Source organism: Patagioenas fasciata, chromosome 35 (assembly GCF_037038585.1).
Source record: "Patagioenas fasciata isolate bPatFas1 chromosome 35, bPatFas1.hap1, whole genome shotgun sequence".
In the NCBI taxonomy this organism is placed as follows: domain Eukaryota; kingdom Metazoa; phylum Chordata; class Aves; order Columbiformes; family Columbidae; genus Patagioenas; species Patagioenas fasciata.
The window spans coordinates 917,796-1,061,974 of NC_092554.1; positions in this window are offsets into that span (position 1 = coordinate 917,796).

A 144,179-nucleotide genomic window follows, 5' to 3' on the forward strand; every position below is an offset into this window, starting at 1 on the left:
GGCCCATCGTGGCACCGTGGGGACCCCCTTGTCACTGGGGACCCATTGTGACACTATGGGGACCCCCCTTTGTGCCCAGGGCCCATTGTAACATCCTGGGTACCCCCTTGCCTCCAGGGCCCCTTGTGACATCAAAGGATCACCCTTTGTCCCCAGGACCCATTGTGACATCCCAGGACCCCACTTACTCCCCAGGGCCCATTGTGGCACCATGAGGACCCCCTTTGTCACTGGTGCCCATTGTGACATCCCAGGACCCCCCATTGTCTGCAGAGCCCATTGTGACACTATAGGGACCCCCCTTGTCACTGAGGACCCATTGTGACACCATGGGCACCTCCCCTTGTCGTCAGAGCCCATCGTGACATCCCAAAACCCCCAATTGTCTCCAGGGCCCATTGTGACATCCTGGGGACCTCCCTTTCTCCCCAGGGCCCATTGTGACGTTCCAGGAACCCCCATTGTCCTCAGGGCCCATTGTGACATTCAGGGGACCCCCTTTGTCTTCAGGGCCCATTGTGACACCATGGAGTCCCCATTTGTCACTCGGGCCCATTGTGACATCCTAGGACCCCCCATTGTCCCCAAGGCCCATTGCGACATCCTGGGGACCCCCCTTTGTCCTCAGGGCCCATTGTGACATTCAGGGCACCCCTCTTTGTCCCCAGGGCCCATTCTGATACCATGGGGACCACTTTGTCCCCAGGGCCCACTGTGACATCCTGGGGACGCCCTTTGTCCCCAGGGCCCATTTTGACACCATGTGCACCCCCCTTTGTGCCCAGGGCCGATTGTGACATCCTGGGGACCCTCTTTGTCCCCAGGGCCCATTGTGACATCCTGGGGACACCCCATTGTCCCCAGGGCCCATTGTGAACATCCTGCGGACCCCCTTGTCCCCAGGGCCCATCGTGGCACCGTGGGGACCCCCCGTTGTCCCCAGGGCCTATAGTGACACCGTGGGTACCCCCTTTGTCCCCAGTGCCCATTGTGACATCCTGGGGACCCCCCTTGTCCCCAGGGCTTATTGTGACATCCTGGGGACCGCCTTTGTCCCCAGGGCCCATTGTGACATCCCAGGACCCCAAGTTGTCCCCAGGGACCATTGTGACACCGTGGGGACCCCCTTTGTCCTCAGGGCCCGTTGTGAACATCCTGCGGACCCCCTTGTCCACACGGCCCATCGTGGCACCGTGGGGACCCCCCGTTGTCCCCAGGGCCTATAGTGACACCGTGGGTACCCCCTTTATCCCATGAGCCCATTGTGACATCCTGGGGACCCCCTTGTCCCCAGGGCCCATTGTGACACCATGGGGATCGCCTTTGTCCCCGTGGCCCATTGTGACATCCCAGGACCCCGCGTTGTCCCCAGGGCCCATTCTGACATCCTGGGGACCCCCCTTGTCCCCAGGGCTTATTGTGACATCCTGGGGACCCCTTTGTCCCAGGGGCACATTGTGGCACCATGGGGACCCCCTTTATCCCCAGGGCCACTTGTGACATCCTGGGGACCCCCCTTGTCCCCAGTGCCCATTATGACATTCTGGGGACCCCCTTTGTCCCAGGGGCACATTGTGGCACCACGGGGACCCCCTTTGTCACCGGGGCCCATTGTGACATCCCAGGACCCCAAGCTGTCCCCAGGGCCCATTGTGACACCATGGGTACCCCCTTTGTCCCATGGGCCCATTGTGACATCCTGGGGACCCCCTTGTCGCCAGGGCCCATCATGGCACCGTGGGGACCCCCCTTTGTCCCCAGTGCCCATTGTGACATCCTGGGGAACCCCCTTGTCCCCATGGCTTATTGTGACACCCTGGGACCGCCTTTGTCCCCAGGGCCCATTGTGACGTCCCAGGACCCCCCATTGTCGCCAGGGACCATTGTGACATCCTGGGGACCCCCTTTTTCCCAAGACCCCATTGTGACATCCTGGGGACCCCGCCTTGTCCCCAAAGCCCATTGTGACATCCTGGGGACCCTCTTTGTCCCCAGGGCCCATTGTGGCACCATGGGGACACCCTTTGTCCCTGGGGCCAGTTGTGACATCCCAGGACCCCACTTTGTCCCCAGGGCTTATTGTGACATTCAGGGGGACTCCTCTTTGTCCCCAGGGCCTATTGTGTCATCCTGGGGATCTCCCCTTGTCTCTAGGGCCCATTGTGAGACTGTGGAAGACCCCCTTTGTCCCCAAGTCCCATTGTGACGTCCCAGGACGCCTCGTTGTCCCCAGGAGCCATTGTGACTCCATGGGAACCCCCCCTTGTCCCCAGGGCCCATTGTGACATCCTGGGACCCCCCTTTGTCCCCAGTGCTCATTGTGAAATCCTGGGGACCCACTTTGTCCCCAGGGCCCATTGTGGCACCATGGGGAGCGCCTTTGTCACTGGGGACCATTGTGACATTCCAGGATTTTACTTTGTCCCCGGGGCCCATTGTGACATCCTGGGGATCCCCCTTTGTCGCCAGGGCCCACTGTGACACCGTGGGCACCCTCTTTGTCCCATGGGCCCATTGTGACCTTCAAGGGACCCCCCATTGTCCCCAGGGCCCATTGTGACATCCTGGGTACCCCCTTTGTCCCCAAGACCCATTGTGACATCCTAGTACCCCCCGCAGTCCCCAGGGCCCATTGTGACATCCTGGGGATCCCTTTGGCCCCAGGGCCCATTGTGACAGGGCGGGGATCCCCCTTGTCCCCAGGGCCCATTGTGAAACCGTGGGGACCCTCTTGTCCCCAGGGCCCATTGTGGCACCGTGGAGACCCCCCCTTTGTCTCCAGTGCCCATTGTGACATCCTGGGGACCCCCTTTGTCCCCAGTGCTCATTGTGACAGGGTGGGACCCCCCTTGTACCCAGGGCCCGTTGTGACATCCTGGGGACCCCCTTTGTCCCCAGGGCCTATTGTGACATCCTGGGGAGTCCCCTTTATCCCCAGGGCCCATTGTGACATCCTGGGGACCCCCTTTGTCCCTAGGGTTCATTGTGACATCCCAGGACCCCCATTGTCCCCAGGGCCCATTGTGAACAACCTGGGGACCCCCCTTTTTCCCCGGGCCCATTGTGGCGTCCCAGGATGCTTCGTTGTCCCCTGGGCCCATTGTGACATCCCGGGGACCCCTTTTGTCCCCAGGGTCCATTGTGACATCCTGGGGCCTCCCTTTGTCCCCAGGGCCCATTGTGACATCGCAGGAGCCCCCATTGTCCCAAGGGCACATTGTTACATCCTGGGGACCCCCTTGTCCCCAGGGCCCATCGTGGCACCGTGGGGACCCCTCCTTTGTCTCCAGTGCCCATTGTGACATCCTTGGGACCCCCCTTGTCCCCAGGACCCGTTGTGACATCTTGGGGACCCCTATGTCACCAGAGCCCATTGTGATATCCTGGGGAGCCCCCTTTGTCCCCAGGGCCCATTGTGCACATCCTGTGGACCCCTCTTTGTCCCCAGGGCCCATTGTGATATCCTGGGGAGCCCTCTTTTTCCCCAGGGCCTATTGTGACATCCTGGGGACCCCCTTTGTCCCCCGGGCCCATTGTGACATCCTGAAGACCCCCTTTGTCCCCAGGGCCTATTGTGACATCCCAGGACCCCCCCTTTTCTCCAGGGCCCATTGTGACGTCCCAGGACCCCCTATTGTCCCCAGAGCCCATTGTGACATCCCAGGACCCCCCATTGTCCCCAGGCCCCATTATACACATCCTGGGGTCCCCCTTTATCCCCAGGGCCATTGTGACACCATGGGGACCCCCTTTGTCCCCAGGGCCCATTGTGACGTCCCAGGATGCCCCATTGTCCCCTGGGCCCATTGTGAAATCATGGGGACCCCCTTTGTCCCCAGGGCCTATTGTGACATCCCAGGACCCCCCATTGTCCCCAGGGCCCATTGTGACACCGTGGAGACCCTCCTTGTCCTCAGGGCCCATTATGACATTCAGGGGACTCCTCTTTGTCCCCAGGGCCTATTGTGACATCCTGGGGACCCCCCTTTACTCCAGGGCCCATTGTGACGTCCCAGGACCCCCTATTGTTCCCAGGGCCCATTGTGACATTCTGGGGACCCCAAATGTCCCCAGGGCCCATTGTGACATTCTGGGGACCCCTCTTTGTCCCCAGGGCCCATTGTGGCACCATGGACACCCCCTTTGTCCCCAGGGCCCATTGTGACATCCCAGAACCCCAATTTGTCCTCAGGGCCCATTGTGACATCCTGGGGACCCCCTTGTCCCCAGGGCCCATCGTGGCACCGAGGGGACCCCCCCCCCCAGTCCCCAGGGCCCATTGTGAAATCCGGGGAACCCCCTGGTCTCCAGGGCCCATAGTGGTACCGTGGGGACTCGTCCTGTCACTTGGGTCCATTGTGACACCATGGGGACCCTGCCTTTGTCCCCAGTACCCATTGTGACATCCTGGGGACCCCTTTGTCCCCGGGGCCCATTGTGACATCCTGGGGAGCCCCCTTTGTCCCCAAGGCCCATTGTGACACCGTGGGGACCCCACTTCTTTCCAGGACCCATTGTGGCATTCTGGGGACTTCCTTTGTCCCCAGTGTCCATTGTGACATCCAGGAGACCCCCTTTATCCCCAGAGCTCGTTGTCGCACCATGGGGACCCCCTTTGTCACTGGGGCCCATTGTGACATCCCAGGACCCCCCATTGTCCCCAGGGCCCATTGTGACACCGTGGGGACCCCGCCTTTTCCCCAGGGCCCATTGTGACGTCTCAGGACCCCCTTTGTCCCCAGGGCCCACTGTGGCACCATGGGGACCCCCTTTGTCCTCTGGGCCCATTGTGACATTCCAGGACCCCACTTTGTCCCCAGGGCCCATTGTGACACCGTGGGGACCCCCCTTGTCCCCAGGGCCCATTGTGACAATTAAGGGACCCCCTTTGTCCCCAGGGCCCATTTTGACATCCCAGGACCCCACTTTGTCCCCAGTGCTCATTGTGAAATTCTGGGAACCCCCCTTGTCCTCAGGGCTCATTGTGGCAGCCGAGGACCTTACTTTGTCCCCAGGGCCCATTGTGACATCCCAGGACCCCCCACTGTCTCCAGTGCCCATTGTGACATCATGGGGACCACCCTTTTTCCCCAGGGCTCATTGTGACGTCCCAGGACCCCTCGTTGTCCCCAGGCCCCATCGTGACATCCTGGGGACCCCCCTTGTCCCCAGGGCCCATTGTGACATCCGTGGGACCCCCTTGTCTCCAGGGCCCATAGTGGCACTGTGGGGACTCATCACTTGGGCCCATTGTGACATCCTGGAGAACCCCCTTTATCCCCAGGGCCCATTGTGACACCGTGGAGACCCCATTTGTCACTGGGGCCCATTGTGACATCCCAGGACACCCCATTGTCCCCAGGGCCCACTGAGACATCCTGGCGACCACCCTTTGTCCCCAGGGCCCATTATGCACATTCAGGGGACACCCCTTTGTCCCCAAGGCCCATTGTGACATCCTGGGGAGACCCCATTGTCCTCAAGGCCCATTGTGACACCATGGGGACCCCCTTTGTCCCCAGTGCCCATTGTGACATCTTAGGACCCCACTTTGTCCCCAGGGCCCATTGTGACATCCTGGGGACCACCTGTGTCCCCAGGGCCCATTGTGACATCCCAGGAGCCACCTTTGTCCCTAGGGCCCATTGTGACATCCTGGGGACCCCCTTGTCCCCAGTGTCCATTGTGGCATCCTGGGACCCCTGTTGTCCCCAGGGCCCATTGTGGCACCATGTGGACCCCCTTTTTCCTGAGGGCCCATTATAACGTCCCAGGACCCCCCATTCTCCCCTGGGCCCATTGTGACATCCTGGGGTCCGCCTTTTGTCCCCTGGGCCCATTGTGACACTGTGCGGACCTCCTTTGTCCCCAGGGCCCATTGTGACACTGTGGGGACCCCCTTTGTCCCCAGGGCCCATTGTGACGTCCTGGGGAACCGCTTTGTCCCCAGGACCCATTGTGAGGTCCCAGGACCCCCCCTTGTCCCCATGGCTCATGTCCCAGGATCCCCATTGTCCCCAGAGCCCATTGTGATGTCCTGGGAACCCCCTTTGACCCCAGGGTCCATTGTGACACCATGGGGACCCCCTCTTGTCCCCAGGGCCCATCGTGGCACCGTGGGGACCCCCTTGTCACTGGGGACCCATTGTGACACTATGGGGACCCCCCTTTGTGCCCAGGGCCCATTGTAACATCCTGGGGACCCCCTTGCCTCCAGGGCCCCTTGTGACATCAAAGGATCACCCTTTGTCCCCAGGACCCATTGTGACATCCCAGGACCCCACTTACTCCCCAGGGCCCCTTGTGGCACCATGAGGACCCCCTTTGTCCCCAGGGCCCGTTGTGAACATCCTGGGGACCCCCTTGTCCACACGACCCATCGTGGCACCGTGGGGACCCCCCGTTGTCCCCAGGGCCTATAGTGACACCGTGGGTACCCCCTTTATCCCATGAGCCCATTGTGACATCCTGGGGACCCCCTTGTCCCCAGGGCCCATTGTGACACCATGGGGATCGCCTTTGTCCCTGTGGCCCATTGTGACATCCCAGGACCCCGCGTTGTCCCCAGGGCCCATTCTGACATCCCAGGACCCCCCGTTGTCCCCAGGGCCCATTGTGACACCATGGGTACCCCCTTTGTCCCATGGGCCCATTGTGACATCCTGGGGACCCCCTTGTCGCCAGGGCCCATCATGGCACCGTGGGGACCCCCCTTTGTCCCCAGTGCCCATTGTGACATCCTGGGGACCCCCCTTGTCCCCATGGCTTATTGTGACACCCTGGGACCCCCTTTGTCCCCAGGGCCCATTGTGACGTCCCAGGACCCCCCATTGTCCCCAGGGACCATTGTGACATCCTGGGGACCCCCTTTGTCCCAAGACCCCATTGTGACATCCTGGGGACCCCGCCTTGTCCCCAAAGCCCATTGTGACATCCTGGGGACCCTCTTTGTCCCCAGGGCCCATTGTGGCACCATGGGGACACCCTTTGTCACTGGGGCCAATTGTGACATCCCAGGACCCCACTTTGTCCCCAGGGCTTATTGTGATACCATGGGGACCCCCCTTGTCCCCAGGGCCCATTGTGACATTCAGGGGGACTCCTCTTTGTCCCCAGGGCCTATTGTGTCATCCTGGGGATCTCCCCTTGTCTCTAGGGCCCATTGTGAGACTGTGGAAGACCCCCTTTGTCCCCAAGTCCCATTGTGACGTCCCAGGACGCCTCGTTGTCCCCAGGACCCATTGTGACTCCATGGGAACCCCCCCTTGTCCCCAGGGCCCATTGTGACATCATGGGACCCCCCTTTGTCCCCAGTGCTCATTGTGAAATCCTGGGGACCCACTTTGTCCCCAGGGCCCATTGTGGCACCATGGGGAGCGCCTTTGTAACTGGGGACCATTGTGACATTCCAGAATTTTACTTTGTCCCCAGGGCCCATTGTGACATCTTGGGGATCCCCCTTTGTCGCCAGGGCCCACTCTGACACCGTGGGCACCGTCTTTGTCCCATGGGCCCATTGTGACCTTCAAGGGACCCCCCATTGTCCCCAGGGCCCATTGTGACATCCTGGGTACCCCCTTTGTCCCCAAGACCCATTGTGACATCCTAGTACCCCCCGCAGTCCCCAGGGTCCATTGTGACATCCTGGATATCCCCTTTGTCCCCAGGGCCCATTGTGAAACCGTGGGGACCCTCTTGTCCCCAGGGCCCATCGTGGCACCGTGGAGACCCCCCCTTTGTCTCCAGTGCCCATTGTGACATCCTGGGGACCCCCTTTGTCCCCAGTGCTCATTGTGACAGGGTGGGACCCCCCTTGTACCCAGGGCCCATTGTGACATCCTGGGGACCCCCTTTGTCCCCAGGGCCCATTGTGACATCCTGGGGACCCCCTTTGTCCCCAGGGCCTATTGTGACATCCTGGGGACCCCCCTTTACTCCAGGGCCCATTGTGACGTCCCAGGACCCCCTATTGTTCCCAGGGCCCATTGTGACATTCTGGGGACCCCAAATGTCCCCAGGGCCCATTGTGACATTCTGGGGACCCCTCTTTGTCCCCAGGGCCCATTGTGGCACCATGGACACCCCCTTTGTCCCCAGGGCCCATTGTGACATCCCAGAACCCCAATTTGTCCTCAGGGCCCATTGTGACATCCTGGGGACCCCTTTGTCCCCAGGGCCCATCGTGGCACCGTGGGGACCCCCCCTTTGTCTCCAGTGCCCATTGTGACATCCTTGGGACCCCCCTTGTCCCCAGGACCCGTTGTGACATCTTGGGGACCCCTATGTCACCAGAGCCCATTGTGATATCCTGGGGAGCCCCCTTTGTCCCCAGGGCCCATCGTGGCACCGAGGGGACCCCCCCCCCCGTAGTCCCCAGGGCCCATTGTGAAATCCGGGGAACCCCCTGGTCTCCAGGGCCCATAGTGGTACCGTGGGGACTCGTCCTGTCACTTGGGTCCATTGTGACACCATGGGGACCCCGCCTTTGTCCCCAGTACCCATTGTGACATCCTGGGGACCCCTTTGTCACCGGGGCCCATTGTGACATCCTGGGGACCCCCCTTTGTCCCCAAGGCCCATTGTGACACGGTGGGGACCCCACTTCTTTCCAGGACCCATTGTGGCATTCTGGGGACTTCCTTTGTCCCCAGGGCCCATTGTGACATCGCAGGAGCCCCCATTGTCCCAAGGGCACATTGTTACATCCTGGGGACCCCCTTGTCCCCAGGGCCCATCGTGGCACCGTGGGGACCCCTCCTTTGTCTCCAGTGCCCATTGTGACATCCTTGGGACCCCCCTTGTCCCCAGGACCCGTTGTGACATCTTGGGGACCCCTATGTCACCAGAGCCCATTGTGATATCCTGGGGAGCCCCCTTTGTCCCCAGGGCCCATTGTGCACATCCTGTGGACCCCTCTTTGTCCCCAGGGCCCATTGTGATATCCTGGGGAGCCCTCTTTTTCCCCAGGGCCTATTGTGACATCCTGGGGACCCCCTTTGTCCCCCGGGCCCATTGTGACATCCTGAAGACACCCTTTGTCCCCAGGGCCTATTGTGACATCCCAGGACCCCCCCTTTTCTCCAGGGCCCATTGTGACGTCCCAGGACCCCCTATTGTCCCCAGAGCCCATTGTGACATCCCAGGACCCCCCATTGTCCCCAGGCCCCATTATACACATCCTGGGGTCCCCCTTTATCCCCAGGGCCATTGTGACACCATGGGGACCCCCTTTGTCCCCAGGGCCCATTGTGACGTCCCAGGATGCCCCATTGTCCCCTGGGCCCATTGTGAAATCATGGGGACCCCCTTTGTCCCCAGGGCCTATTGTGACATCCCAGGACCCCCCATTGTCCCCAGGGCCCATTGTGACACCGTGGAGACCCTCCTTGTCCTCAGGGCCCATTATGACATTCAGGGGACTCCTCTTTGTCCCCAGGGACTATTGTGACATCCTGGGGACCCCCCTTTACTCCAGGGCCCATTGTGACACCGTGGAGACCCCATTTGTCACTGGGGCCCATTGTGACATCCCAGGACACCCCATTGTCCCCAGGGCCCACTGAGACATCCCGGCGACCACCCTTTGTCCCCAGGGCCCATTATGCACATTCAGGGGACACCCCTTTGTCCCCAAGGCCCATTGTGACATCCTGGGGAGACCCCATTGTCCCCAAGGCCCATTGTGGCACCATGGGGACCCCCTTTGTCCCCAGTGCCCATTGTGACATCTTAGGACCCCACTTTGTCCCCAGGGCCCATTGTGACATCCTGGGGACCACCTGTGTCCCCAGGGCCCATTGTGACATCCCAGGAGCCACCGTTGTCCCCAGGGCCCATTGTGACATCCTGGGGACCCCCTTGTCCCCAGTGTCCATTGTGGCATCCTGGGACCCCCGTTGTCCCCAGGGCCCATTGTGGCACCATGTGGACCCCCTTTTTCCCGAGGGCCCATTATAACGTCCCAGGACCCCCCATTGTCCCCTGGGCCCATTGTGACATCCTGGGGTCCCCCTTTTGTCCCCTGGGCCCATTGTGACACTGTGGGGATCTCCTTTGTCCCCAGGGACCATTGTGACACTGTGGGGACCCCCTTTGTCCCCAGGGCCCATTGTGACATCCTGGGGAATCCCTTTGTCTCCAGGGCCCATTGTGACGTCCCAGGACCCTGCTTTGTCCCCGGGGCCCATTGTGACATCCTGGGGAACCGCTTTGTCCCCAGGACCCATTGTGACGTCCCAGGACCCCCCCTTGTCCCCAGGGCTCATTGTGATGTCCCAGGATCCCCATTGTCCCCAGAGCCCATTGTGATGTCCTGGGAACCCCCTTTGACCCCAGGGTCCATTGTGACACCATGGGGACCCCCTCTTGTCCCCAGGGCCCATCGTGGCACCGTGGGGACCCCCTTGTCACTGGGGACCCATTGTGACACTATGGGGACCCCCCTTTGTGCCCAGGGCCCATTGTAACATCCTGGGTACCCCCTTGCCTCCAGGGCCCCTTGTGACATCAAAGGATCACCCTTTGTCCCCAGGACCCATTGTGACATCCCAGGACCCCACTTACTCCCCAGGGCCCATTGTGGCACCATGAGGACCCCCTTTGTCACTGGTGCCCATTGTGACATCCCAGGACCCCCCATTGTCTGCAGAGCCCATTGTGACACTATAGGGACCCCCCTTGTCACTGAGGACCCATTGTGACACCATGGGCACCTCCCCTTGTCGTCAGAGCCCATCGTGACATCCCAAAACCCCCAATTGTCTCCAGGGCCCATTGTGACATCCTGGGGACCTCCCTTTCTCCCCAGGGCCCATTGTGACGTTCCAGGAACCCCCATTGTCCTCAGGGCCCATTGTGACATTCAGGGGACCCCCTTTGTCTTCAGGGCCCATTGTGACACCATGGAGTCCCCATTTGTCACTCGGGCCCATTGTGACATCCTAGGACCCCCCATTGTCCCCAAGGCCCATTGCGACATCCTGGGGACCCCCCTTTGTCCTCAGGGCCCATTGTGACATTCAGGGCACCCCTCTTTGTCCCCAGGGCCCATTCTGATACCATGGGGACCACTTTGTCCCCAGGGCCCACTGTGACATCCTGGGGACGCCCTTTGTCCCCAGGGCCCATTTTGACACCATGTGCACCCCCCTTTGTGCCCAGGGCCGATTGTGACATCCTGGGGACCCTCTTTGTCCCCAGGGCCCATTGTGACATCCTGGGGACACCCCATTGTCCCCAGGGCCCATTGTGAACATCCTGCGGACCCCCTTGTCCCCAGGGCCCATCGTGGCACCGTGGGGACCCCCCGTTGTCCCCAGGGCCTATAGTGACACCGTGGGTACCCCCTTTGTCCCCAGTGCCCATTGTGACATCCTGGGGACCCCCCTTGTCCCCAGGGCTTATTGTGACATCCTGGGGACCGCCTTTGTCCCCAGGGCCCATTGTGACATCCCAGGACCCCAAGTTGTCCCCAGGGACCATTGTGACACCGTGGGGACCCCCTTTGTCCTCAGGGCCCGTTGTGAACATCCTGCGGACCCCCTTGTCCACACGGCCCATCGTGGCACCGTGGGGACCCCCCGTTGTCCCCAGGGCCTATAGTGACACCGTGGGTACCCCCTTTATCCCATGAGCCCATTGTGACATCCTGGGGACCCCCTTGTCCCCAGGGCCCATTGTGACACCATGGGGATCGCCTTTGTCCCCGTGGCCCATTGTGACATCCCAGGACCCCGCGTTGTCCCCAGGGCCCATTCTGACATCCTGGGGACCCCCCTTGTCCCCAGGGCTTATTGTGACATCCTGGGGACCCCTTTGTCCCAGGGGCACATTGTGGCACCATGGGGAACCCCTTTGTCACCGGGGCCCATTGTGACATCCCAGGACCCCAAGTTGTCCCCAGGGCCCATTGTGACACCATGGGTACCCCCTTTGTCCCATGGGCCCATTGTGACATCCTGGGGACCCCCTTGTCGCCAGGGCCCATCATGGCACCGTGGGGACCCCCCTTTGTCCCCAGTGCCCATTGTGACATCCTGGGGAACCCCCTTGTCCCCATGGCTTATTGTGACACCCTGGGACCGCCTTTGTCCCCAGGGCCCATTGTGACGTCCCAGGACCCCCCATTGTCCCCAGGGACCATTGTGACATCCTGGGGACCCCCTTTTTCCCAAGACCCCATTGTGACATCCTGGGGACCCCGCCTTGTCCCCAAAGCCCATTGTGACATCCTGGGGACCCTCTTTGTCCCCAGGGCCCATTGTGGCACCATGGGGACACCCTTTGTCCCTGGGGCCAGTTGTGACATCCCAGGACCCCACTTTGTCCCCAGGGCTTATTGTGACATTCAGGGGGACTCCTCTTTGTCCCCAGGGCCTATTGTGTCATCCTGGGGATCTCCCCTTGTCTCTAGGGCCCATTGTGAGACTGTGGAAGACCCCCTTTGTCCCCAAGTCCCATTGTGACGTCCCAGGACGCCTCGTTGTCCCCAGGAGCCATTGTGACTCCATGGGAACCCCCCCTTGTCCCCAGGGCCCATTGTGACATCCTGGGACCCCCCTTTGTCCCCAGTGCTCATTGTGAAATCCTGGGGACCCACTTTGTCCCCAGGGCCCATTGTGGCACCATGGGGAGCGCCTTTGTCACTGGGGACCATTGTGACATTCCAGGATTTTACTTTGTCCCCGGGGCCCATTGTGACATCCTGGGGATCCCCCTTTGTCGCCAGGGCCCACTGTGACACCGTGGGCACCCTCTTTGTCCCATGGGCCCATTGTGACCTTCAAGGGACCCCCCATTGTCCCCAGGGCCCATTGTGACATCCTGGGTACCCGCTTTGTCCCCAAGACCCATTGTGACATCCTAGTACCCCCCGCAGTCCCCAGGGCCCATTGTGACATCCTGGGGATCCCTTTGGCCCCAGGGCCCATTGTGACAGGGCGGGGATCCCCCTTGTCCCCAGGGCCCATTGTGAAACCGTGGGGACCCTCTTGTCCCCAGGGCCCATTGTGGCACCGTGGAGACCCCCCCTTTGTCTCCAGTGCCCATTGTGACATCCTGGGGACCCCCTTTGTCCCCAGTGCTCATTGTGACAGGGTGGGACCCCCCTTGTACCCAGGGCCCGTTGTGACATCCTGGGGACCCCCTTTGTCCCCAGGGCCTATTGTGACATCCTGGGGAGTCCCCTTTATCCCCAGGGCCCATTGTGACATCCTGGGGACCCCCTTTGTCCCTAGGGTTCATTGTGACATCCCAGGACCCCCATTGTCCCCAGGGCCCATTGTGAACAACCTGGGGACCCCCCTTTTTCCCCGGGCCCATTGTGGCGTCCCAGGATGCTTCGTTGTCCCCTGGGCCCATTGTGACATCCCGGGGACCCCTTTTGTCCCCAGGGTCCATTGTGACATCCTGGGGCCTCCCTTTGTCCCCAGGGCCCATTGTGACATCGCAGGAGCCCCCATTGTCCCAAGGGCACATTGTTACATCCTGGGGACCCCCTTGTCCCCAGGGCCCATCGTGGCACCGTGGGGACCCCCCCTTTGTCTCCAGTGCCCATTGTGACATCCTTGGGACCCCCCTTGTCCCCAGGACCCGTTGTGACATCTTGGGGACCCCTATGTCACCAGAGCCCATTGTGATATCCTGGGGAGCCCCCTTTGTCCCCAGGGCCCATTGTGCACATCCTGTGGACCCCTCTTTGTCCCCAGGGCCCATTGTGATATCCTGGGGAGCCCTCTTTTTCCCCAGGGCCTATTGTGACATCCTGGGGACCCCCTTTGTCCCCCGGGCCCATTGTGACATCCTGAAGACCCCCTTTGTCCCCAGGGCCTATTGTGACATCCCAGGACCCCCCCTTTTCTCCAGGGCCCATTGTGACGTCCCAGGACCCCCTATTGTCCCCAGAGCCCATTGTGACATCCCAGGACCCCCCATTGTCCCCAGGCCCCATTATACACATCCTGGGGTCCCCCTTTATCCCCAGGGCCATTGTGACACCATGGGGACCCCCTTTGTCCCCAGGGCCCATTGTGACGTCCCAGGATGCCCCATTGTCCCCTGGGCCCATTGTGAAATCATGGGGACCCCCTTTGTCCCCAGGGCCTATTGTGACATCCCAGGACCCCCCATTGTCCCCAGGGCCCATTGTGACACCGTGGAGACCCTCCTTGTCCTCAGGGCCCATTATGACATTCAGGGGACTCCTCTTTGTCCCCAGGGCCTATTGTGACATCCTGGGGACCCCCCTTTACTCCAGGGCCCATTGTGACGTCCCAGGACCCCCTATTGTTCCCAGGGCCCATTGTGACATTCTGGGGACCCCAAATGTCCCCAGGGCCCATTGTGACATTCTGGGGACCCCTCTTTGTCCCCAGGGCCCATTGTGGCACCATGGACACCCCCTTTGTCCCCAGGGCCCATTGTGACATCCCAGAACCCCAATTTGTCCTCAGGGCCCATTGTGACATCCTGGGGACCCCCTTGTCCCCAGGGCCCATCGTGGCACCGAGGGGACCCCCCCCCCCAGTCCCCAGGGCCCATTGTGAAATCCGGGGAACCCCCTGGTCTCCAGGGCCCATAGTGGTACCGTGGGGACTCGTCCTGTCACTTGGGTCCATTGTGACACCATGGGGACCCTGCCTTTGTCCCCAGTACCCATTGTGACATCCTGGGGACCCCTTTGTCCCCGGGGCCCATTGTGACATCCTGGGGACCCCCCTTTGTCCCCAAGGCCCATTGTGACACCGTGGGGACCCCACTTCTTTCCAGGACCCATTGTGGCATTCTGGGGACTTCCTTTGTCCCCAGTGTCCATTGTGACATCCAGGAGACCCCCTTTATCCCCAGAGCTCGTTGTCGCACCATGGGGACCCCCTTTGTCACTGGGGCCCATTGTGACATCCCAGGACCCCCCATTGTCCCCAGGGCCCATTGTGACACCGTGGGGACCCCGCCTTTTCCCCAGGGCCCATTGTGACGTCTCAGGACCCCCTTTGTCCCCAGGGCCCACTGTGGCACCATGGGGACCCCCTTTGTCCTCTGGGCCCATTGTGACATTCCAGGACCCCACTTTGTCCCCAGGGCCCATTGTGACACCGTGGGGACCCCCCTTGTCCCCAGGGCCCATTGTGACAATTAAGGGACCCCCTTTGTCCCCAGGGCCCATTTTGACATCCCAGGACCCCACTTTGTCCCCAGTGCTCATTGTGAAATTCTGGGAACCCCCCTTGTCCTCAGGGCTCATTGTGGCAGCCGAGGACCTTACTTTGTCCCCAGGGCCCATTGTGACATCCCAGGACCCCCCACTGTCTCCAGTGCCCATTGTGACATCATGGGGACCACCCTTTTTCCCCAGGGCTCATTGTGACGTCCCAGGACCCCTCGTTGTCCCCAGGCCCCATCGTGACATCCTGGGGACCCCCCTTGTCCCCAGGGCCCATTGTGACATCCGTGGGACCCCCTTGTCTCCAGGGCCCATAGTGGCACTGTGGGGACTCATCACTTGGGCCCATTGTGACATCCTGGAGAACCCCCTTTATCCCCAGGGCCCATTGTGACACCGTGGAGACCCCATTTGTCACTGGGGCCCATTGTGACATCCCAGGACACCCCATTGTCCCCAGGGCCCACTGAGACATCCTGGCGACCACCCTTTGTCCCCAGGGCCCATTATGCACATTCAGGGGACACCCCTTTGTCCCCAAGGCCCATTGTGACATCCTGGGGAGACCCCATTGTCCTCAAGGCCCATTGTGACACCATGGGGACCCCCTTTGTCCCCAGTGCCCATTGTGACATCTTAGGACCCCACTTTGTCCCCAGGGCCCATTGTGACATCCTGGGGACCACCTGTGTCCCCAGGGCCCATTGTGACATCCCAGGAGCCACCTTTGTCCCTAGGGCCCATTGTGACATCCTGGGGACCCCCTTGTCCCCAGTGTCCATTGTGGCATCCTGGGACCCCTGTTGTCCCCAGGGCCCATTGTGGCACCATGTGGACCCCCTTTTTCCTGAGGGCCCATTATAACGTCCCAGGACCCCCCATTCTCCCCTGGGCCCATTGTGACATCCTGGGGTCCGCCTTTTGTCCCCTGGGCCCATTGTGACACTGTGCGGACCTCCTTTGTCCCCAGGGCCCATTGTGACACTGTGGGGACCCCCTTTGTCCCCAGGGCCCATTGTGACGTCCTGGGGAACCGCTTTGTCCCCAGGACCCATTGTGAGGTCCCAGGACCCCCCCTTGTCCCCATGGCTCATGTCCCAGGATCCCCATTGTCCCCAGAGCCCATTGTGATGTCCTGGGAACCCCCTTTGACCCCAGGGTCCATTGTGACACCATGGGGACCCCCTCTTGTCCCCAGGGCCCATCGTGGCACCGTGGGGACCCCCTTGTCACTGGGGACCCATTGTGACACTATGGGGACCCCCCTTTGTGCCCAGGGCCCATTGTAACATCCTGGGGACCCCCTTGCCTCCAGGGCCCCTTGTGACATCAAAGGATCACCCTTTGTCCCCAGGACCCATTGTGACATCCCAGGACCCCACTTACTCCCCAGGGCCCCTTGTGGCACCATGAGGACCCCCTTTGTCCCCAGGGCCCGTTGTGAACATCCTGGGGACCCCCTTGTCCACACGACCCATCGTGGCACCGTGGGGACCCCCCGTTGTCCCCAGGGCCTATAGTGACACCGTGGGTACCCCCTTTATCCCATGAGCCCATTGTGACATCCTGGGGACCCCCTTGTCCCCAGGGCCCATTGTGACACCATGGGGATCGCCTTTGTCCCTGTGGCCCATTGTGACATCCCAGGACCCCGCGTTGTCCCCAGGGCCCATTCTGACATCCCAGGACCCCCCGTTGTCCCCAGGGCCCATTGTGACACCATGGGTACCCCCTTTGTCCCATGGGCCCATTGTGACATCCTGGGGACCCCCTTGTCGCCAGGGCCCATCATGGCACCGTGGGGACCCCCCTTTGTCCCCAGTGCCCATTGTGACATCCTGGGGACCCCCCTTGTCCCCATGGCTTATTGTGACACCCTGGGACCCCCTTTGTCCCCAGGGCCCATTGTGACGTCCCAGGACCCCCCATTGTCCCCAGGGACCATTGTGACATCCTGGGGACCCCCTTTGTCCCAAGACCCCATTGTGACATCCTGGGGACCCCGCCTTGTCCCCAAAGCCCATTGTGACATCCTGGGGACCCTCTTTGTCCCCAGGGCCCATTGTGGCACCATGGGGACACCCTTTGTCACTGGGGCCAATTGTGACATCCCAGGACCCCACTTTGTCCCCAGGGCTTATTGTGATACCATGGGGACCCCCCTTGTCCCCAGGGCCCATTGTGACATTCAGGGGGACTCCTCTTTGTCCCCAGGGCCTATTGTGTCATCCTGGGGATCTCCCCTTGTCTCTAGGGCCCATTGTGAGACTGTGGAAGACCCCCTTTGTCCCCAAGTCCCATTGTGACGTCCCAGGACGCCTCGTTGTCCCCAGGACCCATTGTGACTCCATGGGAACCCCCCCTTGTCCCCAGGGCCCATTGTGACATCATGGGACCCCCCTTTGTCCCCAGTGCTCATTGTGAAATCCTGGGGACCCACTTTGTCCCCAGGGCCCATTGTGGCACCATGGGGAGCGCCTTTGTAACTGGGGACCATTGTGACATTCCAGAATTTTACTTTGTCCCCAGGGCCCATTGTGACATCTTGGGGATCCCCCTTTGTCGCCAGGGCCCACTCTGACACCGTGGGCACCGTCTTTGTCCCATGGGCCCATTGTGACCTTCAAGGGACCCCCCATTGTCCCCAGGGCCCATTGTGACATCCTGGGTACCCCCTTTGTCCCCAAGACCCATTGTGACATCCTAGTACCCCCCGCAGTCCCCAGGGTCCATTGTGACATCCTGGATATCCCCTTTGTCCCCAGGGCCCATTGTGAAACCGTGGGGACCCTCTTGTCCCCAGGGCCCATCGTGGCACCGTGGAGACCCCCCCTTTGTCTCCAGTGCCCATTGTGACATCCTGGGGACCCCCTTTGTCCCCAGTGCTCATTGTGACAGGGTGGGACCCCCCTTGTACCCAGGGCCCATTGTGACATCCTGGGGACCCCCTTTGTCCCCAGGGCCCATTGTGACATCCTGGGGACCCCCTTTGTCCCCAGGGCCTATTGTGACATCTTGGGGAGTCCCCTTTATCCCCAGGGCCCATTGTGACATCCTGGGGACCCCCTTTGTCCCTAGGGTTCATTGTGACATCCCAGGACCCCCATTGTCCCCAGGGCCCATTGTGAACAACCTGGGGACCCCCCTTTTTCCCCGGGCCCATTGTGGCGTCCCAGGATGCTTCGTTGTCCCCTGGGCCCATTGTGACATCCTGGGGACCCCTTTTGTCCCCAGGGTCCATTGTGACTTCCTGGGGCCTCCCTTTGTCCCCAGGGCCCATTGTGACATCGCAGGAGCCCCCATTGTCCCAAGGGCACATTGTTACATCCTGGGGACCCCCTTGTCCCCAGGACCCGTTGTGACATCTTGGGGACCCCTATATCACCAGAGCCCATTGTGATATCCTGGGGAGCCCCCTTTGTCCCCAGGGCCCATTGTGCACATCCTGTGGACCCCTCTTTGTCCCCAGGGCCCATTGTGATATCCTGGGGAGCCCTCTTTTTCCCCAGGGCCTATTGTGACATCCTGGGGACCGCCTTTGTCCCCCGGGCTCATTGTGACATCCTGAAGATCCCCTTTGTCCCCAGGGCCTATTGTGACATCCCAGGACCCCCCCTTTTCTCCAGGGCCCATTGTGATGTCCCAGGACCCCCTATTGTCCCCAGAGCCCATTGTGACATCCCAGGACCCCCCATTGTCCCCAGGCCCCATTATACACATCCTGGGGTCCCCCTTTATCCCCAGGGCCATTGTGACACCATGGGGACGCCCTTTGTCCCCAGGGCCCATTGTGACGTCCCAGGATGCCCCATTGTCCCCAGGGCCCATTGTGAAATCATGGGGACCCCCTTTATCCCCAGGGCCTGTTGTGACATCCCAGGACCCCCCATTGTCCCCAGGGCCCATTGTGACATCCCAGGACCCCCCATTGTCCCCAGGGCCCATTCAACACCATGGGGACCCCCTTTGTCCCCAGGGCCCATTGTGATATCCTGGGGACTCCCTTTGTCCCCAGGGCCCATTGTGACACCGTGGAGACCCTCCTTGTCCTCAGGGCCCATTATGACATTCAGGGGACTCCTCTTTGTCCCCAGGGCCTATTGTGACATCCTGGGGACCCCCCTTTTCTCCAGGGCCCATTGTGACGTCCCAGGACCCCCTGTTGTTCCCCGGGCCCATTGTGAAATCCTGGGGACCCCCTCTTTTTCCCCAAGGCCCATTGTGACATCCCACGACCCCCCATTGTCCCCAGGCCCCATTATGCACATCCTGCGGTCCCCCTTTATCCCCCGGCCCCATTCTGACACTGTGGGGACCCCCGTTGTCCCCAGGACCCATTGTGACATCCTGGGGACCCCCTTTGTCCCCAGGGCCTATTGTGACATCCCAGAATCCCCCATTGTCCCCAGGGCTCATTGTGACACCGTGGGGACCCCCCCTTTTTCTCCAGTGCCCATTGTGACATCCTGGGGACCCCCTTTTGTCTCCAGGGCCCATTGTGACGTTCAGGGGAACCCCCTTTGTCCCCAGGGCCCATTGTGACATCCCAGCACCCCCCATTGTCCCCAGGGCCCATTGTGACATTCAGGGGACCCTCTCTTTGTCTCCAGGGCCGATTGTGACATCCTTGGGACCTCGTTTGTCCCCAGGGCCCATTGTTGTACCATGGGGAGCCCCTTTGTCCCCAGGGCCCATTGTGGCACCATGGTGAACCCCTTTGTCACTGGGGCTCATTGTGACATCCTTGGGACCCCTCTTGTCCTCAGAGCCCATTGTGACATCCTGGGGAGCCCCCTTTGTCCCCAGGGCCGATTGTGACATACCAGGACCCACCCTTGTCCCCAGGGCCCTTTGTGACATCCTGGGGACCCCCATTGTCCCCAGAGTCCATTGTGACATCCTGGGCAGCCCCCTTTGTCCCCAGGGCCCATTGTGACATCCCAGGACCCCCCTTGTCTCCAGAACCCATTGTGACATCCTGGGGACCCTGTTGTCACAAGGGCCCATTGTGACACCGTGGGGACCCCCTTTGTCACTGGGGCCCATTGTGGCATACCAGGACTCCACTTTGTCCCCAGGGCCCATTGTGACACTGTGGGGACCCCTTTGTCCCTAGGACCCATTGTGACATCCCATGACCCCCGCTTGTCCCCAGGGCCATTGTGACATCCTGGGGACCCCCCTTGTCCCCAGAGCCCAGTGTGGGACACTCCTTGTCTCCAAGGCCCATTGTGACATCATGGGGACCCCCCTTTGTCCCCAGGGCCCATTGTGACATCCTGGGGATCCCGTTTGTCCCCAGGGTTCATTGTTACATCCTGGGGACCCCCTTTGTCCCCAGGGGCCATTGTGACATCCTGGGGACCCCCCTTGTCCCCAGAGCCCATTGTGACATTCAGGGGACCCTCTCTTTGTCTCCAGGGCCGATTGTGACATCCTTGGGACCTCGTTTGTCCCCAGGGCCCATTGTTGTACCATGGGGAGCCCCTTTGTCCCCAGGGCCCATTGTGGCACCATGGTGAACCCCTTTGTCACTGGGGCTCATTGTGACATCCCAGGACCCCCCGTTGTCCCCAGGGCCCATTGTGACATCCTGGGTCCCCCTTTGTCCCTGTCGAGGGTTAGGATTGCGGGGTGACAATCAAACCCTGGCAGATGTGTTGTCAACCTCCTCTCCCCCCCACTCCCCCTTTTGCCCCTCCCTCTCCCCCCTTCCCACTCAGCACAGGCGATCGGGAGGGGAAGAAGCACAGAGGGGAGAGAGCTGGAAAAGTTCAAGATGTTTTACTGATGCTACTGATAAGAACAGAGAAAATAATACAAATATACAAAACCCATCTTGTAAGTCTGAGCAACTGCAGAGCCAGCACCCAAAGTCCTGGATCAGACTCTGCAGCCAACCGGAGCTGGATTCAGTCTCTCACTGGCCTCCGTTCGCAGGGACGACCAGCAAGGTCCTCTCCTGCTGTCGGCCATGAGCAGAAGGGAAGGAAAAAGGCAAAAGGGAAGGGAAAAAGGGACGAGATCCTCGTGATCTCCCACTTTTATATGAAGTATTCACGTGAACGGAATGTTATACACAGTTGGTCACCGGTTTCTCGTTGCCCCTCTCGCGAGATGTCCATCTGTGCTTGTCAATAAGTTTCCATTCCATTGCTGGGTTTGCCAAAACATGTGTCTGGTTCTCCAGGAAAATGCAGCTGACATGAAGGCTTTGGCTGACAGGCAAAATTCACTAAAAGAGAAACTTGTTTTTACCAAAACCAGGACAGCTGGGGGCGCAGAGGCTGCTGAGACATGGAGATGGACTGGGACACGGGGGTGGGCTGGGACATAGAGATAGGCTGGGACATGGATGGCCTGGGTCACAGAGACTGCTGGGATGTGCAGACGGGCTGGGTCATGGGCACGAGTCAGAGCCAGCACAGGAGCAGGGAGGCTGGGGCAGCTCCATCCTGCAGACGTGCTTGTCCTGGCCATGCCAGCCATGGGATACGTGCCCCAGCACAGACACACACCCGTGGGACACACAGCTGGCCACAGGGACCCCAGAGACACACGCACGCCCCGTGCCATCATTCCAGTTCACTGGTGGAGCCGTGGGGGTCACTGGGGTGGCGGTGGCGGTGGCCAAGGGTGGCGAGGGTGGCACCAAGGTGCTCACAGTCCAAACTGATCACTGTGTTTAAAAAGATAATCGAGGGGGAAGGGCAACCAAAGAGCCAGGAATCCATATTTCAAATAAATCAATAAGGTGAGAGGGTTGTTAATTAGATGAATGAGACAGGTAAACTGAGGCCAGCCCTGGGGAGTCTGTAACCCCTGCAGTGCCAAGCGCTGGGGAGCAGGGCAGGGAATGTGCAGCTGGGGTTGGTGGATGTGTAAGCGGGGGCTTTTTGTCCCATTCCCTGTGCTGTCTTTGGGTAGAACACCTGGTCTTGCCAAATCGTTTATAAAATACGCTTTGCTGAGAGATCCTGCCCGGGGCTGTTCTCTTGGCAAGGGGATTGTTTCCCACAGCAGGCTTTGGCAGCAGAAGTTTGGCAGGACAAGAGGGCCCATGAGGTCAGAAAGCACAGCAGAGCTGGAACGTGGGGTCACGGGCACCAAACCCAGCTCGGGTGGGAGCCAAGAGGGTCCCCTCGTGTGCAGGGCCCAAAGCGCCATCTGTGGCATCTGCCCGTCCTTCTGAGCGCCCAGAGCCTCCCTCTTGGGGCCAAATCCTCATGTTTAGGGTCCCAACGCGTCTTTCATCACCCACGGCCTTTGGTCAGGGCCCGCAGCTTCATTTTCAGGTGGAGCTCGCTGCCTGGCAACAACCGCCCGGAAGTCTGTGGACAGCCAGGGGATGAAATGCAGCCAATCACATTTGAGGAGGCGGGGCAAGTCATGTGATTGAAATGTAAGCAGCCAATCGAGCTTTGAGACCTGCAGGACAGTTGGCGACAGTTGGACAAACTGGGCAGCGCTCAGGGGCGGGCTGTGCTGGCTGCACCAATCACACCTGGTGGGAGTGCAGCACAGGGATGATTGACAAATAACCTGACCAATCATTTGGTGGGGGGAGCCAGTGGGAGATCCCAGACAGCCAATCAGAGAAAAGAGCGGCTCAGGGAAGGCGGACACTGTGGGGGGAGTAACCCCTCAGGCCGCCAATCAGAGAGAGTATCACCTCAGGGCAGGGCGAGCCCCAAAGCAGGACAGAATCACTGCCCAGGCAGCCAATCAGCTGCAGGATCAGCTCAGGGGAGGAGACTGACAGCCCTCCCGACCAATGGTGGCGCAGCCCAGGCTGAGCAGGCGGTTGCTCTGCAGGCGGCCAGCGTGAGCTTTGCCATGGCGCCCGTGGAGCTGCCCGAGGCCGAGCAGCGCCCGGCCCAGCCCTGGGGCCCTTTATCCTCCCTCTGGGGCCCTGGAGCTGTCTTGCTGCCTCTGGCCCAGGTGTGTGTGGGCTGCTCTGGCCTTGTTCTCCTGGGCGGGGGAGGGGGCAGGGGGCACTTGCTGGAGAGGAGCAGCTGGGGCTGGGGCTGGAGCTGGAGAGAGCAGGAGAAGGGGAAGCAGCTGGAGGGTGAAGTGCAGGGGATCCCCACAGCTGCTGCTGCAGCTGCACCAGAGACAGCTGCCCCTCTGGGTGAGGAAGAGTCCCTGTGAGCAGCCTCAGCAGAGCAGATCACAAACGTGCACCGCAGGGTCTGTGTAAGTGGGGAAAATCACTGTCCGGCCGTATAGTGTGTGTGTGTGTGGGGTGCGTCTGGGGAGCCTCGTGCTGTGAGAGCTGTCAGACACCCATGTGTTCTCTTAGGTGCGGGATGGACAAACGGCTGGAGCTACAGAATAGGAGGGGAGGGAAAGACAGGCAGACAGAAGGGCCTGAACTGCACAGCTTGCCTGGCAGTGCAGAGAGCAGGAACTGTGGTGAGTGCTGGGCCCTTGGGCTCATTTCGTCCTGTTTTGTGCTCCCCTCCCTCCCTCCCTGCTCCCTCCTCTTTCCTACCGTGTCCTTCTCCCTCTTCATCTCTTCTCTCTCTGCCCCTCTCTGCTTCTTCCTCACCGTTTCCTCCACCCGTCTCCACATCTGTGCAGGGTTTCTCGTATCTCCCTCTCTGTCTCCGCTGCTCTGTGCTTCTCATCATCCCTGGTTTCTCTTTGTCACCATTCTGCTCTGTTGCTGTGTCCTGCTCCCTGCCCCATCATTTCTCACTGTATCCCTCTGTCCTGCTCCCTGCACCTATTCCTGCCCCTCTTCTTTTTTACTCCCTCTCCATCTTGCTGCCCGCCCCAGGATTTTTTCCCCAATCTCTGTCCTGCCCCCAACCCTTGTTGTTCTTTCTCTCTCCTGCTCCCCTTCTGTCTTCTGCCTGTCTTCCCTTTCCCGGCTGCTTCTTTTTCCAGCTCTGTCCAGATTACTGCTCCTCTTCCTTTTGATGTCTTTCTGTCCTGGTTTTCTTTCTGTCTCCCATCCCTGTTCCCAGTGCCATCCCTTCTCACTATATCACCCCTGTCCAGCTGGCTCTGCGTTTTCGTTGTCTTCTCTTCCTCTTTCCTGCTGCTCAGCCCTCTTTTCCTCTTTCTCCAGCTCCTTGCTGCATGTTTCCCCTTTCCAGTCTCTTCATTTGGATCCCCACTTTGCTTTATTTCTCACTCCCTTTGTTCTGTTCCCTGTCTTTCTTTTTGTCTCTCCATCTGTGCATCCCCCTCCCTGTCTTTCTCCAGCCCCTTCCTGCTTCTCCTCCTCCCCCCTCCCCATCCCTCTGTCCTGCTCATCAGCCCTGCTGGTTCTTCCTCCCTGTCTCATCCCAGCTCATTGTGCCTTTTTGCCTTCATCGCTCCGTCCTTTTCCCTGTGTGTTTGTTTCTCTCTCAGCTCCTCTGTCTTCTCTCTTGTCTGATTTGTCTCTTGCTAGTCCTCTGTCCTTCTCCCCAGCAGCTTCAACTGAATGGCCAGGTGTCCCTGCACTCTGGTGGTTCCTCATCACTGCCCTGGGCTGTGTCTGTAGGGCTGGGGATCATTTAGGAGCTGCTCTCCTTCTGCAGACAGCAGAGCCTGGTGCAGCTACAGCAGAGGTTGTTCTCAGCTGCTGCTTATGCAGCTCGTTGGAAGAGCAGCTGTGGGCCTTCTTTGGAAGGGAGGTTTCTTGTTCTGTGCTTACTGCTCCTGGGGACCCTGCACAGGAGCGGTGTTGGGGTCTGCAGGGACGGGTGGGACCTGCTGTGATTCCTGGTGAACGTGAACTGAACTTGTCCTGATGTACTCGAATGAAAACAGACTGACTGGAGATGGTTTACTGCCCTGTTTCAGTTCCAAACTACATGTTTGGCACTGGAGAACATGAGACTTTGTGCTGCTTTCCAGATGTCAGCTGAGAACATCACTGCCTTTGGTACCAGGGCAGGTGGTCTGTGATCAGGGGTGCGGACTTGCATGGCAGTGCTTTAATGAACATTTTATGGTCTTGCCACTTCAAAGCCCTTCATTTTCCTAGAAATTTGAAGATGGCATTTCTCATTCGGAGGTTCAGACTTCGGTTGGACTTGATGTTGAATGGTCCATACAATGGGGTGCATAAAAGAAGAATCTCGCTTCCTTGTTGTTGTTGTTTTCTAACGCTGTCTGAATTTGGTAAGCAAGAGGAAGAGTGGCTTGCAGTGTCTGCTTTTGAGAGGAACGTATTCCTGACTGTCTCCATCTCTGTATGGTGAAGCTTTCTGCCTGCACTATGATTTTGCTGGGCTGTGAGGCTGTGTTGGAGCAGCAGAGGTCAGAAGTGGTGGCTTTAAAGGCATTGAAGCTGTGGTCAAACTAGCAGGAAAAGCTGGTTTCTTCCCAGAGAGCTGCCTGACAAAAACAGCTACAAGTAAAGACCCTTGAAGTTGGCTTTTTTTATTTAAATTTACTATTAATATGTAGCTTTTGGGATTGATTGATTGATTGATTTCTGGGAAGCAAGAAGTGAGAGCCTGTGCACTCCCACAGGCAGTGCTGCCTCCCAAAATAGGTGCCCCCTTCTCCACTTCTGTTCCTTCCATGCTGGTGTAGCACAAGGCCATGCAGCAGTGTGCAGATGTGGTGATTCCAATGTGACTGTGAGGTCAGAGCCCCTCGGTGACGTGCTGTGCTGTGTCTTGGCAGCAGCAGCATCATGGGGCGAGCGTGGGGGCCATGGTCCTCACCCTGTTCCTCCTCCTGGTGTCCCTGCCAGCCCGGGACGCCCAGGCTGCTCCAGCCGAGCGCAGGGAGCAGGTGGGCGGGCAGGGGCAGCACCCAGCCCCGAGCAGCTCAGCAGGGCAGCAGTGGGGCCAGGGCTGGGGCTGGGGCCGGGAGAGCAGCCGGGCTGGGCCGGGCAGGGCGAGCCAGGCAGCACCAGGGTGTGGGCAGGGGGCAGACACCCGCAGGGAGGGGAGAGGGGCTGCGGCTGCTTCAGGGGCAGGTTCTGGGCAAGCAGGGGCTGGGAGTGCTGGCACAGGGCAGAAACCAGCACTGAGTCCCTGTGGGGCCCTCCCTGCCCCCCAGCCTCGTGCCACACGGCCCCATCCCAGGGCGCGCTTTGAGCCTTTGGGCCCGTTTCAAATCAAAGCTGGGATTGCTTTGGCACTTTGGGCCACTTTAGAGCTAAACCTGGGCACATTTGTGCCCTTTGGGATCGTTTCTGCCTATATCTGGGAGTTCTTTGGTTTTCCCGTTTTGTTTATACCCAAATCTGGGGGTGTTTGGGCCATTTTTGGCCATTTTTTTACCCAAATCTGGGCATACTTCAACTCTTTGGTCCAGTTTCACCCTGAATCTGGGGATGTTATACCCCTTTTTGGCCAGTTTTGCTCAAATCTAGTGGTGCTTTGGTTTTTTCTGCCTCTCTTGACCCGATATACTCAGGTGCTTTTGCCCATTTTTTCCCCTGATATGGGCACTGTGATCCCAAATATGGGATGTTTTCATGTTTGCCGACAGCTTTGCACCCAAGTGTGGATGTTTTTGCCTCTTTGGGCCACTTTTTGCCCAAATACTCAGATTGTTTTGCCTGTATTGACCAATTTAGCCCCCAAATATTTGGAATATTTTGTCATTTTGCCAGTTTTTTCCCCAAATACGGCTATTTTTCTGCAAGATATGGGCACTGTTGTCCTAAATATGTTGTGTTGTGTTTTGTTTTTTCTCTCTTGTCTATGTCCTCTTTTACCTGGAATGCAGGAGTGTTGCTCGGTGAGCCTGGAAACCTCTCTGATCTGTGCTTGACTCCAGGACATGGCATTGGCAGAGTTGATCGAGCTTCTCAGCTGGGTCCTGGTTAGGAGCCTTGGGCTGTCCCAGAGGTGAGTTGTCACTGTCTGTCTGCTTGAGCGAATAAACACTCGTGTTTTAATAGGTTATTCGTGTGTGATTGTACCCAAGATCCTCTCAGAGGCTTTCCAAAAGCTTTTTGTGCCTTGGTGGTATTACACAGACCAGTCATGAATGTTCAATTTGCCTGAAAACCTGCTAGGTCTCAGCAAAAAGGTCACCCGTGCTCTGTTTCTAGCTGTGGGAACACACACCTCTGTATGTGTCTCGTGTCATTATCTCACCCTCTCCCATCACAGCAGGTGACTGAGGAAGCAGGAGATCACAACGTGCCATGGAAGCTCCCACCCGTGTTTGACTCCCTGTTTGGTTCCTGCAGTCCATGCTGATCAAGCCTCTTGGTGTAATCCTGTTCCTGAGCCTGAGGGGAATCGCAGGGGTAAGTGTTCAGTGTTCATTGGTTACTGGCCTTTTGCGTTTGTTAGTATTTGGTTTATTATTTGTGAACGTTTTCTTGCAATAGTTGAGCCTTGCAGTAGCCAGCAGGCTCTGATTTAGGAGAAACATGGATGATCATTTTTTGCCCTGGTGCTCCATGCTCCCACGTTAGTGTGGGTTTCCTTTTGTGTGTGTGAGAGGTCTCCTGCCTTGCTTTAGGATTACAGTAAGTGATTGGACTAATATTAGAAGTTTAGATGAAGGGATAGGTGTTAGGGGTCGGGTTAGGGTTATTATTAGGGTTTGATTAGGATTAGGTTTAGGGTTTATGGGTAGGGATGTGGTTAGTGATAAGGGTTAGTATTAGGGTTAATGTTAGGAGTAAGGATTAAGGTTAGGGGTTAGGGAATAGTGTTTGTGTAAGCAGTAAGACTTCAGGTTTAGGGGGAAAGGGTAGGAATATGGTTAAGGTTGGCATAGGGTTAGGAGTTTGGGTTAGGGTTAGGCTTAGGTTTTGGAGTTTGGGTTAGGGTTAGGCTTAGGAGTTTGGGTTAGGCTTAGTCTTAAGCTTAGGAGTTTGGTTTAGGCTTAGACTTAGGGTTAGGAGTTTGAGTTAGGATTTAGGGTTAGTCTTAAGGCTAGGAGTTTGGGTTAGGGTTGGGCTTAGGCGTCTGGGTTGGGCTTAGGCGTCTGGGTTGGGCTTAGGCTTAGAGTTAGGAGTTTGGGTTAGGGTTAAGGGATTGGGATAAGGGTTAAGAGATTGGGTTAGGGTTAAGGGATTGGGTTAGGATTGGGTTTAGGGTTAGGAATTAGGCTTAGGTTTAGGATTAGGATTAGCGTTATGGTCTGGGGTTAGGAATCTTAACCCTCGACAGGGACAAAGGGGGTCCCCACGGTGTCACAATGGGACCTGGGGACAATGGGAGTCCCCAGCATGTCACAATGGGCCCTGGGGACAGAGAGGGGTGCCCTGAATGTCAGAATGGGCCCCAGTGACAAAGGGATCCCCCATGGTGCCAAAATGGGCCCTGGGGACAAAGTAAGGTCCTGGAATGTCACAATGGGACCCAGTAACAAAGGGGGTCCCCATGGTGCGAAAATGGGCCCTGGGGACAAAGGGGGTCCCTAGGATGTCACAATGGGCTCTGGGGACAATGGGGGGTACTGGGATGTCACAATGGGCCCTGGGGACAAGGGGGAGTCATGGGACGTCCAATGGGCCCTGGGGACAAAGGGGGTCCCCAGGATGTCACAATGGGCTCTGGGGACAATGGGGGGTCTCCAGGATGTCACAATGGGCCCTGAGGACAAGGCGGGGTCCCCATGGTGTCACAAAACAACGTCCTCAGGGATATGGGTCAGTGCCAGGGGTAGGTTATGCTTGGCCTCCATGACCTCGAGGGTCTTTTCCAACCAAAATGAGTTCTTAGGGTTTATCCCAAATGATGGGAACCCCCGCTTCCATCTCTGCTCTTCACCAAACACCTTTTAGAGGATGAAGAGGAAGGAGACGCAACACCTCAGCATACGGAGGGTCTTCCCCAAAGGGGTGGTCTGGGGTATCCAAAACACAAGGGGTGGTCTGGGGTATCCAAAACACAAGGGGTGGTGTGGGCATCCGAAGCACAAGGGGTGGTCTGGGCCATCCAAAGCTCTCCTGGAGCGACTGCTGCTTCTTCTTGCTTTCCATCAGCTTCTTGATGTCTTCCCGCGTGGGGATGCGCTCGTCATCTTCATCATCTTCGTCATCTTCATCATCTTCGTCATCTCCATCATCTTCGTCATCTTCATCATCTTCATCATCTTCATCATCTTCATCATCTTCATCATCTTCCTGCCCAGCATCCCAGGCCCATCCGCAGCTGCTGGAGCTTCCATGAAAGGCCTGGAGCCACGCGCCGCTCCAGCTTCATCCAAAAGAGGTGGTGAGCTCCAAAAAGGAAGGAAGGAGGGAAGGAAGGAAGGAGGGAAGGAAGGAGGGAAGGAGGGAAGGAGGGAAGGAGGGAAGGAGGGAAGGAGGGAGGGAAGGAGGGAAGGAGGGAGGGAAGGAGGGAAGGAAGGAGGGAAGGAGGGAAGGAAGGAGGGAAGGAGGGAAGGAAGGAGGGAGGGAAGGAAGGAGGGAAGGAAGGAGGGAGGGAAGGAAGGAGGGAAGGAAGGAGGGAGGGAAGGAAGGAGGGAGGGAGGGAAGGAAGGAGGGAAGGAAGGAGGGAGGGAGGGAAGGAAGGAGGGAAGGAAGGAGGGAGGGAAGGAAGGAGGGAGGGAAGGAAGGAAGGAGGGAAGGAAGGAAGGAGGGAGGGAAGGAGGGAGGGAAGGAAGGAGGGAAGGAAGGAGGGAGGGAAGGAGGGAGGGAAGGAAGGAGGGAAGGAGGGAAGGAAGGAGGGAAGGAGGGAAGGAAGGAAGGAAGGAGGGAAGGAGGGAAGGAAGGAGGGAAGGAAGGAGGGAAGGAAGGAGGGAAGGAGGGAAGGAAGGAGGGAAGGAAGGAGGGAAGGAAGGAGGGAAGGAGGGAAGGAAGGAGGGAGGGAAGGAAGGAGGGAAGGAGGGAGGGAAGGAAGGAAGGAGGGAAGGAAGGAGGGAAGGAAGGAAGGAAGGAGGGAAGGAAGGAAGGAAGGAGGGAAGGAAGGAAGGAAGGAGGGAAGGAAGGAACCGGGGGTTCCCATCATTTGGGATAAACCCTAAAAACTCATTAATCACTTTGGTTGGAAAAAAGCACCCACCTCCATAGGACCCCATAGGGACCCATAGAGACCATAGAGGCCCATAGGGAGCCACAGAGCCCCATGGAACCCCATAGAGACCCATACGGACCGTAGAGCCTGTAGAGACCCATAGGGACCCATAGAGACCCATAGGGACCCATAGAGACCCAAAGGGACCCATAGAGAGGGAGGGTTTTAGGACCCTGGGGGTTCCATAGAGACCCATAGAGCATCAAGGAGCCCCATAAGGACCCATAGACACCCATAGGGACCCATAGAGCCCCATAGAGGCCCATAGGAAACCACAGAGCCCCATGGAACCCCATAGGGACCCATAGAGCTCCATAGGGACCCATAGAGACCCACAGGGACCCATAGAGAGGGAGGGTTTTAGGACCCCGGGGGTTCCATAGGGACCCACAGAGCCCCATTGGGACCCACAGAGACCCATAGGGACCCAAGGAACCCCATAGCGATCCTAGAGACCCATAGGGACCGTAGAGCCTGTAGAGACCCATAGGGACCCATAGAGACCCATAGAGCTCCATAGGACCCCATAGGGACCCATAGAGGCCCATAGGGAGCCACAGAGCCCCATGGAACCCCATAGAGACCCATAGGGACCCATAGAGACCCATAGGGAGCCACAGAGCCCCATGGAACCCCATAGAGCTCCATAGGGACCCATAGAGACCCATAGGGACCCATAGAGAGGGAGGGTTTTAGGACCCTGGGGGTTCCATAGAGACCCATAGAGCATCAAGGAGCCCCATAGGGACCCATAGAGCCCCAAAGAGCCCCATAGGGACCCACAGACACCCAAGGAGCCCCATAGAGACCCATTAAGACCCATAAGGACCCATAGGGACCCATAGGGACCCATAGAGGCCCATAGAGGCCCATAGGAAACCACAGAGCCCCATGGAACCCCATAGGGACCTATAGAGACCCATAGGACCCCATAGAGATCCAAGGAGCCCCATAGAGCTCCATAGGGACCCATAGAGAGGGAGGGTTTTAGGACCCCGGGGGTTCCTGCTGGGCTCAACTATGGCAAGAAAACCTTAATGAATAATTAACCGAATATTAATGAATGCAAAAGGCCAGGAACCAATGAGGAGTGAGCACTGAGCCCTGGGACAACCTGGGACAGCGGGGACAGGGACAGCGGGAATGTGACCCTGGGACCCATTGACCCCATTGACCCCCATTGACCCCCATTGATCCCCATTGACCCCATTGACCCCCATTGATCCCCATTGATCCCCATTGACCCCATTGACCCCATTGACCCCATTGACCCATTGATCCCCATTGACCCCCATTGACCCCATTGCCCCCCATTGATCCCCATTGACCCCATTGACCCATTGATCCCCATTGACCCCATTGACCCCCATTGACCCCCATTGACCCCATTGATCCCATTGACCCATTGACCCCATTGACTCCCATTGATCCCCATTGACCCCATTGACCCCCATTGACCCCATTGACTCCCATTGACCCATTGATCCCCATTGACCCATTGACCCCATTGACTCCCATTGCCCCATTGACCCCATTGACCCCCATTGCCCCATTGACCCCCATTGCCCCATTGACCCCCATTGACCCATTGATCCCCATTGACCCCATTGACCCCCATTGATCCCATTGATCCCATTGACCCATTGACCCCATTGACTCCCATTGACCCATTGGCCCCATTGACCCATTGATCCCCATTGATCCCCATTGACCCCATTGACCCCCATTGACCCCATTGACTCCCATTGACCCATTGATCCCCATTGCCCCATTGACCCCATTGCCCCATTGACCCCCATTGATCCCCATTGACCCCATTGACCCCGCTGACTCCCATTGACCCCCATTGACCCATTGATCCCCATTGACCCCATTGACCCCATTGACCCCCATTGATCCCATTGACCCATTGACTCCCATTGATCCCATTGATCCCATTGACCCCATTGACCCATTGACTCCCATTGACCCCCATTGACCCCGTTGACTCATTGCCCCCCATTGCCCCCCATTGCCCCCCATTGCCCCCCATTGCCCCCCATTGCCCCCCATTGCCCCCCATTGCCCCCCATTGATCCCCATTGACCCCATTGACTCCCATTGACCCATTGATCCCCATTGACCCATTGACCCCATTGACTCCCATTGCCCCATTGACCCCATTGCCCCATTGACCCCCATTGCCCCCATTGACCCCCATTGACCCCATTGACCCCCATTGATCCCATTGACCCCATTGACTCCCATTGACCCATTGACCCCATTGACCCCATTGACCCATTGATCCCCATTGACCCCATTGACCCCATTGACTCCCATTGACCCATTGATCCCCATTGATCCCATTGACCCCCATTGATCCCATTGACCCCATTGACCCCGCTGACTCCCATTGACCCCCATTGACCCATTGATCCCCATTGACCCCATTGACCCCCATTGATCCCATTGACCCATTGACCCCATTGACTCCCATTGACTCCCATTGACCCCATTGACCCCCATTGACCCCCATTGACCCCATTGACCCATTGACCCCATTGACCCCCATTGACCCCCATTGACCCCGTTGACTCATTGATCCCCATTGCCCCCCATTGATCCCCATTGATCCCCATTGCCCCCCATTGCCCCCATTGCCCCCCATTGATCCCCATTGTCCCCATTGACTCCCATTGCCCCCCATTGCCCCCATTGTCCCATTTCAGGTAAAAGAGGACATAAACAAGAGAGAAAAAACAAAACACAACACATTTGGGTACTCCTGGGTCCTTTGGGGCACTCCTGGGTCCTTTGGGGCACTCCTGGGTCCCTCCTGAACTCCTGGGTCCTTTGGGGTACTCCTGGGTCCCTTGAGGTACTCCTGGGTCCCTCCTGAACTCCCCATAGACCCCCATAATTTCCCCCTTAGGGACCCAGGAGTGCCCCATAGTGACCCATAAGTGACTCATGGAGCCCCCTAAGTGCGTTCGGGTCCCCTCGGGTCCCTTCGGGTGAGTTCGGGCCCCACTCGGGTCCCTTCGGGTCCCTTCGGGTGTGTTCGGGTCCCCTCGGGTCCCTTCGGGTGCGTTCGGGTCCCTTCGGGTGCGTTCGGGTCCCTTCGGGTGCCTTCGGGTCCCCTCGGGTGCGTTCGGGCCCCACTCGGTTCCCTTCGGGTGCGTTCGGGTCCCTTCGGGTGCGTTCGGGTCCCCTCGGGTCCCTTCGGCTCCCTTCGTGTATCTTCGGCTCCTCTCGGAGCCGCCTCCGCGCACGCCACGCACAGTGGGCGTGGCCACGCACCCCCCCCCTCCCATTGGCCGCCGCCTGAGGAAGGGGGCGTGGCCTCGCTCGCAGCCGCCGCCGCGGCGGGAAACGATCGTGAGGCGGGAAAAGGGGGAGAAAGTTGGGGGGGGAGGAAGAGGAGGGGCCGGGGGGGGGAGCGGAACACGGGTTTTGGGGTAAAAAGGGGGGGATTTGGGAGTTTGGCGCCTTTTGGGGCACTTTCGGGTGGGTTCGGGTCCCTTCGGGTGGGTTCGGGTCCACTCGGGTAGGTTCGGGTCCCTTCGGGTGCGTTCGGCTCCACTCGGACCCCTTCGGGAAGACTTCGGGTCCCGTCGGGTGCGTTCGGCCCCGGCCGGGACTCGGGCGCCGTTTGGCTCCGCTCGGGCGCCGCTCGGCTCCGCTCGGGCGCCGCTCGGCTCCGCTCGGGCCCATTCGGCTCCGCTCGGGCGCCATTCGGCTCCGCTCGGGCCCATTCGGCTCCGCTCGGGCCCATTCGGCTCCGCTCGGCTCTTTCCGTCTCCGCTCGTTTTCCCGCGCTTTCCCTCAGAGCGCGAAACGAAGCGCGGGGACCCCCGGGGCCGCTTTTTTCGCGCTTTTCCCGAGGTGACAACAGCGGGGGCTTTGGGGACACAGCTCGGGGAGCCTCAGCGGGAGGGTTTTGGGTTTAAAAAGCGCTATTTTGGGTCAATTTTGAGGTGGTTTGTGGCCCTCCCGGCGGGGCAAGATGGCGGCTCCGGACATCGAGGGGCTGCTGGGTGAGTAATGAGGGGGAATTAGGGGTGATTAGCGCGAATTAGGGGGTAATTAGGGGGCAGCGGGGATACGGGGGGGTGGGGGGGGTGTTAATTAGCGCTGCTGAGGGTGTTAATTGTTAATGAATGCAGAGGAGGAGCCGTTGCAGGAGCTGCACCCCGGGCTGGCCCCGCTGAGGGGGATTGGGGGGGTGGGAGCGGAGCTGGAGAGGGAGGTGAGACAGGTAAGGGGGCATTGGGGACAATGGGGACAGAGAGAGAGAGTGTGTGCGGATCAGCAGTGATCACCCCAAACCTGCCCCGCAGACACGGCACCCAAAATCCTGCACCCCAAAATACTCTTCCCAAACCTGCACCCCAGATCCTGACCCCAAGCCCTGCACCAAAACCCTGCCCCTCAATCCTGCATCCCCAAATCCTCCACCCCCGATCCTGTCTTCCCAAACCCTGCACCCCAGATCCTGCACCCCCAAATTCGGCCCTACCAAACTCTGCACCCCTAAACCCTACAACTGAAACCTTGCACCCCCTAATCCTGCCCTCCCTACCTTCCTGAACCCCGAAACCTGCACCCCAAACCCTGCATTCCCAAATCTTTCCGTCCTATACCCTCCACCCCTAAACCTGCCCCCAAACCCTGCACCCCAAAGAATTCCCTCCCAAACCCTGCACCTCCAAATCCTGCACCTCAAAGGCCTGGAAACCCAAACCCTTCAACCCCATCCCTGCAACACCAAATCCTGTACCCCAAACCCAGCACCCCAGAATCCTGCACCCCAAATCCTGCCTGCCAAACCTTTCACTGCAAACCCCTGCACCCCAAGATTGTGCTGCCCCAAACACTGAACCCCCAAATCCTGAAGACCCGGATCCTTGCCTCCCAAGACTCTGCACCCCCAAATCCTGCACCCAAATCTCTCATCCCCACCACCCTGCACTCCCAACCCCTGCACCCCAAAACTCCACACCTCCAAATCCTGAACCCTGAAACCCCGCACCCCCAAATCCTGTGCCCCAGTCCTGTGAACCCCACACTCTGCAACCTTAAATTTCCCCCCAAGCCCCTGCACCCCAAACGCTGCACTCTTAGACCTGACTTCTAAACCCCAAGGGCCCATTGTGACATCCCAGAACCTCCTATTGTCCCCAGGGCCCATTGTGACATCCTGGGGACCCCCATTGTCCCCAGGGCCCATTGTGACATTCAGGGGACTCCTCTTTGTCCCCAGGGCCCATTGTGACATCCTGGGGACCGCCCCTTGTCACTGGGGCCCATTGTGACGTCCCAGGACCCCCCGTTGTCCCCAGGGTTCATTGTGACGTCTTAGGACCCCCCATTGTCCCCAGGGCCCATTTTGACATCCTGGGGACCCCTCTTTGTCCCCAGGGCCCATTGTGACATCCTGGGGACCCCCCCTTGTCACTGGGGCCCATTGTGACGTCCCAGGATCCCTCCTTGTCCCCAGGGCCCATTGTGACGTCTTAGGACCCCCCATTGTCCCCAGGGCCCATTGTGACATTCAGGGCACCCCCTTGTCCCCAGGGCCCCTTGTGACATTCCGGGGACGCCTCTTTGTCCCCAGGGCACATTGTGACATCCTGGGGACCCCCCCTTGTCACTGGGGCCCATTGTGACGTCCCAGGATCCCCCATTGTCCCCAGGGCCCATTGTGACATTCAGGGGACTCCTCTTTGTCCCCAGGGCCCATTGTGACATTCTGGGGACGCCTCTTTGTCCCCAGGGCCCATTGTGACATCCTGGGGATCCCTCCTTGTCCCCAGGGCCCATTGTGACGTCCCAGGACCCCCCATTTTCCCCAGGACCCATTGTGACATTCAGGGGGCCCCTTTGTCACTGGGGCCCATTGTGACATCCCAGGACCCCACATTGTCCCCAGGACACATTGTGACATCGTGGGGACCCCACTTGTCCCCAGGACCCATTGTGACACTATGGGCACCCCGCCTTGTTCCCAGGGCCCATTGTGACACCGTGGGTACCACCCTTGTCCGCAGGGCTCATTGAGACATCCCAGGACCCCCCTTTGTCCCCAGGGCCCATTGTGACATCCAGGGGACCCCCTTTGTCCCCAGGGCCCATTGTGACATCGAAGGACCCCCCTGGTCCCCAGGGCCCATTATGACATCCTGGGGATGCCCCCTTATCACTGGGGCCCATTGTGACGTCCCAGGACCCCCCATTGTCCCCAGGGCCCATTGTGACATCCTGGGGATCCCTGTTTGGCCCCAGGGCCCATTGTGACATCCCAGGACCCCCCCTTGTCCCCAGGGCCCATTGCGACATTCAGGGGACGCCTCTTTGTACCCAGGGCACATTGTGACATCCTGGGGACCCCCCCTTGTCCCCAGGGCCCATTGTGACATCCTGGGGATCCCTCCTTGTCCCCAGGGCCCATTGTGACGTCCCAGGACCCCCCATTGTCTTCAGGACCCATTGTGACATTCAGGGCACCCCCTTTGTCACTGGGGCCCATTGTGACATCCCAGGACCCCACATTGTCCTCAGGGCCCATTGTGACATCCTGGGGACCCCACTTGTCCCCAGGACCCATTGTGACACTATGGGCACCCTGCCTTGTTCCCAGGGCCCATTGTGACACCGTGGGTACCACCCTTGTCCCCAGAGCCCATTGTGACATCCAGGGGACCCCCTTTGTCCCCAGGGCCCATTGTGACATCGCAGGACCCCCCCTGGTCCCCAGGGCCCATTGTGACATCCTGCGGACCCCTTTTGTCCCCACGGCCCATTGTGGCACCATGGGGACCCCCTTTGTCACTGGGGCCCATTGTGACATCCCAGGACCCCACTTTGTCCCCAGGGCTTATTGAGACACCATGGGGACCTCCCTTGTCCCCAGGGCCCATTGTGACATCCCGTGACCCCCCTTTGTCCCCAGTGCTATTGTGAAATCCTGGGGACCCCCTTTGTGCCCAGGGCCCATTGTGGCACCATGGGGAACCCCTTTGTCACTGGGGGCCATTGTGACATTCCAGGATTCCACTTTGTCCCCAGGGCTCGTTCTGACACCTTGGGGACTCCCATTGTCCCCAGGGCCTATTGTGACATCCTGGGGCTCCCCCTTTGTCCCCAGGGTCCATTGTGACATCCTGGGCAACCCCATTGTCCCCAGGGCCCATTGTGACATCCTGGGCAACCCCAATGTCCCCAGGGCCCATTGTGACATCTGGGGGACCCCCTTGTCCCCAGGACCCATCGTGGCACCGTGGGTGCCCTCCTTGTCACTTGGGCCCATTGTGACACCATGGGGACTCCCCCTTTGTCCCCAGTGCCCATTGTGACATCCTGCGGACCCCCCCTTTGTCCCCAGGCCCCATTTTGACATTCAGGACACCCACCATTGTCCCCAGGGCCCATTGTGACCTTCAAGGGACCCCCATTGTTCCTAGGGCCCATTGTGACGTCCTGGGGACCCCCTCTGTTCCCAGGGCTCATTGTGACTTTCAGGGGACCCCCCCCTTGTCCCCAGGGCTGATTGTGACGTCCTAGGGCCCCTCTGTGTCCCCAGGGCCCATTGTGACACTTTAGAGACCCCTCTTTGTCCCCAGGGCCCATTGTGACATCCTGGGGACCCCCCCTTGTCCCCAGGGCCCATTGTGACATCCTCGGCACCCCCTTGTCCCCAGGGCCCATTGTGACATTCAGGGGACCCCTCTTTGTCCCCAGGGCCCATTGTGACATCCTGGGGACCCCCTCTTGTCCCCAGGGCCCATTGTGACGTCCCAGGACCCCCCATTGTCCCCAGGGCCCATTGTGACATCCTGGGGATCCCTCCTTGTCCCCAGGGCCCATTGTGACGTCCCAGGACCCCGCATTGTCCCCAGGGCCCATTGTGACATCCTGGGGACCCCCTTTGTCACTGGGGCCCATTGTGACGTCCCAGGACCCCACATTGTCCCCAGGGCCCATTGTGACATCCTGGGGACCCCCTTTGTCTCCAGGGCCCATTGTGACGTCCCAGGACCCCCCATTGTCCCCAGGGTCCATTGTTACATCCTGGGGACCCCCTTGTCCCCAGGACCCATCGTGACACCATGGGGACCCTCCTTGTCACTGGGGACCCATTCCGACACCCTGGGGAGCCCCCCTTGTCCTCAGGGCCCATTGTGACATCCTGGGCATCCCCCTTTTTCCCCCTGGACCATTGTAACACCGTGGGGACCCCCTTTGTCCCCAGGGCCCATTGTGACACTGTGGGACCCCCCCTTTGTCCCCAGGGCCCATTGTGACACTTGGGGACCCCCCTTGTCACTGGGGACCCATTGTGACACCATGGGGACCACCCCTTGTCCTCAGGGCCTATTGTGAACATCCTGGGGAACCTCCATTGTCCCCAGAGCCCACTGTGAGTCCTGGGGACCCCCTTGTCCCCAGGTCCCATTGTGACATCCTGGGGAGCCTCTTTGTCCCCAGGGCCCATTGTGACGTCCCAGGACCCCCCATTGTCCCCAGGGCCCATTGTGGCATCCTGGGGACCTCCTTGTCCCCAGGACCCATCGTGGCACCGTGGGGACCTCCCTTGTCACTGGGGACCCTTTGTGACACCATGGGGACCTCCCATTGTCCTCAGGGCCCATTGAGACATCCTGGGGACCCCCTTTGTCACTGGGGACCCATTGTGACATCCCAGGAACCCCATTGTCCCAAGGGCCCATTGTGACATCCTGGGGACCCCTCTTTGTCTCCAGGACATATTGTGACACCGTGGGGACCACATTAGTCCCCAGGGCCCATTGTGACATCCTAGGAATCCCCTCTTGTCCCCAGGGCCCATTGTGACATCCCAGGACCCCCCTTTGTCCCCAGGGCTCATTGTGACATTCTAGGACCCCACTTTGTCCCCAGGGCCTATTGTGACACCATGGGGAACCCTCCTTGTCACTGGGGACCCATTGTGACACCATGGGGACCCCCCCTTTGTCCCCAGTGCCCATTGTGACATCCTGCCCACCCCCCTTTGTCCCCAGGGTCCATTGTGACATCCTGGGCAACCCCATTGTCCCCAGGGCCCATTGTGACATCTAGGGGGACGCCCTTGTCCCCAGGACCCATCGTGGCACCGTGGGGACCCCCATTGTTCCCAGGGCCCATTGTGACATCCCAGGAACCCCATTGTGCCAAGAGCAGATTGTAACATCCTGGGGACCCCCCTTTTTCTCCAGGACGCATTGTGACACCGTGGGGACCTCATTAGTCCCCAGGGCCCATTGTGACATTGTAGGGACCTCCCTTTGTCCCCAGGGCCCCTTGTGGCACCATGGCAACCACTTTTGTTCCCAGGGCCCATTGTGACATTCAGGGGACCCCATTGTCCCCAGGGCCTATTGTGACACCATGGGGACCCCCCCATGTCCTCAGGACTCATTTTCACATCCTGGGCACCCCCCATTGTCCCCAGGGCCCATTGTGACATCCCAGAACCTCCTATTGTCCCCAAGGCCCATTGTGACATCCTGGGGACCCCCATAGTCCCCAGTGCCCATTGTGACATTCCAGGACCCCCCATTGTCCCCAGGGCCCATTGTGACATCCTCGGCACGCCCTTGTCCCCAGGGCCCATTGTGACATTCAGGGGACCCCTCTTTGTCCTCAGGGCCCATTGTGACATCCTGGGGACCCCCCCTTGTCACTGGGGCCCATTGTGACGTCCCAGGACCCCCCATTGTCCCCAGGGCCCATTGTGACATCCTGGGGATCCCTCCTTGTCCCCAGGGCCCATTGTGACGTCCCAGGACCCCACATTGTACCCAGGACCCATTGTGACATCCTGGGGATCCCACTTGTCCCCAGGACACATTGTGACACTATGGGGACCCCACCTTGTGCCCAGGGCCCATTGTGACACTGTGGGTACCACCCTTGTCCCCAGGGCTCATTGTGACATCCCAGGACCCCCATTGTCCCCAGGGCCCATTGTGACATTCAGGGGACCCCCCTTTGTCCCCAGGGCCCATTCTGATACCGTGGGGACCCCCTTTGTCCCCAGGGCATATTGTGACATCCTGGGGACGCCCTTTGTCCCCAGGACCCATTTTGACACAGTCGACACCCCCGTTTGTCCCCAGGGCCCATTGTGACATCCTGGGGACACTCCTTGTCCCCAGAGCCCATTGTGACATCCAGGGGACCCCCTTTCTCCCCAGGGCCCATTGTGACATTGCAGTACCCCCCCTGGTCCCCAGGGCCCATTGTGGCACCATGGGGACCCCCTTTTGTCACTGGGGCCCATTGTGACATCCCAACACCCCAGTTTGTCCCCAGGGCTTATTGTGACACCATGGGGACCCCCCTTGTCCCCAGGGCCCACTGTGACATCCCACGACCCCCATTTGTCCCCAGTGCTATTGTCAAATCCTGGGGACCCCTTTGTCCCCAGGGACCATTGTGGCACCATGGGGAACCCCTTTGTCACTGGGGCCCATTGTGACATCCCAGGACCCCACATTGTCCCCAGGACCCATTGTGACATCCTGGGGACCCCACTTGTCCCCAAAACCCATTGTGACACTATGGGGACCCCACCTTGTTCCCAGGGCCCATTGTGAAAACATCGACACCCCCCTTGTCCGCAGGGGTCATTGTGACATCCTGGGGACCCTCCTTGTCCCCAGGGCCCATTGTGACATCGCAGGACCCCCCTGGTCACCAGGGCCCATTGTGACATCCTGGGGATCCCCCTTTGTCCCCAGGGTCCATTGTGACATCCTGGGCAACCCCATTGTCCCCAGGGCCCATTGTGACATCTGGGGGACCCCCTTGTCCCCAGGACCCATCGTGGCACCGTGGGGACCCTCCTTGTCACTTGGGCCCATTGTGACACCATGGGGACCTCCCCTTTGTCCCCAGTGCCCATTGTGACATCCTGCGGACCCCCCTTTGTCCCCAGGGCCCATTTTGACATTCAGGGGACCCACCATTGTCCTCAGGGCCCATTGTGACCTTCAAGGGACCCCCATTGTTCCCAGGGCCCATTGTGACCTTCAAGGGACCCCCATTGTTCCCAGGGCCCATTGTGACGTCCTGGGGAGCCCCCTCTGCTCCCAAGGCTCATTGTGACTTTCGGGGGATCCCCCCATGTACCCAGGGCTGATTGTGACGTTGTAGGGCCCCTCTTTGTCCCCAGGGCCCATTGTGACATCCTGGGGAACCCCCTTGTTCTCCGGGCCCATTGTGATGTCCCGGGACCCCCCATTGTCCCCATGGCCCATTGTGACATCCTGGGGATCCCTCCTTGTCCCCAGGGCCCATTGTGACGTCCCAGGACCCCCCATTGTCCCCAGGGCCTATTGTGACATCCTCTGCACCCCCTTGTCCCCAGGGCCCATTGTGACATTCAGGGGACACCTCTTTGTCCCCAGGGCCCATTGTGACATCCTGGGGACCCCCTCTTGTCCCCAGGGCCCATTGTGACGTCCCAGGACCCCCCATTGTCCCCAGGGCCCATTGTGACATCCTGGGGATCCCTCCTTCTCCCCAGGGCCCATTGTGACGTCCCAAGACCCCCCCATTGTCCCCAGGGCCCATTGTGACATTCAGGGCACCCCCTTTGTCACTGGGGCCCATTGTGACATCCCAGGACCCCACATTGTCCCCAGGGCCCATTGTGACATCCTGGGGACCCCTCTTTGTCCTAAGGACCCATTGTGACGTCCCAAGACCCTGCATTGTCCCCAGAGCCCATTGTGACATCCTGGGGACACCCTTTGTCCCCAGGACCCATTGTGACGTCCCAGGACCCCCCATTGTCCCCAGGGTTCATTCTTACATCCTGGGGAACCCCTTGTCCCCAGGACCCATCGTGACACCATGGGGACCCTCCTTGTCACTGGGGACCCATTGTGACACCATGGAGACCCCTCCTTGCCTCAGGGCCCATTGTGACATCCTGGGCATCCCCCTTTGTCACCCGGGACCATTGTAACACCGTGGGGACCCCCTTGTTCACTGGGGACCCATTGTGACACCATGGGGACCACCCCTTGTCCTCAGGGCCTATTGTGAACATCCTGGGGAACCTCCATTGTCCCCAGAGCCCATTGTGAGTTCCTGGGGACCCCCTTGTCCCCAGGTCCCATTGTGACATCCTGGGGAGTCTCTTTGTCCCCAGGGCCCATTGTGACATCCTGGGGACCCCCTTTGTCCCCAGGGCCCATGGTGACATCCTGGGGACCTCCTTGTCCGCAGGACCCATCCTGGCACCGTGGGGACCTCCCTTGTCACTGGGGACCCTTTGTGACACCATGGGGACCTCCCATTGTCCTCAGGGCCCATTGAGACATCCTGGGGACCCCCTTTGTCACTGGGGACCCGTTGTGACATCCCAGGAACCCCATTGTCCCAAGGGCCCATTGTGACATCTTAGGGACCTCCCTTTGTCCCCAGGGCTCATTGTGGCACCATGGGGACCCCCTTTGCACTGTGTCACATTGTGATATCCAAGAACCCCACTTTGTCCCCAAGGCCCATTTTGACATCCTGGGGACCCCCTTTCTCCCCAGGGCCCATTGTGACATTCAGGGGACACCCCCCTTGTCCCCAGGGCCCATTGTGACTTCCCAGGACCCCCCATTGTCCCTAGAGCCCATTGTGACATTCAGGGGACCCCCTTTGTCCCTGGGGCCCATTGTGACATCCCAGGACCCCACATTGTCCCCAGGGCCCATTGTGACATTCAGGGGACACCCCCCTTGTCCCCAGGGCCCATTGTGACGTCCCAGGATCCCCCATTGTCCCCAGGGCCCATTGTGACATTCAGGGGACCCCCTTTGGCACTGGGGCCCATTGTGACATCCCAGGACCCCACATTGTCCCCAGGGCCCATTGTGACATTCAGGGGTCCCCCCCTTGTCCCCAGGACCCATTGTGATGTCCCAGGACCCCTCATTGTTCCCACGGCCCATTGTGACATCCTGGGGACCCCCCTTTGTCACTGGGGCTCATTGAGACATCGTGGGGACCAACTTTGTCCCCAGGGCCCATTGTGACGTCCCAGGACCTCCCGTTGTCCCCAGTGTCCATTGTGACATCCGAGGAGCCCACTTTGTCCCCAGGACCCATTTTGATATTGAGGGGAACCACGTTTGTCCCCAGGGCCCATTGTGACACCATGGGGACCACCCCTTGTCACTGGGGACCCATTGTGACACCATGGAGACCCCTGCTTGTCCTCAGGGTACATTGTGACATCTTGGGCACCTCCCATTGTCCCCAGGACCCATTGTGACATCCTGGGGACCCCCTTGCTCCCAGGGCCCATTGTGGCACCATGTGGACATCCCCTTTGTCCCCAGGGCCCATTGTGACATTCCAGGACCCCCCATTGTCCCCAGGGCCCATTGTGACATCCACTGTACCCCCTTGTCCCCAGGGCCCATTGTGACATCCTGGGGATCCCTCCTTGTCCCCAGGACCCATTGTGACATTCAGGGGACCCCCTTTGTCACTGGGGCCCATTGTGACATCCCAGGACCCCACATTGTCCCCAGGGCCCATTGTGACATCCTCTGCACCCCCTTGTCCCCAGGGCCCATTGTGACATTCAGGGGACCCCTCTTTGTCCCCAGGGCCCATTGTGACATCCTGGGGATCCCTCGTTGTCCCCAGGGCCCATTGTGACGTCCCAGCACCCCCCATTGTCCCCAGGACCTACTGTGACATTCAGGGGAGCCCCTTTGTCACTGGGGCCCATTGTGACACCATGGAAACCCCCGCTTGTCCTCAGGGTCCATTGTGACATCCTGGGCACCCGCCATTTTCCCCAGGACCCATTGTGACATCCTGGCCACCCCCTTGCTCCCAGGGTCCGTTGTGGCACCATGGGGATACCCCCTTTGTCCCCAGGGCCCATTGTGACATCCCAGGACCCCCCTTTGTCCCCAGGGCCATTGTGAAATCCTGGGGACCCCTTTTGTCCCCAGGGCCCATTGTGGCACCATGGGGAACCCCTTTGTCACTGGGGACCATTGTGACATTCCAGGATTCCACTTTGTCCCCAGGGCTCGTTCTGACACCTTGGGGACTCCCATTGTCCCCAGGGCCCATTGTGACATCCCAGGACCCCACTTTGTCCCCAGGGCTTATTGTGACATCTGGGGGACGCCCTTGTCCCCAGGACCCATCCTGGCACCGTGGGGACCCTCCTTGTCACTTGGGCCCATTGTGACACCATGGGGACCCTCCCTTTATCCCCAGTGCCCATTGTGACATCCTGCGGACCCCCCTTTGTCCCCAGTGCCCATTGTGACATCCTGCGGACCCCCCGTTGTCCCCAGGGCCCATTGTGACATTCAGGGGACCCACCATTGTCCTCAGGGCCCATTGTGACGTCCCAGGACCCCCCATTGTCCCCAGGGCCCATTGTGACATCCTCAGCACCCCCTTGTCCCCAGGGCCCATTGTGACATTCAGGGGACCCCTCTTTTTCCCCAGGGCCCATTGTGACGTCCCAGAACCCGCCATTGTCCCCAGGGCCCATTGTGACATCCTGGGGATCCCTCCTTGTCCCCAGGGCCCATTGGGACGTCCCAGGACCCGCTATTGTCCCCAGGGCCCATTGTGACATCCTGGGGATCCCTCCTCGTCCCCAGGGCCCATTGGGACGTCCCAGGACCCCCATTGTCCCCAGGGCCCATTGTGACATCCTGGGGATCCCTCGTTGTCCCCAGGGCCCATTGTGACGTCCCAGGACCTCCCATTGTCCCCAGGACCTATTGTGACATTCAGGGGAGCCCCTTTGTCACTGGGGCCCATTGTGACACCATGGAGACCCCCGCTTGTCCTCAGGGTCCATTGTGACATCCTGGGCACCCCCCATTTTCCCCAGGACCCATTGTGACATCCTGGCCACCCCCTTGCTCCCAGGGCCCGTTGTGGCACCATGGGGACACCCCCTTTGTCCCCAGGGCCCATTGTGACATCCCAGGACCCCCCTTTGTCCCCAGGGCCATTGTAGCACCATGGGGACCCCCTTTGACCCCAGGGCCCATTGTGGCACCATGGCAACCCCTTTTGTCCCCAGGGCCCATTGTGACATTCTTGGACCCCACTTTGTCCCCAGGGCCTATTGTGACACCATGGGGACCCCTCCTTGTCACTGGGGACCCATTGTGACACCATGGGGACCCCCCCTTGTCCTCAGGACTCATTCTCACATCCTGGACACCCCCCATTGTCCCCAGGGCCCATTGTGACATCCACTGCACCCCCTTGTCCCCAGGGCCCATTGTGACATTCAGGGGACCCCTCTTTGTCCCCAGGGCCCATTGTGACATCCTGGGGACCCCCCCTTGTCCCCAGGGCTCATTGAGACGTCCCAGGACCCCCCACTGTCCCCAGGGCCCATTGTGACATTCAGGGGACCCCCTTTGTCCCCAGGGCCCATTCTGATACCGTGGGGACCCCCTTTGTCCCCAGGGCCCATTGTGACATGCTGGGGACGCTCTTTGTCCACAGGGGCCATTGTGACATCCTGGGGACCGTCCTTGTCCCCAGAGCCCATTGTGACATCCAGGGGACCCCCTTTGTCCCCAGGGCCCATTGTGGCACCATGAGGACCCTCTTTGTCACTGGGGCCCATTGTGACATCCCAGGACCCCCCTTTCTCCCCAGGGCCCATTGTGACATCCTGGGGACCCTCCTTGTCCCCAGAGCCCATTGTGACATCCCAGGACCCCACTTTGTCCCCAGGGCTTATTGTGACGCCATGGGGATCTCCCTTGTCCCCAGGGCCCATTGTGACATCCCATGACCCCCCTTTGTCCCCAGTGCTATTGTGAAATCCTGGGGACCCCTTTTGTCCCCAGGGCCCATTGTGACACCGTGGGGAACCCCTTTGTCACTGGGGCCATTGTGACATCCCAGGATTTCACTTTATCCCCAGGGCTCGTTCTGACACCTTGGGGACTCCCATTGTCCCCAGGGCCCATTGTGACATCCTGGGCAACCCCATTGTCCCCAGGGCCCATTGTGACATCCTGGGGACCCCCATTGTCCCCAAGGCCCATTGTGACATTCCAGGACCCCCCATTGTCCCCAGGGCCCATTGTGACATCCACTGCACCCCCTTGTCCCCAGGGCCCATTGTGACATTCAGGGGACCCCTTTTTGTCCCCAGAGCCCATTGTGACATCCTGGGGACCCCCCTTCTCACTGGGGCCCATTGTGACGTCCCAGGACCCCCCATTGTCCCCAGGGCCCATTGTGACATCCTGGGGATCCCTCCTAGTCCCCAGGGCCCATTGTGACATCCCAGGACCCCCCATTGTCCCCAGGACCCATTGTGACATTCAGGGGGCCCCTTTGTCACTGGGGCCCATTGTGACATCCCAGGACCCCACATTGTCCCCAGGACACATTGTGACATGCTGGGGACGCTCTTTGTCCCCAGGGGCCATTGTGACATCCTAGGGATCCCTCCTTGTCCCCAGGGCCCATTGTGACATTCAGGGGACCCCTCTTTGTCCCTAGGGCCCATTGTGACATCCTGGGGATCCCTTCTTGTCCCCAGGACCCATTGTGACGTCCCAGGATCCCCATTGTCCCCAGGACCTATTGTGACATTCAGGGGACCCCCTTTGTCACTGGGGCCCATTGTGACACCATGGAGACCCCCGCTTGTCCCCAGGGCCCATTGTGACATCCCAGGACCCCCCTTTGTCCCCAGGGCCCATTGTAGCACCATGGGGACCCCCTTTGACCCCAGGGCCCATTGTGGCACCATGGCAACCCCTTTTGTCCCCAGGGCCCATTGTGACATTCTTGGACCCCACTTTGTCCCTAGGACCTATTGTGACACCATGGGGACCCCTCCTTGTCACTGGGGACCCATTGTGACACCATGGGGACCCCCCCTTGTCCTCAGGACTCATTCTCACATCCTGGACACCCCCCATTGTCCCCAGGGCCCATTGTGACATCCACTGCACCCCATTGTCCCCAGGGTCCATTGTGACATTCAGGGGACCCCTCTTTGTCCCCAGGGCCCATTGTGACATGCTGGGGACGCTCTTTGTCCCCAGGGCCCATTGTGACATCCTGGGGACCCTCCTTGTCCCCAGAGCCCATTGTGACATCCAGGGGACCCCCTTTGTCCCCAGGGCCCATTGTGGCACCATGAGGACCCTCTTTGTCACTGGGCCCCATTGTGACATCCCAGGACCCCCCTTTGTCCCCAGGGCCCATTGTGACATCCCAGGACCCCACTTTGTCCCCAGGGCTTATTGTGACACCATGGGGATCTCCCTTGTCCCCAGGGCCCATTGTGACATCCCGTGACCCCCCTTTATCCCCAGTGCTATTGTGAAATCCTGGGGACCCCTTATGTCCCCAGGGCCCATTATGACACCATGGGGAACCCCTTTGTCACTGGGGGCCATTGTGACATTCCAGGATTCCACTTTGTCCCCAGGGCTCGTTCTGACACCTTGGGGACTCCCATTGTCCCCAGGGCCCATTGTGACATCCTGGGGACCCCCATTGTCCCCAGGGCCCATTGTGACATTCCAGGACCCCCCATTGTCCCCAAGGCCCATTGTGACATCCACTGCACCCCCTTGTCCCCAGGGCCCATTGTGACATTCAGGGCACCCCTCTTTGTCCCCAGGGCCCATTGTGACATCCTGGGGACCCCCACTTGTCACTGGGGCCCATTGTGACATCCCAGGACCCCCCATTGTCCCCAGGGCCCATTGTGACATTCAGGGCACCCCCTTGTCCCCAGGGCCCATTGTGACATTCCGGGGACGCCTGTTTGTCCCCAGGGCCCATTGTGACATCCTGGGGACCCCCACTTGTCACTGGGGCCCATTGTGACGTCCCAGGACCCCCCATTGTCCCCAGGGCCCATTGTGACATCCTGGGGATCCCTTCTTGTCCCCAGGGCGCATTGTGACGTCCCAGGACCCCCCATTGTCCCCAGGACCCATTGTGACATTCAGGTGGCCCCTTTGTCACTGGGGCCCATTGTGACATCCCAGGACCCCACATTGTCCCCAGGACACATTGTCACATCCTGGGGACCCCACTTGTCCCCAGGACCCATTGTGACACTATGGGGACCCCCCCTTGTTCCCAGGGCCCATTGTGACACCGTGGGTACCACCCTTTTCCGCAGGGCTCATTGTGACATCGCAGGACCCCCCTTTGTCCCCAGGGCCCATTCTGATACCGTGGGGATCCCCTTTGTCCCCAGAGTCCATTGTGACATCCAGGGGACCCCCTTTGTCCCCAGGGCCCATTGTGACATCGCAGGACCCCCCTGGGCCCCAGGGCGCATTTTGACATCCTGGGGATGCCCCCTTGTCAACGGGGCCCATTGTGACATCCCAGGACCCCCCATTGTGTCCAGGGCCCATTGTGACATCCTGGGGATCCCTGCTTGGCCCCAGGGCCCATTGTGACGTCTTAGGACCCCCCCTTGTCCCCAGGGCCCATTGTGACATCCTGGGGATCCCTCCTTGTCCCCAGGGCCCATTGTGACGTCCCAGGACTCCCCACTGTCCTCAGGACCTATTGTAACATTCAGGGGACCCCCTTTGTCACTGGGGCCCATTGTGACATCCCAGGACCCCACATTGTCCCCAGGGCCCATTGTGACATCCTGGGGACCCCTTTTTCCCCAGGACCCATTGTGACACTATGGGTACCCCCCCTTGTCTCCAGGGCCAATTGTGACGTCCCAGGACCCCCCATTGTTCCCAGGGCCCATTGTGCTGTCCTTGGGAGCCCCCTCTCTTCCCAGGGCTCATTGTGACTCTCAGGGGACCCCACCTTGTCCCCAGGACTGATTGTGACGTCCTAGGGCCCCTCTGTGTCTCCAGGGCCCATTGTGACGTCCCAGGACCCCCATTGTCCCCAGGGCCCATTGTGACATCCTCGGCACCCCCTTGTCCCCAGGGCCCATTGTGACATTCAGGGGACCCCTCTTTGTCCCCAGGGCCCATTGTGACATCCTGGGGACCCCCTCTTGTCCCCAGGGCCCATTGTGACGTCCCAGGACCCCCCATTGTCCCCAGGGCCCATTGTGACATTCTGGGGATCCCTCCTTGTCCCCAGGGCCCATTGTGACGTCCCAGGAACCCCCATTGTCCCCAGGACCCATTGTGACATTCAGGGGACCCCCTTTGTCACTGGGGCCCATTGTGACATCCCAGGACCCCACATTGTCCCCAGGGCCCACTGTGACATCCTGGGGACCCTCATGTCACTGGGGCCCATTGTGACGTCCCAGGACCCCGCATTGTCCCCAGGGCCCATTGTGACACCTTGTGGACCCCCTTGTCACTGGAGACCCGTTGTGACATCATGGGGACCACCCCTTGTCCTCAGGGCCTATTGTTACGTCCCAGGACCCCCCTTTGTCCCCAGGGCCCATTGTGACACCTTGGGGACCCCCTTGTCACTGGAGACCCGTTGTGACAGCATGGGGACCACCCCTTGTCCTCAGGGCCTATTGTGAACATCCTGGGGAACCTCCATTGTCCCCAGAGCCCATTGTGAGTTCCTGGAGACCCCCTTGTCCCCAGGTCCCATTGTGACATCCTGGGCAGCCTCTTTGTCCCCACGGCCCATTGTGACATCCTGGGGACCTCCTTGTCCCCAGGACCCATCCTGGCACCGTGGAGACCTCCCTTGTTACTGGGGACCCATTGTGACACCATGGGGACCTCCCATTGTCCTCAGGGCCCATTGAGACATCCTGGGGACCCCCTTTGTCACTGGGGACCCAATGTGACATCCCAGGAACCCCATTGTCCCAAGGGCCCATTGTGACATCCTGGGGACCCCCCTTTGTCTCCAGGACATATTGTGACACCGTGGGGACCACATTAGTCCCCAGGGCCCATTGTGACATCCTAGGGATCCCCTCTTGTCCCCAGGGCCCATTGTGACGTCCCAGGACCCCCCATTGTCCCCAGGGCCCATTGTGACCTCCTCGGCACCCCCTTGTCCCTAGGGCCCATTGTGACATTCACGGGACCCCCCTTTGTCCCCAGGACCCATTGTGACATCCTGGGGACCCTCCTTGTCCCCAGAGCCCATTGTGACATCCAGGTGACCCCCTTTGTCCCCAGGGCCCATTGTGACATCCTGGGGTCCCCCCTTTGTCCCCAGGGCCCATTGAAATGTCCCAGGACCACCGTTTGTCCCCAGGGTTCATTGTGACATCCTGGGGACCCCATTTGTCCCCACGGCCCATTGTGGCACCATGGGGACCCCCTTTGTCACTGGGGCCCATTGTGACATCCCAGGACCCCACTTTGTCCCCAGGGCTTGTTGTGACACCATGGGGATCTCCCTTGTCCCCAGGGCCCATTGTGACATCCCATGACCCCCCTTTGTCCCCAGTGCTATTGTGAAATCCTGGGGACCCCTTTTGTCCCCAGGGCCCATTGTGGCACCATGGGGAACCCCTTTGTCACTGGGGGCCATTGTGACATCCCAGGATTCCACTTTGTCCCCAGGGCTCGTTCTGACACCTTGGGGACTCCCATTGTCCCCAGGGCCCATTGTGACATCCTGGGCAACCCCATTGTCCCCAGGGCCCATTGTGACATCTGGGGGACGCCCTTGTCCCCAGGACCCATCGTGGCACCGTGGGGACCCTCCTTGTCACTTGGGCCCATTGTGACACCATGGGGACCCCCCCTTTATCCCCAGTGCCCATTGTGACATCCTGGGGATCCCTCCTTGTCCCCAGGGCCCATTGTGACGTCCCAGGACCCCCTATTGTCCCCAGGACCCATTGTGACATTTAGGGGACCCCCTTTGTCACTGGGGCCCATTGTGAAATCCCAGGACCCCACATTGTCCCCAGGGCCCTTGTGACATCCTGGGGACCCGACTTGGGGACCCCACTTGTCCCCAGGACCCATTGTGACACTATGGGGACCCCCCCTTGTTCCCAGGGCCCATTGTGACACCGTGGGTACCACCCTTGTCCTCCTGGCTCATTGTGACATCCCAGGACCCCCCTTTGTCCCCAGGGCCCATTCTGATACCGTGGGGATCCCCTTTGTCCCCAGAGCCCATTGTGACATCCAGGGGACCCCCTTTGTCCCCAGGGCCCATTGTGACATCGCAGGACCCCCCTGGGCCCCAGGGCGCATTTTGACATCCTGGGGATGCCCCCTTGTCACCGGGACCCATTGTGACGTCCCAGGACCCCCCATTGTGTCCAGGGCCCATTGTGACATCCTGGGGATCCCTGCTTGGCCCCAGAGCCCATTGTGACGTCTTATGACCCCCCCTTGTCCCCAGGGCCCATTGCGACATTCAGGGGACGCCTCTTTGTACCCAGGGCCCATTGTGACATCCTGGGGATCCCTCCTTGTTCCCAGGGCCCATTGTGACGTCCCAGAACCCGCCATTGTCCTTAGGACCCATTGTAACATTCAGGGAACCACTTTGTCACTGGGGCCCATTGTGACATCCCAGGACCCCACATTGTCCCCAGGGCCCATTGTGACATCCTGGGGACCCCATTTTCCCCAGGACCCATTGTGACATCCTCGGGCCACCCCCTTGCTCCCAGGGCCCGTTGTGGCACCGTGGGGACACCGCGTTTGTCCCCAGGGCCCATTGTGACATCCCAGGACCCCCCATTGTACCCAGGGCCATTGTAGCACCATGGGGTCCCCTTTGACCCCATGGCCCATTGTGGCACCATGGCAACCCCTTTTGTCCCCAGGGCCCATTGTGACATTCTTGGACCCCACTTTGTGCCCAGGGCCTATTGTGACACCATGGGGACCCCTCCTTGTCACTGGGGACCCATTGTGACACCATGGGGACCCCCCCTTGTCCTCAGGACTCATTCTCACATCCTGGACACCCCCCATTGTCCCCAGGGCCCATTGTGACATCCACTGCACCCCCTTGTCCCCAGGGCCCATTGTGACATTCAGGGGACCCCTCTTTGTCCCCAGGGCCCATTGTGACATCCTGGGGACCCCCCCTTGTCCCCAGGGCCCATTGTGACGTCCCAGGACCCCCCACTGTCCCCAGGGCCCATTGTGACATTCAGGGGACCCCCCTTTGTCCCCAGGGCCCATTGTGACATCCTGGGGACCCCCCCTTGTCCCCAGTGCCCATTGTGACGTCCCAGGACCCCCCACTGTCCCCAGGGCCCATTGTGACATTCAGGGGACCCCCCTTTGTCCCCAGAGCCCATTCTGATACCGTGGGGACCCCCTTTGTCCCCAGGGCCCATTGTGACATGCTGGGGACGCTCTTTGTCCACAGGGCCCATTGTGACATCCTGGGGACCCTCCTTGTCCCCAGAGCCCATTGTGACATCCTGGGGACCCCCTTTGTCCCCAGGGCCCATTGTGGCACCAGGAGGACCCTCTTTGTCACTGGGGCCCATTGTGACATCCCATGACCCCCCTTTGTCCCCAGTGCTATTGTGAAATCCTGGGGACCCCTTTTGTCCCCAGGGCCCATTGTGACACCATGGGGAACCCCTTTGTCACTGGGGGCCATTGTGACATCCTGGGGATCCTCCTTGTCCCCAGAGCCCATTGTGACATCCCAGGACCACACTTTGTCCCCAGGGCTTGTTGTGACACCATGGGGATCTCCCTTGTCCCCAGGGCCCATTGTGACATCCCATGACCCCCCTTTGTCCCCAGTGCTATTGTGAAATCCTGGGGACCCCTTTTGTCCCCAGGGCCCATTGTGACACCATGGGGAACCCCTTTGTCACTGGGGGCCATTGTGACATTCCAGGATTCCACTTTGTCCCCAGGGCTCGTTCTGACACCTTGGGGACTCCCATTGTCCCCAGGGCCCATTGTGACATCCTGGGCAACCCCATTGTCCCCAGGGCCCATTGTGACATCCTGGGGACCCCCATTGTCCCCAGGGCCCATTGTGACATTCCAGGACCCCCCATTGTCCCCAGGGCCCATTGTGACATCCACTGCACCCCCTTGTCCCCAGGGCCCATTGTGACATTCAGGGGACCCCTCTTTATCCCCAGGGCCCATTGTGACATTCAGGGGACCCCCCCTTGTCACTAGGGCCCATTGTGACGTCCCAGGACCCCCCATTGTCCCCAGGGCCCATTGTGACATCCTGGGGATCCCTCCTTGTCCCCAGGGCCCGTTGTGACATCCCAGGACCCCACATTGTCCCCAGGACACATTGTCACATCCTGGGGACCCCACTTGTCCCCAGGACCCATTGTGACACTATGGGGACCCCCCCTTGTGCCCAGGGCCCATTGTGACACCGTGGGTACCACCCTTGTCCGCAGGGCTCATTGTGACATCCCAGGACCCCCCTTTGTCCCCAGGGCCCATTCTGATACCGTGGGGATCCCCTTTGTCCCCAGAGTCCATTGTGACATCCAGGGGACTCCCTTTGTCCCCAGGGCCCATTGTGACATCGCAGGACCCCCCTGGGCCCCAGGGCGCATTTTGACATCCTGGGGATGCCCCCTTGTCACCGGGGCCCATTCTGACGTCCCAGGACCCCCCATTGTGTCCAGGGCCCATTGTGACATCCTGGGGATCCCTGCTTGGCCCCAGGGCCCATTGTGACGTCTTAGGACCCCCCGTTGTCCCCAGGGCCCATTGTGACATCCTGGGGATCCCTCCTTGTCCCCAGGGCCCATTGTGACGTCCCAGGACCCCCCACTGTCCTCAGGACCTATTGTAACATTCAGGGGACCCCCTTTGTCACTGGGGCCCATTGTGACATCCCAGGACCCCACATTGTCCCCAGGGCCCATTGTGACATCCTGGGGACCCCATTTTCCCCAGGACCCATTGTGACACTATGGGTACCCCCCCTTGTCCCCAGGGCCAATTGTGACGTCCCAGGACCCCCCATTGTCCCCAGGGCCCATTGTGACATCCTCGGCACCCCCTTGTCCCCAGGGCCCATTGTGATATCCTGGGGATCCCTCCTTGTCCCCAGGGCCCATTGTGACGTCCCAGGACCCCCCATTGTCCCCAGGGCCCATTGTGACATTCAGGGGACCCCCTTTGTCACTGGGGCCCATTGTGACATCCCAGGACCCCCCTTTGTCCCCAGGGCCCATTGTGACATCCTGGGGATCCCCATGTCACTGGGGCCCATTGTGACGTCCCAGGACCCCGCATTGTCCCCAGAGCCCATTGTGACATCCTGGAGACCCCCTTTGTCTCCAGGGCCCATTGTGACGTCCCAGGACCCCCCATTGTCCCCAGGGTCCATTGTTACATCCTGGGGACCCCCTTGTCACTGGGACCCATCATGACACGATGGGGACCCTCCTTGTCACTGGGGACCCATTGTGACACCATGGGGACCCCCCCTTGTCCTCAGGGCCCATTGTGACATCCTGGGCATCCCCCTTTGTCCCCCGGGACCATTGTAACACCACCGTGCGGACCCCCTTTGTCCCCAGGGCCCATTGTGACACTGTGGGGAACCCCCTTGTCCCCAGGACCTATTGTTACGTCCCAGGACCCCCCATTGTCCCCAGGGCCCATTGTGACACCTTGGAGACCCCCTTGTCACTGGAGACCCATTGTGACAGCATGGGGACCACCCCTTGTCCTCAGGGCCTATTGTGAACATCCTGGGGAACCTCCATTGTCCCCAGAGCCCATTGTGATTTCCTGGAGACCCCCTTGTCCCCAGGTCCCATTGTGACATCCTGGGGTCCCCCCTTTGTCCCCAGGGCCCATTGAAATGTCCCAGGATCACCGTTTGTCCCCAGGGTTCATTGTGACATCCCAGGACCCCACTTTGTCCCCAGGGCTTATTGTGACACCATGGGGATCTCCCTTGTCCCCAGGGCCCATTGTGACATCCCATGACCCCCCTTTATCCCCAGTGCTATTGTGAAATCCTGGGGACCCCTTTTGTCCCCAGGGCCCATTGTGGCACTATAGGGAACCCCTTTGTCAGTGGGGGCCATTGTGACATCCCAGGATTCCACTTTGTCCCCAGGGCTCGTTCTGACACCTTGGGGACTCCCATTGTCCCCAGGGCCCATTGTGACATCCTGGGCAACCCCATTGTCCCCAGGGCCCATTGTGACATCTGGGGAACGCCCTTGTCCCCAGGAGCCATCGTGGCACTGTGGGGACCCTCCTTGTCACTTGGGCCCATTGTGACACCATGGGGACCCCCCCTTTGTCCCCAGTGCCCATTGTGACATCCTGTGCGCCCCCCTTTGTCCCCAGGGTCCATTGTGACATCCTGGGCAACCCCATTGTCCCCAGGGCCCATTGTGAAATCTGGGGGACGCCCTTGTCCCCAGGACCCATCGTGGCACCGTGGGGACCCTCCTTGTCACTTGGGCCCATTGTGACACCATGGGGACCCCCCCTTTGTCTCCAGTACCCATTGTGACATCCTGGGGATCCCTCCTTGTCCCCAGGGCCCATTGTGACGTCCCAGGACCCCCCATTGTCCCCAGGACCCATTGTGACATTCAGGGGACCCCCTTTGTCACTGGGGCCCATTGTGACATCCTGTGGACCCCACATTGTCCCCAGGGCCCATTGTGACATCCTGGGGACCCCACTTGTCCGCAGGACCCATTGTGACACTATGGGAACCCCCCCTTGTGCCCAGAGCCCATTGTGACACTGTGGGTACCACCCTTGTCCGCAGGGCTCATTGTGACATCCCAGGACCCCCCTTTGTCCCCAGGGCTCATTGTGACATTCTAGGACCCCACTTTGTCCCCAGGGCCTATTGTGACACCATGGGGAACCCTCCTTGTCACTGGGAACCCATTGTGACACCATGGGGACCCCCCCTTTGTCCCCAGTGCCCATTGTGACATCCTGCGCACCCCCCTTTGTCCCCAGGGCCCATTGTGACATCCTGGGGACCCCCCCTTGTCCCCAGGGCCCATTGTGACATCTAGGGGGACGCCCTTGTCCCCAGGACCCATCGTGGCACCGTGGGGACCCCCATTGTCCCCAGGGCCCATTGTGACGTCCCAGGACCCCCATTGTCCCCAGGGCCCATTGTGACATCCCAGGACCCCACTTTGTCCCCAGGGCTTATTGTGACACCATAGGGATCTCCCTTGTCCCCAGGGCCCATTGTGACATTCAGGGGCCCCCGTTTGTCACTGGGGCCCATTGTGACATCCCAGGACCCCACATTGTCCCCAGGGCCCATTGTGACTTTCAGGGGACCCCACTTGTCCCCAGGACCCATTGTGACACTATAGGGACCCCCCCTTGTGCCCAGTGCCCATTGTGACACCGTGGGTACCACCCTTGTCCGCAGGGCCCATTGTGACATCCTGGGGACACCCCCTTGTCCCCAGGGCCCATTGTGACATCCTGGGGATCCCTCCTTGTCCCCAGGGCCCATTGTGACGTCCCAGGACCCCCCATTGTCCCTAGGACCCATTGTGACATTCAGGGGACCCCCTTTGTCACTGGGGCCCATTGTGAAATCCCAGGACCCCACATTGTCCCCAGGGCCCATTGTGACATCCTGGGGACCCTCCTTGTCCCCAGAGCCCATTGTGACATCCAGGGGACCCCCTTTGTCCCCAGGGCCCATTGTGGCACCGTGAGGACCCTCTTTATCACTGGGGCCCATTGTGACATCCCGGGACCCCCTTTGTCCCCAGGGCCCATTGTGACATCCTGGGGGACCCTCCTTGTCCCCAGAGCCCATTGTGACATTCCAGGACCCCACTTTGTCCCCAGGGCTTATTGTGACACCATGGGAATCTCCTTTGTCCCCAGGGCCCATTGTGACATCCCATGACCCCCCTTTGTCCCCAGTGCTATTGTGAAATCCTGGGGACCCCTTTTGTCCCCAGGGCCCATTGTGGCACCATGGGGAACCCCTTTGTCACTGGGGGCCATTGTGACATTCCAGGATTCCACTTTGTCCCCAGGGCTCGTTCTGACACCTTGGGGACTCCCATTGTCCCCAGGGCCCATTGTGACATCCTGGGCAACCCCATTGTCCCCAGGGCCCATTGTGACATCCTGGGGACCCCCATTGTCCCCAAGGCCCATTGTGACATTCCAGGACCCCCCATTGTCCCCAGGGCCCATTGTGACATCCACTGCACCCCCTTGTCCCCAGGGCCCATTGTGACATTCAGTGGACCCCTCTTTGTCCCCAGGGCCCATTGTCACATCCTGGGGACCCCCGTTGTCACTGGGGCCCATTGTGACGTCCCAGGACCCCCCATTGTCCCCAGGACCCATTGTGACATTCAGGGGGCCCCTTTGTCACTGGGACCCATTGTGACATCCCAGGACCCCACATTGTCCCCAGGACACATTGTGACATCCTGGGGACCCCACTTGTCCCCAGGACCCATTGTGACACTATGGGGACCCCCCCTTGTTCCCAGGGCCCATTGTGACACCGTGGGTACCACCCTTGTCCTCCTGGCTCATTGTGACATCCCAGGACCCCCCTTTGTCCCCAGGGCCCATTCTGATACCGTGGGGATCCCCTTTGTCCCCAGAGCCCATTGTGACATCCAGGGGACCCCCTTTGTCCCCAGGGCCCATTGTGACATCGCAGGACCCCCCTGGGCCCCAGGGCGCATTTTGACATCCTGGGGATGCCCCCTTGTCACCGGGACCCATTGTGACGTCCCAGGACCCCCCATTGTCTCCAGGGCCCATTGTGACATCCTGGGGATCCCTGCTTGGCCCCAGAGCCCATTGTGACGTCTTATGACCCCCCCTTGTCCCCAGGGCCCATTGCGACATCCTGGGGATCCCTCCTTGTCCCCAGGGCCCATTGTGACGTCCCAGAACCCGCCATTGTCCTTAGGACCCATTGTAACATTCAGGGAACCACTTTGTCACTGGGGCCCATTGTGACATCCCAGGACCCCACATTGTCCCCAGGGCCCATTGTGACATCCTGGGGACCCCATTTTCCCCAGGACCCATTGTGACATCCTCGGGCCACCCCCTTGCTCCCAGGGCCCGTTGTGGCACCGTGGGGACACCGCGTTTGTCCCCAGGGCCCATTGTGACATCCCAGGACCCCCCATTGTACCCAGGGCCATTGTAGCACCATGGGGTCCCCTTTGACCCCATGGCCCATTGTGGCACCATGGCAACCCCTTTTGTCCCCAGGGCCCATTGTGACATTCTTGGACCCCACTTTGTCCCCAGGGCCTATTGTGACACCATGGGGACCCCTCCTTGTCACTGGGGACCCATTGTGACACCATGGGGACCCCCCCTTGTCCTCAGGACTCATTCTCACATCCTGGACACCCCCCATTGTCCCCAGGGCCCATTGTGACATCCACTGCACCCCCTTGTCCCCAGGGCCCATTGTGACATTCAGGGGACCCCTCTTTGTCCCCAGGGCCCATTGTGACATCCTGGGGACCCCCCCTTGTCCCCAGGGCCCATTGTGACGTCCCAGGACCCCCCACTGTCCCCAGGGCCCATTGTGACATTCAGGGGACCCCCCTTTGTCCCCAGGGCCCATTGTGACATCCTGGGGACCCCCCCTTGTCCCCAGTGCCCATTGTGACGTCCCAGGACCCCCCACTGTCCCCAGGGCCCATTGTGACATTCAGGGGACCCCCCTTTGTCCCCAGAGCCCATTCTGATACCGTGGGGACCCCCTTTGTCCCCAGGGCCCATTGTGACATGCTGGGGACGCTCTTTGTCCACAGGGCCCATTGTGACATCCTGGGGACCCTCCTTGTCCCCAGAGCCCATTGTGACATCCTGGGGACCCCCTTTGTCCCCAGGGCCCATTGTGGCACCAGGAGGACCCTCTTTGTCACTGGGGCCCATTGTGACATCCCATGACCCCCCTTTGTCCCCAGTGCTATTGTGAAATCCTGGGGACCCCTTTTGTCCCCAGTGCCCATTGTGACACCATGGGGAACCCCTTTGTCACTGGGGGCCATTGTGACATCCTGGGGATCCTCCTTGTCCCCAGAGCCCATTGTGACATCCCAGGACCACACTTTGTCCCCAGGGCTTATTGTGACATCCTGGGGACCCCCCCTTGTCCCCAGGGCCCATTGTGACATCCTGGGGACCCCCCCTTGTCCCCAGGGCCCATTGTGACGTCCCAGGTCCCCCCATTGTCCCCAGGGCCCATTGTGACATCCTGGGGATCCCTCCTTGTCCCCAGGGCCCATTGTGACATTCAGGGGACCCCCCATTGTCCCCAGGACCTATTGTGACATTCAGGGGACCCCCTTTGTCACTGGGGCCCATTGTGACACCATGGAGACCCCCGCTTGTCCTCAGGCTCCATTGTGACATCCTGGGCACCCCCCATTTTCCCCAGGACCCATTGGAACATCCTGGCCACCCCCTTGCTTCCAGGGCCCGTTGTGGCACCATGGGGACACCCCCTTTGTCCCCAGGGCCCATTGTGACATCCCAGGACCCCACTTTGTCCCCAGGGCCCATTGTAGCACCATGGGGACCCTCTTTGACCCCAGGGCCCATTGTGGTACTATGGCAACACCTTTTGTCCCCAGGGCCCATTGTGACATTCTTGGACCCCACTTTGTCCCCAGGGCCTATTGTGACACCATGGGGACCCCCCCTTGTCCTCAGGAGTCATTCTGACATCCTGGACACCCCCCATTGTCCCCAGGGCCCATTGTGACATCCACTGCACCCCCCTGTCCCCAGGGCCCATTGTGACATTCAGGGGACTCCTCTTTGTCCCCAGGGCCCATTGTGACATCCTGGGGACCCCCCCTTGTCCCCAGGGCCCATTGTGACGTCCCAGGACCCCCCATTGTCCCCAGGGCCAATTGTGACATCCTGGGGATCCCTCCTTGTCTTCAGGGCCCATTGTGATGTCCGAGGACCCCCCATTGTCCCCAGGGCCCATTGTGACATCCTCTGCACCCCCTTGTCCCCAGGGCCCATTGTGACATTCAGGGGACCCTCTTTGTCCCCAGGGCCCATTGTGACATCCTGGGGATCCCTCCTTGTCGCCAGGGCCCATTGTGACGTCCCAGGACCCCCCATTGTCCCCAGGACCTATTCTGACATTCAGGGGACCCCCTTTGTCACTGGGGCCCATTGTGACACCATGGGGACCCCTCCTTGTCACTGGGGACCCATTATGACACCATGGGGACCCCCCTTGTCCTCAGGACTCATTCTCACATCCTGGACACCCCGCATTGTCCCCAGGGCCCATTGTGACATCCACTGCAACCCCTTGTCCCCAGGGCCCATTGTGACATTCAGGGGACCCCTCTTTGTCCCCAGGGCCCATTGTGACATCCTGGGGACCCCCCCTTGTCCGCAGAGCCCATTGTGACGTCGCAGGACCCCCCATTGTCCCCAGGACCCATTGTGACACTATGGGGACCCCCCCTTTTGCCCAGGGCCCATTGTGACCCCGTGGGTACCACCCTTGTCCCCAGGGCCCATTGTGACATCCTCTGCACCCCCTTGTCCCCAGGGCCCATTGTGACATTCAGGGGACCCCTCTTTGTCCCCAGGGCCCATTGTGACATCCTGGGGACCCTCTTTGTCACTGGGGCCTATTGTGACATCCCAGGACCCCCCTTTGTCCCCAGGGCCCATTGTAGCACCATGGGGACCCCCTTTGACCCCAGGGCCCATTGTGGCACCATGGCAACCGCTTTTGTCCCCAGGGCCCATTGTGACATTCTTGGATCCCACTTTGTCCCCAGGGCCTATTGTGACACCATGGGGACCCCTCCTTGTCACTGGGGACCCATTGTGATACCATGGGGACCCCGCCTTGTCCTCAGGACTCATTCTCACATCCTGGACGCCCCCCATTGTCCCCAGGGCCCATTGTGACATCCACTGCACCCCCTTGTCCCCAGGGCCCATTGTGACATTCAGGGGACCCCTCTTTGTCCCCAGGGCCCATTGTGACATCCTGGGGACCCCCCTTGTCCCCAGGGCCCATTGTGACGTCCCAGGACCCCCCATTGTCCCCAGGGCCCATTGTGACATCCTGTGGATCCCTCCTTGTCCCCAGGGCCCATTGTGACGTCCCAGGACCCCCCATTGTCCCCAGGGCCCATTGTGATATGTTGGGGAGCCCTCTTTGTCCCCAGGGCCCATTGTGAAATTCAGGGGACCCCAACTTGTCCTCAGGGCCCATTCTGATATCCTGGGGACCCCATTGTCACCAAAGCCCATTGTGATATCCTGGCGACCACCCTTTGTCCCCAGGACCCATTGTGATATCCTGAGGACCGCCCTTTGTCCCCAGGGCCCATTGTGACGTCCCAGGACCCCCCATTGTCCCCAGGGCCCATTGTGATATTCAGGGGCCCCCGTTTGTCATTGGGGCCCATTGTGAGATCCCAGGACCCCACATTGTCCCAAGGGCCCATTGTGATATTCAGGGGCCCCCGTTTGTCATTGGGGCCCATTGTGAGATCCCAGGACCCCACATTGTCCCAAGGGCCCATTGTGACTTTCAGGGGACTCCACTTGTCCCCAGGACCCATTGTGACACTATAGGGATCCCCCCTTGTGCCCAGTGCCCATTGTGACACCGTGGGTACCACCCTTGTCCGCAGGGCCCATTGTGACATCCTGGGGACACCCCCTTGTCCCCAGGGCCCATTGTGACATTTTGGGAATCCCTCCTTGTCCCCAGGGCCCATTGTGACGTCCCAGGAGCCCCCATTGTCCCCAGGACCCATTGTGACATTCAGGGGATCCCCTTTGTCACTGGGGCCCATTGTGAAATCCCAGGACCCCACACTGTCCCCAGGGCCCATTGTGACATCCTGGGGACCCCCCCTTTGTCCCCAGTGCCCATTGTGACATCCTGCGGACCCCCCTTTGTCCCCAGGGCCCATTTTGACATTCAGGGGACCCACCATTGTCCTCAGGGCCCATTGTGAGGTCCCAGGACCCCCCATTGTCCCCAGGGCCCATTGTGACATCCTCGGCACCCCCTTGTCCCCAGGGTCCATTGTGACACTATGGGGACCCCCCCTTGTGCCCAGGGCCCATTGTGACACTGTGGGTACCACCCTTGTCTGCAGGGCTCATTGTGACATCCCAGGACCCCCCATTGTCCCCAGGGCCCATTGTGACATTCAGGGGACCCCCCTTGTCCCCAGGGCCCATTCTGATACCGTGGGGACCCCCTTTGTCCCCAGGGCCCATTGTGACATGCTGGGGATCCTCTTTGTCCCCAGGGCCCATTGTGACATCCTGGGGACCCTCCTTGTCCCCAGAGCCCATTGTGACATCCAGGGGACCCCCTTTGTCCCCAGGGCCCATTGTGGCACCATAGGGACCCCCTTTGTCACTGGGGCCCATTGTGACATCCCAGGACCCCCCCTGGTCCCCAGGGCCCATTGTGAACATCCTGGGGACCCCCTTTGTCCCAAGACTTCATTGTGACATCCTGGGGACCCCACATTGTCCCCAGGGCCCATTGTGACAGCCCAGGAGCTTACATTGTCCCCAGGGCCCATTGTGATATCTGGGGGACCCCCTTGTTCCCAGGGCCCATTGTGACATCCCAGGACCTTACTTTGTCCCCAGGACCCATTGTGACATCCTGGGGATCCCTCCTTGTCCCCAGGGCCCATTGTGACATCCCAGGACCCCCCATTGTCCCCAGGGCCCATTGTGACATCCTCTGCACCCCCTTGTCCCCAGGGCCCATTGTGACATTCAGGGGACCCCTCTTTGTCCCCAGGGCCCATTGTGACATCCTGGGGACCCCCCCTTGTCCCCAGGGCCCATTGTGACATCCTGGGGATCCCTCCTAGTCCCCAGGGCCCATTGTGACGTCCCAGGACCCCCCATTGTCCCCAGGGCCCATTGTGACATTCAGGGGACCCCCTTTGTCACTGGGGCCCATTGTGACGTCCCAGGACCCCACATTGTCCCCAGGGCCCATTGTGATGTCCTTGGGAGCCCCCTCTCTTCCCAGGGCTCATTGTGACTCTCAGGGGACCCCATGTTGTCGCCAGGGCTGATTGTGACGTCCTAGGGCCCCTCTGTGTCCCCAGGGCCCATTGTGACGTCCCAGGACCCCCATTGTCCCCAGGGCCCTTTGTGACATCCTCGGCACCCCCTTGTCCCCAGGGCCCATTGTGACATTAAGGGGACCCCTCTTTGTCCCCAGGGCCCATTGTGACATCCTGGGGACCCCCTCTTGTCCCTAGGGCCCATTGTGACGTCCCAGGACCCCCCATTGTCCCCAGGGCCCATTGTGACATCCTGGGGATCCCTCCTTGTCCCCAGGGCCCATTGTGACGTCCCAGGACCCCCCATTGTCCCCAGGGCCCATTGTGACATTCAGGGGACCCCCTTTGTCACTGGGGCCCATTGTGACATCCCAGGACCCCACATTGTCCCCAGGGCCCATTGTGACATCCTGGGGACCCCCATGTCACTGGGACCCATTGTGATGTCCCAGGACCCCCCATTGTCCCCAGGGTCCATTGTTACATCCTGGGGACCCCCTTGTCCCCAGGACCCATCATGACACCATGGGGACCCTCCTTGTCACTGGGGACCCATTGTGACACCATGGGGACCCCCCCTTGTCCTCAGGGCCCATTGTGACATCCTGGGCATCCCCCTTTGTCCCCCGGGACCATTGTAACACCGTGCGGACCCCCTTTGTCCCCAGGGCCCATTGTGACACTGTGGGGAACCCCCTTGTCCCCAGGGCCTATTGTTACGTCCCAGGACCCCCCATTGTCCCCAGGGCCCATTGTGACACCTTGGGGACCCCCTTGTCACTGGAGACCCATTGTGACAGCATGGGGACCACCCCTTGTCCTCAGGGCCAATTGTGAACATCCTGGGGAACCTCCATTGTCCCCAGAACCCATTGTGAGTTCCTGGAGACCCCCTTGTCCCCAGGTCCCATTGTGACATCCTGGGGAGCCTCTTTGTCCCCACGGCCCATTGTGACATCCTGGGGACCTCCTTGTCCCCAGGACCCATCCTGGCACTGTGGAGACCTCCCTTGTCACTGGGGACCCATTGTGACACCATGGGGACCTCCCATTGTCCTCAGGGCCCATTGAGACATCCTGGGGACCCCCTTTGTCACTGGGGACCCATTGTGACATCCCAGGAACCCCATTGTCCCAAGGGCCCATTGTGACATCCTGGGGACCCCTCTTTGTCTCCAGGACATATTGTGACACCGTGGGGACCACATTAGTCCCCAGGGCCCATTGTGACATCCTAGGAATCCCCTCTTGTCCCCAGGGCCCATTGTGACATCCCAGGACCCCCCTTTGTCCCCAGGGCTCATTGTGACATTCTAGGACCCCACTTTGTCCCCAGGGCCTATTGTGACACCATGGGGAACCCTCCTTGTCACTGGGGACCCATTGTGACACCATGGGGACCCCCCCTTTGTCCCCAGTGCCCATTGTGACATCCTGCCCACCCCCCTTTGTCCCCAGGGTCCATTGTGACATCCTGGGCAACCCCATTGTCCCCAGGGCCCATTGTGACATCTAGGGGGACGCCCTTGTCCCCAGGACCCATCGTGGCACCGTGGGGACCCCCATTGTCCCCAGGGCCCATTGTGACGTCCCAGGACCCCCATTGTCCCCAGGGCCCATTGTGACATCCCAGGACCCCACTTTGTCCCCAGGGCTTATTGTGACACCATGGGGATCTCCCTTGTCCCCAGGGCCCATTGTGACATCCTCGGCACCCCCTTGTCCCCAGGGCCCATTGTGACATTCAGGGGACGCCTCTTTGTCCCCAGGGCCCATTGTGACATCCTGGGGATCCCTCCTTGTCCCCAGGGCCCATTGTGACGTCCCGGGACCCCCCATTGTCCCCAGGGCCCATTGTGACATTCAGGGGACCCCGTTTGTCACTGGCGCCCATTGTGACATCCCAGGACCCCACGTTGTCCCCAGGGCCCATTGTGACTTTCAGGGGACCCCACTTGTCCCCAGGACCCATTGTGACACTATAGGGACCCCACCTTGTGCCCAGTGCCCATTGTGACACCGTGGGTACCACCCTTGTCCGCAGGGCCCATTGTGACATCCAGGGGACCCCCCCTTGTCCCCAGGGCCCATTGTGACGTCCCAGGACCCGCCATTGTCCCCAGGGCCCATTGTGACATCCTGGGGATCCCTCCTTGTCCCCAGGGCCCATTGTAACGTCCCGGGACCCCCCATTGTCCCCAGGGCCCATTGTGACATTCAGGGGCCCCCGTTTGTCACTGGGGCCCATTTTGACATTCAGGGGACCCACCATTGTCCTCAGGGCCCATTGTGAGGTCCCAGGACCCCCCATTGTCCCCAGGGCCCATTGTGACATCCTCGGCACCCCCTTGTCCCCAGGGCCCATTGTGACATTCAGGGGACCCCACATTGTCCCCAGGGCCCATTGTGACATCCTCTGTACCCCCTTGTCCCCAGGGCCCATTGTGACATTCAGGGGACCCCTCTTTGTCCCCAGGGCCCATTGTGACATCCTGGGGACCCTCTTTGTCACTGGGGCCTATTGTGACATCCCAGGACCCCCCTTTGTCCCCAGGGCCCATTGTAGCACCATGGCAACCGCTTTTGTCCCCAGGGTCCATTGTGACATTCTTGGACCCCACTTTGTCCCCAGGGCCTATTGTGACACCATGGGGACCCCTCCTTGTCACTGGGGACCCATTGTGATACCATGGGGACCCCGCCTTGTCCTCAGGACTCATTCTCACATCCTGGACGCCCCCCATTGTCCCCAGGGCCCATTGTGACATCCACTGCACCCCCTTGTCCCCAGGGCCCATTGTGACATTCAGGGGACCCCTCTTTGTCCCCAGGGCCCATTGTGACATCCTGGGGACCCCCCCTTGTCCCCAGGGCCCATTGTGACGTCCCAGGACCCCCCATTGTCCCCAGGGCCCATTGTGACATCCTGTGGATCCCTCCTTGTCCCCAGGGCCCATTGTGACGTCCCAGGACCCCCCATTGTCCCCAGGGCCCATTGTGATATGTTGGGGAGCCCTCTTTGTCCCCAGGGCCCATTATGAAATTCAGGGGACCCCAACTTGTCCTCAGGGCCCATTCTGATATCCTGGGGACACTCTTTGTCCCCAGGGCCCATTGTGACATCCTGGGGACCCCATTGTCACCAAAGCCCATTGTGATATCCTGGCGACCACCTTTTGTCCCCAGGGCCCATTGTGATATCCTGAGGACCCCCCATTGTCCCCAGGGCCCATTGTGATATGTTGGGGAGCCCTCTTTGTCCCCAGGGCCCATTATGAAATTCAGGGGACCCCAACTTGTCCTCAGGGCCCATTCTGATATCCTGGGGACACTCTTTGTCCCCAGGGCCCATTGTGACATCCTGGGGACCCCATTGTCACCAAAGCCCATTGTGATATCCTGGCGACCACCTTTTGTCCCCAGGGCCCATTGTGATATCCTGAGGACCGCCCTTTGTCCCCAGGGCCCATTGTGACGTCCCAGGACCCCCCCTTGTCCCCAGGGCCCATTGTGACATCCCAGGACCTTACTTTGTCCCCAGGGCCCATTGTGACATCCTGGCGACCCCCCCTTGTCCCCAGGGCCCATTGTGACATCCTGGGGATCCCTCCTTGTCCCCAGGGCCCATTGTGACATCCCAGGACCCCCCATTGTCCCCAGGGCCCATTGTGACATCCTCTGCACCCCCTTGTCCCCAGGGCCCATTGTGACATTCAGGGGACCCCTCTTTGTCCCCAGGGCCCATTGTGACATCCTGGGGACCCCCCCTTGTCCCCAGGGCCCATTGTGACATCCTGGGGATCCCTCCTAGTCCCCAGGGCCCATTGTGACGTCCCAGGACCCCCCATTGTCCACAGGGCCCATTGTGACATTCAGGGGACCCCCTTTGTCACTGGGGCCATTGTGACGTCCCAGGACCCCCCATTGTCCCCAGGGCCCATTGTGACATCCTGTGGATCCCTCCTCTTCCCCAGGGCCCATTGTGACGTCCCAGGACCCCCCATTGTCCCCAGGGCCCATTGTGATATGTTGGGGAGCCCTCTTTGTCCCCAGGGCCCATTATGAAATTCAGGGGACCCCAACTTGTCCTCAGGGCCCATTCTGATATCCTGGGGACACTCTTTGTCCCCAGGGCCCATTGTGACATCCTGGGGACCCCATTGTCACCAAAGCCCATTGTGATATCCTGGCGACCACCTTTTGTCCCCAGGGCCCATTGTGATATCCTGAGGACCGCCCTTTGTCCCCAGGGCCCATTGTGACGTCCCAGGACCCCGCATTGTCCCCAGGGCCCATTGTGACATTCAGGGGCCCCCGTTTGTCATTGGGGCCCATTGTGAGATCCCAGGACCCCACATTGTCCCCAGGGCCCATTGTGACTTTCAGGGGACTCCACTTGTCCCCAGGACCCATTGTGACACTATAGGGACCCCCCCTTGTGCCCAGTGCCCATTGTGACACCGTGGGTACCACCCTTGTCCGCAGGGCCCATTGTGACATCCTGGGGACACCCCCTTGTCCCCAGGGCCCATTGTGACATTTTGGGAATCCCTCCTTGTCCCCAGGGCCCATTGTGACGTCCCAGGAGCCCCCATTGTCCCCAGGACCCATTGTGACATTCAGGGGACCCCCTTTGTCACTGGGGCCCATTGTGAAATCCCAGGACCCCACACTGTCCCCAGGGCCCATTGTGACATCCTGGGGACCCCCCCTTTGTCCCCAGTGCCCATTGTGACATCCTGCGGACCCCCCTTTGTCCCCAGGGCCCATTTTGACATTCAGGGGACCCACCATTGTCCTCAGGGCCCATTGTGACATCCTGGGGACCCCCCCTTGTCCCCAGGGCCCATTGTGACGTCCCAGGACCCCCCATTGTCCCCAGGGCCCATTGTGACATCCTGTGGATCCCTCCTTGTCCCCAGGGCCCATTGTGACGTCCCAGGACCCCCCATTGTCCCCAGGGCCCATTGTGATATGTTGGGGAGCCCTCTTTGTCCCCAGGGCCCATTATGAAATTCAGGGGACCCCAACTTGTCCTCAGGGCCCATTCTGATATCCTGGGGACACTCTTTGTCCCCAGGGCCCATTGTGACATCCTGGGGACCCCATTGTCACCAAAGCCCATTGTGATATCCTGGCGACCACCTTTTGTCCCCAGGGCCCATTGTGATATCCTGAGGACCGCCCTTTGTCCCCAGGGCCCATTGTGACGTCCCAGGACCCCCCATTGTCCCCAGGGCCCATTGTGACATCCCAGGACCTTACTTTGTCCCCAGGGCCCATTGTGACATCCTGGCGACCCCCCCTTGTCCCCAGGGCCCATTGTGACATCCTGGGGATCCCTCCTTGTCCCCAGGGCCCATTGTGACATCCCAGGACCCCCCATTGTCCCCAGGGCCCATTGTGACATCCTCTGCACCCCCTTGTCCCCAGGGCCCATTGTGACATTCAGGGGACCCCTCTTTGTCCCCAGGGCCCATTGTGACATCCTGGGGACCCCCCCTTGTCCCCAGGGCCCATTGTGACATCCTGGGGATCCCTCCTAGTCCCCAGGGCCCATTGTGACGTCCCAGGACCCCCCATTGTCCACAGGGCCCATTGTGACATTCAGGGGACCCCCTTTGTCACTGGGGCCATTGTGACGTCCCAGGACCCCCCATTGTCCCCAGGGCCCATTGTGACATCCTGTGGATCCCTCCTTGTCCCCAGGGCCCATTGTGACGTCCCAGGACCCCCCATTGTCCCCAGGGCCCATTGTGATATGTTGGGGAGCCCTCTTTGTCCCCAGGGCCCATTATGAAATTCAGGGGACCCCAACTTGTCCTCAGGGCCCATTCTGATATCCTGGGGACGCTCTTTGTCCCCAGGGCCCATTGTGACATCCTGGGGACCCCATTGTCACCAAAGCCCATTGTGATATCCTGGCGACCACCTTTTGTCCCCAGGGCCCATTGTGATATCCTGAGGACCGCCCTTTGTCCCCAGGGCCCATTGTGACGTCCCAGGACCCCCCATTGTCCCCAGGGCCCATTGTGACATTCAGGGGCCCCCGTTTGTCATTGGGGCCCATTGTGAGATCCCAGGACCCCACATTGTCCCCAGGGCCCATTGTGACTTTCAGGGGACTCCACTTGTCCCCAGGACCCATTGTGACACTATAGGGACCCCCCCTTGTGCCCAGTGCCCATTGTGACACCGTGGGTACCACCCTTGTCCGCAGGGCCCATTGTGACATCCTGGGGACACCCCCTTGTCCCCAGGGCCCATTGTGACATTTTGGGAATCCCTCCTTGTCCCCAGGGCCCATTGTGACGTCCCAGGAGCCCCCATTGTCCCCAGGACCCATTGTGACATTCAGGGGACCCCCTTTGTCACTGGGGCCCATTGTGAAATCCCAGGACCCCACACTGTCCCCAGGGCCCATTGTGACATCCTGGGGACCCCCCCTTTGTCCCCAGTGCCCATTGTGACATCCTGCGGACCCCCCTTTGTCCCCAGGGCCCATTGTGACATCCTCGGCACCCCCTTGTCCCCAGGGTCCATTGTGACACTATGGGGACCCCCCCTTGTGCCCAGGGCCCATTGTGACACTGTGGGTACCACCCTTGTCTGCAGGGCTCATTGTGACATCCCAGGACCCCCCATTGTCCCCAGGGCCCATTGTGACATTCAGGGGACCCCCCTTGTCCCCAGGGCCCATTCTGATACCGTGGGGACCCCCTTTGTCCCCAGGGCCCATTGTGACATGCTGGGGATCCTCTTTGTCCCCAGGGCCCATTGTGACATCCTGGGGACCCTCCTTGTCCCCAGAGCCCATTGTGACATCCAGGGGACCCCCTTTGTCCCCAGGGCCCATTGTGGCACCATAGGGACCCCCTTTGTCACTGGGGCCCATTGTGACATCCCAGGACCCCCCCTGGTCCCCAGGGCCCATTGTGAACATCCTGGGGACCCCCTTTGTCCCAAGACTTCATTGTGACATCCTGGGGACCCCCCTTGTCCTCAGGGTCCATTGTGACAGCCCAGGACCTTACATTGTCCCCAGGGCCCATTGTGATATCTGGGGGACCCCCTTGTTCCCAAGGCCCATTGTGACATCCTGGGGACCCCCCCTTGTCCCCAGGGCCCATTGTGACATCCCAGGACCTTACTTTGTCCCCAGGGCCCATTGTGACATCCTGGCGACCCCCCCTTGTCCCCAGGGCCCATTGTGACATCCTGGGGATCCCTCCTTGTCCCCAGGGCCCATTGTGACATCCCAGGACCCCCCATTGTCCCCAGGGCCCATTGTGACATCCTCTGCACCCCCTTGTCCCCAGGGCCCATTGTGACATTCAGGGGACCCCTCTTTGTCCCCAGGGCCCATTGTGACATCCTGGGGACCCCCCCTTGTCCCCAGGGCCCATTGTGACATCCTGGGGATCCCTCCTAGTCCCCAGGGCCCATTGTGACGTCCCAGGACCCCCCATTGTCCCCAGGGCCCATTGTGACATTCAGGGGACCCCCTTTGTCACTGGGGCCCATTGTGACGTCCCAGGACCCCACATTATCCCCAGGGCCCATTGTGACATCCTGGGGACCCCCATGTCACTGGGACCCATTGTGACGTCCCAGGACCCCCCATTGTCCCCAGGGTCCATTGTTACATCCTGGGGACCCCCTTGTCCCCAGGACCCATCATGACACCATGGGGACCCTCCTTGTCACTGGGGACCCATTGTGACACCATGGAGACCCCCCCTTGTCCTCAGGGCCCATTGTGACATCCTGGGCATCCCCCTTTGTCCCCCGGGACCATTGTAACACCGTGCGGACCCCCTTTGTCCCCAGGGCCCATTGTGACACTGTGGGGAACCCCCTTGTCCCCAGGGCCTATTGTTACGTCCCAGGACCCCCCATTGTCCCCAGGGCCCATTGTGACACCTTGGGGACCCCCTTGTCACTGGAGACCCATTGTGACAGCATGGGGACCACCCCTTGTCCTCAGGGCCTATTGTGAACATCCTGGGGAACCTCCATTGTCCCCAGAGCCCATTGTGAGTTCCTGGAGACCCCCTTGTCCCCAGGTCCCATTGTGACATCCTGGGGAGCCTCTTTGTCCCCACGGCCCATTGTGACATCCTGGGGACCTCCTTGTCCCCAGGACCCATCCTGGCACTGTGGAGACCTCCCTTGTCACTGGGGACCCATTGTGACACCATGGGGACCTCCCATTGTCCTCAGGGCCCATTGAGACATCCTGGGGACCCCCTTTGTCACTGGGGACCCATTGTGACATCCCAGGAACCCCATTGTCCCAAGGGCCCATTGTGACATCCTGGGGACCCCTCTTTGTCTCCAGGACATATTGTGACACCGTGGGGACCACATTAGTCCCCAGGGCCCATTGTGACATCCTAGGAATCCCCTCTTGTCCCCAGGGCCCATTGTGACATCCCAGGACCCCCCTTTGTCCCTAGGGCTCATTGTGACATTCTAGGACCCCACTTTGTCCCCAGGGCCTATTGTGACACCATGGGGAACCCTCCTTGTCACTGGGGACCCATTGTGACACCATGGGGACCCCCCCTTTGTCCCCAGTGCCCATTGTGACATCCTGCCCACCCCCCTTTGTCCCCAGGGTCCATTGTGACATCCTGGGCAACCCCATTGTCCCCAGGGCCCATTGTGACATCTAGGGGGACGCCCTTGTCCCCAGGACCCATCGTGGCACCGTGGGGACCCCCATTGTCCCCAGGGCCCATTGTGACGTCCCAGGACCCCCATTGTCCCCAGGGCCCATTGTGACATCCCAGGACCCCACTTTGTCCCCAGGGCTTATTGTGACACCATGGGGATCTCCCTTGTCCCCAGGGCCCATTGTGACATCCTCGGCACCCCCTTGTCCCCAGGGCCCATTGTGACATTCAGGGGACGCCTCTTTGTCCCCAGGGCCCATTGTGACATCCTGGGGATCCCTCCTTGTCCCCAGGGCCCATTGTGACGTCCCGGGACCCCCCATTGTCCCCAGGGCCCATTGTGACATTCAGGGGCCCCCGTTTGTCACTGGCGCCCATTGTGACATCCCAGGACCCCACATTGTCCCCAGGGCCCATTGTGACTTTCAGGGGACCCCACTTGTCCCCAGGACCCATTGTGACACTATAGGGACCCCACCTTGTGCCCAGTGCCCATTGTGACACCGTGGGTACCACCCTTGTCCGCAGGGCCCATTGTGACATCCTGGGGACACCCCCTTGTCCGCAGGGCCCATTGTGACATCCTGGGGACACCCCCTTGTCCCCAGGGCCCATTGTGACGTCCTGGGAATCCCTCCTTGTCCCCAGGGCCCATTGTGACGTCCCGGGACCCCCCATTGTCCCCAGGGCCTATTGTGACATTCAGGGGCCCCCGTTTGTCACTGGGGCCCATTTTGACATTCAGGGGACCCACCATTGTCCTCAGGGCCCATTGTGATTTTCAGGGGACCCCACTTGTCCCCAGGACCCATTGCGACACTATAGGGACCCCCCCTTGTGCCCAGTGCCCATTGTGACACCGTGGGTACCACCGTTGTCCGCAGGGCCCATTGTGACATCCTGGGGACACCCCCTTGTCCCCAGGGCCCATTGTGACATCCTGGGGATCCCTCCTTGTCCCCAGGGCCCATTGTGACGTCCCAGGACCCCCCTTGTCCCCAGGGCCCGTTGTGACGTCCCAGGACCCCCCTTTGTCCCCAGGGCCCATTGTGACATGCTGGGGACCCTCCTTGTCCCCAGGGCCCATTGTGACATCCAGGGGACCCCCTTTGTCCCCAGGGCCCATTGTGGCACCATGAGGACCCTCTTTGTCACTGGAGCCCATTGTGACATCCCATGACCCCCCTTTGTCCCCAGTGCTATTGTGAAATCCTGGGGACCCCTTTTGTCCCCACGGCCCATTGTGACACCATGGGGAACCCCTTTGTCACTGGGGGCCATTGTGACATTCCAGGATTCCACTTTGTCCCCAGGGCTCGTTCTGACACCTTGGGGACTCCCATTGTCCCCAGGGCCCATTGTGACATCCTGGGCAACCCCATTGTCCCCAGGGCCCATTGTGACATCTGGGGGACGCCCTTGTCCCCAGGACCCATCGTGGCACCGTGGGGACCCTCCTTGTCACTTGGGCCCATTGTGACACCATGGGGACGCCCCCCTTTGTCCCCAGGGCCCATTGTGACATTCAGGGGACCCACCATTGTCCTCAGGGCCCATTGTGACATCCCAGGACCCCCCATTGTCCCCAGGGCCCATTGTGACATCCTCGGCACCCCCATGTGCCCAGGGCCCATTGTGACATTCAGGGGACCCCTCTTTGTCCCCAGGGCCCATTGTGACGTCCTGGGGACCCCCCCTTGTCCCCAGGGCCCATTGTGACGTCCCAGGACCCGCCATAGTCCCCAGGGCCTATTGTGACATCCTGGGGATCCCTCCTTGTCCCCAGGGCCCATTGTGACGTCCCAGGACCCCCCATTGTCCCCAGGGCCCATTGTGACATTCAGGGGCCCCCGTTTGTCACTGGGGCCCATTGTGACATCCCAGGACCCCACATTGTCCCCAGGGCCCATTGTGACTTTCAGGGGACCCCACTTGTCCCCAGGACCCATTGTGACACTATAGGGACCCCCCCTTGTCCCAGTGACCATTGTGACACCGTGGGTACCACCCTTGTCCGCAGGGCCCATTGTGACATCCTGGGAATCCCTCCTTGTCCCCAGGGCCCATCGTGACATTCAGGGGACCCCTCTTTGTCCCCAGGGCCCATTGTGACATCCTGGGGACCCCCCCTTGTTCCCAGGGCCCACTGTGACGTCCCAGGACCCGCCATTGTCCCCAGGGCCCTGTGTGACATCCTGGGGTGCCCTCCTTGTCCCCAGGGCCCATTGTGACGTCCCAGGACCCCCCATTGTCCCCAGAGCCCATTGTGACATCCAGGGGACCCCCTTTGTCACTGGGGCCCATTGTGGCACCATGAGGACCCTCTTTGTCACTGGGGCCCATTGTGACATCCCAGGACCCCCCCTGGTCCCCAGGGCCCATTGTGACATCTGGGGGACCCCCCTTGTCCTCAGGGTCCATTGTGACAGCCCAGGACCTTACTTTGTCCCCAGGGCCCATTGCGATATCTGGGGGACCCCCTTGTCCCCAGGGCCCATTGTGACACCATGGGGACCCCCCTTTGTCCCCAGGGCCCATTGTGACATCCTGGGGTCCCCCCTTTGTCCCCAGGGCCCATTGAAATGTCCCAGGACCACCCTTTGTCCCCAGGGCTTATTGTGACACCATGGGGATCTCCCTTGTCCCCAGGGCCCATTGTGACATCCCATGACCCCCCTTTGTCCCCAGTGCTATTGTGAAATCCTGGGGACCCCTTTTGTCCCCAGGGCCCATTGTGGCACCATGGGGAACCCCTTTGTCACTGGGGGCCATTGTGACATTCCAGGATTCCACTTTGTCCCCAGGGCTCGTTCTGAACACCTTGGGGCCTCCCATTGTCCCCAGGGCCCATTGTGACATCTGGGGGACGCCCTTGTCCCCAGGACCCATCGTGGCACCGTGGGGACCCTCCTTGTCACTTGGGCCCATTGTGACACCATGGGGACCCCCCCTTTATCCCCAGTGCCCATTGTGACATCCTGCGGACCCCCCTTTGTCCCCAGGGCCCATTTTGACATTCAGGGGACCCACCATTGTCCTCAGGGCCCATTGTGAGGTCCCAGGACCCCCCATTGTCCCCAGGGCCCATTGTGACATCCTCGGCACCCCCTTGTCCCCAGGGTCCATTGTGACACTATGGGGACCCCCCCTTGTGCCCAGGGCCCATTGTGACACCGTGGGTACCACCCTTGTCCCCAGGGCTCATTGTGACATCCCAGGACCCCCCATTGTCCCCAGGGCCCATTGTGACATTCAGGGGACCCCCCTTGTCCCCAGGGCCCATTCTGACACCGTGGGGACCCCCTTTGTCCCCAGGGCCCATTGTGACATCCTGGGGACCCCCTTTGTCCCAAGATTTCATTGTGACATCCTGGGGTCCCCCCTTGTCCTCAGGGTCCATTGTGACAGCCCAGGACCTTACATTGTCCCCAGGGCCCATTGTGATATCTGGGGGACCCCCTTGTTCCCAAGGCCCATTGTGACATCCTGGGGACCCCACCTTGTCCCCAGGGCCCATTGTGACATCCCAGGACCCCCCATTGTCCCCAGGGCCCATTGTGACATCCTCGGCACGCCCTTGTCCCCAGGGCCCATTGTGACATCCTGGGGACCCCCCCTTGTCCCCAGGGCCCATTGTGACGTCCCAGGACCCCCCATTGTCCCCAGGGCCCATTGTGACATCCTGGGGATCCCTCCTTGTCCCCAGGGCCCATTGTGACATCCTCTGCACCCCCTTGTCCCCAGGGCCCATTGTGACATTCAGGGGACCCCTCTTTGTCCCCAGGGCCCATTGTGACATCCTGGGGACCCCCCCTTGTCCCCAGGGCCCATTGTGACGTCCCAGGACCCCCCATTGTCCCCAGGGCCCATTGTGACATCCTGGGGATCCCTCCTTGTCCCCAGGGCCCATTGTGACGTCCCAGGACCCCCTATTGTCCCCACGACCTATTGTGACATTCAGGGGACCCCCTTTGTCACTGGGGCCCATTGTGACACCATGGAGACCCCCGCTTGTCCTCAGGGTCCATTGTGACATCCTGGGCACCCCCCATTTTCCCCAGGACCCATTGTGACATCCTGGCCATCCCCTTCCTCCCAGGGCCCGTTGTGGCACCATGGGGACACCCCCTTTGTCCCCAGGGCTCATTGTGACATCCCAGGACCCCCCTTTGTCCCCAGGGCCCATTGTAGCACCATGGGGACCCACTTTGACCCCAGGGCCCATTGTGGCACTATGGCAACCCCTTTTGTCCCCAGGGCCCATTGTGACATTCTTGGACCCCACTTTGTCCCCAGGGCCTATTGTGACACCATGGGGACCCCTCCTTGTCACTGGGGACCCATTGTGACACCATGGGGACCCCCCCTTGTCCTCATGACTCATTCTGACATCCTGGATGCCCCCCATTGTCCCCAGGGCCCATTGTGACATCCACTGCACCCCCCTGTCCCCAGGGCCCATTGTGACATTCAGGGGACCCCTCTTTGTCCCCAGGGCCCATTGTGACATTCAGGGGACCCCCTTTGTCACTGGGGCCCATTGTGAAATCCCAGGACCCCACATTGTCCCCGGGGCCCATTGTGACATCCTGGGGACCCCCCCTTTGTCCCCAGTGCCCATTGTGACATCCTGCGGACCCCCCTTTGTCCCCAGGGCCCATTTTGACATTCAGGGGACCCACCATTGTCCTCAGGGCCCATTGTGCGGTCCCAGGACCCCCCATTGTCCCCAGGGCCCATTGTGACATCCTCGGCACCCCCTTGTCCCCAGGGTCCATTGTGACACTATGGGGACCCCCCCTTGTGCCCAGGGCCCATTGTGACACTGTGGGTACCACCCTTGTCTGCAGGGCTCATTGTGACATCCCAGGACCCCCCATTGTCCCCAGGGCCCATTGTGACATTCAGGGGACCCCCCTTGTCCCCAGGGCCCATTCTGATACCGTGGGGACCCCCTTTGTCCCCAGGGCCCATTGTGACATCCTGGGGACCCTCCTTGTCCCCAGAGCCCATTGTGACATCCAGGGGACCCCCTTTGTCCCCAGGGCCCATTGTGGCACCATAGGGACCCCCTTTGTCACTGGGGCCCATTGTGAGATTCCAGGACCCCCGCTTTGTCCCCAGGGCCCATTGTGACATCCTGGGGACCCCCTTTGTCCCAAGACTTCATTGTGACATCCTGGGGACCCCCCTTGTCCTCAGGGTCCATTGTGACAGCCCAGGACCTTACATTGTCCCCAGGGCCCATTGTGATATCTGGGGGACCCCCTTGTTCCCAAGGCCCATTGTGACACCCTGGGGACTCCCATTGTCCCCAGGGCCCATTGTGACATCCCAGGACCCCCCATTGTCCCCAGGGCCCATTGTGACATCCTCTGCACCCCCTTGTCCCCAGGGCCCATTGTGACATTCAGGGGACCCCTCTTTTTCCCCAGGGCCCATTGTGACATCCTGGGGACCCCCCCTTGTCCCCAGGGCCCATTGTGACGTCCCAGGACCCCCCATTGTCCCCAGGACCCATTGTGACACTATGGGGACCCCCCGTTGTGCCCAGGGCCCATTGTGACACCGTGGGTACCACCCTTGTCCGCAGGGCTCATTGAGACATCCCAGGACCCCCCATTTTCCCCAGGGCCCATTGTGACATTCAGGGGACCCCCCTTTGTCCCCAGGGCCCATTCTGATACCGTGGGGACCCCCTTTGTCCCCAGGGCCCATTGTGACATGCTGGGGACGCTCTTTGTCCCCAGGGCCCATTGTGACATCCTGGGGACCCCCCCTTGTCTCCAGGGCCCATTGTGACGTCCCAGGACCCCCCATTGTCCCCAGGGCCCATTGTGATATGCTGGGGAGCCCTCTTTGTCCCCAGGGCCCATTGTGAAATTCAGGGGACCCCAACTTGTCCCCAGGGCCCATTGTGACATCCTGGGGACCCCATTGTCCCCAGGGCCCATTGTGACATCCCAGGACCCCCTTTGTCCCTGTCGAGGGTTAAGATTGCGGGGTGACAATCAAACCCTGGCAGATGTGTTGTCAACCTCCTCTCCCCCGCCCCACTTCCCCCTTTTGCCCCTCCCTCTCCCCCCTTCCCACTCAGCACAGGCGATCGGGAGGGGAAGAAGCACAGAGGGAAGAGCGTTGGAAAAGTTCAAGATGTTTTACTGATGCTACTGATGAGAACAGAGAAAATAATACAAATATACAAAACCCATCTTGTAAGTCTGAGCAACTGCAGAGCCAGCACCCAAAGTCCTGGATCAGACTCTGCAGCCAACCGGAGCTGGATTCAGTCTCTCACTGGCCTCCGTTCGCAGGGACGACCAGCAAGGTCCTCTCCTGATGTCGGCCATGAGGAGAAAAGGGAGAAAGGGAAAAGGGGCGAGATCCTCGTGATCTCCCACTTTTCTATGAAGTATTCACGTGAATGGAATGTTATTCACCATTGGTCAGTCTCTCGATCACCAGTTTCTCGTTGCCCCTCTCGCGAGATGTCCATCCATGCTTATCAATAAGTTTGCATTCCATTGCTGGGTTTAACCAAAACATGTGTCGGGTTCTCCAGGAAAATGCAGCTGACATGAAGGCTTGAGCTGACAGGCAAATTCACTAAAAGAGAAACTTGTTTTTAACAAAACCAGGACATTCCACCCCTTATCATATGACATTCACTGAATACTTAAACCTTATCAATACAATCTATCAATACAATCTAATTAATCACTACTACTATATATATATATATATACACATATGTACATATATACACAGGAGTAATTAATCAGTGGACCATCCTTTGAAAAGTTCATTAAGTTCATTTTGTCACCACAGTCTCCCAGGGCAGGGAAAATGGTCCAAGTGCATCTCATGACCCCTGTTGGTGGGTTAAGGACACCAACTTCCAAGAAGGTGTCGGGCGCCACTCGAAGAAGCCAGCGCTGGTTTCATCACCATTGTCTTGATCTGAAAGACACTTATTAAACATTGTTAGTGCGGCAATTCACATCGTACAGTTCAGCATTGCACATTTTCACCTAAAATCAAATCCCCTTGAGGTGCACACCGAACTTCTCCATCCTTAAGCATCACCCACCAGGTGCTGCCAGGTCCCTGGGCAAAAACAATCCCACGAATAGGTTTGCCTGTGCCTGAGGCAGGAGGAACCCAGACTGCCTTTCCTAAGATATTTTTCATGTGTACTACAGGGACTTTATCTCCTTCTACAGTCCATAGAATTTCTGATTGGGCAGGCCCGGCTCGATTGGTTGATCCCCTGGTGTTGACCAACCAAGTGGCTTTTGCTAAATGTGAATCCCAGTCTTTAAAGGCTCCACCACCCAGTGCCTTTAGTGTAGTTTTTAACAAACCATTGTACCTTTCAGTTTTCCCAGAGGCTGGTGCATGATATGGAATATGATACACCCACTCAATACCATGTTCTTTGGCCCAATTGTCTATAATACTGTTTTTGAAATGAGTACCATTGTCTGATTCAATTCTTTCTGGCGTACCCGGCCACCAAAGGACTTGCTTCTCAAGGCCCAAGATGGTATTTCGGGCTGTAGCATGAGGTACGGCAGATGTTTCCAACCATCCCGTGGTTGCTTCCACCATTGTAAGTACATAACGCTTACCTTGGCGTGTTTGTGGAAGTGTAATATAATCAATCTGCCAAGCTTCTCCATACTTATACTTTAACCATCGCCCCCCACATAAGGACCCCCCATCTAAGGACCCCCCAGTTGTGCCCAGGGCTCATTGTAACATATCAGGACGCCCTATTGTCCCCAGGGCCCATTGTGACGTCCCAGGACCCCCAGGACCCCCCGTCATCCCCAGGGCCCATTGTGACATCCTGGGGACCTCCCTTTGTCCCCAGGGCCCATTTTGACACCGTGGGTATCCCCCTTGTCCCCAGGGCCCATTGTGACATCCTGGGGACCCCCAGTTGTCCCCAGGACCCATTGTGACAACCTGGGGACCAACCTTTGTCCCTAGGGCCCATTGTGACATTCCAGGACCCCCCATTGTCCCCAGAGCCCATTGTGACATCCTGGGCACCATCCTTGATCCCCAGGGCCCATTGTGACATCCCAGGACCCCACTTTATACTGAAGACCCATTGTGACATCCTGGGGACCCCCATTGTCCCCAGGGCCCATTGTGACATTCAGGGGACAGCCTTTTTCCCAAGGGCCCATTGTGACATCCCAGGACCCCCCTTTTTCCCCAGGGCCCATTGTGGCATCCTGGGGACCCCCTTTATCCCCAGGGCCCATTGTGACATCCTGGGGACTCCCCTTGTCACTGGGGACCCATTGTGGCACCGTGGGGACCCCCCATTGTCCCCAGGGCCCATTGCGACATCTCAGGACCCCCCAGTTGTCCCGAGGGCCCATTGTGGCATCCGAGGACCCCCCTTTGTCCCCATGGCCCATTGTGACACCATGGGGACCCCCTTTGTCACTGGGGCCCATTGTGACATCCCAGGACCCCCTTTGTCCCCAGCTCCCATTGTGACAGTCAGGGGACCCCACTTTGTCCCCAGGGCCCACTGTGACATCCTAGGACCTCCCTTTGTCCCCAGGGCCCATTGTGACATCCGGTGGACCCCGTTGTCCGCAGGGCCCATCGTGGAACCATGGGGACCCTCCTTGTCACTTGGGCCCATTGTGACACCATGGGGACCACCCCTTTCTCCCCAGAGCCCATTGTGACATCCTGGGGACCCCCATTGTCCCCAGGGCCCATTGTGACATTCAGGGGACAGCCTTTTTCCCAAGGGCCCATTGTGACACCGTCGGAACCCTCGTTGTCCCCAGGGCCCATTGTGATATCCTGGGGACCCTCTTGTCCCCAGGGCCCATAGTGGCACCCTGGGGACCCCCTCTTTCTTCCCAGTGCCCATTGTGACATCCCAGGACCCCCATTGTCCTCAGGGCCCATTGTGACACCATGGGGACACCCCTTTGACTCCAGGGCCCATTGTCACATCCCAGGAGCCCCCTTTGCCCCCAGGGCCCATTGTGACCTCCTGGGGACCCGCCCTTGTACGCAGGGCCCATTGTGAAGTCCCAGGACCCCCTTTGTCCCCAGGGCCCATTGTGACATCCTGGGGACCCTCTTTGTCACTGGGGACCCATTGTATACACCATGGGGACCCCCACTGTCCCCAGGGCCCATTGTGACATCCTGGGGACCTTCCTTTGTCCCAAGGACCCATTGTGACATCTCAGGACCCCACTTGTCACTGGGGACCCATTGTGACACCATAGGGACCCCCGTTTGTCCCCAGGGCCCATCGTGACACCATGTGGACCCCCCTTGTCACTGGTAACGCATTGTGACAGCATGGGGACCCCCCCTTGTCCTCAGGGCCCATTGTGACATCCTGGGCACACCTCATTGTCCCCAGGGCCCATTGTGACATCATGGGGACCGCCTCGTCCCTCTGGCCCATTGTGGCACCGTGGGGACCCCCCTTATCACTCGGGACCCATTGTGACACCATGGGGACCCCCTCTTTCTCCCCAGGGCCCATTGTGACATCCTGGGGACCCCCTTTGTCCCCAGGGCCCATTGTGGCACCATGGGGCCCCCTTTTGTCACTGTGGCCCAGTGTGACACCCCAGGACCCCAGTTTGTACCCAAGGCCCATTGTGACACCATGGGGACCCCCTTTGTCACTGGGGCCCACTGTGGCACCATGGGGACCTCCTTTGTCCCCAGGGCCCATTGGGGCACCATGGGGACCCCTTTTGTCACTGTGGCCCAATGTGACATCCCAGGACCCCACTTTGTACCCAAGACCCATTGTGACACCGTGGGGACCCCCCTTGTCCCCAGAGCCCATTGTGACATCCTGGGGACGCCCTTTTTCCCCAGGACCCATTGTGGCACCATTGGGACCCCCTTTGTCACTGGGGCCCATTGTGATGTCCCAGGACCCCCCTTTGTCCCCAGGGCCCATTGTGACGTTCCCGGACCCCCCATGGTCCCCAGAGCCCATTGTGACATCCTGGGGACCCCCATTGTCCCCAGGGCCCATTTTGACATTCAGGGGACAGCCTTTGGCCCAAGGGCCCATTGTGACACCGTCGGGACCCCCGTTGTCCCCAGGGCCCATTGTGAAATCCTGGGGACCCCCATTGTCCCCAGGGCCCATTGTGAAATCCTGGGGAACCCTTTGTCCCCAGGGCCCATTGTGACGTCCCAGGACCCCCCATTGTCCCCAGGGTCCATTGTGACATCCTGGGGACCCCTCTTTGTCCCCACGGCCCATTGTGAGATCCTGGGGGCCCCCTTGTCCCCAGGGCCCATTGTGACATCCTGGGGACCCCCTTTGTCCCCAGGGCCCATTGTGACATCTCAGAACCCCCCAATTGTCCCCAGGGCCCATCAAGACATCATGGGGAACCCCTTGTCACTAGGGAGCCATTGTGACACCATGGGGACCCCCCCTTGTCCTGAGGGTCCATTGTGACATTGCAGGATTCCACTTTTTCCCCAGGGCCCGTTCTGACACTGTGGGTACCCCCATTGTCCCCAGGGCCCATTGTGTCACCCTGGGGATCCCCCATTATCCCCAGGGGCCATTGTGACGTCCCAGGACACCCCGTTATCCCCAGGGCCCATTGTGACATCCTGGGGACCCCCTTTATCCCCAGGACCCATTGTGACGTCCCAGGACCCCTCATAGTCCCCAGAGGCCATTGTGACATCCTGGGGACCCCTCTTTCCCCCAGGGCCTAATGTGACATCCTGGGGACTCCTCTTTGTCCCCTGGGCCCATTATGACATCCTGGGCCCCCCCCTTGTCCCCAGGGCCCATTGTGACATCCTGGTGACTCCCTTTGTCCCCAGGGCCCATTGTGGCACCATGGGGACCCTCTTTGTCACTGGGGCCCATTGTGACATCCCAGGATCCCCCCTTTGTCCCCAGGGCCCATTGTGACATCCCAGGACCCCACTTTGTCTTAGAAGGTCACTGATCGGACTACTGGTACATCCTGACTCTGCTTTCTCAATAAACATTGAAGAACACCTGGGGTTTGTTTGCTCCAAGGGAAAACTTCCCTCCCACGGTTCCTGGTTCCCGGTCCTGTTTCCCGGTCCGGTTTGGCTTCGCTATCAGAACAGCTGCTGCCTCCACAGCCGCGCTCAAAGTCCCCGTTGTGACACCGGGATGGCGGGAGAAGGGGGGTGGCGGGGGCGGCAGCGGCGGCGATTGGGGGGGGCAGTCGGGGCTGGGCGGACAAGCGGCGGCTGCTGCGGCTCCTCAGGCAGCGACAGCAGCAGCGATCGGGGGGACGTGGGGGGCGGACAAGCGGCGGCTGCTGCGGCTCCTCAGGCAGCGACAGCAGCAGCGATCGGGGGGACGCGGGGGGCGGACAAGCGGCGGCTGCTGCGGCTCCTCAGGCAGCGACAGCAGCAGCGATCGGGGGGACGTGGGGGGCGGACAAGCGGCGGCTGCTGCGGCTCCTCAGGCAGCGACAGCAGCAGCGATCGGGGGGACGTGGGGGGGCGGAAAAGCGGCGGCTGCTGCGGCTCCTCAGGCAGCGACAGCAGCAGCGATCGGGGGGACGTGGGGGGCGGACAAGCGGCGGCTCCTGCGGCTCCTCAGGCAGCGACAGCAGCAGCGATCGGGGGGACGCGGGGGGCGGACAAGCGGCGGCTCCTGCGGCTCCTCAGGCAGCGACAGCAGCAGCGATCGGGGGGACGCGGGGGGCGGACACGCGGCGGCTGCTGCGGCTCCTCAGGCAGCGACAGCAGCAGCGATCGGGGGGACGCGGGGGGCGGACACGCGGCGGCTGCTGCGGCTCCTCAGGCAGCGACAGCAGCAGCGATCGGGGGGACGTGGGGGGCGGACAAGCGGCGGCTGCTGCGGCTCCTCAGGCAGCGACAGCAGCAGCGATCGGGGGGACGTGGGGGGCGGACAAGCGGCGGCTCCTCCGGCCGCGGCCAGGACGTGGCTTCGCCGGCACCGGGGCCCGAGACCGCGCGCTGTGGGGCTGCGGGGCGGCTGTGGGGCCGGGGGTCTCCGGGGGTCCCGCAGCGGCCGCTGTGGGGCGGGATGGGGCGGCTGTGGAATTACCTGTGAGGCACTCATGGGGCTGCTGTAGGGGTCTTAAGAGGCATGTCTGGAGCACTTATGGGGCGACTATGGGGCAGGTGCTGGGCTGCTACAGCGGGACCTGTGGGGCAGCCATAGGGCTGCTATGGGGTTGGTTATGGGTCACAGATGGGAGGGGGCAGCTGGGTGTGGCCCCGCCTACATGGGGTGGGGTCAGTGCCGAGGGGCGGGTACTGAGAGGGCACGCCCACGGGGAGCCCCTCGGGGGGGCGGAGCCTCTGTGTCACGCCCCATGGGAGGTGGTCTGGGGGCGGGCATTCTCTGGGGCACGCCCCCATGGGAGGAGCCTCTTGGGGTAGGGAGAGGGTGCGGTCAACATGGCACGGCCCCAAGGGGGCGTGGCTTAGCTCGGGAAGAGGTGGAGCCGAGAAGGGGCTGCCCGACCCGGCTCTCCAGGCGGCTCTGAGACGGAGCGGAGCGGGCCGGGCGGGGCCGGGCCGGGCACTCCCCGGGGCCTCGCAGAAACAGCGGCGCAGCGAGTCCGCTCCGGGCTCCAACGGTGCGCGCACGTGGCCGCCGAGAGCGCCCCGTGCACCTCGCAGCGCCCATTTCTGCGCATGCGCATTGGGAAGCCCTCGCGACAACCCTTCCCCCGCGGCCCGCCCCTTCTCTTCCCTCTCCGCAATCTGATTGGCCAGCTAAGCACGTCAATTTCCATTCTCTCCGCCTATCATCACCCGTCCCCGTTTGTCCCGCGCTGCGCTCTGATCCAGTGTCTATTTACACTTAAATATATTTAAACTTCCATTTTAACACTCAGGTATCTTTTCAAATTTACAGATTTTGACATATTTACAATTATATATATTTAGACTGGGATATCGATTTACATTTATTAATAAATTAAAGGTATGTATACGGGTGTGAGTGGATATATATAGATGATATTTATTACCTATTTAGACTATGTAACACGTAGTAATTATACAGAGCTCTGCCTACTCACACTTTTTTCTATTTTAAGTTCCTATCTAGATATTTTTTTCTTTTTCAAGTCCTTCACTTTTTAATCTACAGATAGATAAGATGTTTGTATTCTTAAAACCATCAACAGAAATTTTTTACATTCTAAAATCCTTTATATAACAGAGTAGAAAAGGGGTTTTATTTTAAAATCATTTTATATCTACATGAATACCATTCTGCAATATATAAATACAAACGACAGACTTCTCTCTGTTTGAAATTCTCACGCTCATATTTACAGGGTTTAATAAGTTTTATCCTCCCCCAGGAATTTTCAGGCATTTTTGGACTGTGACCCCCTCTTTTCAGGGGGACTCCCTTTTGAGCCCCACATTGTGGGGGATTTGAGGGATTTTCTTGCAGTCAGTGAACATTGTATGGAACTGAACTGAACTGAACAGGGCTCTGAGGCCTCTGTGTCCTGCAAGAGAGCAGGAGAGCAGGAGCGGAGCAGCCCCCGTGTCTACGTGACTGTACAGCCTTCTTCAGTGTTGGAACCGAGCTGCTTCGCCTTCTGTTTGTCCACGTGCACACACACCATTCCTCACTGGAAAACAGGCAGAAACCTTTCCACACGCACCCAGGTCTGTGCACCCAGGCCTTGTCTATTCCTGTCGGGTTTGCTGGGCTCTGTCAGGCTCCTCTGGCTCTGTCGTGCTGTGACAGCCTCTGTCAGGCCCTGCCAGACTCCACTGTTCGCTGTCAGGCGCTGTCGGGATTTGTCGGCCCCTGTTGAGTTCTATCAGGCTCTGTCAAGCCCTGTTGGGCTCTGTCGCGCTTTGTCAGGCTCTGCCTGGCTTTATCATGTTCCATAAGTGCTCCAAAAACTGGATGCTCTTGCGATGCTTGTATTCACACAATTATCGCATATTCATTACAATTTGGGGGAATTTTTAGCATCAAACGCATCTATAGTAAGAAAAAATGTCATAAACCTAGGGTTAGACTGAGGTTAATAATTTCATGGTCTTTGCTGCCATCTAGCGTCCCTTAAGAGAATGCACAGAACACACATTCGGAGGTGCCTGCAGGTATGTGCCTGTTCTTGGACGAACCTGTGCGCGAAAGCCTTAGTGCCTATAAACGTTGGTCTGTCCACATGTGAGTGCCTTGATGTCAGCTCCATTTATGCTAAAGCTGGAGCATCATCGTTCAGACGTGTGCGTGTGTGCAGTGTGCCAAACATCCACGCACGTGTTTACCCTCAAGCATGTCAGTACATTTCACGTACGCCTTTCTGTCAATAGATGGGACTGGGCACGCTTGTGGAAGTGTGCGTGTGTGTGGCCACGTGTTTGCTTACACATCAGTGTGTAGCTGCGTGTGCGTGCACGCGGTGCTGGGTGCACATACCTGGGTGCCCCACAGGTCCCGCTGTAGCAGCCCAGCACCTGCCCCATAGTCGCCCCATAAGTGCTCCAGACATGCCTCTTAAGACCCCTACAGCAGCCCCATGAGTGCCCCACAGGTAATTCCACAGCCGCCCCATCCCGCCCCACAGCAGCCGCTGCGGGACCCCCGGAGACCCCCGGCCCCACACCCGCCCCGCAGCCCCACAGCGCGCGGTCTCGGGCCCCGGTGCCGGCGAAGCCACGTCCTGGCCGCGGCCGGAGGAGCCGCCGCTTGTCCGCCCCCCACGTCCCCCCGATCGCTGCTGCTGTCGCTGCCTGAGGAGCCGCAGCAGCCGCCGCTTTTCCGCCCCCCACGTCCCCCCGATCGCTGCTGCTGTCGCTGCCCGAGGAGCCGCAGCAGCCGCCGCTTGTCCGCCCCTCCACGTCCCCCCGATCGCTGCTGCTGTCGCTGCCCGAGGAGCCGCAGCAGCCGCCGCTTGTCCGCCCCCCACGTCCCCCCGATCGCTGCTGCTGTCGCTGCCTGAGGAGCCGCAGCAGCCGCCGCTTGTCCGCCCCCCCACGTCCCCCCGATCGCTGCTGCTGTCGCTGCCTGAGGAGCCGCAGGAGCCGCCGCTTGTCCGCCCCCCCACGTCCCCCCGATCGCTGCTGCTGTCGCTGCCTGAGGAGCCGCAGCAGCCGCCGCTTGTCCGCCCCCCACGTCCCCCCGATCGCTGCTGCTGTCGCTGCCTGAGGAGCCGCAGCAGCCGCCGCTTGTCCGCCCCCCACGTCCCCCCGATCGCTGCTGCTGTCGCTGCCTGAGGAGCCGCAGCAGCCGCCGCTTGTCCGCCCAGCCCCGACTGCCCCCCCCAATCGCCGCCGCTGCCGCCCCCGCCACCCCCCTTCTCCCGCCATCCCGGTGTCACAACGGGGACTTTGAGCGCGGCTGTGGAGGCAGCAGCTGTTCTGATAGCGAAGCCAAACCGGACCGGGAAACAGGACCGGGAACCAGGAACCGTGGGAGGGAAGTTTTCCCTTGGAGCAAACAAACCCCAGGTGTTCTTCAATGTTTATTGAGAAAGCAGAGTCAGGATGTACCAGTAGTCCGATCAGTGACCTTCTAAGACAAAGTGGGGTCCTGGGATGTCACAATGGGCCCCAGTGACAAAGAGGGTCCCCATGGTGCCACAATGGGCCCTGGGGACAAAGGGAGTCACCAGGATGTCACAATGGGCCCTGGGGACAAGGGGGGTCCCACCCTGTAACAATGGGCCCTGGGGACAAAGTGGGGCCCTGGGATGTCACAATGGGCCCTGGGGACAAATGGGGTCCTGGGACGTCACAATGGGTCCTGGGGATAAAGGGGGTCCCCAGGATGTCACAATGGGCACTTGAGATTGTGGGGTGGGGTCCCCATTGTGTCACAATGCATCCCCAGTGACAAGAGGGTTCCCCATGGTGTCACAATGGGCCCTGGGGACAATTGGGGGTCCTGGGATGTCACAATGGGCCCTGAGGACAACAGGGGGTCCCCACGGTGTCAAAATGGGCCCTGGTGACATACGGGGCAGCCCAGGATGTCACAATGGGCCCTGGGGACAAAGAGGGGTCCCCAGGATGTTCACAATGGGCCCTGGAGACAGTGGGGGGTCCAGAAATGTCACAATGGGCCCTGGGGACAAAGGGGGCTCCCCAGGATGTCACAATGGGCTCTGGGGACAAAGGGGGTCCCCACGGTGTCACAATGCACCCTGGGGACAATGGGGGGTCCTGGGACGTCACAATGGGCCCTGGGGACACAGGGGTCCCAAGGATGTGATAATGGGCTCTGGGGACAAGTGGGGTCCCCAGGATGTCACAATGGGCACTGGGGAGAAAGGGGTGGTCCCCATGGTGTCACAATGGGCCCTAGTGACAAGGAGGGTCCCCACGGTTCCACGATGGGCCCTGGGGACAAGGGGGTCCACCAGATGTCACAATGGGCCCTGGGGAAAACAGGGGGTCCCCACGGTGTCACAATGGGCCCTGGGGACAAAGGGAGGTCCTAGGACGTCACAGTGGGCCCTGGGGACAAAGTGGGGTCCCCGGAATGTCACATTGGGACCTGCAGACAAAGGGGGGTCCTGGGATGTCACAATGGGCCCCAGTGACAAAGGGGGTCCCCAGGATGTCACAACAGGCCTTGGGGACAAAGAGGGCTCTCCTGAATGTCAAAATGGGCCCTGGGGACAAGGGGGGACCCCAGGATGCAACAACGGGCCCTGGGGACAAAGAGGGGTCCCCTGAATGTCACAAAGGGCCCTGGAGACAAGGGGTGTCCTGGGATGTCACAATGGGCCCCAGTGACAAAGGGCGTCCCTGTGGTGCCAAAATGGGCCCTGGGGACAAAGGGGGTCCCCAGGATGTCACAATGGGTCCTGGGGACAAAGGGCATCCCCATGGTGCCACAATGGACCCTAGTGACAAACGAGGTCCCCAGGATGTCACAACGGGCCCTGGGGACAAAGGGGGGTCCTGGGATGTCACAATGGGCCCTGGGGACAAAGATGAGTCCCCTAAATGTCACAATGGGCCCTGGAGACAGAGGGGCTCCCCATGGTGCCACAATGGGCCCTGAGGAAAAAGCGGGGTCGCCAGGATGTCACAATGGGCTCTTGGAAAAATGGAGGGTCCAGGGACGTCACAATGGGCCCTGGGGACAAAGGAGGTCCCCAGTATGTCACAATGACCCCTTGGGACAACGGGGCCATTGTGGACATCACAATGGGTCCTGGGAACAAAGTGGGGTCCCCAGGATGTCACAATGGGCCCTGGGGACAAAGGGGGTCCCCAGGATTTCACAATGGGCCCTGGGGACAAAGGGGGTCCCCATGGTGCCACAATGGACCCTGGGGACAAAGGGAGTCCCCACACTGTCACAATAGGCCCTGGGGACAAAGGGTGTGCCCAGGATGTCACAATGGGTCCTGGGGACAAAGGGGGTCCCCAGGATTTCACAATGGGCCCTGGGGACAAAGGGGGTCCCCATGGTGCCACAATGGACCCTGGGGACAAACGAGGTCCCCAGGATGTCACAATGGGCCCTAGGGACAAAGGGAGTCCCCACCCTGTCACAATAGGCCCTGGGGACAAAGGGGGTGCCCAGGATGTCACAATGGGTCCTGGGGACAAAGGGCATCCCCATGGTGCCACAATGGACCCTAGTGACAAACGAGGTCCCCAGGATGTCACAACGGGCCCTAGGGACAAAGGGGGGTCCCCAGGATGTCAAAATAGGCCCTGGGGACAAAGGGGGGGCCTGGGACATCACAATGGGCCCTGGGGACAATGGGGGGTCCTGGGATGTCACAATGAGCCCTGGGCACAATTGGGGGGTCCTTAGATGTCACAACGGGCTCTGGGGACAAAGGGCGTCTCCAGGATGTCACAATGGGCCCTGGGGACAAAGTGGGGTCCTGAAATGTCACAATGGGCCCTGGGTACAAAGGGGGTTCCCAGGATGTCACAATGGGCTCTGAGGACAACGGGGATTCCAACGGTGTCACAATGGGCCCTTGGGACAAAGGCTGTCCCCTGAATGTCACAATGGGCCCTGGGGACAAAGGGGGTCCCCAAGATGTCACAATGGGTCTGGGGACAATGGGGGGTCCGGGGACGTCACAATGGGCCCTGGGGACAAAGGGGGGTCCTGGGACGTCACAATGGGCCCTGGTGACAAAGGGGGTCCCCCGGAAGTCACAATGGGCCCTGGGGACAAAGTGAGGTCCTGGGAAGTCACAATGGGCCCCAGTGACAAAGAGGGTCCTCATGGTGCCACAATGGGCCCTGGGGACAAAGGGGGTCCCCTGGATGTTACAATGGGCTCTGGGGACAAGGAGGGTCCCCAGGATGTCACAATGGGCCCTGTGGACAAAGAGCGTCCCCTGAATGTCACAATGGGCCCTGGGGACAAAGGGGGTCCCCACGGTATCAGAATGGGCCCTGGGGACAAAGGGGGTCCCCTGAATGTCACAATGGGCCCTGGGGACAGTGGGGGGTCCTGGGACGTCTCAATGGGCCCTGGGGACAAGGGGGGGTCCCCAGGATGTCACAATGGGTCCTGGGGAAAAAGGGCGTCCCCAGGATGTCACAATGGGCTCTGGGGACAAGGGGGGGTCCTGGGACATCACAGTGGGCCATGGGGAACAAGGGGGTCCCCAGGATGTCACAATGGGCTCTGGGGACAAGGGGGGATCCCCATAGTGTTACAATGGGTCCCAGTGACAAGGGTGGTCCCCACGGTGCCACGGTGGGTCCTGGAGACAAGGGGGGTCCCCACGGTGTCACAATGGGCCTTGGGTACAAAGTGGGGTCCTGGGATGTCACATTGGACCACAGTGACAAAAGGGGTCCCCATGGTGTCACAATGGGCCCTGGGGACAAAGGAGGTCCCCACGGTGCCACAACGGGCCAGAGGGACAAGGCGGTCCCCATGATGTCACAATGGGCCCTGGGGACAATGGGAGGTCCTGGGATGTCACAATGAGCCCTGGGGACAAACGGGGGTCCCCATGGTGTCACAATGGGTCACCAGTGACAAGGGGGGTCCCCAGGATGTCACAGTGGGCCCTGGGGACAATGGGGGTCCCCATGGTGTATACAATGGGTCCCCAGTGACAAGGGGGGTCCCCAGGATGTCACAATGGGCCCTGGGGACAAAGAGGGTCCTGGGACTTCACAATGGGCCCTGCGGACAAGGGCGGGTCCCCAGGATGTCACAATGGGCCCTGGGGACAATTGGGAGGTCCTGGGATGTGACAATGGGCCCTGGAGTCAAAGGGGTGTCCCCATGGTGTCACAATGGGCCCTGGGGACATAGGGGGGTCCTGGGATGTCACAATGGGCACTGGGAATAAAGAGGGGGTCCCCAGGGTGCAACTATGGGCCCTGGGGACAAGAGGGTCCCCAGGATGTCACAATGGGCCCTGCGGACAAGGGCGGGTCCCCAGGATGTCACAATGGGCCCTGGGGACAATTGGGAGGTCCTGGGATGTGACAATGGGCCCTGGAGTCAAAGGGGTGTCCCCATGGTGTCACAATGGGCCCTGGGGACATAGGGGGGTCCTGGGATGTCACAATGGGCACTGGGAATAAAGAGGGGGTCCCCAGGGTGCAACTATGGGCCCTGGGGACAAGAGGGTCCCCAGGATGTCACAATGGGCCCTGAGGACAAGGGCAGGTCCCCATGGTGTCACAATGGGTCCGCAGTGACGAGGAGGGTCCCCATGGTGTCACAATTGGCCCTGGGGACAACGGGGGTCCCGATGGTGTCACAATGGGCCCTTGGGAAAAAGGCTGTCCCCTGAATGTCAGAATGGGCCCTGGGGACAATGGGGGTCCCAAGGATGTCACAATGGGCTCTGGGGACAATGGGGGGTCCGGGGATGTCACAATGGGCCCTGGGGACAAAGAGGGGTCCTGGGACGTCACAATGGGCCCTGGTGACAAAGGGGGGTCCTGGGATGTCACAATGGGCCCTGGGGACAAAGGGGGCTCACCAGGATGTCACAATGGGCACTGGGGAGAAAGGGGTGGTCCCCATGGTGTCACAATGGGTCCCCAGTGACAAGGGGAGTCCCCAGGATGTCACAATGGGCCCCGGGGATAAAAGGGGTACCCAGGATGCCACAATGGGCCCTGGAGACAACTGGGCGGTCCCCAGGATGTCACAATGGGCCCTGGAAACAATTGGGGTGTCCTGAGATGTCACAATGGGCCCTGGGGACAAAGGGGGATCCTGAGATGTCACAATGGGCCCTGGGGACAAAGGGAGTCCCCACCCTGTCACAATGGGCCCTGGGGACAAAGAGGGTCCCCAGGATGTCACAATGGACCCTGGGGACAAAGGGGGGTCCTGGGACGTCACAATGGGCCCTGGGGACAAAGGAGGTCCCCAGGATTTCACAATGGGCCATGGGGACAAGGGGTGTCCTGGAATGTCACAATGGGCCCTGGGGACAAAGGGGGTGCCCAGGATTTCACAATAGGCACTGGGGACAAGGGGGTCCCCAGGATGTCACAATGGGCCCTGGGGACAAAGAGCGTCCCCAGCATGTCACAATGGGCCCTGGGGACAAAGAGGGGTCCCCTGAATGTCACAATGGGCCCTGGGGACAAGGGGGTGCAGTGGATGTCACGATGGGCCCTGGGGACAATGGGGGGTGTCCAGGATGTGAGAATGAGTCCTGAGGACAAGGGGGGGTCCCCATGGTGTCACAATGGGTCCCCAGTGACAAGGAGGTGTCCCCATGGTGTCACAATAGGCCCTGGGGACAAAGTGGGGTCCAAGAATGTCACAATGGGCCCTGGGGACAAAAGGGCTTGCCATGGTGCCACAATGGGCCCTGGGGTCAAAGGGGGTGTCCCCATGGTGCCACAACGGGCCCTGGGAGCAAGGGGGTGGCCAGGATGTCACAATGGGTCCTGGGGAAAATGGGGGGTGCCCAGGATGTCACAATGGACCCTGAGGACAATGAGGGTCCCCAGGATGTCACAATGGGCCCTGGGGACAATGGCGGGTGCCCAGGATGTGAGAATGAGTCCTGAGGACAACGAGGGGTCCCCATGGTGTCACAATAGGCCCTGGGGACAAAGTGGGGTCCTAGAATGTCACAATGGGCCCTGGGGACAAAAGTGGTCCCCATGGTGCTACAATGGCTCCTGGGGACAAAGGGGGGTCCTGGGATGACACAATGGGCACCGGGGACAAGGGGGTGTCCCCATGGTGCCACAATGGGCCCTGGGAGCAAGGGGGTGGCCAGGATGTCACAATAGGTCCTGGGGACAATGGGGGGTCCTGGGACGTCACAATGGGCCCTGGGGTCAAGGAGGGATCCCCAGGATGTCACAATGGGCCTTGGGAACAAGGGGTTCCCCCAGATAACACAATGGGCCCTGGGGACAATGTAAGGTCCTGGGCTGTCACAATGGACCCTGAGGACAAGGGGGGTCCCCAGGATGTCACAATGAAGTCCTGGGACAAAGTGGGTCCCCAGGATGTCACAATGGGGCCTGGGGACCAGGGGGGTCCTGGGATGTCACAATGGGCCCCAGTGACAAAGGGGGTCCCTATGGTGCCACAATGGGCCCTGGGGACAAAGGGGGTCCCCAGGATGTCACAATGGGCCCTGGGGACAAAGAGGGTCCCCAGCATGTCACAATGGGCTCTGGGGACAAAGGGGGTCCCCTGAATGTCACAATGGGCCCTGGGGACAATGGGGGGTCCTGGGATGTCACAATGAGCCCTGCAGACAAGGGTGGTACCCACGGTGTCACTATGGGCCCTGGGCACAAGGGGGGGTCCCCATAGTGTCACAATGGACCCTGGGGACAAGTGGGGTCCCCACGATGTCACAATGGGCCCTGGGGATAATGGGGGGTACCCAGGATGTGAGAATGAGTCCTGAGGACAAGGAGGGGTCCCCATGGTGTCACAATAGGCCCTGGGGACAAAGTGGGGTCCTAGAATGTCACAATGGGCCCTGGGGACAAGGGGGTATCCCCATGGTGCCACAATGGGCCCTGGGAGCAAGGGGGTGCCCAGGATGTCACAATGGACCCTGAGGACAAGCAGGGGTCTCCATGGTGTCACAATGGGCCCCCAGTGACAAGGGGGAGTCCCCATGGTGCCACAATACGCCGTGGGGAGAAACGGGTCCCCAGGATGTCACAATGGGCCCTAGGGACAAAGGGGGGTCCGCCGGATGTCACAATGGGCCCTGGGGACCAGGGGGGGTCCTGGGATGTCACAATGGGCCCCAGTGACAAAGTGGGTCCCTATGGTGCCACAATGGGCCCTGGGGACAAAGGGGGTCCCCTGGATGTCACAATGGGCTCTGGAGACACGGAGGATCCCCAGGATGTCACAATGGGCCCTGGGGACAAACGGGGTCCCCACGGTATCAGAATGGGCCCTGGCGACAAAGGGTGGTACCCACAGTGCCACAATGGGCCCTGGGCACAAGTGGATGTCCCCATAGTGTCACAATGGGTCCTGGGGACAAGTGGGGTCCCCAGGATGTCACAATGGGCCCTGGGGACAATGTGGGGTCCTGGGATGTCACAATGGGCCCCAGAGACAAAGGGGGTCCCCCTGAATGTCACAATGGGTCCTGGGGACAATGGGGGGTCCTAGGACATCAAAATGGGCCCTGGGGACAAGGAGCGATCCCCAGGATGTCACAATGGGCCCTGGGGACTATGGGGGGTCCTGGGATGTCACAATGGGCCCTGGGGATAAGGGGGGGTCCCCAGGATGTCACAGCGTGCCCTGGGTACAAAGAGGCGTCCCTGGAATGTCACAATGGACCCTGGGGACAAGGGGGTGCCCTGAATGTCACAATGGGCCCTGGGGACAATGGGGGGTCCTGGGACATCACAATGGGCCCGAGTGACAAGGGGGGGTCCCCAGGATGTCACAATGGGCCCTGGGGACAAAGAGGGGTCCCCTGAATGTCACAATGGGCCCTGGGGACAAGGGGGTGCCCTGAATGTCACAATGGGCCCTGGGGACAATGGGGGGTCCTGGGACGTCACAATGGGCCCGAGTGACAAGGGGGGGTCCCCAGGATGTCACAATGGGCCCTGGGGACAAAGGGGGGTCCCCAGGATGTCACAATGGGCCCTGGGGACAATGGCGGGTCCCCTGAATGTCACAATGGGCCCTGGGGACAAGGGGGTGCAGTGGATGTCACAATGGGCCCTGGGGACAATGGTGGGTCCTGGAATGTCACAATGGGCCCTAGGGACAATGGGGGTCCCCAGGATGTCACAATGGGCCCTGGGGACAAAGGGGGGTCCTGGGATGTCACAATGGGCCCCAGTGACAAAGGGGGTCCCCATGGTGCCACAATGGGCCCTGGGGACAAGGGGGTTCCCCTGGATGTCACAATGGGCTCTGGGGACAAGGAGGGTCCCCAGGATGTCACAATGGGCCCTGGAGACAAAGGCGGTCCCCACCATATCAGAATGGGCCCTGGGGACAATGGGGGGTCCTGGAATGTCACAATGGGCCCTAGGGACAAGGGGGTGCCGAGGAGGTCACAATGGGCCCTGGGGACAATGGGGGGTCCTGGGACGTCACAATGGGCCCTGGGGACAAGAGGGGATCCCTAGGATGTCACAATGGGCCCTGGGGACTAATGAGGTCCCCACGGTCTCACAATATGTCCTGGAGACAAAGGGGGGTCCCCTGAATGTCACAATGGGCCCTGGTGACAAGGGGGGATCCCCAGGATGTCACAATGGGCCCTGGGGACAATGGGGGGTCCTGGGACGTCACAATGGGCCCTGGGGACAAGAGGGGGTCCCCAGGATGTCACAATGGGCCCTGGGGACAAAGAGGGGTCCCCTGAATGTCACAATGGGCCCTGGGGACAAGGGGGTGCCGAGGATGTCACAATGGGCCCTGGGGACAATGGGGGTCCTGGGACGTCACAATGGGCCTTGGGGACACAGAGGGGCCCTAGGACGTCACAATCAGCCCTGGGGACAAGGGGGGATCCCCTGGAAGTCACAATGAGCCCTGGGAACAGAGGGGGGTCCTGGGACGTCACAATGGGCCCTGGGGACAAAGAGGGGTCCCTAAAGTGTCACAATGGGCCCTGGGGACACAGAGGGGCCCTGGGACGTCACAATCAGCCCTGGGGACAAAGTGGGGTCCTGGGATGTCACAATGGGCCCCAGTGACAAAGGGGGTCCCCATGGTGCCACAATGGGCCGTGGGGACAAAAGGGGTGCCCAGGATGTCACAATGGGCCCTGGGGACCAGGGTGGGTCCTGCGATGTCACAATGGGCCCTGGGGACAAAGGGGGTCCCCTGTATGTCACAATGGGCTCTGTGGACAAAGGGGGGTCCTGCGATGTCACAATGAGCCCTGCGGTCAAGGGTGGTACCCACGGTGTCACAATGGGCCCTGGGAACAAGGGGGGGTCCCCATAGGGTCACAATGGGTCCTGGGGAAAATGGGGTCCCCAGGATGTCACAATGGGCCCTGGGGACAATGGGCGGTCCTGGGATGTCACAATGGGCCCCAGTGACAAAGGGGTTCCCTGAATGTTACAATGGGTCCGGAGGACAATGGGGGGTCCTGGGACATCACAATAGGCCCTGGGGACAAGGAGGGATCCCCAGGATGTCACAATGGGCCCTGGGGACAAGGGGGGGTCCCCAGGATGTCACAATGTGTCCTGGGTACAAAGAGGCGTCCCCTGAATGTCGCAATGGGCCCTGGGGACAATGGGGGGTCCTAAGACGTCACAATGGGCCCTGGGGACAAGGAGGGATCCCCAGGATGTCACAATGGGCCCTGGGGACAATGGGGGGTCCTGGGACGTCACAATGGGCCCCAGTGACAACGGGGGTCCCCAGGATGTCACAATGGGCCCTGGGGACAAAGAGGGGTCCCCTGAATGTCACAATGGGCCCTGGGGACAAGGGGGTGCAGTGGATGTCACAATGGGCCCTGGGGACAATGGGGGGTGTCCAGGATGTGAGAATGAGTCCTGAGGACAAGGGGGGGTCCCCATGGTGTCACAATGGGTCCCCAGTGACAAGGAGGGGTCCCCATGGTGTCACAATAGGCCCTGGGGACAAAGTGGGGTCCAAGAATGTCACAATGGGCCCTGGGGACAAAAGGGGTTGCCATGGTGCCACAATGGGCCCTGGGGTCAAAGGGGGTCCCCATGGTGCTACAATGGCCCTGGGGACAAAGGGTGGTCCTGGGATGTCACAATGGGTCCTGGGGACAAAGGGGGTGTCCCCATGGTGCCACAACGGGCCCTGGGAGCAAGGGGGTGGCCAGGATGTCACAATGGGTCCTGCGGAAAATGGGGGGTGCCCAGGATGTCACAATGGACCCTGAGGACAAGCGGGGGTCTCCATGGTGTCACAATGGGCCCCAGTGACAAAGGGGCTCCCCTGAATGTCACAATAGGTCCTGGGGACAATGGGGGGTCCTGGGACGTCACAATGGGCCCTGGGGACAACGAGGGATCCCCAGGATGTCACAATGGGCCCTGGGGACAAAGAGGGGTCCCCTGAATGTCACAATGGGCCCTGGGGACAAGGAGGGATTCCCAGGATGTCACAATGGGCCCTGGAGACAAGGGGGTGTCCCTAGGATGTCACAATGGGCCGTGCGGACAAGGGTGGTACCCACGGTGTCACAATGGTCACTGGGCACAAAGGGGGGTCCCTATAGTGTCACAATGGGTCCTGGGGACAAGTGGGGTCCTGGGATGTCACAATGGGCCCCAGAGACAAACGGGGGCCCCTGAATGTCACAATGGACCCTGGGGACAATGGGGGTCCTGGGACGTCCCAATGGGCCCTGGGGACTAGGAGGGATCCCCAGGATGTCACAATGGGCCCTGGGGACAATAGCGGGTCCTGGGACGTCCCAATGGGCCCTGGGGACAAGCAGGGATCCCCAGGATGTCACAATGGGCCCTGGGGACAATGGCGGGTTCTGGGACGTCACAATGGGCCCTGGGGACAAGGTGGGTCCCCAGGATGTCACAATGGGCCCTGGGGAAAAAGAGGGGTCCCCTGAATGTCACAATGGGCCCTGGGGACAAGGGGGTGCTGAGGATGTCACAATGGGCCCTGGGGACAATGGGGGGTCCTGGGACGTCACAATGGGCCCTGAGGACAATGGTGGGTCCCCTGAATGTCACAATGGGCCCTGGGGACAACGGGGGGTCCGCAGGATGTTACAATGGGCCCTGGGGACAATGGCGGGTTCTGGGACGTCACAATGGGCCCAAGTGACAAGGAGGGTCCCCACGGTGCCACGATGGGTCCTGGGGACAAGGGCGTCCCCCAGATGTCACAATAAGCCCTGGGGACAAAGTGGGGTCCTGGGATGTCACAATGGGCCCTGGGGACAATGGGAGTCCCCAAGGTGTCAGAACGAGCCCTGGGGACAAAGTGGAATCCCGGAATGTCACAATGGCCCCCAGTGACAAAGGGGTTCCCCATGGTGCCACAATGGGCCCTGGGGACAAAAGGGGTCCCCAGGATTTCACAATGGCCCTGGGGACAAAGGGGGGTCCTGGGATGTCACAATGGGCCCTGGGGACAAAGGGGGTATCCCCATGGTGCCACAACGGGCCCTGGGAGCAAGGGGGTGGCCAGGATGTCACAATGGGTCCTGGGGAAAATGGGGGGTGCCCAGGATGACACAATGGACCCTGAGGACAAGCGGGGGTCTCCATGGTGTCACAATGGGCCCCAGTGACAAAGGGGCTCCCCTGAATGTCACAATAGGTCCTGGGGACAATGGGGGGTGCTGGGACGTCACAATGGGCCCTGGGGACAATGAGGGATCCCCAGGATGTCACAATGGGCCCTGGGGACAAAGAGGGGTCCCCTGAATGTCACAATGGGCCCTGGGGACAATGGGCGGTCCTGGGACGTCACAATGGGCCCTGAGGACAAGGAGGGATCCCCAGGATGTCACAATGGGCCCTGGGGACAATGGGGGGTCGTTAGACGTCACAATGGCCCCTGGGGACAAAGAGGGGTCCCCTGAACGTCACAATGGGCCCTGGGGACAATGGGGGGTCCTGGGACGTCACAATGGGCCCCAGTGACAAGAGGGGGTCCCCAGGATGTCACAATGGGCCCTGGGGACAAACAGGGGTCCCCTGAATGTCACAATGGGCCCTGGGGACAAGGGGGTGCCGAGGATGTCACAATGGGCCCTGGGGACAATGGGGGGTCCTGGGACGTCACAATGGGCCCTGCGGACAAGGAGGGATCCCCAGGATGTCACAATGGGCCCTGGGGACAATGGGGGCTCCTGGGACGTCACAATGAGCCCTGCGGACAAGGGTGGTACCCAGGACGTCACAATGGGCCCTGGGGACAAGGGGGTTCCCCATAGTGTCACAATGGGTCCTGGGGACAAGTGGGGTCCCCAGGATGTCACAATGGGCCCTGGGGGCAATGTGGGGTCCTGGGATGTCACAATGGGCCCCAGTGACAAAGGGGGTCCCCTGAATGTCACAATGGGTCCTGGGGACAATGGGGGGTCCTGGGACGTCACAATGGGCCCTGGGGACAAGGAGGGATCCCCAGGATGTCACAATGGGCCCTGGGGACAATGGGCGGTCCTGGGACGTCACAATGGGCCCTGAGGACAAGGAGGGATCCCCAGGATGTCACAATGGGCCCTGGGGACAATGGAGGGTCCTGGGACGTCACAATGGGCCCTGGGGACAAGAGGGGGTCCCCTGGATGTCACAATGGGCTCTGGGGACAAGGGGGGTCCCCAGGATGTCACAATGGGCCCTGGGGACAAAGAGGGGTGTCGACGGTGTCACAATGGGCCACAGTGTCAAAGGGGGTCCCCATGGTGCCACAATGGGCCCTGGAGACAAAGGGGGTCCCTTGGATGTCACAATGGGCTCTGGGGACAAGGAGGGTCCCCAGGATGTCACAATGGGCCGTGGGGACAAGGAGGGATCCTTAGGATGTCACAATGGGCCCTGGGGACAATGGGGGGTCCTTTGACTTCACAATGGGCCCTGGGGACAAAGAGGGGTCCCCTGAATGTCACAATGGGCCCTGGGGACAATGGGGGGTCCTGGGACGTCACAATGGGCCCCAGTGACAAGAGGGGGTCCCCAGGATGTCACAATGGGCCCTGGGAACAAAGGGGGTCCCCTGAATGTCACAATGGGCACTGGGGACAAGGGGGTGCCGAGGATGTCACAATGGGCCCTGGGGACAATGGGGGGTCCTGGGACGTCACAATGGGCCCTGCGGACAAGGAGGGATCCACAGGATGTCACAATGGGCCCTGGGGACAATGGGGGGTCCTGGGACGTCACAATGAGCCCTGCGGACAGGGGTGGTACCCAGGATGTCACAATGGGCCCTGGGAACAAGGGGGGGTCCCCATAGTGTCACAATGGGTCCTGGGGACAAGTGGGGTCCCCAGGATGTCACAATAGGTCCTGGGGACAATGTGGGGTCCTGGGATGTCACAATGGGCCCCAGTGACAAAGGGGCCCCCTGACTGTCACAATGGGCCCTGGGGACAATGGGGTGTCCTGGGACGTCACAATGGGCCCTGGGGACAAGGAGGGATCCCCAGGATGTCACAATGGGCCCTGGGGACAATGGGGGGTCCTGGGACGTCACAATGGGCTCTGGGGACAAGGGGGGGTCCCCAGGATGTCACAATGTGCCCTGGGTTTCAAAGAGGCGTCCCCTGAATGTCACAATGGGCCCTGGGGACAATGGGGGGTCCTAAGACGTCACAATGGGCCCTGAGGACAAGGAGGGATCCCCAGGATGTCACAATGAACCCTGGGGACAATGGGGGGTCCTGGGACGTCACAATGGGCCCCAGTGACAAGGGGGGGTCCCCAGGATGTCAGAATGGGCCCTGGGGACAAAGAGGGGTCCCCTGAATGTCACAATGGGCCCTGGGGACAAGGGGGTGCAGTGGATGTCACAATGGGCCCTGGGGACAATGGGGGGTCCTGGAATGTCACAATGGGCCCTGGGGACAAAGGGGATGTCCCCATGGTGCCACAATGGGCCCTGGGAGCAAGGGGGTCCCCAGGATGTCACAATGGGTCCTGGGGACAATGGGAGGTGCCCAAGATGTCACAATGGACCCTGAGGACAAGCAGGGGTCTCCATGGTGTCACAATGGGTCCCCAGTGACAAGGGGGGGTCCCCATGGTGTCACAATGGGCTCTGGGGACAAACGTGGTTCCCCTCAATATCAAAATGGGTCCTGGGGACAAAGTGGGGTCCTCGGATGTCACAATGGACACTGGGGACAACGGGAGGTCCTGGGACGTCACAATGGGCCCTGGGGACAAAGTTGGTCCCCACGATGTCTCAATGAGCCCCAGTGACAAAGGGGGGTACCCAGGATGTCACAATGGCCCGTGGGGACAATGAGGGGTCCTGGGACATCACAATGGGTCCTGGGGACAAGGGGGGGACCCCTGAATGTCACAATGGGCCCTGGGGACAATGTGGGGTCCTGGGATGTCACAATGGGCCCCAGTGCCAAAGGGGGTCCCCTGAATGTCACAATGGGCCCTGGGGACAATGGGGGATCCTGGGACGTCAGAATGGGCCCTGGGGACACGGAGGGATCCCCAGGATGTCACAATGGGCCCTGGGGACAAGGAGGGATCCCCAGGATGTCACAATGGGCTCTAGGGACAATGGGGGGTCCTGGGAAGTCACAATGGGCCCTGGGGACAAGGGGGGGGGTCCCCTGAATGTCACAATGCGCCCTGGGGAGAAAGGGGGTCCCCAGGATGTCAAAATGGGCCTTGGGGACAAAGTGGGGTTCTTGGATATCACAATGTGACACAGTGACAAAGGGGGTCCCCATGGTGCCACAATGAGCCCTGGGTACAAAGGGAGGTCCCTAGGATGTCACAATGGGCCCTTGGGACAATGGGGTTCCTGGGATGTCACAACGGGTCCCCAGTGACAAAGGGGGTCCCCAGGATGTCTCAATGGGCCCTGAGGACAATGGGAGGTCCCCATGGTGTCACAAAGGGTCCCCAGTGACAAGGGAGGTCCCCACGGTGCCAGGATGGGTCCTGCGGACAAGGAGGTCCCCAGGATGTCACCATGGGCCCTGGGGACAAAGGGGGTCCCCAGGATGTCACAATGGGCCCTGGGGACAAAGAGACTCCCCAGGATGTCACAATGGGACCTGGGGACAAGGGGGTCCCCAGGAACTCACAATGGGCTCTGGGGACAATGGAGGTTCCCCAGGATGTTCACAATAGGCCCTGAGGACAAGGGGTGGTCCCCATGGTGTCACAATGGGTCCCCAGTGACAAGGGGGTCCCCAAGGTGTCACAATGGGCCCTGGGAACAATGGGGGGTCCTGGGACGTAACAATAGGCCCTAGGGACAAAGGGGGTCCCCACGGTGTTACTATGGTCCCGGGTGACAAAGGGGGATGCCCAGAATGTCACAATGGGCCCTGAGGACAAGGAGGGGTCTCCATGGTGTCACAATGGGTCCCCAGTGACAAGGAGGGTCCCCATGGTGTCACGATGGGTCCTGGGGACAAGGGGGTCCCCAGGATGTAAGAATGAACCCTGGGGACAATGGGGGGTCCTGGGACGTCACAATGGGTCCTGGGGACAAAGGGTGTCTCCAGGATGTCACAATGGGCTCTGGGGACAATGCAGGGTCCTGGGACGTCACAATGGGTCCTTAGGACAAAGAGGGGTCCCCAGGATGTCACAATGGGCCCTGGGGACAATGTGGGGTCCTGGGATGTCACAATGGGCCCCAGTGACAAAGGGGGTCCCCTGAATGTCACAATGGGCCCTGGGGACAATGGGGGGGTCCTGGGACGTCACAATGGGCCCTGGGGACAAGGAGGGATCCCCAGGATGTCACAATGGGCCCTGGGGACAATGGGGGGTCCTGGGACGTCACAATGGGCCCTGGGGACAAGGGGGGGTCCCCAGGATGTCACAATGGGCCCTGGGGACAAAGAGGGGTCCCCTGAATGTCACAATGGGCCCTGGGGACAAGGGGGTGCAGAGGATGTCACAATAGGCCCTGGGGACAATGGGGGGTCCTGGGACGTCACAATGGGCCCTGGGGACAAGGAGGGATCCCCAGGATGTCACAATGGGCCATGGGGACAATGGGGGGTCCCAGGACATCACAATGGGCCCGGGGAACAAGGGGGTTCCCCAGGATGTCACAATGGGCCCTGGGGACAAAGAGGGGCCCTACAACGTCACAATCAGCCCTGGGTACAAGGGGGGATCCCCTGAAAGTCACAATGAGCCTTGGGAGCAGAGGGGGCTCCCCAGGACGTCACAATGGGCCCTGGGAACAATGGGGGTCCCTTGAAGGTCACAATTGGCCCTGGGGACAATGGTGGGTCCCCTGAATGTCAAAATGGGCCCTGGAGACAAAGGGGGGTCCGCAGGATGTCACAATGGGCACTGGGGACAAAGGGGAGGTCCCCATGGTGTCACAATGGGCCCAAGTGACAAGGAGGGTCCCCACGGTGCCACGATGGGTCCTGGGGACAAGGGGGTCCCCCAGATGTCACAATGGGCCGTGGGGACAATGGGGTTGCCCAGGATGTCACAATGGACCCTGGGGACAAAGGGGGATCCCCAGGATGTCACAATGGGCCCTGGGGACCAGGGGGGTCCTGCGATGTCACAATGGGCCCTGGGGACAATGGGGTTGCCCAGGATGTCACAATGGACCCTGGGGACAAAGAGGGATCCCCAGGATGTCACAATGGGCCCTGGGGACCAGGGGGGTCCTGCGATGTCACAATGGGCCCTGGGGAGAAAGGGGGGTCCTGCGATGTCACAATGGGCTCTGGGGACAAGGAGGGTCCCCAGGATGTCACAATGACCCCTGCGGACAAGGGGGGTGTCGATGGTGTCACAATGGGCCCTGGGAACAAGGGGGGGTCCCCATAGTGTCACAATGGGTCCTGGGGACAAGTGGGGTCCCCAGGATGTCACAATGGGTCCTGGGGACAATGTGGAGTCCTGGGATGTCACAATGGGCCCCAGTGACAAAGGGGTTCCCCATGGTGCCACAATGGCCCCTGGGGACAAAGGGGGTCCCCAGGATTTGACAATAGCACTGGGGACAAATGGGGGTCATGGGATGTCACAGTGGGCCCTGGGGACAAGGGAGGTCCCCATGGTGTCACAATAAGCCCTGGGGACAAAGTGGGGTGCTGGGATGTCACAATGGGCCCCAGTGACAAAAGGGGGTCCCCATGGTGCCACAATGGGCCGTGGGGACCAGGGGGGGTACTGCGATGTCACAATGGGCCCTGGGGATAAAGGGGGTCCCCTGGATGTCACAATGGGCTCTGGGGACAAGGAGTGTCCCCAGGATGTCACAATGGGCCCTGGGGACAAACGGGGGTGTCGACGGTGTCAAAATGGGTCCTGGGGACAAAGGGCGTCCCCAGGATGTCACAATATGCCCTGGGGACAAAGGGGGTCCCCACGGTATCAGAATGGGCCCTGGGGACAAAGGGGGTCCCCTGAATGTCACAATGGGCCCTGGGGACAATGGGGGTCCTGGGATGTCACAATGAGCCCTGCGGACAAGGGTGGTACCCACAGTGTCATAATGGGCCCTGGGCACAAGGGGTGGTCCCCATAGTGTCACAATGGGTCCTGGGGACAAGTGGGGTCCCCAGGATGTCACAATAGGTCCTGGGGACAATGTGGGGTCCTGGGATGTCATAATGGGCCCCAGTGACAAAGGGGGTCCCCTGAATGTCACAATGGGTCCTGGGTACAATGTGGGGTCCTGGGACGTCACAATGGGCCCTGGGGACAAGGAGGGATCCCCAAAATGTCACAATGGGCCCTGGGGACAATGGGGGGTCCTGGGACGTCACAATGGCCCCAGTGACAAGGGGGGGTCCCCAGGATGTCACAATGGGCCCTGAGGACAAAGAGGGGTCCCCTGAATGTCACAATGGGCCCTGGGGACAAGGGCGTGCCGAGGATGTCACAATGGGCCCTGGGGACAATGGGGGGTCCTGGAATGTCACAATAGGCACTGGGGACTATGGGGGTCCCCAGGATGTCACTATGGGCCTTGGGGACAATAGGAGGTTCTGGGATGTCACAATGGGCCCTGGGGACAATGGGGGGTGCCCAGGATGTGAAAATGAGTCCTGAGGACATGGGGGGGTCCCCATGGTGTCACAATGGGTCCCCAGTGACAAGGAGGGGTCCCCATGGTGCCACAATAGGCCCTGGGGACAATGGGGTCCCCTGAATGTCACAATGGGCCCTGGGAACAAAAGTGGTTGCCATGCTGCCACAAGGGGCCCTGGGGTCAAAGGCGGTCCCCATGGTGCTAAAATGGGCCCTGGGAGCAAGGGGGTGGCCAGGATGTCACAATGGGTCCTGGGGACAATGGGGGGTGCCCAGGATGTCACAATGGACCCTGAGGACAAGGGGGGGTCTCCATGGTTTCACAATGGGTCCCCAGTGACAAGGGGGGGTCCCCATGGTGCCACAATGAGCCCTGGGGACAAAGGGAGGTCCCTACGATGTCACAATGGGCCCTGGGGACTAATGAGGTCCCCACGGTGTCACAATGCGTCCTGGAGAAAAAGGGGGGTCCCCAGGATGTTACAATGGGCTCTTGGCACAATGGGGTTCCTGGGATGTCACAATGGGTCCCCAGTGACAAAGGGGGTCCCCAGGATGTCTCAATGGGCCCTGAGGACAATGGGAGGTCCCCATGGTGTCACAAAGGGTCCCCAGTGACAAGGGAGGTCCCCACAGTGCCACGATGGGTCCTGGGGACAAGGAGGTCCCCAGGATGCCACAATGGGCCCTGGGGATAAAGGGGGTCCCCAGGATGTCACAATGGGACCTGCGGACAAGGGGCTCTACAGGATCTCACAATGGGCTCTGGGGACAATGGAGGTTCCCCAGGATGTTCACAATAGGCCCTGAGGACAAGGGGTGGTCCCCATGGTGTCACAATGGGCCCTGGGGACAAAGGGGGTCCCCAGGATGTCACAATGGGCCCTGGGGACAAAGAGGCTCCCCAGGATGTCACAATGGGACCTGGGGACAAGGGAGTCCCCAGGACTAACAGTGGGCTCTGGGGACAATGGAGGTTCCCCAGGATGTTCACAATAGGCCCTGAGGACAAGGGGTGGTCCCCAAGGTGTCACAATGGGCCCTGGGGACAATGGGGGTCCCGGGACGGAATAATAGGCCCTGGGGACAAGGGGGGTCCCCACAGTGTCACAATGGGCCCTGGGGACAAAGGGGGTCCCCACGGTGTTACAATGGTCCCGGGGGACAAAGGGGGATGCCCAGGATGTCACAATGGGCCCTGAGGACAAGGGGGGCTCCCCAGGGTGTCGGAATGGGTCCCCAGTGACAAGGAGGGTCCCCATGGTGTCACGATGGGTCCTGGGGACAAGGGGGTCCCCAGGATGTAACAATGGACCCTGGGGACAATGGGGGGTCCTGGGACGTCACAATGGGCCCTGGAGACAAAGGGGGTCCCCAGGATGTCACAATGAGCCCTGGGGACAATGTGGGGTCCTGGGACGTCACAATGGGCCCCAGTGACAAAGGGGGTCCCCAGGATGTCACAATGGGCCCTGGGGACAATCTGGGGTCCTGGGACGTCACAATGGGCCCTGGGGACAGGGAGGGATCCCCAGGATGTCACAATGGGCCCTGGGGACAAAGAGGGGTCCCCTGAATATCACAGTGGGCCCTGGGGACAAGGGGGTGCCGAGGATGTCACAATGGGCCCTGGGGACAAGGGGGGGTCCCCAGGATGTCACAATGGGCCCTGGGGACAAAGAGGGGTCTCTAAAGTGTCACAATGGGCCCTGGGGACACAGAGGGGCCCTAGGACGTCACAATCAGCCCTGGGGACAAGGGGGGGGTCCCCTGAAAGTCACAATGAGCCCTGGGAACAGAGGGGGTCCCCAGGACGTCACAATGGGCCCTGGGAACAATGGGGGTCCCTTGAAGGTCACAATGGGCCCTGGGGACAATGGTGGGTGCCCTGAATGTCAAAATGGGCCCTGGGGACAAAGGGGGGGTCCGCAGGATGTCACAATGGGCACTGGGGACAAAGGGGGCGTCCCCATGGTGTCACAATGGGCCCAAGTGACAATGAGGGCACCCACTGTGCCACGATGGGTCCTGGGGACAAGGGGGTCCCCCAGATGTCACAATGGGCCCTGGGGACATTGGGGTTGCCCAGGATGTCACAATGGGCCCTGGGGACAATGGTGGGTCCCCTGAATGTCAAAATGGGCCCTGGGGACAAAGGGGGGTCGCAGGATGTCACAATGGGCACTGGGGACAAAGGGGGCGTCCCCATGGTGTCACAATGGGCCCAAGTGACAAGGAGGGCCCCACGGTGCCACGATGGGTCCTGGGGACAAGGGGGACCCCTAGATGTCACAATGGGCCGTGGGGACAATGGGGTTGCCCAGGATGTCACAATGGACCCTGGGGACAAAGGGGGATCCCCAGGATGTCACAATGGGCCCTGGGGACAATGGGAGTGCCCAAGGTGTCAGAACGAGCCCTGGGGACAAAGTGGAATCCTGGAATGTCACAATGGCCCCCAGTGACAAAGGGGTTCCCCATGGTGCCACAATGGGCCCTGGGCACAAAGGGGGTCCCCAGGATTTCACAATAGCACTGGGGACAAAGGGGGGTCACGGGATGTCACAATGGGCCCTGGGGACAAGGGAGGTCCCCATGGTGTCACCATAAGCCCTGGGGACAAAGTGGGGTCCTGGGATGTCACAATGGGCCCCAGTGACAAAGGGGGTCCCCATGGTGCCACAATGGGCCGTGGGGACAAAAGGGGTCCGCAGGATGTCACAATGGGCCCTAGGTACCAGGGGGGGTCCTGCGATGTCACAATGGGCCCTGGGGACAAAGGGGGTCCCCTGGATGTCGCAATGGGCTCTGGGGACAAGGGTGGTACCCACGGTGTCACAATGGGCCCTGGGAACATTGCGGGGTGCCCATAGTGTCACAATGGGTCCTGGGGACAAGTGGGGTCCCCAGGATGTCACAATGGACCCTGGGGACAATGTGGGGTCCTGGGATGTCACAATGGGCCCTGGGGACAAGGGGGGGTCCCCAGGATGTCACAATGTGCCCTGGGTACAAAGAGGCGTCCCCTGAATGTCGCAATGGGCCCTGGGGACAATGGGGGGTCCTGGGATGTCACAATGGGCCCTGGGGCCAAACAGGGATCCCCAGGATGTCACAATGGGCCCTGGGGACAATGGGGGGTCCTGGGACGTCACAATGGGCCCCAGTGATAAGGGGGCATCCCCAGGATGTCATAATGGGCCCTGGGGACCAGAGGGGTCCTTCGATATCACAATGGGCCCTGGGGACAAAGGGGGTCCCCTGGATGTCACAATGGGCCCTGGGGACAAAGGGGGGTCCTGGGATGTCACAATGGGCCTCAGTGACAAAGGGGCCCCCTGAATGTCACAATGGGTCCTGGGGACAATGGGGGGTCCTGGGACGTCACAATGGGCCCTGGGGACAAAGAGGCGTCCCCGGAATGTCACAATGGGCCCTAGGGACAAGGGGGTGCCCTGAATGTCACAATGGGCCCTGGGGACAATGGGAGATCCTGGGACGTCACAATGGGCCCCAGTGACAAGGGGGGGTCCCCAGGATGTCACAATGGGCCCTGGGGACAAAGAGGGGTCCCCAGGATGTCACAATGGGCCCTGGGGACAATGGGGGGTCCTAAGACGTCACAATGAACCCTGGGGACAACGGGGGGTCCTGGGACGTCACAATGGTCCCCAGTGACAAGGGGGGGTCCCCAGAATGTCACAATGGGCCCTGGGGACAAAGAGGGTCCCCTGAATGTCACAATGGGCCCTGGGGACAAGGGGGTGCAGTGGATGTCACAATGGGCCCTGGGGACAATGGGGGGTCCTGGAATGTCACAATGGGCCCTGGGGACAATGGGGGTCCCCAGGATGTCACAATGGGCCCTGGGGACAATAGGAGGTTCTGGGATGTCACAATGGGCCCTGGGGACAATGAGGGTCCCCAGGATGTCACAATGGGCCCTGGGGACAATGGGGGGTGCCCAGGATGTGAGAATGAGTCCTGAGAAGAAGGGGGGGTCCCCATGGTGTCATAATGGGTCCCCAGTGACAAGGAGGTGTCCCCATGGTGTCACAATAGGCCCTGGGGACAAAGTGGGGTCCTAGAATGTCACAATGGGCCCTGGGGCAAAAGGGGTTGCCATGGTGCCACAATGGGCCCTGGGGTCAAAGGGGGTCCCCATGGTGCTACAATGGGCCCTGGGGACAAAGCGGGGTCCTGGGATGTCACAATGGTTCCTGGGGACAAAGGTGATGTCCTCATGGTGCCATAATGGGCCCTGGGAGCAAGGGGGTCCCCAGGATGACACAATAGGTCCTGGGGACAATGGGAGGTGCCCAAGATGTCACAATGGACCCTGAGGACAAGCGGGGGTCTCCATGGTGTCACAATGGGTCCCCAGTGACAAGGGGGGGTCCCCATGGTGTCACAATGGGTCCTGGGGTCAATGGGAGGTGCCCAAGATGTCACAATGGACCCTGAGGACAAGCGGGGGTCTCCATGGTGTCACAATGGGTCCCCAGTGACAAGGGGGGGTCCCCATGGTGTCACAATGGGTCCTGGGGTCAATGGGAGGTGCCCAAGATGTCACAATGGACCCTGACGACAAGCGGGGGTCTCCATGCCCGACAGATCCTGACAGGGCCCGAGCAACCTGACAGGGCCCGACGGAGCCCCACAGGGCACGAGCATACCCGACAGGGCCTGACGGAGCCTGACAGGGAACGAAGGAGCCCGACAGGGCCCGAGCAAACCCGACAGGGCCCGACAGAGCCCAACAGGACCCGAGCAAACCCGACAGGGCCCGAGCATACCCGACAGGGTTCGACAAAGCCTGACAGGGCTCGATGGAGCCCGACAGGGCCCGAGGAAACCCGACAGGGCCCGACGGAGCCTGACAGGGCCCGAGCAAACCCGACAGGGCTCGACGGAGCCTGACAGGGCCCGAGCAAACCCGACAGGGCCCGAGCAAACCTGACAGGGCACGAAGGAGCCCGACAGGGCCCGAGCAAACCCGACAAGGCCCAACGGATCCCGACAGGGCCTGAGCAAACCTGACAGGGGCCGACGGAGCCCGACAGGGCACGAGCACACCCGACAGGGCCTGACGGAGCCTGACAGAGCCTGAGCAAACCCGACAGGGCCCGAGCAAATCTGACAGGGCCCGACGGAGCCCGACAGGACGCGGGCAAACCCGACAGGTCCCGAGCAAACCCGACAGGGCCTGACAAGGCCTGACAGGGCCCGAGCAAACCCGACAGGGCCCGAGCAAACCTGATAGGGCACGAAGGAGCCCGACAGGGCCCGAGCAAAACCGACAAGGCCCAATGGATCCCGACAGGGCCCGAGCAAACCTGACAGGGCCCGAGAGAACCTGACAGGGCCCGACGGAGCCCGACAGGGCGCGAGCAAACCCGACAGAGGCTGACAAGGCCCGACAGGGCCTGAGCAAACCCGACAGGACCCGCCAAAGCCTGATAGGGTCCGATGGAGCCCGACAGGGCCCGAGCAAACCCGACAGGGCCCGAGCAAACCTGACAGGGCTCGATGGAGCCCGACAGGGCCCGAGGAAACCCGACAGGGCGCGATGGAGCCTGACAGGGCCCGAGCAAACCCGACAGGGTTCGACGGAGCCCAACAGGGCCCGAGCAAACCTGACAGGGTCCGACGAAGCCTGACAGGGCTTCAGCAAACCCGACAGGGCCCGAGCAAACCCGACAGGGCCAGACGGAGCCCGACAGGGCCCGAGGAAACCAGACAGGGCCTGACGGAGCCCGACAGGGCTCGAGCAAACCCGATAGGGCCTGACGGAGCCTGACAGGGCCCGAGCAAACCTGACAGGGCCCGAGAGAACCTGACAGGGCCCGTCAGAGCCCGACAGGGCGCGAGCAAACCGGACAGGGGCTGACAAGGCCCGACAGGGCCTGAGCAAACCCGACAGGACCTGCCAAAGCCTGATAGGGTCCGATGGAGCCCGACAGGGCCCGAGCAAACCCGACAGGGCCCGAGCAAACCTGACAGGGCTCGATGGAGCCCGACAGTGCCCGAGGAAACCCGATAGGGCACGACGGATCCCGACAGGGCCCGAGCAAACCCGAAAGGGCCCGACGAAGCCTGACAGGGCTCGATGGAGCCCGACAGGGCCCGAGGAAACCCGACAGGGCCCGACGGAGCCCGATAGGGCCCGAGCAAACCCGACAGGACCCGATGGAGCCCGACAGGGCTCAAGCAAACCCGACAGGGCCTGAGCAAATCCGACAGGGCCCGACGGAGCCCGACAGGGCCCGAGCAAACCCGAAAGGGCCCGACGAAGCCTGACAGGGCTCGATGGAGCCCGACAGGGCCCGAGGAAACCCGACAGGGCCCGACGGAGCCCGATAGGGCCCGAGCAAACCCGACAGGGCCTGATGGAGCCTGACAGGGCCCGGGCAAACCCGACAGGCCACGCTGGAGCCTGACAGAGCCCGAGCAAACCCGACAGGGCCCGACAAGGCCCGACAGGGCCCGAGCAAACCTGACAGGACCTTACAAAGCCTGACACGGCCCGACGGAGCCCGACAGGGCCTGAGCAAACCCGAAAGAGCCCGACGGAGCCTGACAGGGCTCGATAGAGTCCGACAGGGCCGAGAAAACTCGACAGGGACGGACGGAACCCGAGAGGGCCCGTCGGAACCCGAGAGGGCCCGAGGAAATCCGACAGGGCCCGACAGAGCCTGACAAGGCCCGAGCAAACATGACAGGGCCCGACAGAGCCCGACAGGACCCGAGCAATCCCGACAGGGCCCAAGCAAACCCGACAAAGTTCGACAAAGCCTGACAGGGCTCGATGGAGCCCGACAGGGCCCGAGGAAACCCGACAGGGCCCGACGGAGCCTGACAGGGCCCGAGCAAACCCGACAGGGCCCGAGCAAACCTGACAGGGCACGAAGGAGCCCGACAGGGCCCGAGCATACCCGACAAGGCCCGACGGAGCCCGACAGGGCACGAGCAAACCCGACAGGGCCTGACGGAGCCTGACAGGGCCCGAGCAAACCCGACAGGGCCCGAGCGAATCTGACAGGGCCCGACGGAGCCCGACAGGACGCGGGCAAACCCGACAGGTCCCGAGCAAACCCGACAGGGCCTGACAAGGCCCGACAGGGCCCGAGCAAACCTGACAGGGCCTGACGGAGCCCGACAGGGCTCGAGCAAACCCGATAGGGCCTGACGGAGCCTGACAGGGCCCGAGCAAACCTGACAGGGCCCGAGAGAACCTGACAGGGCCCGACGGAGCCTGACAGGGCGCGAGCAAACCTGACAGGGGCTGACAAGGCCCGACAGGGCCTGAGCAAACCCGACAGGACCCGCCAAAGCCTGATAGGGTCCGATGGAGCCCGACAGGGCCCGAGCAAACCCGACAGGGCCCGAGCAAACCTGACAGGGCTCGATGGAGCCCGACAGGGCCCGAGGAAACCCGACAGGGCGCGACGGAGCCTGACAGGGCCCGAGCAAACCCGACAGGGTTCCACGGAGCCCGACAGGGCCCGAGCAAACCCGACAGGGTCCGACGAAGCCTGACAGGGCTTCAGCAAACCCGACAGGGCCCGAGCAAATCCGACAGGGCCCGACGGAGCCCGACAGGGCCCGAGGAAACCAGACAGGGCCCGACAGAGCCCGACAGGGCCCGAGCAAACCCGACAGGGCCCGAGCAAACCCGACAGGGTTCGACAAAGCCTGACAGGGCCCGACGGAGCCCGACAGGGCCCTAGCAAACCCGACAGGGCTTGACAAAGCCTGACAGGGCCCGAGCAAACCCGACAAGGCCCGAGCAAATCGACAGGGCCCGACGGAGCCTGACAGGGCTCGATGGAGCCCGACAGGGCCCGAGGAAACCCGACAGGGCTCGACGGAGCCCGATAGGTCCCGAGCAAACCCGACAGGGCCTGACGGAGCCCGACAGGGCCCGAGCAAACCCGAAAGGGCCCGACGAAGCCTGACAGGGCTCGATGGAGCCCGACAGGGCCCGAGGAAACCCGACAGGGCTCGACGGAGCCCGATAGGGCCCGAGCAAACCCGACAGGGCCTGACGGAGCCCGACAGGGCCCGAGCAAACCCGAAAGGGCCCGACGAAGCCTGACAGGGCTCGATGGAGCCCGACAGGGCCCGAGGAAACCCGACAGGGCCCGACGGAGCCCGATAGGGCCTGAGCAAACCCGACAGGACCCGATGGAGCCCGACAGGGCTCGAGCAAACCCGACAGGGCCTGAGCAAATCCGACAGGGCCCGACGGAGCCCGACAGGGCCCGAGCAAACCCGAAAGGGCCCGACGGAGCCTGACAGGGCTCGATGGAGTCCGACAGGGCCCGAGGAAACCCGACAGGGCCCCACGGAGCCCGATAGGGCCCGAGCAAACCCGACAGGGCCTGATGGAGCCTGACAGGGCCCGGGCAAACCCGACAGGGCACGCTGGAGCCCGACAGAGCCCGAGCAAACCCAACAGGGCCCGACAAGGCCCAACAGGGCCTGAGCAAACCTGACAGGACCTGACAAAGCCTGACAGGGCCCGACGGAGCCCGACAGGGCCTGAGCAAACCCGAAAGAGCCCGACGGAGCCTGACAGGGCTCGATAGAGTCCGACAGGGCCCGAGGAAACCCGACAGGGCCGGACGGAACCCGAGAGGGCCGGACGGAACCCGAGAGGGCCCGAGGAAATCCGACAGGGCCCGACGGAGCCTGACAGGGCCCGAGTAAACCCGACAGGGCCCGACAGAGCCCGACAGGACCCGAGCAAACCCGACAGGGCCCGAGCAAACCCGACAGGGTTCGACAAAGCCTGACAGGGCTCGATGGAGCCCGACAGGGCCCGAGGAAACCCGACAGAGCCCGACGGAGCCTGACAGGGCCCGAGCAAACCCGACAGGGCCCGAGCAAACCTGACAGGGCACGAAGGAGCCCGACAGGGCCCGAGCAAACCCGACAAGGCCCTACGGATCCCGACAGGGCCTGAACAAACCTGACAGGGTCCGACGGAGCCCGACAGGGCACGAGCAAACCCGACAGGGCCTGACGGAGCCTGACAGGGCCCGAGCAAACCCGACAGGGCCCGAGCGAATCTGACAGGGCCCGACGGAGCCCGACAGGACGCGGGCAAACCCGACAGGTCCCGAGCAAACCCGACAGGGCCTGACAAGGCCCGACAGGGCCCGAGCAAACCTGACAGGGCCTGACGGAGCCCGACAGGGCTCGAGCAAACCCGATAGGGCCTGACGGAGCCTGACAGGGCCCGAGCAAACCTGACAGGGCCCGAGAGAACATGACAGGGCCCGACGGAGCCCGACAGGGCGCGAGCAAACCCGACAGGGGCTGACAAGGCCCGACAGGACCTGAGCAAACCCGACAGGAGCCGCCAAAGCCTGATAGGGTCCGATGGAGCCCGACAGGGCCCGAGCAAACCCGACAGGGCCCGAGCAAACCTGACAGGGCTCGATGGAGCCCGACAGAGCCCGAGGAAACCCGACAGGGCGTGACGGAGCCTGACAGGTCCCGAGCAAACCCGACAGGGTTCAACGGAGCCCGACAGGGCCGGAGCAAACCCGACAGGGTCCGACGAAGCCTGACAGGGCTTCAGCAAACCCGACAGGGCTCGAGCAAATCCGACAGGGCCCGACGGAGCCCGACAGGGCCCGAGGAAACCAGACAGGGCCTGACAGAGCCCGACAGGGCCCGAGCAAACCCGACAGGGCCCGAGCAAACCCGACAGGGTTCGACAAAGCCTGACAGGGCCCGACGGAGCCTGACAGGGCCCGAGCAAACCCGACAGGGCCCGAGCAAACCCGACAGGGCCCGACGGAGCCTGACAGGGCTCGATGGAGCCCGACAGGGCCCGAGGAAACCCGACAGGGCTCGACGGAGCCCGATAGGGCCCGAGCAAACCCGACAGGGCCTGACGGAGCCCGACAGGGCCCGAGCAAACCCGAAAGGGCCCGACGAAGCCTGACAGGGCTCGATGGAGCCCGACAGGGCCCGAGGAAACCCGACAGGGCCCGACGGAGCCCGATAGGGCCTGAGCAAACCCGACAGGACCCGATGGAGCCCGACAGGGCTCGAGCAAACCCGACAGGGCCTGAGCAAATCCGACAGGGCCCGACGGAGCCCGACAGGGCCCGAGCAAACCCGAAAGGGCCCGACGGAGCCTGACAGGGCTCGATGGAGCCCAACAGGGCCCGAGGAAACCCGACAGGGCCCCACGGAGCCCGATAGGGCCCGAGCAAACCCGACAGGGCCTGATGGAGCCTGACAGGGCCCGGGCAAACCCGACAGGGCACGCTGGAGCCCGACAGAGCCCGAGCAAACCCAACAGGGCCCGACAAGGCCCGACAGGGCCCGAGCAAACCTGACAGGACCTGACAAAGCCTGACAGGGCCTTACGGAGCCCGACAGGGCCTGAGCAAACCCGAAAGAGCCCGACGGAGCCTGACAGGGCTCGATAGAGTCCGACAGGGCCCGAGGAAACCCGACAGGGCCGGACGGAACCCGAGAGGGCCGGACGGAACCCGAGAGGACCCGAGGAAATCCGACACGGCCTGACGAAGCCTGACAGGGCCCGAGCAAACCCGACAGGGCCCGACAGAGCCCGACAGGGCCCGAGCAAACCCGACAGGGCCCGAGCAAACCCGACAGGGTTCGACAAAGCCTGACAGGGCTCGATGGAGCCCGACAGGGCCCGAGGAAACCCGACAGAGCCCGACGGAGCCTGACAGGGCCCGAGCAAACCCGACAGGGCCCGAGCAAACCTGACAGGGCACGAAGGAGCCCGACAGGGCCCGAGCAAACCCGACAAGGCCCAACGGATCCCGACAGGGCCTGAGAAAACCTGACAGGGCCCGAGCAAACCTGACAGGGCCCGACGGAGCCCGACAGGGCACGAGCAAACCCGACAGGGCCTGACGGAGCCTGACAGGGCCCGAGCAAACCTGACAGGGCCCGAGAGAACCTGACAGGGCCCGACGGAGCCCGACAGGGCGCGAGCAAACCTGACAGGGGCTGACAAGGCCCGACAGGGCCTGTGCAAACCCGACAGGACCCGCCAAAGCCTGATAGGGTCCGATGGAGCCCGACAGGGCCCGAGCAAACCCGACAGGGCCCGAGCAAACCTGACAGGGTTCGATGGAGCCCGACAGGGCTCGAGGAAACCCGACAGGGCGCGACGGAGGCTGACAGGTCCCGAGCAAACCCGACAGGGTTCGACGGAGCCCGACAGGGCCCGAGCAAACCCGACAGGGTCGGACGAAGCCTGACAGGGCTTCAGCAAACCCGACAGAGCTCGAGCAAATCCGACAGGGCCCGACGGAGCCCGACAGGGCCCGAGGAAACCAGACAGGGCCCGACAGAGCCCGACAGGGCCCGAGCAAACCCGACAGCGCCCGAGCAAACCCGACAGGGTTCGACAAAGCCTGACAGGGCCCGACGGAGCCCGACAGGGCCCTAGCAAACCCGACAGGGCTTGACAAAGCCTCACAGGGCCCGAGCAAACCCGACAGGGCCCGAGCAAACCCGACAGGGCCCGACGGAGCCCGACAGGGCCCGAGCAAACCCGAAAGGGGTTGACGGAGCCTGACAGGGCTCGATGGAGCCCGACATGGCCCGAGGAAACCCGACAGGGCTCGACGGAGCCCGATAGGGCCCGAGCAAACCTGACAGGGCCTGACGGAGCCCGACAGGGCCCGAGCAAACCCGAAAGGGTCCGACGAAGCCTGACAGGGCTCGATGGAGCCCGACAGGGCCCGAGGAAACTCGACAGGGCCCGACAGAGCCCGATAGGGCCCGAGCAAACCCGACAGGGCCTGAGCAAATCCGACAGGGCCCGACGGAGCCCGACAGGACCCGAGCAAACCCGACAGGGTTCGACAAAGCCTGACAGGGCTCGATGGAGCCCGACAGGGCCCGAGCAAACCCGACAGGGCCCCACGGAGCCCGATAGGGCCCGAGCAAACCCGACAGGGCCTGATGGAGCCTGACAGGGCCCGGGCAAACCCGACAGGGCACGCTGGAGCCCGACAGAGCCCGAGCAAACCCAACAGGGCCCGACAAGGCCCGACAGGGCCCGAGCAAACCTGACAGGACCTGACAAAGCCTGACAGGGCCCGACGGAGCCCGACAGGGCCTGAGCAAACCCGAAAGAGCCCGACGGAGCCTGACAGGGCTCGATAGAGTCCGACAGGGCCCGAGGAAACCCGACAGGGCCGGACGGAACCCGAGAGGGCCCGACGGAACCCGAGAGGGCCCGAGGAAATCCGACAGGGCCCGACGGAGCCTGACAGGGCCCGAGCAAACCCGACAGGGCCCGACAGAGCCCGACAGGACCCGAGCAAACCCGACAGGGCCCGAGCAAACCCGACAGGGTTCGACAAAGCCTGACAGGGCTCGATGGAGCCCGACAGGGCCCGAGGAAACCCGACAGAGCCCGACGGAGCCTGACAGGGCCCGAGCAAACCCGACAGGGCCCGAGCAAACCTGACAGGGCACGAAGGAGCCCGACAGGGCCCGAGCAAACCCGACAAGGCCCAACGGATCCCGACAGGGCCTGAGCAAACCTGACAGGGCCCGACGGAGCCCGACAGGGCACGAGCAAACCCGACAGGGCCTGACGGAGCCTGACAGGGCCCGAGCAAACCCGACAGGGCCCGAGCGAATCTGACAGGGCCCGACGGAGCCCGACAGGATGCGGGCAAACCCGACAGGTCCCGAGCAAACCCGACAGGGCCTGACAAGGCCCGACAGGGCCCGAGCAAACCCGACAGGGCCCGAGCGAATCTGACAGGGCCCGACGGAGCCCGACAGGACGCGGGCAAACCCGACAGGTCCCGAGCAAACCTGACAGGGTTCGATGGAGCCCGACAGGGCCCGAGGAAACCCGACAGGGCGCGACGGAGGCTGACAGGTCCCGAGCAAACCCGACAGGGTTCGACGGAGCCCGACAGGGCCCGAGCAAACCCGACAGGGTCGGACGAAGCCTGACAGGGCTTCAGCAAACCCGACAGAGCTCGAGCAAATCCGACAGGGCCCGACGGAGGCCGACAGGGCCCGAGGAAACCAGACAGGGCCCGACAGAGCCCGACAGGGCCCGAGCAAACCCGACAGCGCCCGAGCAAACCCGACAGGGTTCGACAAAGCCTGACAGGGCCCGACGGAGCCCGACAGGGCCCTAGCAAACCCGACAGGGCTTGACAAAGCCTGACAGGGCCCGAGCAAACCCGACAGGGCCCGAGCAAACCCGAGAGGGCCCGACGGAGCCTGACAGGGCTCGATGGAGCCCGACAGGGCCCGAGGAAACCCGACAGGGCTCGACGGAGCCCGATAGGGCCCGAGCAAACCCGACAGGGCCTGACGGAGCCCGACAGGGCCCGAGCAATCCTGAAAGGGCCCGACGAAGCCTGACAGGGCTCGATGGAGCCCGACAGGGCCCGAGGAAACCCGACAGGGCTCGACGGAGCCCGATAGGGCCCGAGCAAACCCGACAGGGCCTGACGGAGCCCGACAGGGCCCGAGCAAACCCGACAGGGTCCGACGAAGCCTGACAGGGCTTCAGCAAACCCGACAGGGCTCGAGCAAACCCGACAGGGCCCGACGGAGCCCGACAGGGCCCGAGGAAACCAGACAGGGCCCGACAGAGCCCGACAGGGCCCGAGCAAACCCGACAGGGCCCGAGCAAACCCGACAGGGTTCGACAAAGCCTGACAGGGCCCGACGGAGCCCGACAGGGCCCTAGCAAACTTGACAGGGCTTGACAAAGCCTGACAGGGCCCGAGCAAACCCGACAGGGCCCGAGCAAACCCGATAGGGCCCGACGGAGCCTGACAGGGCTCGATGGAGCCCGACAGGGCCCGAGGAAACCCGACAGGGCTCGACGGAGCCCGATAGGGCCCGAGCAAACCCGACAGGGCCTGACGGAGCCCGACAGGGCCCGAGCAAACCCGAAAGGGCCCGACGAAGCCTGACAGGGCTCGATGGAGCCCGACAGGGCCCGAGGAAACCCGACAGGGCCCGACGGAGCCCGATAGGGCCTGAGCAAACCCGACAGGACCCGATGGAGCCCGACAGGGCTCGAGCAAACCCGACAGGGCCTGAGCAAATCTGACAGGGCCCGACGGAGCCCGACAGGGCCCGAGCAAACCCGAAAGGGCCCGATGGAGCCTGACAGGGCTCGATGGAGCCCAACAGGGCCCGAGGAAACCCGACAGGGCCCCACGGAGCCCGATAGGGCCCGAGCAAACCCGACAGGGCCTGATGGAGCCTGACAGGGCCCGGGCAAACCCGACAGGGCACGCTGGAGCCCGACAGAGCCCGAGCAAACCCAACAGGGCCCGACAAGGCCCGACAGGGCCCGAGCAAACCTGACAGGACCTGACAAAGCCTGACAGGGCCCGACGGAGCCCGACAGGGCCTGAGCAAACCCGAAAGAGCCCGACGGAGCCTGACAGGGCTCGATAGAGTCCGACAGGGCCCGAGGAAACCCGACAGGGCCGGACGGAACGCGAGAGGGCCGGACGGAACCCGAGAGGGCCCGAGGAAATCCGACAGGGCCCGACGGAGCCTGACAGGGCCCGAGCAAACCCGACAGGGCCCGACAGAGCCCGATAGGACCCGAGCAAACCCGACAGGGCCCGAGCAAACCCGACAGGGTTCGACAAAGCCTGACAGGGCTCGATGGAGCCCGACAGGGCCCAAGGAAACCCGACAGAGCCCGACGGAGCCTGACAGGGCCCGAGCAAACCCGACAGGGCCCGAGCAAACCTGACAGGGCACGAAGGAGCCCGACAGGGCCCGAGCAAAGCCGACAAGGCCCAACGGATCCCGACAGGGCCTGAGAAAACCTGACAGGGCCCGAGCAAACCTGACAGGGCCCGACGGAGCCCGACAGGGCACGAGCAAACCCGACAGGGCCTGACGGAGCCTGACAGGGCCCGAGCAAACCCGACAGGGCCCGAGCGAATCTGACAGGGCCCGACGGAGCCCGACAGGACGCGGGCAAACCCGACAGGGCCCGAGCAAACCCGACAGGGCCTGACAAGGCCCGACAGGGCCCGAGCAAACCTGACAGGGCCTGACGGAGCCCGACAGGGCTCGAGCAAACCCGATAGGGCCTGACGGAGCCTGACAGGGCCCGAGCAAACCTGACAGGGCCCGAGAGAACCTGACAGGGCCCGACGGAGCCCGACAGGGCGCGAGCAAACCTGACAGGGGCTGACAAGGCCCGACAGGGCCTGTGCAAACCCGACAGGACCCGCCAAAGCCTGATAGGGTCCGATGGAGCCCGACAGGGCCCGAGCAAACCCGACAGGGCCCGAGCAAACCTGACAGGGTTCGATGGAGCCCGACAGGGCTCGAGGAAACCCGACAGGGCGCGACGGAGGCTGACAGGTCCCGAGCAAACCCGACAGGGTTCGACAGAGCCCGACAGGGCCCGAGCAAACCCGACAGGGTCGGACGAAGCCTGACAGGGCTTCAGCAAACCCGACAGAGCTCGAGCAAATCCGACAGGGCCCGACGGAGCCCGACAGGGCCCGAGGAAACCAGACAGGGCCCGACGGAGCCCGACAGGGCCCGAGCAAACCCGACAGCGCCCGAGCAAACCCGACAGGGTTCGACAAAGCCTGACAGGGCCCGACGGAGCCCGACAGGGCCCTAGCAAACCCGACAGGGCTTGACAAAGCCTCACAGGGCCCGAGCAAACCCGACAGGGCCCGAGCAAACCCGACAGGGCCCGACGGAGCCCGACAGGGCCCGAGCAAACCCGAAAGGGGTTGACGGAGCCTGACAGGGCTCGATGGAGCCCGACAGGGCCCGAGGAAACCCGACAGGGCTCGACGGAGCCCGATAGGGCCCGAGCAAACCCGACAGGGCCTGACGGAGCCCGACAGGGCCCGAGCAAACCCGAAAGGGTCCGACGAAGCCTGACAGGGCTCGATGGAGCCCGACAGGGCCCGAGGAAACTCGACAGGGCCCGACAGAGCCCGATAGGGCCCGAGCAAACCCGACAGGGCCTGAGCAAATCCGACAGGGCCCGACGGAGCCCGACAGGACCCGAGCAAACCCGACAGGGTTCGACAAAGCCTGACAGGGCTCGATGGAGCCCGACAGGGCCCGAGCAAACCCGACAGGGCCCCACGGAGCCCGATAGGGCCCGAGCAAACCCGACAGGGCCTGATGGAGCCTGACAGGGCCCGGGCAAACCCGACAGGGCACGCTGGAGCCCGACAGAGCCCGAGCAAACCCAACAGGGCCCGACAAGGCCCGACAGGGCCCGAGCAAACCTGACAGGACCTGACAAAGCCTGACAGGGCCCGACGGAGCCCGACAGGGCCTGAGCAAACCCGAAAGAGCCCGACGGAGCCTGACAGGGCTCGATAGAGTCCGACAGGGCCCGAGGAAACCCGACAGGGCCGGACGGAACCCGAGAGGGCCCGACGGAACCCGAGAGGGCCCGAGGAAATCCGACAGGGCCCGACGGAGCCTGACAGGGCCCGAGCAAACCCGACAGGGCCCGACAGAGCCCGACAGGACCCGAGCAAACCCGACAGGGCCCGAGCAAACCCGACAGGGTTCGACAAAGCCTGACAGGGCTCGATGGAGCCCGACAGGGCCCGAGGAAACCCGACAGAGCCCGACGGAGCCTGACAGGGCCCGAGCAAACCCGACAGGGCCCGAGCAAACCTGACAGGGCACGAAGGAGCCCGACAGGGCCCGAGCAAACCCGACAAGGCCCAACGGATCCCGACAGGGCCTGAGCAAACCTGACAGGGCCCGACGGAGCCCGACAGGGCACGAGCAAACCCGACAGGGCCTGACGGAGCCTGACAGGGCCCGAGCAAACCCGACAGGGCCCGAGCGAATCTGACAGGGCCCGACGGAGCCCGACAGGATGCGGGCAAACCCGACAGGTCCCGAGCAAACCCGACAGGGCCTGACAAGGCCCGACAGGGCCCGAGCAAACCTGACAGGGCCCGAGCGAATCTGACAGGGCCCGACGGAGCCCGACAGGACGCGGGCAAACCCGACAGGTCCCGAGCAAACCCGAAAGGGCCTGACAAGGCCCGACAGGGCCCGAGCAAACCTGACAGGGCCTGACGGAGCCCGACAGGGCTCGAGCAAACCCGATAGGGCCTGACGGAGCCTGACAGGGCCCGAGCAAACCTGACAGGGCCCGAGAGAACCTGACAGGGCCCGACGGAGCCCGACAGGGCGCGAGCAAACCTGACAGGGGCTGACAAGGCCCGACAGGGCCTGAGCAAACCCGACAGGACCCGCCAAAGCCTGATAGGGTCCGATGGAGCCCGACAGGGCCCGAGCAAACCCGACAGGGCCCGAGCAAACCTGACAGGGCTCGATGGAGCCCGACAGGGCCCGAGGAAACCCGACAGGGCACGACGGAGCCTGACAGGGCCCGAGCAAACCCGACAGGGTTCGACGGAGCCCGACAGGGCCCGAGCAAACCCGACAGGGTCCGATGAAGCCTGACAGGGCTTCAGCAAACCCGACAGGGCCCGAGCAAATCCGACAGGGCCCGACGGAGCCCGACAGGGCCCGAGGAAACCAGACAGGGCCCGACAGAGCCCGACAGGGCCCGAGCAAACCCGACAGGGCCCGAGCAAACCCGACAGGGTTCGACAAAGCCTGACAGGGCCCGACGGAGCCCGACAGGGCCCTAGCAAACCCGACAGGGCTTGACAAAGCCTGACAGGGCCTGAGCAAACCCGACAGGGCCCGAGCAAACCCGACAGGGCCCGACGGAGCCCGACAGGGCCCGAGCAAACCCGAAAGGGCCCGACGGAGCCTGACAGGGCTCGATGGAGCCCGACAGGGCCCGAGGAAACCCGACAGGGCTCGACGGAGCCCGATAGGGCCCGAGCAAACCCGACAGGGCCTGACAGAGCCCGACAGGGCCCGAGCAAACCCGAAAGGTCCCGACGAAGCCTGACAGGGCTCGATGGAGCCCGACAGGGCCCGAAAAAACCCGAGAGGGCCTGACGGAGCCCGATAGGGCCCGAGCAAACCCGACAGGACCCGATGGAGCCCGACAGGGCTCGAGCAAACCCGACAAGGCCTGAGCAAATCCGACAGGGCCCGACGGAGCCCGACAGGGCCCGAGCAAACCCGAAAGGGCATGACGGAGCCTGACAGGGCTCGATGGAGCCCGACAGGGCCCGAGGAAACCCGACAGGGCCCCACGGAGCCCGATAGGGCCCGAGCAAACCCGACAGGGCCTGATGGAGCCTGACAGGGCCCGGGCAAACCCGACAGGGCACGCTAGAGCCCGCCAGAGCCCGAGCAAACCCGACAGGGCCCGACAAGGCCCGACAGGGCCCGAGCAAACCTGACAGGACCTGACAAAGCCTGACAGGGCCCGACGGAGCCCGACAGGGCCTGAGCAAACCCGAAAGAGCCCGACGGAGCCTGACAGGGCTCGATAGAGTCCGACAGGGCCCGAGGAAACCCGACAGGGCCGGACGGAACCCGAGAGGGCCCGACGGAACCCGAGAGGGCCCGAGGAAATCCGACAGGGCCCGACGGAGCCTGACAGGGCCCGAGCAAACCCGACAGGGCCCGACAGAGCCCGATAGGACCCGAGCAAACCCGACAGGGCCCGAGCAAACCCGACAGGGTTCGACAAAGCCTGACAGGGCTCGATGGAGCCCGACAGGGCGCGAGGAAACCCGACAGAGCCCGACGGAGCCTGACAGGGCCCGAGCAAACCCGACAGGGCCCGAGCAAACCTGACAGGGCACGAAGGAGCCCGACAGGGCCCGAGCAAACCCGACAAGGCCCAACGGATCCCGACAGGGCCGAGCAAACCTGACAGGGCCCGACGGAGCCCGACAGGGCACGAGCAAACCCGACAGGGCCTGACGGAGCCTGACAGGGCCCGAGCAAACCCGACGGGGCCCGAGCGAATCTGACAGGGCCCGACGGAGCCCGACAGGACGCGGGCAAACCCGACAGGTCCCGAGCAAACCCGAAAGGGCCTGACAAGGCCCGACAGGGCCCGAGCAAACCTGACAGGGCCTGACGGAGCCCGACAGGGCTCGAGCAAACCCGATAGGGCTCGATGGAGCCCGACAGGGCTCGAGCAAACCCGACAGGGTCCGACGAAGCCTGGCAGGGCTTCAGCAAACCCGACATGGCCTGAGCAAACCCGACAGGGTTCGACGGAGCCCGACAGAGCCCGAGGAAACCAGACAGGGCCCGACGGAGCCCGACAGGGCCCGAGCAAACCCGACAGGGCGCGACGGAGCCCGACAGGGCGTGAGCAAACCTGACAGGGGATGACAAGGCCCGACAGGGCCTGAGCAAACCCAACAGGACCCGCCAAAGCCTGATCGGGTCCGATGGAGCCCGACAGGGCCCGAGCAAACCCGACAGGGCCCGAGCAAACCTGACAGGGCTCGATGGAGCCCGACAGGGCCCGAGGAAACCCGACAGGGCCTGACGGAGCCCGACAGGGCCCGAGCAAACCCGAAAGGTCCCGACGAAGCCTGACAGGGCTCGGTGGAGCCCGACAGGGCCCGAGGAAACCCGACAGGGCCCGACGGAGCCCGATAGGGCCCGAGCAAACCCGACAGGGCCCGATGGAGCCCGACAGGGCTCGAGCAAACCCGACAGGGTCCGACGAAGCCTGACAGGGCTTCAGCAAACCCGACATGGCCCGAGCAAACCCGACAGGGTTCGACAAAGCCTGACAGGGCTCGATGGAGCCCGACAGGGCCCGAGGAAACCCGACAGAGCCCGACGGAGCCTGACAGGGCCCGAGCAAACCCGACAGGGCCCGAGCAAACCTGACAGGGCACGAAGGAGCCCGACAGGGCCCGAGCAAACCCGACAAGGCCCAACGGATCCCGACAGGGCCTGAGCAAACCTGACAGGGCCCGACGGAGCCCGACAGGGCACGAGCAAACCCGACAGGGCCTGACGGAGCCTGACAGGGCCCGAGCAAACCCGACAGGGCCCGAGCGAATCTGACAGGGCCCGACGGAGCCCGACAGGATGCGGGCAAACCCGACAGGTCCCGAGCAAACCCGACAGGGCCTGACAAGGCCCGACAGGGCCCGAGCAAACCTGACAGGGCCCGAGCGAATCTGACAGGGCCCGACGGAGCCCGACAGGACGCGGGCAAACCCGACAGGTCCCGAGCAAACCCGAAAGGGCCTGACAAGGCCCGACAGGGCCCGAGCAAACCTGACAGGGCCTGACGGAGCCCGACAGGGCTCGAGCAAACCCGATAGGGCCTGACGGAGCCTGACAGGGCCCGAGCAAACCTGACAGGGCCCGAGAGAACCTGACAGGGCCCGACGGAGCCCGACAGGGCGCGAGCAAACCTGACAGGGGCTGACAAGGCCCGACAGGGCCTGAGCAAACCCGACAGGACCCGCCAAAGCCTGATAGGGTCCGATGGAGCCCGACAGGGCCCGAGCAAACCCGACAGGGCCCGAGCAAACCTGACAGGGCTCGATGGAGCCCGACAGGGCCCGAGGAAACCCGACAGGGCACGACGGAGCCTGACAGGGCCCGAGCAAACCCGACAGGGTTCGACGGAGCCCGACAGGGCCCGAGCAAACCCGACAGGGTCCGATGAAGCCTGACAGGGCTTCAGCAAACCCGACAGGGCCCGAGCAAATCCGACAGGGCCCGACGGAGCCCGACAGGGCCCGAGGAAACCAGACAGGGCCCGACAGAGCCCGACAGGGCCCGAGCAAACCCGACAGGGCCCGAGCAAACCCGACAGGGTTCGACAAAGCCTGACAGGGCCCGACGGAGCCCGACAGGGCCCTAGCAAACCCGACAGGGCTTGACAAAGCCTGACAGGGCCTGAGCAAACCCGACAGGGCCCGAGCAAACCCGACAGGGCCCGACGGAGCCCGACAGGGCCCGAGCAAACCCGAAAGGGCCCGACGGAGCCTGACAGGGCTCGATGGAGCCCGACAGGGCCCGAGGAAACCCGACAGGGCTCGACGGAGCCCGATAGGGCCCGAGCAAACCCGACAGGGCCTGACAGAGCCCGACAGGGCCCGAGCAAACCCGAAAGGTCCCGACGAAGCCTGACAGGGCTCGATGGAGCCCGACAGGGCCCGAAAAAACCCGAGAGGGCCTGACGGAGCCCGATAGGGCCCGAGCAAACCCGACAGGACCCGATGGAGCCCGACAGGGCTCGAGCAAACCCGACAAGGCCTGAGCAAATCCGACAGGGCCCGACGGAGCCCGACAGGGCCCGAGCAAACCCGAAAGGGCATGACGGAGCCTGACAGGGCTCGATGGAGCCCGACAGGGCCCGAGGAAACCCGACAGGGCCCCACGGAGCCCGATAGGGCCCGAGCAAACCCGACAGGGCCTGATGGAGCCTGACAGGGCCCGGGCAAACCCGACAGGGCACGCTAGAGCCCGCCAGAGCCCGAGCAAACCCGACAGGGCCCGACAAGGCCCGACAGGGCCCGAGCAAACCTGACAGGACCTGACAAAGCCTGACAGGGCCCGACGGAGCCCGACAGGGCCTGAGCAAACCCGAAAGAGCCCGACGGAGCCTGACAGGGCTCGATAGAGTCCGACAGGGCCCGAGGAAACCCGACAGGGCCGGACGGAACCCGAGAGGGCCCGACGGAACCCGAGAGGGCCCGAGGAAATCCGACAGGGCCCGACGGAGCCTGACAGGGCCCGAGCAAACCCGACAGGGCCCGACAGAGCCCGATAGGACCCGAGCAAACCCGACAGGGCCCGAGCAAACCCGACAGGGTTCGACAAAGCCTGACAGGGCTCGATGGAGCCCGACAGGGCGCGAGGAAACCCGACAGAGCCCGACGGAGCCTGACAGGGCCCGAGCAAACCCGACAGGGCCCGAGCAAACCTGACAGGGCACGAAGGAGCCCGACAGGGCCCGAGCAAACCCGACAAGGCCCAACGGATCCCGACAGGGCCGAGCAAACCTGACAGGGCCCGACGGAGCCCGACAGGGCACGAGCAAACCCGACAGGGCCTGACGGAGCCTGACAGGGCCCGAGCAAACCCGACGGGGCCCGAGCGAATCTGACAGGGCCCGACGGAGCCCGACAGGACGCGGGCAAACCCGACAGGTCCCGAGCAAACCCGAAAGGGCCTGACAAGGCCCGACAGGGCCCGAGCAAACCTGACAGGGCCTGACGGAGCCCGACAGGGCTCGAGCAAACCCGATAGGGCTCGATGGAGCCCGACAGGGCTCGAGCAAACCCGACAGGGTCCGACGAAGCCTGGCAGGGCTTCAGCAAACCCGACATGGCCTGAGCAAACCCGACAGGGTTCGACGGAGCCCGACAGAGCCCGAGGAAACCAGACAGGGCCCGACGGAGCCCGACAGGGCCCGAGCAAACCCGACAGGGCGCGACGGAGCCCGACAGGGCGTGAGCAAACCTGACAGGGGATGACAAGGCCCGACAGGGCCTGAGCAAACCCAACAGGACCCGCCAAAGCCTGATCGGGTCCGATGGAGCCCGACAGGGCCCGAGCAAACCCGACAGGGCCCGAGCAAACCTGACAGGGCTCGATGGAGCCCGACAGGGCCCGAGGAAACCCGACAGGGCCTGACGGAGCCCGACAGGGCCCGAGCAAACCCGAAAGGTCCCGACGAAGCCTGACAGGGCTCGGTGGAGCCCGACAGGGCCCGAGGAAACCCGACAGGGCCCGACGGAGCCCGATAGGGCCCGAGCAAACCCGACAGGGCCCGATGGAGCCCGACAGGGCTCGAGCAAACCCGACAGGGTCCGACGAAGCCTGACAGGGCTTCAGCAAACCCGACATGGCCCGAGCAAACCCGACAGGGCTCGACGAAGCCCAACAGAGCCCGAGGAAACCAGACAGGGCCCGACGGAGCCCGACAGGGTTCGACAAAGCCTGACAGGGCTTGATGGAGCCCGACAGGGCCTGAGGAAACTCAACAGGGCCCGACGGAGCCTGACAGAGCCCGAGCAAACCCGACAGGGCTCGACGGAGCCCGATAGGGCCCGAGCAAACCCGACAGGGCCCGATGGAGCCCGACAGGGCTCGAGCAAACCCGACAGGGTCCGACGAAGCCTGACAGGGCTCGAGCAAACCCGACAGGGTCCGACGAAGCCTGACAGGGCTTCAGCAAACCCGACATGGCCCGAGCAAACCCGACAGGGCCCGACGAAGCCCAACAGAGCCCGAGGAAACCAGACAGGGCCCGACGGAGCCCGACAGGGCCCGAGCAAACCCGACAGGGCCCGAGCAAACCCGACAGGGTTCGACAAAGCCTGACAGGGCTTGATGGAGCCCGACAGGGCCTGAGGAAACCCAACAGGGCCCGACGGAGCCTGACAGAGCCCGAGCAAACCCGACAGGGCTCGACGGAGCCCGATAGGGCCCGAGCAAACCCGACAGGGCCTGACGGAGCCCGACAGGGCCCGAGCAAATCCGAAAGGGCCCGACGAAGCCTGACAGGGCTCGATGGAGCCCGACAGGGCCCGAGGAAACCCGACAGGGCCCGACGGAGCCCGATAGGGCCCGAGCAAACCCGACAGGGCTCGATGGAGCCCGACAGGGCTCGAGCAAACCCGACAGGGTCCGACGAAGCCTGACAGGGCTTCAGCAAACCCGACATGGCCTGAGCAAACCCGACAGGGTTCGACGGAGCCCGACAGAGCCCGAGGAAACCAGACAGGGCCCGACGGAGCCCGACAGGGCCCGAGCAAACCCGACAGGGCGCGACGGAGCCCGACAGGGCCCGAGCTAACCCGAAAGGGCCCGACAGAGCCTGACAGGGCTCGATGGAGCCAGACAGGGCCCGAGGAAACCCGACAGGGCCTGCTTGAGCCCGATAGGGCCCGAGCAAACCCGACAGGGCCTGACGGAGCCTGACAGGGGCCGGGCAAACCCGACAGGGCACGCTGGAGCCTGACAGAGCCCGAGCAAACCCGACAGGGCCCGACAAGGCCCGACAGGGCCCGAGCAAACCTGACACGTCCTGACAAAGCCTGACAGGGCCCGACGGAGCCCGACAGGGCCTGAGCAAACCCGAAAGAGCCCGAAGGAGCCTGACAGGGCTCAGTGGAGTCCGACAGGGCCCGAGGAAACCCGACCGGGCCCGACGGAACCCGACGGGGCCTGAGCAAACCCGACAGGGCCCGAGCAAACCCGACAGGGCCCGACGGAGCCTGACAAGGCCCGAGAAAACCTGACAGGGCTCGACGGAGCCCGACAGGGCCCGAGCACACTTGACAGGGTCCGACGAAGCCTGACAGGGCTTCAGAAAACCCGACAGGGCCCGAGCAAACCGACAGGGCCCAACAGAGCCCGACAGGGCCCGAGGAAACCAGACAGGGCCCGAAGGAGCCCGATAGGGCCCGAGCAAACCCGACAGGACCCGATGGAGACCGACAGGGCCTGAGCAAATCCGACAGGGCCCGACGGAGCCCGACAGGGCCAGAGCAAACCCGAAAGGGCCCGACGGAGCCTGACAGGGCTCGATGGAGCCCGACAGGGCCCGAGGAAACCCGACAGGGCCCGACGGAGCCCGATAGGGCCCGAGCAAACCCGACAGGGCCTGATGGAGCCTGACAGGGCCTGGGCAAACCCGACAGGGCACGCTGGAGCCCGACAGAGCCCGAGCAAACCCGACAGGGCCCGACAAGGCCCGACAGGGCCCGAGCAAACCTGACAGGACCTGACAAAGCCTGACAGGGCCCGACGGAGCCCGACAGGGCCTGAGCAAACCCGAAAGAGCCCGACGGAGCCTGACAGGGCTCGATAGAGTCCGACAGGGCCCGAGGAAACCCGACAGGGCCCGACGGAACCCGAGAGGGCCCGACGGAACCCGAGAGGGCCTGAGGGAATCCGACAGGGCCCGACGGAGCCTGACAGGGCCTGAGCAAACCCGACAGGGCCCGACAGAGCCCGACAGGACCCGAGCAAACCCGACAGGGCCCGAGCAAACCCGACAGGGTTCGACAAAGCCTGACAGGGCTCGATGGAGCCCGACAGGGCCCGAGGAAACCCGACAGGGCTAGACGGAGCCTGACAGGACCCGAGCAAACCCGACAGGGCCCGAGCAAACCTGACAGGGCACGAAGGAGCCCGACAGGGCCCGAGCAAAGCCGACAAGGCCCAACGGATCCCGACAGGGCCTGAGCAAACCTGACAGGGCCCGACGGAGCCCGACAGGGCACGAGCAAACCCGACAGGGCCTGACGGAGCCTGACAGGGCCCGAGCAAACTCGACAGGGCCCGATGGAGCCCGACAGGGCTCGAGCAAACCCGACAGGGTCCGACGAAGCCTGACAGGGCTTCAGCAAACCCGACATGGCTCGAGCAAACCTGACAGGGCCCGACGGAGCCCGACAGAGCCCGAGGAAACCAGACAGGGCCCGACGGAGCCGGACAGGGCTCGAGCAAACCCGACAGGGCCCGACGGAGCCCGACAGGGCCCGAGCAAACCCGAAAGGGCCCGACGGAGCCTGACAGGGCTCGATGGAGCCCGACAGGGCCCGAGGAAACCCGACAGAGCCTGATTGAGCCCGATAGGGCCCGAGCAACCCCGACAGGGCCTGACGGAGCCTGACAGGGCCAGGGCAAACCCGACAGGGCACGCTGGAGCCCGACAGAGCCCGAGAAAACCCGACAGGGCCCGACAACGCCCGACAGGGCCCGAGCAAACCTGACACATCCTGACAAAGCCTGACAGGGCCCAACGGAGCCCGCCAGGGCCCGAGCAAACCCGAAAGAGCCCGACGGAGCCTGACAGGGCTCAGTGGAGTCCGACAGGGCCCGAGGAAACCCGACAGGGCCCGACGGAGCCCGACAGGGCCCGAGCAAACCCGACAGGGCCCAATGGAGGCTGACAGGGCTCGAACAAATCCGACAGGGCCTGAGCAAATCCGACAGGACCCGACGGAGCCCGACAGGGCCCGAGCAAACCCGAAAGGGCACGCTGGAGCCCGACAGAGCCCGAGCAAACCCGACAGGGCCCGACAAGGCCCGACAGGGCCCGAGCAAACCTGACACGACCTGACAAAGCCTGACAGGGCCCGACAGAGCCCGACAGGGCTTGAGCAAACCCGAAAGAGCCCGACGGAGCCTGACAGGGCTCTATGGAGCCCGACAGGGCCCGAGGAAACCCGACAGGGCCCCATGGAGCCCGATAGGGCCCGAGCAAACCCGACAGGGCCTGATGGAGCCTGACAGGGCCCGGGCAAACCCGACAGGGCACGCTGGAGTCCGACAGAGCCCGAGCAAACCTAACAGGGCCCGACAAGGCCCGACAGGGCCCGAGCAAACCTGACAGGACCTGACAAAGCCTGACAGGGCCCGACGGAGCCCGACAGGGCCTGAGCAAACCCGAAAGAACCCGACGGAGCCTGACAGGGCTCGATAGAGTCCGACAGGCCCCGAGGAAACCCGACAGGGCCCGACGGAGCCTGACAGGGCCCGAGCAAACCCGACAGGGCTCGACGGAGACTTACAGGGCCCGAGCAAACCCGACAGGGCCCGAGCAAACCTGACAGGGCACGAAGAAGCCCGACAGGGCCCGAGCAAACCCGACAAGGCCCAACGAAACCCGACAGGGCCTGAGCAAACCTGACAGGGCCCGACGGAGCCCGACAGGGCACGAGCAAACCCGACAGGGCCTGACGGAGCCTGACAGGGCCCGAGCAAACCCGACAGGGCCCGAGCGAATCTGACAGGGCCCGACGGAGCCCGACAGGACGCGGGCAAACCCGACAGGTCCCGAGCAAACCCAACAGGGCCTGACAAGGCCCGACAGGGCCCGAGCAAACCTGACAGGGCCTGACGGAGCCCGACAGGGCTCGAGCAAACCCGATAGGGCCTGACGGAGCCTGACAGGGCCCGAGCAAACCTGACAGGGCCCGAGAGAACCTGACAGGGCCCGACGGAGCCCGAAAGGGCGCGAGCAAACCCGACAGGGGCTGACAAGGCCCGACAGGGCCTGAGCAAACCCGACAGGACCCGCCAAAGCCTGATAGGGTCCGATGGAGCCCGACAGGGCCCGAGCAAACCCGACAGGGCCCGAGCAAACCTGACAGGGCTCGATGGAGCCCGACAGGGCCCGAGGAAACCCGACAGGGTGCGACGGAGCCTGACAGGGCCCGAGCAAACCCGACAGGGTTCGACGGAGCCCAACAGGGCCCGAGCAAACCCGACAGGGTCCGACGAAGCCTGACAGGGCTTCAGCAAACCCGACAGGGCCCGAGCCAACCCGACAGGACCCGAGCAAACCCGACAGGGTCCGAGGGAGCCCGACAGGGCCCGAGGAAACCAGACAGGGCCCGACAGAGCCCGACAGGGCCCGAGCAAACCCGACAGGGCCCGAGCAAATCCGACAGGGTTCGACAAAGCCTGACAGGGCTTGATGGATCCCGACAGGGCCCGAGGAAACCCAACAGGGCCCGACGGAGCCTGACAGAGCCCGAGCAAACCCGACAGGGCTCAACAGAGCCCGATAGGGCCCGAGCAAACCCGACAGGGCCTGACGGAGCCCGACAGGGCCCGAGCAAACCCGACAGGGCACGCTGGAGCCCGACAGAGCCCGAGCAAACCCGACAGGGCCCGACAAGGCCCGACAGGGCCCGAGCAAACCTGACACGACCTGACAAAGCCTGACAGGGCCCGACGGAGCCCGACAGGGCTTGAGCAAACCTGAAAGAGCCCGACGGAGCCTGACAGGGCTCGATAGAGTCCGACAGAGCACTAGGAAATCCGACAGGGCCCGAGGAAACCCGACAGGGTTCGACAAAGCCTGACAGGGCTCGATGGAGCCCGACAGGGCCCGAGGAAACCCGACAGGGCCCGACGGAGCCTGACAGGGCCCGAGCAAACCCGACAGGGCTCGACGGAGCCTGACAGGGCCCGAGCGAACCTGACAGGGCCCGACGGAGCCTGACAGGGCCCGAGCAAACCCAACACGGCCCGAGCAAACCCGACAGGGCTTGACAGAGCCTGACAGGGCCCGAGCAAACCCCACAGGGCCCGAGCAAACCCGACAGGGCCCGAGCAAACCCGACAGGGCCCGAGCAAACCCGAAAGAGCCCGACGGAGCCTGACAGGGCTCAGTGGAGTCCGGCAGGGCCCGAGGCAACCCGACAGGGCTCGACGGAACCCGAGAGGGCCCGACGGAGCCTGACAAGGCCCGACAAAACCTGACAGGGCTCGACGGAGCCCGACAGGGCCCGAGCACACTCGACAGGGTCCGACGAAGCCTGACAGGGCTTCAGAAAACCCGACAAGGCCCGAGCAAACCGACAGGGCCCAACGGAGCCCGACAGGGCCCGAGCAAACCCGAGAGGGCCTGAGCAAACCCGACAGGGTTCGACAAAGCCTGACAGGGCTCGATGGAGCCCGACAGGGCCCAAGGAAACCCGACAGGGCACGACGGAGCCCGACAGTGCCCAAGCAAACCTGACAGGGCCCGACGGAGCCCGACAGGGCACGAGCAAACCAGACAGGGCCCAACGGATCCCGACAGGGCCCAAGCAAACCTGACAGGGCCCGACGGAGCCCGACAGGGCAGGAGCAAACTCGACAGAGCCTGACGGAGCCTGACAGGTCCCGAGCAAACCCGACAGGGCCCGAGCGAATCTGACAGGGCCCGACGGAGCCCGACAGGACGTGGGCAAACCCGACAGGGCCCGAGCAAACGCGACAGGGCCAGACAAGGCCCGACAGGGCCTGAGCAAACCCGACAGGACCCGACAAAGCCTGACAGGGCTCGATGGAGCCCGACAGGGCCCAAGGAAACCCGACAGGGCCCGACGGAGCCCGATAGGGCCCGAGAGAACCCGACAGGGTCCGATGGAGCCCGACAGGGCTCGAACAAACCCGACAGGGCCTGAGCAAATCCGACAGGGCCCGACGGAGCCCGACAGGGCCCGGGCAAACCCGAAAGGGCCCGACAGAGCCTGACAGGGCTCGATGGAGCCCGACAGGGCCCGAGCAAACCCGACAGGGCCTGACGGAGCCCGACAGGGCCCGAGCAAACCCGACAGGGCACGCTGGAGCCCGACAGAGCCCGAGCAAACCCGACAGGGCCCGACAAGGCCCGACAGGGCCCGAGCAAACCTGACACGACCTGACAAAGCCTGACAGGGCCCGACGGAGCCCGACAGGGCTTGAGCAAACCTGAAAGAGCCCGACGGAGACTGACAGGGCTCGATAGAGTCCGACAGGGCACTAGGAAATCCGACAGGGCCCGACGGAGCCTGACAGGGCCCGAGCAAACCCGACAGGGCTCGACAAAGCCCGACAGGGTCTGAGCACACTCGATAGGGTCCGACGAAGCCTGACAGGGCTTCAGCAAACCTGACAGGGCCCGAGCAAACCCGACAGGGCCCGAGCGAATCTGACAGGGCCCGACGGAGCTCGACAGGACGCGGGCAAACCCGACAGGTCCCGAGCAAACCCGACAGGGCCTGACAAGGCCCGACAGGGCCCGAGCAAACCTGACAGGGCCTGACGGAGCCCGACAGGGCTCGAGCAAACCCGATAGGGCCTGACGGAGCCTGACAGGGCCCGAGCAAACCTGACAGGGCCCGAGAGAACCTGACAGGGCCCGACGGAGCCCGAAAGGGCGCGAGCAAACCCGACAGGGGCTGACAAGGCCCGACAGGGCCTGAGTAAACCCGACAGGACCCGCCAAAGCCTGATAGGGTCCGATGGAGCCCGACAGGGCCCGAGCAAACCCGACAGGGCCCGAGCAAACCTGACAGGGCTCGATGGAGCCCGACAGGGCCCGAGGAAACCCGACAGGGCCCGACGGAGCCTGACAGGGCCCGAGCAAACCCGACAGGGCTCGACGGAGCCTGACAGGGCCCTAGCGAACCTGACAGGGCCCGACGGAGCCTGACAGGGCCCGAGCAAACCCAACACGGCCCGAGCAAACCCGACAGGGCTTGACAGAGCCCGACAGGGCCCGAGCAAACCCGACAGGGCCCGAGCAAACCTGACAGGGCACGAAGGAGCCCGACAGGGCCCGAGCAAACCCGAGAGGGCCTGACAAGGCCCGACAGGGCCCGAGCAAACCTGGCAGGACCTGACAAAGCCTGACAGGGCCCGACGGAGCCCGACAGGGCCTGAGCAAACCCGAAAGAGCCCGACGGAGCCTGACAGGGCTCGATAGAGTCCGACAGGGCCCGAGGAAACCCGACAGGGCCGGACGGAACCCGAGAGGGCCCGTCGGAACCCGAGAGGGCCCGAGGAAATCCGACAGGGCCCGACAGAGCTTGACAGGGCCCGAGCAAACATGACAGGGCCCGACAGAGCCCGAAAGGACCCGAGCAATCCCGACAGGGCCCGAGCAAACCCGACAGGGCACGAAGGAGCCCGACAGGGTCCGAGTAAACCCGACAAGGCCCAACGGATCCCGACAGGGCCTGAGCAAACCTGACAGGGCCCGAGCAAACCTGACAGGGCACGAAGGAGCCCGACAGGGTCCGAGGAAACCCGACAGGGCCCGACGGAGCCTGACAGGGCCAGAGCAAACCCGACAGGGCCCGAGCAAACCTGACAGGGCACGAAGGAGCCCGACAGGGTCCGAGTAAACCCGACAAGGCCCAACGGATCCCGACAGGGCCTGAGCAAACCTGACAGGGCCCGACAGAGCCCGACAGGGCACGAGCAAACCCGACAGGGCCTGACGGAGCCTGAAAGGGCCCGAGCAAACCCGACAGGGCCCGAGCGAATCTGACAGGGCCCGACGGAGCCCGACAGGACGCGGGCAAACCCGACAGGTCCCGAGCAAACCCAACAGGGCCTGACAAGGACCGACAGGTCCCGAGCAAACCTGACAGTGCCTGACGGAGCCCGATAGGGCTCGAGCAAACCCGATAGGGCCTGACGGAGCCTGACAGGGCCCGAGCAAACCTGACAGGGCCCGAGAGAACCTGACAGGGCCCGACGGAGCCCGACAGGGCGCGAGCAAACCTGACAGGGGCTGACAAGGCCCGACACGGCCTGAGCAAACCCGACAGGACCCGCCAAAGCCTGATAGGGTCCGATGGAGCCCGACAGGGCCCGAGCAAACCCGACAGGGCCCGAGCAAACCTGACAGGGCTCGATGGAGCCCGACAGGGCCCGAGGAAACCCGACAGGGCGCGACGGAGCCTGACAGGGCCCGAGCAAACCCGACAGGGTTCGACGGAGCCCGACAGGGCCCGAGCAAACCCGACAGGGTCCGACGAAGCCTGACAGGGCTTCAGCAAACCCGACAGGGCCCGAGCAAATCCGACAGGGCCCGACGGAGCCCGACAGGGCCCGAGGAAACCAGACAGGGCCCGACAGAGCCCGACAGGGCCCGAGCAAACCCGACAGGGCCCGAGCAAACCTGACAGGGTTCGACAAAGCCTGACCGGGCCCGAAGGAGCCCGACAGGGCCCTAGCAAACCCGACAGGGCTTGACAAAGCCTGACAGGGCTTCAGCAAACCCGACAGGGCCCGAGCAAACCCGACAGGGCCCGACGGAGCCCGACAGGGCCCGAGCAAACCCGACAGGGCCAGACAAGGCCCGACAGGGCCTGAGCAAACCCGACAGGACCCGACAAAGCCTGACAGGGCTCGATGGAGCCCGACAGGGCCCAAGGAAACCCGACAGGGCCCGACGGAGCCCGATAGGGCCCGAGCAAACCCGACAGGACCCGATGGAGCCCGACAGGGCTCGAACAAACCCGACAGGGCCTGAGCAAATCCGACAGGGCCCGACGGAGCCCGACAGGGCCCGGGCAAACCCGAAAGGGCCCGACGGAGCCTGACAGGGCTCGATGGAGCCCGACAGGGCCCGAGGAAACCCGACGGGGCCCCACGGAGCCCGATAGGGCCCGAGCAAACCCGACAGGGCCTGACGGAGCCCGACAGGGCCCGAGCAAACCCGACAGGGCACGCTGGAGCCCGACAGAGCCCGAGCAAACCCGACAGGGCCCGACAAGGCCCGACAGGGCCCGAGCAAACCTGACACGACCTGACAAAGCCTGACAGGGCCCGACGGAGCCCGACAGGGCTTGAGCAAACCTGAAAGAGCCCGACGGAGCCTGACAGGGCTCGATAGAGTCCGACAGAGCACTAGGAAATCCGACAGGGCCCGACGGAGCCTGACAGGGCCTGAGTAAAACCGAAAGGGCCCGAACAAACCCGACAAAGCTCGACGAAGCCCGACAGGGCCCGAGCAATCCCGACAGGGCCCGACAAGGCCCGACAGGGCCCGAGCAAACCCGACAGGGCCCGACAAAGCCTGACAGGGCCCGACGGAGCCCGACAGGGCCCGAGCAAACCCGACAAAGCCTCACAGAGCCTGACAGGGCTCGGTGGCGCCCGACAGGACCCGAGGAAACCCGACAGGGCTAGACGGAGCCCGACAGGGTCCGAGCAAACCCGACAGGGCCCGACAGAGCCCGACAGGGCCCCAGCAAACCCGACAGGGCCCGAGCAAACCCGACAGGGCCTGACGGAGCCTGACAGGGCCTGAGGAAACCCGACAGGGCTCGACGGAGCCTGACAGGGCCTGAGCAAACCCGACAGGGCCCGAGCAAACCTGATAGGGACCGACGGAGCCCGAAAGGGCCCGAGCAAACCTGACAGGGGTCGACGGAGCCTGACAGGGCCTGAGCAAACCCGACAGGGCCCGAGCAAACCTGATAGGGCCCCACGGAACCCGACAGGGCCTGAGCAAACCCGACAGGGCCTGACAAGGCCCGACAGGGCCTGAGCAAACCCGACAGGACCCCACAAAGCCTGACAGGGTTCGATGGAGCCCGACAGGGCCCGAGCAAACCCGACATGGTTCAACGGAGCCCGACAGGGCCCGAGCAAACCTGACAGGGGTCGACGGAGCCTGACAGGGCCTGAGCAAACCCGACAGGGCCCGACAAGGCCCGACAGAGCCAGAACAAACCTGACAGGACCTGTCAAAGCCTGACAGGGCCCGACGGAGCCTGACAGGGCCCGAGCAAGCCCAAAAAGGCCTGACGGAGCCTGACAGGGCTCGATGGAACCCGACAGGGCCCGAGGAAACCCGACATGGCCCGACGGAGCTTGACAGGGCTCGAGCAAACCCGAAAGGGCCCGACGGAGCCTGACAGGGCTCGATGGAGCCCGACAGGGCCCGAGGAAACCCGACAGGGCCCGACGGAGCCCGACAGGGCCCAAGCAAACCCGACAGGGCCTGACGGAGCCTGACAGGGCTCGAGCAAAGCCGACAGGGACTGAGCAAACCCGACAGGGCCCGAGCAAACCCGACAGGGCCCGACGAAGCCTGACAGGGCTTGATGGAGACCGAAAGAGCCCGAGGAAACCCGACAGGGCCCGACGGAGCCCGATAGGGCCCGAGCAAACCCGACAGGGCCTGACGGAGCCCGACAGAGCCCGAGCAAAGCCTGATAGGGTCCGACGGAGCCTGACAGGGCTCGATGGAGCCCGACAGGGCCCGATGAAGCCCGACAGGGCCCGAGCAAATCCGACAGGGCCCAAGCAAACCCGACAGGGCCTGAGCAAACCCGACAGTGCCTGAGCAAACCCGACAGGGCCCGAGCAAACCCGACAGGGCCCGACGGAGCCTGACAGGGCTCGATGGAGACCGACAGAGCCCGAGGAATCCCGACAGGGCCCGACGGAGCCCGATAGGGCCCGAGCAAACCCGACAGGGCCTGACGGAGCCCGACAGGGCCCGAGCAAATCCGAAAGGGCCCGACGAAGCCTGACAGGGTTCGATGGAGCCTGACAGGGCCCGAGGAAACCCGACAGGGCCCAACGGAGCCCGATAGGGCCCGAGCAAACCCGACAGGGCCCGATGGAGCCCGACAGGGCTCGAGGAAACCCGACAGGGCCTGAGCAAATCCGACAGGGCCTGACGGAGCCCGACAGGGCCCGAGCAAACCCGAAAGGGCCCGACGGAGACTGACAGGGCTCGATGGAGCCCGACAGGGCCCGAGGAAACCCGACAGGGCCCCACGGAGCCTGATAGGGCCCGAGCAAACCCGACAGGGCCTGACGGAGCCTGACAGGGCCCGGGCAAACCCGACAGGGTATGCTAGAGCCCGACAGAGCCCGAGCAAACCCGACAGGGCCCGACAAGGCCCGACAGGACCCGAGCAAACCCGCCAGGGCTCGACGGAGCCTGACAGGCCCCGAGCAAACCCGACACGTCCCGAGCAAACCTGACAGGGCTCGAAGGAGCCCGACAGGGCCCGAGGAAACCAGACAGGGCCCGACAGAGCCTGACAGGGCCCGAGCAAACCCGACATGGCCGGAGCAAACCTGACAGGGTTCGACAAAGCCTGACAGGGCTCGATGGAGCCTGACAGGGCCCAAGGAAACCCGACAGGGCCCGACGGAGCCTGACAGGGCCCGAGCAAACCCGACAGGGCTCGACGGAGCCTGACAGGGCCCGAGCAAACCCGACAGGGCCCGAGCAAACCTGACAGGGCACGAAGGAGCCCGACAGGGCCCGAGCAAACCCGACAGGGCCCAACGGATCCCGACAGGGCGCAAGCAAACCCGACAGGGCCTGACGGAGCCTGACAGGGCCCGAGCAAACCCGACAGGGCCCGAGCGAATCTGACAGGGCCCGACGGAGCCCGACAGGACAGGGCAAACCCGACAGGGCCCGAGCAAACCCGACAGGGCCTGACAAGGCCCGACAGGGCCTGAGCAATCCCGACAGGGCCTGACAGAGCCCGACAGGGCCCGAGCAAACCCGAAAGGGCCCGACGAAGCCTGACAGTGCCCGACGGAGCCCGACAGGGCCCGAGCAAACCTGACAAAGCCTCACAGAGCCTGACAGGGCTCGATGGAGCCCGACAGGGCTTGAGGAAACCCGACAGGGCTAGACGGAGCCCGACAGGGCCCAAGCAAACCCGACAGGGCCCGACGGAGCCTGACAGGGCCCCAGCAAACCCGACAGGGCCCCAGTAAGCCCGAAAGGGCCTGACGGAGCCTGACAGGGCCTGAGCAAACCCGACAGGGCTCGACGGAGCCTGACAGGGCCTGAGCAAACCCGACAGGGCCCGAGCAAACCTGATAGGGCCCGACGGAGCCCGACAGGGCCCGAGCAAACCTGACAGGGGTCGACGGAGCCTGACAGGGCCTGAGCAAACCCGACAGGGCCTGAGCAAACCCATCAGGGCCCGACGGAGCCCGACAGGGCCTGAGGAAACCAGACAGGGCTCGACGGAGTCCGACAGGGCCCTAACAAACCCGACAGGGCCCGAGCAAACCCGACAGGGCTTGACGGAGTCTGAGAGGGCCCGAGCAAACCCGACAGGGCCCGAGCAAACCCGACATGGCCCAATGGAGCCCGACAGAGCCCGAGCAAACCCGACAGGTTCCGTCGCGACCTGTTGGGTTTGCTTGGGCCCTGTCGGGCTCCATCGAGCTTTGTTGGGTTTGCTCGGGCCCTGTCGGGCTCCATCGGACCCTGTCAGGCTTTGTCGGGTCCTGTCGGGTTTGCTCAGGCCCTGTCTAGCCTTGTCAGGCCCTCTCGGGTTTGCTCGGGCCCTGTCGGGCTCCTTCGTGCCCTGTCAGGTTTGCTCGGGCCCTGTCGGGTTTCCTCGGGCCCTGTCGGGCTCCGTCGAGCCCTGTCGGGTTTGCTCAGGCCCTGTCAGGCTTCGTCGGGCCCTATCGGGTTTCCTCGGGCCCTGTCGGGCTCCATCGAGCCCTGTCAGGCTTTGTCGAACTCTTTCGCATTTGCTCGGGCCCTGTCGGGTTTGCTCGGGCCCTGTCGGGCTCTGTCGGGCCCTGTCAGGCTCCGTCAGGCCCTGTCGGGCTCCGTCGGGCTCTGTCGGGTTTGCTCGGGCCCTGTCGGGTTTGCTGAAGCCCTGTCAGGCTTCGTCGGACCCTGTCGGGTGTGCTCGGGCCCTGTCGGGCTCCGTCGAACCCTGTCGGGTTTGCTCGGGCCCTGTCAGGCTCCGTCGTGCCCTGTTGGGTTTCCTCGGGCCCTGTCAAGCTTCGTCGGGCCCTGTCAGGTTTGCTCGGGCCCTGTCGGGTTTCCTCGGGCCCTGTCAAGCTCCGTCGGGCCCTGTCAGGTTTGCTCGTGCCCTGTCGGGTTTCCTCGGGCCCTGTCGGACTCTATCGAGCCCTGTCAGGCTCCGTCGGGCTCTTTCGGGTTTGCTCAGGCCCTGTCGGGCTCCGTCGGGCCCTGTCAGGCTTTGTCAGGTCCTGTCAGGTTTGCTCGGGCCCTGTCGGGCCTTGTCAGGCCCTGTCGGGTTTGCTCGGGCTCTGTCGGGCTCCAGCGTGCCCTGTCGAGGTTGCCCGGGCCCTGTCAGGCTCCATCAGGCCCTGTCGGGTTTGCTCGGGCCCTATCGGGCTCCGTGGGACCCTGTCGGGTTTTCTCGGGTTCTGTCGGGCTCCATCGAGCCCTGGTAGGCTCCGTCGGGCCCTTTCGGGTTTGCTCGGGCCCTGTCGGGCTCCGTCGGGCCCTGTCGGATTTGCTCAGGCCCTGTCGGGTTTGCTTGAGCCCTGTCGGACTCCATCGGGTCCTGTCGGGTTTGCTCGGGCCATATCGGGCTCCGTCGGGCCCTGTCGGGTTTCCTCGGGCCCTGTCGGGCTCCATCGAGCCCTGTCAGGCTTCGTCGGGCCCTTTCGGGTTTGCCCGCGTCCTGTCGGGCTCCGTCGGACACTGTCAGATTCTCTCGGGCCCTGTCGGGTTTGCTCGGGCCCTTTCAGGCTCCGTCAGGCCCTGTCGGGTTTGCTCGTGCCCTGTCGGGCTCCGTCGGGCCCTGTCAGGTTTGCTCAGGCCCTGTCGGGATCCGTTGGGCCTTGTCGGGTTTGCTCGGACCCTGTCGGGCTCCTTCGTGCCCTGTCAGGTTTGCTCGGGCCCTGTCGGGTTTGCTCTGGCCCTGTCAGGCTCCGTCGGGCCCTGTCGGGTTTCCTCGGGCCCTGTCGGGCTCCATCGAGCCCTGTCAGGCTTTGTCGAACCCTGTCGGGTTTGCTCGGGCCCTGTCGAAATTGCTCGGGTCCTGTCGGGCTCTGTCGGGCCCTGTCATGTTTGCTCGGGCCCTGTCGGGCCTTTTCAGGCCCTGTCGGGTTTGCTCGGGCTCTGTCGGGCTCCAGCGTGCCCTGTCGGGTTTGCCCGGGCCCTGTCAGGCTCCATCAGGCCCTGTCGGGTTTGCTCGGGCCCTATCGGGCTCCGTGGGACCCTGTCGGGTTTTCTCAGGCCCTGTCGGGCTCCATCGAGCCCTGTCAGGCTCCGTCGGGCCCTTTCGGGTTTGCTCGGGCCTTGTCGGGCTCCGTCGGGCCCTGTCGGATTTGCTCAGGCCCTGTCGGGTTTGCTTGAGCCCTGTCGGACTCCATCGGGTCCTGTCGGGTTTGCTCGGGCCATATCGGGCTCCGTCGGGCCCTGTCGGGTTTCCTCGGGCCCTGTCAGGCTCCATCGAGCCCTGTCAGGCTTCGTCGGGCCCTTTCGGGTTTGCTCGGGCCCTGTCGGGCTCCGTCAGGCCCTGTCGGGTTTGCTCGGGCCCTGTCGGGCTCCATCGAGCCCTGTCAGGCTCCGTCGAGCCCTGTCGGGTTTCCTCGGGCCCTGTCGGGCTCCATCGAGCCCTGTCAGGCTCAGTCGGGCCTGACAGGGCTCTGTCGGGTTTGCTCGGGCCCTGTCGGGTTTGCTCGGGCCCTGTCAGGCTTTGTCAAGCCCTGTCGGGTTTGCTAGGGCCCTGTCGGGCTCCGTCGGGCCCTGTCTGGTTTCCTCAGGCCCTATCGGGCTCCGTCGGGCCCTGTCGGGTTTCCTCGGGCCCTGTCAAGCTCTATCGAGCCCTGTCAGGCTTCGTCGGGCCCTTTCGGGTTTGCTCTGGCCCTCTCGGGTTCCGTCAAGCCCTGTCGGGTTTCCTCGGGCCGTGTCGGACTCTATCGAGCCCTGTCAGGCTCCGTCGGGCTCTTTCGGGTTTGCTCAGGCCCTGTCGGGCTCCGTCGGGCCCTGTCAGGCTTTGTCAGGTCCTGTCAGGTTTGCTCGGGCCCTGTCGGGCCTTCGGGCATAGTCAGGTTTGCTCAGCCTCTGTCGGGCTCCAGCGTGCCCTGTCGGGTTTGCCCGGGCCCTGTCAGGCTCCATCAGGCCCTGTCGGGTTTGCTCGGGCCCTATCGGGCTCCGTGGGGCCCTGTCGGGTTTCCTCGGGCCCTGTCGGGCTCCATCGAGCCCTGTCGGGCTCCATCGGGCCCTGTCGGGTTTACGCGGGCCCTATCGGGCTCCGTCGGGCCCTGTCGGGTTTCCTCAGGCCCTGTCGGGCTCCATCGAGCCCTGTCGGGCTCCATCGGGCCCTGTCGGGTTTACGCGGGCCCTATCGGGCTCCGTCAGGCCCTGTCAGGTTTGCTCGGGCCCTGTCGGGCTCCGTCGGGCCCTGTCGGGTTTCCTCGGGCCCTGTCGGGTTTGCTCGGGCCCTGTCGGGTTTGCTCGGGCCCTGTCGGTCTCTGTCGGGACCTTTCTGGTTTCCTCGGGCCCTGTCGGGCTCCGTCGGGCCCTGTCGGGTTTGCTCGGGCCCTGTCGGGTTTGCTGAAGCCCTGTCAGTCTTCGTCGGACCCTGTCGAGTGTGCTCGGGCCCTGTCAGGATCCGTCGAGCCCTGTCAGGTTTGCTCGGGCCTTGTCAGGCTCCGTCGGGCCCTGTCGGATTTCCTCGGGCCCTGTCGGGTTTGCTCAGGCCCTGTCGAGGTCCATTGGGCCCTGTCGGGTTTCCTCGGGCCCTGTCGGACTCCATTGAGCCCTGCAAAGCTCCGTCGGGCTCTTTCGGGTTTGCTTGGGCCCTGGCGGGCTCCGTCGGGCCCTGTCAGGCTTTGTCAGGTACTGTCAGGTTTCCTCGGGCCCTGTCGAGCCTTGTCGGGCCCTGTCGGGTTTGCTCGGGCTCTGTCGGGCTCCAGCGTGCCCTGTCGGGTTTGCCCGGGCCCTGTCAGGCTCTGTCAGGCCCTGTCGGGTTTCCTCGGGCCCTGCCGGGCTCCATCGAGCCCTGTCAGGCTCCGTCGGGCCCTTTCGGGTTTGCTCGGGCCCTGTCGGGCTCCGTCGGGCCCTGTCGGATTTGCTCAGGCCCTGTCGGGTTTGCTCGCGCTTTGTCGGGCTCCATCGGGTCCTGTCGGGTTTGCTCGGGCCCTATCGGGCTCCGTCGGGCCCTGTCGGGTTTACTCGGGCCCTGTCGGGCTCCATCGAGCCCTGTCAGGCTTCGTCGGGCGTTTTCGGGTTTGCTCGGGCCCTGTCGGGCTCCGTCAGGCCCTGTCGGGTTTGCTCGGGCCCTATCGGGCTCCGTCAAGCCCTGTCGGGTTTCCTCGGGCCCTGTCGGGCTCCATCGAGCCCTGTCAGGCTCCGTCGGGCCCTTTCGGGTTTGCTCGGGCCCTGTCGGGCTCCG